The 126,201-nt window shown below is 38.6% G+C and overlaps 14 protein-coding genes and 1 long non-coding RNA gene across 22 annotated transcripts; 11 read left to right on the top strand and 4 right to left on the bottom strand.

Annotated features, from left to right (window-relative positions):
• Positions 1 to 8,775: 8,775 nt before the first annotated feature.
• On the bottom strand, positions 8,776 to 11,422 carry LOC133736940 (mitogen-activated protein kinase homolog NTF3). Its single transcript, XM_062164557.1, has 3 exons — positions 11,096 to 11,422; positions 10,545 to 11,009; positions 8,776 to 9,827 (listed from the first exon to the last, which is right to left on the bottom strand). Exons 2-3 carry the CDS (start codon positions 10,965 to 10,967, stop codon positions 9,132 to 9,134), a joined length of 1,119 nt encoding a protein of 372 aa, XP_062020541.1. The 5' UTR covers positions 10,968 to 11,009; positions 11,096 to 11,422; the 3' UTR covers positions 8,776 to 9,131.
• A 688-nt stretch (positions 11,423 to 12,110) lies between these two features.
• On the top strand, positions 12,111 to 16,113 carry LOC133736939 (AP-4 complex subunit mu-like). Its single transcript, XM_062164556.1, has 13 exons — positions 12,111 to 12,254; positions 12,353 to 12,447; positions 12,559 to 12,762; positions 12,872 to 12,988; positions 13,083 to 13,205; positions 13,420 to 13,546; positions 14,077 to 14,180; positions 14,303 to 14,407; positions 14,482 to 14,576; positions 14,867 to 14,954; positions 15,147 to 15,207; positions 15,368 to 15,441; positions 15,835 to 16,113. The coding sequence occupies exons 1-13, from the start codon at positions 12,197 to 12,199 to the stop codon at positions 15,931 to 15,933; spliced, it is 1,350 nt and encodes a 449-aa protein (XP_062020540.1). The 5' UTR covers positions 12,111 to 12,196; the 3' UTR covers positions 15,934 to 16,113.
• Positions 16,114 to 18,684: 2,571 nt separating this feature from the next.
• On the top strand, positions 18,685 to 21,512 carry LOC133738457 (alcohol acyltransferase 9). Its single transcript, XM_062166008.1, has 2 exons — positions 18,685 to 19,354; positions 20,356 to 21,512. Exons 1-2 carry the CDS (start codon positions 18,920 to 18,922, stop codon positions 21,298 to 21,300), a joined length of 1,380 nt encoding a protein of 459 aa, XP_062021992.1. The 5' UTR covers positions 18,685 to 18,919; the 3' UTR covers positions 21,301 to 21,512.
• A 10,098-nt stretch (positions 21,513 to 31,610) lies between these two features.
• Positions 31,611 to 35,013, top strand: LOC133740032 (cyclin-T1-3). Its single transcript, XM_062167861.1, has 7 exons — positions 31,611 to 31,814; positions 32,138 to 32,370; positions 33,021 to 33,102; positions 33,259 to 33,393; positions 33,465 to 33,637; positions 33,760 to 33,911; positions 34,217 to 35,013. The coding sequence occupies exons 2-7, from the start codon at positions 32,138 to 32,140 to the stop codon at positions 34,771 to 34,773; spliced, it is 1,332 nt and encodes a 443-aa protein (XP_062023845.1). The 5' UTR covers positions 31,611 to 31,814; the 3' UTR covers positions 34,774 to 35,013.
• A 5,071-nt stretch (positions 35,014 to 40,084) lies between these two features.
• LOC133740528 (transcription factor bHLH110) lies at positions 40,085 to 44,539 on the top strand. 3 transcript variants are annotated; one of them, XM_062168489.1, is made up of 8 exons: positions 40,092 to 40,475; positions 40,645 to 40,854; positions 41,495 to 42,239; positions 42,800 to 42,928; positions 43,042 to 43,107; positions 43,283 to 43,348; positions 43,772 to 43,837; positions 44,041 to 44,539. In XM_062168489.1, the coding sequence occupies exons 2-8, from the start codon at positions 40,682 to 40,684 to the stop codon at positions 44,230 to 44,232; spliced, it is 1,437 nt and encodes a 478-aa protein (XP_062024473.1). In that variant the 5' UTR covers positions 40,092 to 40,475; positions 40,645 to 40,681; the 3' UTR covers positions 44,233 to 44,539. The 3 variants fall into 3 exon arrangements, with proteins under 3 accessions (XP_062024474.1, XP_062024473.1, XP_062024472.1); XM_062168490.1 differs by having other exon boundaries at positions 40,085 to 40,854; positions 43,283 to 43,342; XM_062168488.1 differs by having other exon boundaries at positions 40,094 to 40,854.
• Positions 44,540 to 57,212: 12,673 nt separating this feature from the next.
• LOC133739059 (bifunctional nuclease 1-like) lies at positions 57,213 to 61,015 on the top strand. 2 transcript variants are annotated; one of them, XM_062166771.1, is made up of 11 exons: positions 57,213 to 57,529; positions 57,930 to 58,238; positions 58,358 to 58,528; positions 58,638 to 58,687; positions 58,802 to 58,858; positions 58,947 to 59,012; positions 59,125 to 59,199; positions 59,742 to 59,860; positions 60,257 to 60,348; positions 60,505 to 60,560; positions 60,696 to 61,015. In XM_062166771.1, exons 2-10 carry the CDS (start codon positions 57,935 to 57,937, stop codon positions 60,555 to 60,557), a joined length of 987 nt encoding a protein of 328 aa, XP_062022755.1. In that variant the 5' UTR covers positions 57,213 to 57,529; positions 57,930 to 57,934; the 3' UTR covers positions 60,558 to 60,560; positions 60,696 to 61,015. The 2 variants fall into 2 exon arrangements, with proteins under 2 accessions (XP_062022755.1, XP_062022754.1); XM_062166770.1 differs by having other exon boundaries at positions 60,693 to 61,015.
• A 925-nt stretch (positions 61,016 to 61,940) lies between these two features.
• On the top strand, positions 61,941 to 66,076 carry LOC133739057 (phosphatidylinositol/phosphatidylcholine transfer protein SFH8-like). The gene is made up of 14 exons (XM_062166768.1): positions 61,941 to 62,160; positions 62,438 to 62,756; positions 62,838 to 62,937; positions 63,141 to 63,407; positions 63,511 to 63,588; positions 63,689 to 63,790; positions 63,874 to 63,923; positions 64,014 to 64,113; positions 64,237 to 64,335; positions 64,442 to 64,555; positions 64,662 to 64,794; positions 65,026 to 65,429; positions 65,597 to 65,671; positions 65,767 to 66,076. Exons 1-14 carry the CDS (start codon positions 62,127 to 62,129, stop codon positions 65,785 to 65,787), a joined length of 1,896 nt encoding a protein of 631 aa, XP_062022752.1. The 5' UTR covers positions 61,941 to 62,126; the 3' UTR covers positions 65,788 to 66,076.
• On the bottom strand, positions 66,065 to 67,723 carry LOC133739058 (AAA-ATPase At3g50940-like). The gene is made up of 2 exons (XM_062166769.1): positions 66,699 to 67,723; positions 66,065 to 66,618 (listed from the first exon to the last, which is right to left on the bottom strand). The coding sequence occupies exons 1-2, from the start codon at positions 67,659 to 67,661 to the stop codon at positions 66,265 to 66,267; spliced, it is 1,317 nt and encodes a 438-aa protein (XP_062022753.1). The 5' UTR covers positions 67,662 to 67,723; the 3' UTR covers positions 66,065 to 66,264.
• Positions 67,724 to 68,713: 990 nt separating this feature from the next.
• Positions 68,714 to 69,010, bottom strand: LOC133737928 (heavy metal-associated isoprenylated plant protein 2-like). Its single transcript, XM_062165388.1, has one exon. The coding sequence runs from the start codon at positions 69,008 to 69,010 to the stop codon at positions 68,714 to 68,716; it is 297 nt and encodes a 98-aa protein (XP_062021372.1).
• LOC133738567 (inositol-pentakisphosphate 2-kinase-like) lies at positions 68,967 to 74,249 on the bottom strand. The gene is made up of 9 exons (XM_062166124.1): positions 73,913 to 74,249; positions 73,559 to 73,765; positions 73,258 to 73,405; positions 72,724 to 72,764; positions 72,482 to 72,592; positions 71,690 to 72,289; positions 71,321 to 71,522; positions 70,104 to 70,446; positions 68,967 to 69,061 (listed from the first exon to the last, which is right to left on the bottom strand). The coding sequence occupies exons 1-7, from the start codon at positions 74,012 to 74,014 to the stop codon at positions 71,367 to 71,369; spliced, it is 1,365 nt and encodes a 454-aa protein (XP_062022108.1). The 5' UTR covers positions 74,015 to 74,249; the 3' UTR covers positions 68,967 to 69,061; positions 70,104 to 70,446; positions 71,321 to 71,366.
• Positions 74,250 to 84,488: 10,239 nt separating this feature from the next.
• Positions 84,489 to 86,436, top strand: LOC133738985 (probable jasmonic acid carboxyl methyltransferase 2). The gene is made up of 3 exons (XM_062166689.1): positions 84,489 to 84,941; positions 85,048 to 85,761; positions 85,863 to 86,436. Exons 1-3 carry the CDS (start codon positions 84,867 to 84,869, stop codon positions 86,250 to 86,252), a joined length of 1,179 nt encoding a protein of 392 aa, XP_062022673.1. The 5' UTR covers positions 84,489 to 84,866; the 3' UTR covers positions 86,253 to 86,436.
• Positions 86,437 to 88,167: 1,731 nt separating this feature from the next.
• LOC133738280 (probable jasmonic acid carboxyl methyltransferase 2) lies at positions 88,168 to 90,322 on the top strand. Of its 3 annotated transcripts, none has more exons than XM_062165784.1 (4): positions 88,168 to 88,312; positions 88,397 to 88,840; positions 88,994 to 89,257; positions 89,851 to 90,322. In XM_062165784.1, the coding sequence occupies exons 1-4, from the start codon at positions 88,238 to 88,240 to the stop codon at positions 90,223 to 90,225; spliced, it is 1,158 nt and encodes a 385-aa protein (XP_062021768.1). In that variant the 5' UTR covers positions 88,168 to 88,237; the 3' UTR covers positions 90,226 to 90,322. The 3 variants fall into 3 exon arrangements, with proteins under 3 accessions (XP_062021768.1, XP_062021770.1, XP_062021769.1); XM_062165786.1 differs by having other exon boundaries at positions 88,197 to 88,312; positions 88,539 to 88,840; XM_062165785.1 differs by having other exon boundaries at positions 88,204 to 88,312; positions 88,461 to 88,840.
• A 385-nt stretch (positions 90,323 to 90,707) lies between these two features.
• On the top strand, positions 90,708 to 96,219 carry LOC133738279 (abscisic acid 8'-hydroxylase CYP707A2). 3 transcript variants are annotated; one of them, XM_062165783.1, is made up of 9 exons: positions 90,711 to 91,143; positions 91,242 to 91,563; positions 93,924 to 94,073; positions 94,180 to 94,431; positions 94,540 to 94,626; positions 94,701 to 94,779; positions 94,907 to 95,013; positions 95,100 to 95,227; positions 95,859 to 96,219. In XM_062165783.1, the coding sequence occupies exons 1-9, from the start codon at positions 90,896 to 90,898 to the stop codon at positions 95,971 to 95,973; spliced, it is 1,488 nt and encodes a 495-aa protein (XP_062021767.1). In that variant the 5' UTR covers positions 90,711 to 90,895; the 3' UTR covers positions 95,974 to 96,219. The 3 variants fall into 3 exon arrangements, with proteins under 3 accessions (XP_062021766.1, XP_062021764.1, XP_062021767.1); XM_062165782.1 differs by lacking the exon at positions 95,859 to 96,219 and having other exon boundaries at positions 90,708 to 91,143; positions 94,180 to 94,413; positions 95,100 to 95,487; XM_062165780.1 differs by lacking the exon at positions 95,859 to 96,219 and having other exon boundaries at positions 90,709 to 91,143; positions 95,100 to 95,487.
• A 5,492-nt stretch (positions 96,220 to 101,711) lies between these two features.
• LOC133736358 (uncharacterized) lies at positions 101,712 to 104,167 on the top strand. Its single transcript, XR_009859519.1, has 4 exons — positions 101,712 to 101,768; positions 102,533 to 102,697; positions 103,378 to 103,420; positions 103,901 to 104,167. It is a non-coding gene; the product is annotated as an uncharacterized LOC133736358 (long non-coding RNA).
• Positions 104,168 to 109,133: 4,966 nt separating this feature from the next.
• Positions 109,134 to 110,174, top strand: LOC133737927 (zinc finger BED domain-containing protein RICESLEEPER 2-like). The gene has a single exon (XM_062165387.1). The coding sequence runs from the start codon at positions 109,134 to 109,136 to the stop codon at positions 110,172 to 110,174; it is 1,041 nt and encodes a 346-aa protein (XP_062021371.1).
• The last annotated feature ends 16,027 nt before the right edge of the window (positions 110,175 to 126,201 follow it).

Raw genomic sequence — 126,201 nt, 5'->3', positions numbered from 1 at the left:
CTTTAATGAAGTTATTCATTGATAAAAAAAAAAAACATAATGTTAGAAATTCTCATTTATTAGGAAAAAATTTCATTCTAGTACGTGTAATATTTATAAGCAATCCAAATATTCGAAATTCATTTAATCAATTATGTCTCTCGTTATTATTCAAAGAAAATCGAATAGTTCAGTTTCTACTATATATACTTTGCAGAGTGCTCTATCGTACCATTAATAAAGGTGCGAAGTAAAAGAGTGAGAAAGACGCAAATAGTTGGGAATGGGGAGCAATTAATCTCTTCTGATATTACAATGATCCCCTGATTCATCCCCTCTTTGAAATTTACTGTATCTGTGTATTAATAATTAAGTCTAGGGCGAGCCTTCAATTTTTAACCCTGCAACTTGCGCATTCTGGCCACTTCATATTTATATGCATGCAGGTGGCAATTATTCCTGACAATGACCCGGCCAGAAGCTCAAATTGATCCAACCATTCCCGGATTAAGTTGGTTGCCCCAGTTGATGAAGATTTTACCATATTCATACAAGTTTCACCTCAATTATTGTTGTTGGCATGGAGCCTAAAGTCGAGTGAGTGTTTACTAAACAAAGGGGTTGTGAATTGTGATGTACACTCATGGTGATTTTGAAATGACGAAGTGGTCCCCTTAAGAAGCTAGATGAGATAGCGATGGAGAGAAAAAGCCCACCGTTAAAATTCTGGTAAAAGGTCGAATTGGAGCCACAACCAACTGTACTGTACATGTATGTATATTTATAGAGAGAAGAGGCTAGCTAGAGCAAATCGTGTAGATAGAGTACCTAGATCCATTTGAGCAGACTGTGGCTTAGCTAGTTGTATCTCCACCCACTACTAAAGTCGATCTTTAATTAGTAGAGTAGTCGTATAATGTGGATGGTACAGTTGCTCAATAAAAATACACTATCTCACTTAAATACGACAGCAATATATACCGTGTTGATACTGCTTATTTCTCAATTTTCTCATAATCATTAATTTTGTATAAGAATATAAAAAATAAACGATCAAATCATTAAATTAGATTGCATAAACGTAAAATTTTAAGTCACATTTTCTCTCTCTCTTTCCTGTATAAATTGGGACGATGAAAGCAACTCCATATGTGTATACAGTTTGTACACATTACACTAAGTATAACGTAAGGTATATGACTAATTTGACGCCACGTACCTCCTCAATATTCCAAGCTTCCAGAAAGAGATCTTAATCAACTGAAAGCAATATTTATTGCATGATTATTTGATCCCAGCATATTATGGATCGTTCAATTTCTTTTCTTGTTCCAGCTAAATTTGCCTTATGATTCTCATCTTTTCCCTTTTGTCATCGACTATTTAAATATAGGGTTTCCTTGACAGAACCAAATGATAATAAGCATTAAACAAAACAGTGATAATAATACGAACAACTGTCGTTTACCCTCGAACTAGAATATATGATGGAGCACAGTAAGGAAAAGTTTTTTGATTGGTGCCGATACAAAATAAAATGCTCAAATCAGCATCATCTGAGCCTTGATTCTCCAAGATTTCAAATCAGTAACAACAACAACAACATTTGCCACAAAGAGAATTTTTTTTTTTCCTTTTTATCGTTTCAATTATTAAAAATTAAATGATCAAACCAGAAGGCAGTAGAACCAGTCGGCCATATGGCTCTTTAATGTTGATTGATCGAGCAAGATTGAGAAAAAAAAGTCATGGTCGGTTTGTAGGGACAAACATATATAATCTGGTTCAGCTTTTATTTTGGGGTCCCCAAACAAATTATTATGGTCTTTTTCACTTTTTTTTTTTCCTATTTTTTTCTGCAGAAGTCGTGAATTCCACATTCTTGCTTTCCTTAATTAATTTTGTTTCTTTCCTTCTTTTCACTGAAAAGTAAATGTTTCCAAACTTATTGGTTTGTGCATCCCTTTGTATACCTGTGGGGTTGTTCGGTTGTCTTCTTTGATTGTTGGAGAAGTTTGTGCTTCTTCTTTGGTTCGATCTCTGTGGAAAAGATGGAGTTGGGTTTGATGTACATCAACTCGATCACCCATGCATGTGTTTCATATTTCGTAGGAAAAGTGTTTATAAGTCACACTTAACTTTATTTCTTTATGGTTGATCTTCCTCCACAATCCAGAAAGCAAGTTAGCTACTGGGTTTCCGACATGTGAGATCAAAGTATATATGGAACAAGATCACAGTGTACTTAAAAGTAAAAATGACAGTACGTCAAAAGTAAGATTTCATTTACGTATATATAGCAGTGCTGTCGTTTCATCTTTCTCAATTCGCTCACCTACCTTAATATAACTGTAGGGATACCTCTTACTTGTCCTTTACTTCTTGCATTCCTCTACCTTCCCTGTGAAGTAGCTGCGCTGCTTACACTTATATATTACAATTCAGAAACTAAACCCAGCTAGAAGGATCAAGGTTTTCTAGCTAGATTTTCATCAAATGGTACAGATTATAATGACAATCCTGTTCGATGGAAGAGTGCACTTAATTACGTATAATTAAGATCAGGATATATATATTCTCGATGGATCTGCAAAATCAATAAGTTCAAAAAGAAAATCCACAGAGACGAAGAATAATATTACGGGCAACCAGTCAATTAAAACGGCGGGCGGGATTAACCTCCAAAGCTAGATTAAGCAGACACGTGGTATTAAACAATTACCTGTTAAAGCTCCACAACCAAAACAAGACAAGAGATGAAGAGAATCAAATGCAGCACTTTCTCGACTTTAGGAATTGTCTACATATATATCTAATCTAATTAATCTTATAGTGTATAATGCATGGAACTATATATGCAGCATGCGACAATATATACTGTATTTGATCATGCGCAACGCAACATGATCGATCTTTACTTGTGTTTTATACTTTTATTAGGGAATACAATCTAATCTTAACTATTCTGCAATATCTGTAAATTATCACAGTACATACATTACCGGTATTTGAGATCTTTTATTTATGATTCCTGTGATATTGTTCATGGAAATTAGAACCGAACGACAAAACCACTTTCATATAATCAATTCCCTTTCTAAACACGTTTGGTAAAAACAGTTAGAAGAGTATTCCAAGGGTTTCTGATCGAATGTTTCAGCTGCTTTCTCTAAGAAGGCCGGTCTAGCTTCTAAACTGTTTTTATGAAAAGCACTATTGAACAGAGCTGTTTCATTACAAGTAAAGGCATATGAATACACAAAGCATCCATATATATGCTCGATCGTTCGGTGCTCTTATCTTATCATATCTTCATGATAATTAAACGAAAGAGGTGAAGCTAGGGTAGAGGATGCAACTTGTGTTGGAATTACAGAGTTTGGTTGCGTTAGTTGGAGTTGGACCTGGACCTGGATGTGCAGCCGACAAGCGTACGTAGCTCATTTCAGTGTTTTAGGTGGCTCCACTTAAAGCCTAATTGCCACCGCCTACTTTGCTATTTGCATGAGAAATTGGTCTGACCCCCAAGGCCCCAATCATGCATATATCAACACCAAGAAGAGACACAAAATCTTATAATTAATACATAGGAAAATGATTTGTGGCCTCAATCAGGTCTAATATTTGTGGCCTCAATTTTAGGTGTCATGTCATGTCACCTAAACACATCGATCTATTTATAAAATCATGACATATTATTCTTGATAAAATGACCATCTTATCCTTCTAAACTCTAATGAATCTAAATTATTTTAGTTTTCTTCTAAACAAAAATTAGTTTGGTTTTTTTTTTCTTTTCATTACACTCATACTTAGATTTAAACAACAATTTTTTTTTTCTTCAATCAAGAATAGAAAAAATTTCATGTAATTCAGTCAATAGTTTTGCACATTCATACACTTGATCATTAGATTTGCATAACATATGTATATGAATTCAACCTTTGTTGGGTTCCTGTAAATTTTGAAAATATAATGTGGAAAATACATATTCATATGATTATATATATTCTTTTGTTTATTTTCTCTCTCTCTTTATGTAGCTAGTGTTTCACGTTATATTTGAGTTTATTATTTAGATTGTAGATGATAATTAATGGCTTGAATTTTTTCTTACCTCTTAATTTAGACATACGTATTTTCCAAATTCAATCTATTAATGTTATTTTTTTGGATGAAATTAATCAAATATTTGGAAAGAAAAGTTAATGCCTATTTCTTGACTATATTGATGCTATATATATGAAAAGAAAAATTATAGGAAAGAATTTAATTAAATGAAGAAAAATATTTGTCAAAGGATTTGTAGACATATCTCTTAAATTAATACATAATTAATAGTTAATATTTTTTTTTATCATCTAATTTAATTCATTAATGTAATTGATATTCACCCCCAAACATCTAGAAGGAAATATAAATGGTAAAGTTGGTGTTGCAATAGTATGATGTGGCAAGATTTATTATGTGGAATTGAAAATAAAATTTGTATTTGCTTACATGACATGACACCTAGGAATTGAGGCCATAAATCTTAGACCTAATTGAGGCCCTATATCATTGCCCTTAATACATCTCCGGTTTGGTCCTGAAAAGTTACTAAGATATTGTCATTCCTTTCAAATTGATGCACTGAAATGAGAGTGATCAGTTGGACAAGCTTGTTGGTCATAACTAAATTTTTTTTGTTTTTTTTTTCATGGGTATTGTTGTTGCATTAAGAAAAGATTACCTACAGAAATGCAACATGAAAGTTTCTATTGGGACCTCCAAATCTGCTTACTTAACCTCACTCTATTATGAATTATTAAATGACATATATAACCTACTATAAAATGACTATTAAGGACAATAATTATACTAAAAAATATCATATTTATTTTATGTAGACTTTCCAATTCAATAATATTAGATGGTATTTCTTATTATTCTCCTTATCTTTTTTTATTTTTCTAATTTCACTACATACTCATTAAAGCATTCATATATATTTAATAAGAAATAAAAATAAAAATAAAAATATGATTAAGATTATGTGACATAAAAATGTATGATATATATGTTGAACGCATATTGGTGAGGGAAAACAAAATAAATACTCTTATGATTTATGACCTAAATCTAAGTCAATCCATTATATTTGCAAAAAAAAAAAACTAAAAATATTTAAATAATTAATAATGTGGAACAAAAAATACAGAAAAAAAAAAAACATTAAAAAACAAATTTTTTTTTAGAATAAAAACAAATGATTTCTTCATTTTTTTTTGCACAGCTAAAATAGAAAAAAAAAATTAAAAAAATAAAAACAGAATAGTTCATGGCATTTTCTTATTGATTAGACATTAATTTTTGAAACTCAAGTTTGATTAAGAAATGTATATTTAGTTATAACGCATAAGATCCCTATCTCTCACCTCGGGAAACCCTAAAACCTTCGGGTGCAATTTTGTTCTCGTCAGGCGGCGCCTGGACGTCTGAGCAGGCTTCCTGTCACACCGTCGTCATGGGTTTGCTGCCGGACGGGAGATCTACTGCTCATGAGATTGTCGGCGGGATTGTGCTCGGGTCTCATCAGAAAGTTCGGCTGGGATGGTGCGAAGGGAGATTGTGCTTCACAGGTCCGGTAGTTGGCTCATGCTGCTAGTTTCTTCGATCGACGGTGGCCATGGATCCTGATCGATGGCGTCGGCGGTTGCAGGACCTCGACAACGATGAGTCTTCTGTGCGGATGCAGGTTGCGGAGGCGTTGGTTCTGCACGACTTGGATCACCGGGACGAGAGGGCGTGGCAAGGCGGAGCAGGGCGACGCTGGTCGTGCGATGTGGGTCGGGCGGAAGTCGGCCGTACGGGTGCGGTACGACGGCGTGGTGGAAGGACAAGGGGGACTGGCCCGAACCAATGATGGGCCTGGTGCAATCCATCGGTGGACTCTCATATTGGGCTGGAACTGTTTTGGGCTGGGGTTCTGCCCTAGTCCATTACTATTTTGGGCTAGGGTTTAGGCTCTTGGCCCAAACCTATGTTTTTAACTTTTTTGTCTAATTACAATAAGTTCCCTTGTTTTAGGTGTTTGGCTCCAATTTTGTTGCAGCTGGTCAACAGTCTCTTTTCTGCGCGGGCGTGCCAGCACCGTTCGGGTGCGGTCGTCGGGGTGTCCCTTGACCTGACTTCTATCAAGCGATTGTAGACGAGGAGAGCACCAACCTCGTCGTGGGATTCTTTGTGCCTCGTGGTGAGGACTTTGCTGAAGTTTCTTCTTGTTCACAAGTCGATACTCAATATTGCAGATTGAGGAGAGCGAAATCACCGGGAAGTATTGAGATCTTGCTAAAGCGTGACTTTAGCTTGGCTGGGTTGCTAGGGCGTTACCCTTGCTTGGCTGGTTCTGTAACCGTTGTGGTCGTGGCACTACCGTCGGCTCCCGAGGAGACTAGGACCGAAGCACGTTGACAGAGGGTTTGGTGGCACTGAAAGTCGGCTTCTGAGAAGACTAGGACTAGGAGTGTGATCACCGATAAGAGAAAGAGAATGAGAGGAGTTGCTCTTAGAGAGGTTGCTCTAGAGAAAACTTAGATCATCTTAGAGATGTTTGTTGAATTGTGTTGTTGTCTTTTGGTCGTGGCACTACCGTCGGCTCCCGAGGAGACTAGGACCGAAGTACGTTGACAGAGGGTTTGGTGGCACTGAAGGTCGGCTTCTGAGAAGACTAGGACTAGGAGTGTGATCACCGGTAAGAGAAAGAGAAGAAGAGGAGTTGCTCTTAGAGAGGTTGCTCTAGAGAGAACTTAGATCATCTTAGATATGTTTGTTGAATTGTGTTGTTGTTTCTTTGGTCGCGACACTACTGTCGGCTCCCGAGGAGACTAGGACCGAAGCACGTTGACAGAGGGTTTGGTGGCACTGAAAGTCGGCTTCTGAGAAGACTAGGACTAGGAGTGTGATCACCGGTAAGAGAAAGAGAAGGAGAGGAGTTGCTCTAGAGAGAACTTAGATCATCTTAGAGATGTTGTTGAATTGTGTTGTTGTTCTATGTTGTAGCCTCTATTTATAGGCTACCAAGCAACACTATTTGGCCTTAAAAACAAATCATAATGGGTTAGGTTTGAGCACTTAAACACTTAATGGAATGTTAGGTTTGAGCACTTAAACACTTAATGGAATGTTAGGTTTGAGTCATTTTCTGCTCCCTTATCCTTCAATTTTTATCTCCATCAAGCACTCAGTTTTTTACCATGACTTCTTCATAAGAAATGTTCCACTATGAGTGTAGATCACCCTGATAAATTTTCAGAGCTTTTCATATAGTGGTTGGGCCGAAAACGCTGCTGGACCTCTTACAGGTCCAGTTTCCAAGCCTTTCTAGACAAGGAAATTCCTTCAATTTTATCTCCATCAAGCACTCCGTTTTTGACCATGACGTCTTCATAAGAAATGTTCCACTATGAGTGTAGATCACCCTGATAAATTTTCAGAGCTTTTCATATAGTGGTTGGGCCGAAAACACTGCTGGACCTCTTACAGGTCCAGTTTCCAAGTTTTGCTTCTGCAGAAAATTGGACTGTTTGTTTGAAGGTTTTCCACTCCGAACGAGCTTTGGCACTCTTCATAAGAAATGATAAATGGGATGTCTAGAATTAATCTGGAAAGTTTCAACTCATTTGGAGTTCGGATGGTTAGTCCGCCATCCCTCATTTCTTGTCTAGCTCGCTTTCTCCGAACCGAAGTAGGAAAATGTGCTAAAGTTGATTTTTCATTTCCATGTTTGGTAGGCCTTATTTAGCCTCTTAATAATATATTTTTGAACTTATCGAAAATATATATGTGAGCCACTGATATTGGCTCAATTTCTCCAAGACACGCTTTGTCAAACCAAAATGCTCATTTTGGGTCCAAACATTAGAAACCTAACGAGTGTTTGTTTTAGGCTTGTCTATTTGCTATGTTTTTCCATAACTTATAGGCTCGCTGTTTTGCGAGCGATAAGTTCAAATATAGTTGGTCTATCCTATGTACCACTGTGGCTCCTCCACGAATCCTTGTTCTGACCATGATGTGTCAGCGGGGTGGGTATGTAATGGCCTTCTTGGCATGTGATATTATTATCAATAGATTTCCATTATTCAAAAAAAAAATGTAAATTTAGTTAAAATTTATAGAGTGATTAAATCATTGAAATGACTAAATTTTTTATTTTAAAGATAATAATATGTTTGCAAATTATATGAGTGAGGTTATTTGAGGAAGTTTAGTGAGTAAATTTAGTATTTAAAAATTTGATAAGAGGTGTAAAAAGTATAGAGGTCAAGTGAGTAAATTTGGATGTTCTAATAGAAAAACTCATGCAACATACCATCTAGCGTGCACCTTTTTTTTTTTCTTTCCTTTTTCTTTTTTCCATTTGGTCTGAAATCTACAATCCGCCTTTAAAAAAGGGAAAAAGAGGTCCAACAAAAACTGAAAAGGAAATATCATGAAGTAATTGCTTTCCCTTTCTCTGTTCCTGTATTTTACATACATTTTTCTTTTGCCTTCTGGGGAACACCAACACGTGAAAACTCTCCGATTTGGCCAGTTCTTGGTCCTCTGAGTTAGGATGGTCCTAACTATTTTCGTCGAAAGGGATTAAATTTAATATGCACGTTGCTTCTACGCTTCAATTTGGGCCCAAGTAAAGCTTCTCGTCTCATCAAAGGCTTTTACATTGGTGTTGGACCACACAAGGCCCAAATAAAGGTATTGGCCCACCCATATGAGTACAGATAAAATGGGAAAATGTAATTTTACAGAGATGAATCGATGGTAAAAGTGCAGTTCCACCATACAAAATTTAGGTGAACAAAATTAAAAATAGTATCTTCGTGGTTCTCTAATTACAAACGGAAATAACTCCCAGATACATAGAATACAACAACAGACCTATATACAAAACTTAAACAACCGCCTACATGCAGGGCTGAGGCTCACCGTAGCTTATAACTTATAAGCAAGCTATCCGAGGAGACGAAACCCACTGATGCATGCTGCTTCAAGATTATTAGGAGGGAAACGATAAATGAAGCTAGCTGAAACGATAACAAAGATTTTAACCTTTCGTATTCACACCAAAAACAGCTTCCAAGGCCTCTTTGCCGAAGCTAGAAACAAGATGTTTAGGAATACACTTGACCATTGCTTGTAACAGCTTCAGGATGATATTGAAGCATTTCCCTCCACATCATCTCCCTTATCATCTCTTCTCCCAAGTCCTCATCTATGTCAAGATCAATTGGTACCTCTGCGGGAGGGTTACCATTGGGATCATACAATTGGGACATGTAAGGGTGTTGGAGTGCTTCAGTGACACCGATCCTCTTTGATGGGTCAAAAACAAGCATCTTCTGTAGTAGATCAATGGCCAAAGGATGGGCATCAGGGTAAAGACAGGAGAAGGGCGTCCCAGGAGAATATGGCAATGACTTGATGTACTTCTTCGCCTTTGGATTGTCTATAAATTCAATATCCTCCTCCCTCTGGCTGCCAAGGATGTTAATTATAAGTTTAAGTTGGTTGAGACATTCTGTCCCAGGGAAGATAGGCTTACGGCCAAGAAGCTCAGCAAAGATGCATCCAACAGACCATACATCAATGGAAGTTCCATAGTTATCGCAGCACAGGAGGAGCTCTGGAGCCCTATACCAACGAGTGACAACATACTCGGTCATGAACTGGTCCTTCCCTTTGCTAGTACGTGCTAGCCCAAAATCACATATCTTAAGGTCACAGTTTGCGTTGATAAGAAGATTGCCAGGCTTCAAATCACGATGGAGAATGTTTGCAGAATGGAGATACTTTAGGCCTCGAAGCAGCTGAAAAAAAAAGCATTTCATTCAGTACAGGTGAAATATGTGAACGCAAAAACAGTTGTCAATCTATCTAGTGGAGCTTTGAAAACCACTAAACTGGATACCATGTTTCCACAGTTTTAAAATCAAGATCATGGAGGAGAACTCTGATTCCATAGAAGGAAATAAACTTTGAAAGAGATCTTTTTCTGAAAATGGAACAAAAGGCATATTGAAACAAGCACAGTAGATACAAAAGCAAAAGTCTATCCATCCCACTTCTTCTTAAGAACTTTAGTGCAGACCAATCAAACACCGAAAACCATGTCAGCAAAAGAAACCTCCTCCGTACACTGGTATGTTTCATGAATACTAGAATACAGTTGAACAGCCCAATTCCATTTCATTCTACAATGGAATGCTTGTTTCTGAAACTTGTAAACAACCTAGATTAGGGTCAGAAGAATCACTGTACATGGTAAACCCCCATACAAAAATCATGAGTAACTCTCCAGTTTTGTAAAATCACCAGAATAGGTAAAAAAAAAAAAAAAAAGTGGTGCAGTGGCAAATGCCTTGTCAAAGGTAATTACTTTATAAGTGATTCTGAGATGTATTGATGATTCATTTCCAATGCATGGAACCACGGAATGATTCCAAGTAGGAATCAACAATATACATAATGGCTGACAATGTCTTAAACTGGTAAAAAAAGGGTAACATAAAAAAGAGGGTGATGACCTGAAACAGGAAATACTGGCAATGATCATTCGAAAGTGGCTGAGACGATTTAATAATCTGATGGAGATCCGTATCCATGAGCTCATACACCAAATACACATCCTTGAAGCTGTTCCTCTGAATCGGCATCATCACATCTTTCAAAGCAATGACATTTTCATGCCTGAGATGCTGCAGCAGCTTCAATTCTCGCAGAGTCCTCAGCGCATCAATCCGGTTCTCAAAGGCATTGTTGATCTTCTTAATCGCAACTTTCTCGTTGGTCTCTCTGTTCACAGAAGAGCACACGATGCCGTAGGCTCCTCTCCCAATCGGCTTTATCGGCACGTATTTGGTATCAATCTCAAACAAGGTCTGCCACATTGAAAAATAATGCTTTCCTTGGGATCTAACCCCATTCGGAGGCTCAACCGGAGTCGCCATTCACATATATCAACCTAAACTCGATCCATCAATTTTCCTTATCTGCCAATACAACAATCATCATCAACCTCTACAGCGCAAAATAAATAAATCACCTTACTCCTATCTCGAAATCAACAAAACATTACCTCTTTTCTTTTCACTCCTTCTCCGGTCAAACCAAATCCAAATCCAGAATCCCTCCTCCAACACACCTTTAATCTGAATCAATTTCGTACCTCGCCGGAACGGTTGACCCAGTCCTAGTTTGAAACCAATTTCGCGCCAGAATTGTGCGCCGCGCCGGAGGGCTCTGCGAATTGTGAATTGGAATTCCAAGTTTGGGTTTGGGATCGGATTGTAAAAATAGAGAGGGGGAGGGGGAGGCGCTTCAGATTCGTTATCTCGTCGCGATCAGACCCAGAAGAAGCTACTGACAATTATGCGGATTTTTGTTTTCATTATGATTATTTTTTTCGTCGTTTTAATTTCCTTGTTTTCTCCAATGGATGATGGATCTCACCGGCTTTCGCTCTCGTAACGGATATTTTTTTTAATCCGCGGGACCCATTCTCAGAACACGACGTCGTTTCGTCCGTCACACGTCACGTGCCTCGCCCGTGTCGTTTAAAACCACCGCCGTGCACAAAGAATTTTAGGATATTAAAAAAATATTTAATTACAAATATCAAATTTTTTGTTTTTTCATAAAATATCAAAAATTAAAATCACTTGATCACTTGTACTGTCAGTGTATAGAAGAATTTTTAATGCGTAAAACCGACAACTCCTAGAAGAATTTTTAATGCGTAAAACCGACAACTCCTATCGACGTGCACTTGTAATTTTATACCAACAATCCAACATGAATAAAGTTGTGATCCCACTAGATATAGAGAAGAGTTTCCTAAGTTAAAAGCAGAACATGCTGCAGCTAGACCATGACACAATATAATAGCCTTATAGTTAGATGACATCACTATTTGGTTATAAAAAATGATGATTGACTGTAAATAACAAGGGGTGAGATCACCTGAGGTAGAAGAATTCTGAGCAAACGACCCTACCCGTATAGTCGTTTGGTCCGTGACACGTCACGTGCTTACCCGTGCCGTTGTAAAACGTGGCGCAAAAGTCGATAGGTACCGCCATGCGTTACGACTTGGGACTCTCAAACGGGGTCTCTGATTGGAATGGTTTAATCGGAAGCGAAGCCATTGGAGCAAAAGCTTGAAGCTTTTTTAGTAGTGATGATTTCTCAGTTCTTTGTTCTATCGCGGAGAGGCGATAATATCGTCTTCCGCGACTGTTAGTCTATCTCACTATGAATTTCAATTTGCATTTTGAATTTTGAAGTTTTGATTGATGTATGAAATTGAAATTGAAATTGTGTTGAATTAATGCAGATCGCGGTGAAGTGGCGAAGGGCAGTGCGGAGATTTTCTTCCGCAAGGTGAAGTTTTGGAAGGAGGATGGAGAAGGGGAAGCGCCACCTGTCTTTGTAGGTATTTTCTGTGTTAGATGAGTTTATATGAGACATACGAATAAGGTTGCATATGAATTGCTGGAATTTATTGTTTGTTCTGATGTTTTTGGTGGCATGTGTGAAAAGAATGTGGATGGTGTGAACTATTTTCACGTGAAGGAAGCTGGACTGTTCTTTGTTGCGACGAGGAGAGTGAATGTGTCGCCTTCTCTGGTTTTGGAACTTTTGAGAAGGATTGCGAGAGTCATTAAAGATTACCTTGGGGTTCTTAGTGAAGAATCGTTGCGAAAAAACTTTGTGCTTGTGTATGAGTTGCTGGACCAAGTTATTGTAAGTGTCCTGGAAAATGCAGCTGTGTCTACATTGCTGCATGCAACATATATAATATGACTTTCTGTGTGACTAGCTGGCTAACCGGTTTACTATATATGTGTGCCAGGATTTTGGTTTTGTGCAAACAACTTCAACTGAGGTTTTGAAGTCGTATGTGTTCAATGAGCCGATTGCGGTTGCTGCTGACCATTTACAACCCCTTGGTCCTGCCGCGATTTTTATGGTATTGATTTCATGATACACTTCATTTTTTGGCACTGTACGCTTTCTTGGTTATGTGGTTTGATTGACTTCTTAAACTTGCATGTCTGCATCAGGCCAAAAGAATGCCTGTGACAACTATCACAAAATCTGTTGTAGCTAATGAGCGTGGGGGTAGGAAGAGAGAGGAGATTTTTGTGGACATAATTGAGAATCTGAGTGTCACATTCAGTTCCAGTGTGAGTGCCACCTGAGCTTCATTTTCTTTCTCTTCTCTTTGTTTAAATCCTACATTAAAATTTGGCCAGGACGGCTTTTCATTTTACAGGATTTGGCCACACAAATTCAAATTCAAATCGATCGTGATAATTTTTGTCTTTTTATAAAATTTAATCCTTCACTGCACTCGGTTGATAATTTAAAGCAGTTACTATAACTATGTTGTTCATGCAGGGGTATATACTTACTTCTGAAATTGATGGTACTATTCAATTGAAGAGTTATCTGACAGGCAATCCAAACATTCGACTTGCTCTTAATGAGGAAGTGAGTATAGGAAGAGATGGAGGGTCAACTTATGGTAATTCTGTACACCATATAATAAGCATTTAGGATGTTCGTTACCGTATGTTCATTCTTGTCATTCTTTCACAGTTTCCTCACTTCCTGTAATTGTTCTAACGTATATGGATTAGATTTATGATAGAACTGGATAATCTTGAAAATCCCCTACAGTAAAAGCCAGAAGATGTTTGATCCATGTTATATTTTGAAAAATGAGAAAGAAAGAAAGAAAATATACTAAAGCATAGTACAGTCATTTGTGAGAAGCGCATTCGTGAGGTTGGTATACTATTATTACTGTTAATATCCTGCCATGACCATTTTCAAAACATGGGGATAGAACAGAGCTCTTCCCCACCATGAAATATGCCTCAACGGCTCAACTTTACTATACTCTTCTTTAACTGTTTTCTTTTATTAGTGTTACATGATTGTGGAGTGTGATATGTAGTTGATCCCTATCTTTTAGTTTCTTTCCTCTTTCTTCTAAAAGATATACTTTTAACAACACTGCCACATAATATGATTATGCTCCTTTTCCCACAGATTATGGTAGTTCGTTTGGATCAGGGCCTGTTATACTAGATGATTGTAACTTCCATGAATCTGTACGTCTTGACAATTTTGACGTTGACAGAACACTGACACTGGTGAGTGCGATTGAGAGACTATGAACTAGATAAACATATGCAATACTTCTGGAGGGCTGGAGGCGCTATAACTATTTTTCTGCTAGTCTTCAAGCTAATACCTCATACCCCTGTTTATGTAGGGTTCAACAGATGGTGAATTTCCTGTCATGAATTACCGCATAACTCAGGAATTCAAGCCTCCCTTTCGTATTAATGCGTTAGTTGAAGAATCAGGGCGCCTTAAGGTGAGTTATATATTCCTCCCATCTTCAAAATATTAACATCTGACTTCGTCTAATAGCCTGTTATATTATCTTAGGGTGAAGTGACTATCAAAGTGCATGCTGATTTCCCATCAAGCATCATTGCAGATAAAATTATGGTGCAGCTACCAGTGCCACCATATACAACCAAGTAAAATGTTTCCTTTGTTTTTTTGAAGATTTGATACATGTTCGTACTGTAGAGGAATAGGAATAGTTAATTAGGTTTATGCCAAGTAGCTGAAAGTACTTTATGTTTTATCTTTCTGTCATTGAGTGAAGAGCATAAAGAATTAAAGATTTCTTGTTAACCTCTATTTGGTAGGCACATTGCTCGTCATGATTCCTGTTCACTTGGCCTTGACCAACAGAACTTTTGTCTTAAAAATATCATGCATGTCCTAATTACTGATTACCTTGTCTGCTGTGGAATAACTTCAGGGTTAGTTTTGAGTTGGAACCTGGAGCAGTTGGAAACACAACCGATTTCAAGGAAGCAAACAAGAGAATTGAATGGGGTTTAAAGAAGGTATGGGTTTCTATATCGATTTTTTATAGAAACAACTTATTATTATTATTTTTTATTCTCATCCTTTAGCTTGAAGGTTTACAATATTGATTTCTAATGTATCCAGGCATTCTCCCATTTTTTTCCATTTTTATCTTTAGGATAAATCTTCTTCATTGTCCAAATTTAGTGACACATACGTTACATGTGTAGATCGTTGGTGGATCTGAACATACTTTACATGTAAAGCTCACATTTGCACAGGAATTACGTGGTAATCTACTGTTTTTGGCCTGTAATAGACTTGTTGTATTCATAATTTTAGTTTGTATGGGTATATTTTCTTCAATGCCACTGTGACAAAAAAAAATAAACAACATAATATTGGTGTGTAAATGACACTTTGCCATGCACATGTACGTATTGTAATGTAGGAAATATTACCAAGGAAGCTGGACCTGTGAGTATGACATTCTCAATACCCATGTACAATGCTTCAAGGCTTCAGGTAAGATTGTTTCTTGACCTTGCAAAGACATAATCTCCACTAATTGTTGTGGACCTATGGTACATATTGATAGCTTGAAACCTCTTGAATGGTAGCTTCATTTTATTTATTCAGAAGGCTCTGGATTCCCTTGCCTTGAGATATTGTCCATTCTTTGATTGATGCCTCTTGGAGCATCAATCACCTGAGAGCATGTTTGTTTTAAGAACTGATATGTAAATGAAAAATGAGCTGCCAAATGAGCTGCCTAGATGAGTTACTTGACCTTGTCCAAGAATAAAACTCACAACGTGAATCAGATTTGTATACTATGAGTTTGTCAAAGAAAAAAATCTACAATTATGTGCTTTCAGTGATTTTAAGATGCTTTTTTCTCCATTTTCCTCGGTGCAGGTAAAATACTTGCATATAACAAAGAAGTCGAAGAGCTATAATCCATATAGATGGGTGAGATACGTCACACAGTCAAATTCCTATGTTGCTCGGTTATAACCTTGTTTCTTGTTCTATTCTTTTCTCTTGCTTCTATGACCATAGATCGATTAACCCAAGATTGATGCAGTTAAACAAAAAGATTTTGTCATTGTCTTTGTCTTTTCCCTTTGTACTGTCATATTTGACTCACTAAGCATACTTTCTGCGATTGGATAGAGCTTGAAACATCCTTTAACATCTAGAGTTGCCTTCCGTATTTGATTTAGGATTTGCTTTCCCAGTAGTATAGTTTCTTTAGTAATGGAAGTGGGTTTAGCAAGGTAACAGGGTCAGTCTTAGAATACTATGCTAGTAAAGTAGTAAACTGATTTCTTTGTGTTTGAGAGCTGGCATTATCCCGTCTTTCTATGGAAAGATTTGAGTGACATGCAGTTGACAGTATGCAACTGTCTAGTTATTTTACTTATAAAAAGAAAATGTCTTGTTGAGTTCTAGCTTCTTTTTATAGTTTTGTCTGCTGGAGATTAGGGTATATATACTGTCAATTTTGATGACTCTGAGGGGACTAGATTCCATTTCAATCCTGAATGTAATCAATTGAGATGAGGACTGGATGGGTCTCATCTCATATATTTTTAGGTTATCTTTGGGATGCCCTTAAAAAAGTGCCAATTCCAAATGGCTAATCCTAATGAAAGTATAGATTCAAGTATTCAACTAATCTAGACTGAGATATCCATGGAAAGTTTTTGCCGCCCTTGAATTCGAAGGCTTGATCATCTTTGACATGATCAATTTTCTACTAATATATATAGCTTTAGGAATTCGATGCTAATTCCATTACTTTTTTTCTGTCCAAGATCTTTAGCTTTTCCTTTTGCCTAGTGATGAATGTTGCTTTATTTTGACTAATTGTTATCAACGGCAGGAATCAATGTGTTAATCATTTCAAACGCAAAAGGTTTACTGAAACTGGATGGATAAACTAAATCTCAAAGCACATATATAATACATTGAGGGGGTGGAATAAAGCTAGCCATGGTTAAATACTCTCAAGTTGTTACCTATAAAAGGCATCATCGAGAATGAATTATTGTTTTTCAGAGTAGTCTAGAATGGATTATAATTCAATGCAGCCGCAGAGGAAATGTTTTGAAAACCATGGTGGTGATGATTTCAAGCATAAAGAGGATTCAGTTTGACATGGGTGGGATCGATTGGTGTATTATGCACATAGAACCTAGAATCTTTGAGTTGGCAACAAGGTTCTTATTATAAATTATTAATACATTAATAATAATAATAATAGCCAAGAAACTAATTATATGATCGAATAAAGGTTTAGCCAAAGAGGAAGGGAAAAACTTAGCACAGTGTCATCGGAGTGTGGAGGAGGCCTAGATGTGATTAAGCATCAAACAGATTTCTCACGCGTTTAGAGAATCTCTTTATAATCATCATCGCGATCGGGATTCTGTTACCTTGCAAATTAAATAGGGAGGCGACTTCTTTTCCCAGAGAATTTTGTTGGGTCTGGTTAACAGCGATGATTTTCTTTTTCCATTCATGGGTGGAGGTGGAGACTGTTTGAAGAAACGCCTAATAAAAGGAAGTGTCAATGAAAGTTAAATACTCCATAAACGTGAGCTAGTCGAGGAGGCATGTGGTGTCCATTAGATTAGTCAATGAATTAATGAGTACTGAAATTTCGGAAATATGAGCTCTACTGCCTTTACACATTGAACTAAATCACTAGTGGAATGACTCACATCTATGCAGATTTAGTGCTGCGGACTTCCGAGCACTATTGAACACCCCTCCTCTAGTCCTCTCTAAGGAAGATCACAGAACGGTACTGAAGGTACAACAATAGGTTAGAGAGAGAGAGAGAGAGAGAGAGGTGCGAGTGGGAAATGACACGTAAATAAATCTTTATTTTGCTCAAAAACACGTGGGTTAGGGGTCTCACTGACTCTCACTCAAGAGTCAAGACTCAACAACCCAAGTTGAATGAATGGCAACCCGGTAGCTGATGATGCGGCCCCCCAACCTCCAAAAAGGAAACAGGAAGCACAAGGCTACTTGTCTATTTTCCCTTCCTCCTCTGAGATTCTCTGTACCTTTTGCCTCTTCTTATGTTTTAGCTCCACGTATTTATGGGGGCTTTGCGCGGAAATTTACCATACGTCGGTACAAATCATGCGTATTCCAAACTGTTTCTTTTTTTCATCCTTGGATCACCTACCACAGTTTATTACTCATCAGTAATAAACAGTGGTACTCGATGTACGAGCGAGTCGCCTTCATAGTCGATTTATTAATGTGGTCAGCTTCTGCCCGGAAGTTTTACTCGATGTCGGCAGCGTTAAACTAAGGTGGGGTGTTAAGTAGCCTCGTCTCCTCAGTATATTAGATATTGCCTTTTGGGACAAACAAATGGAATACATCTTTAGCCTAACCAAGCTAGCTACCAATATGTGTGATCACCTTTTCCCCTCCCTTTTCCTTTTGCTCTCTGCCACCAATCCAATGAGAATTGTACTTCTATCGGGATTTTGCTGATTTCATCCATAAAACAGGGGACGAAAAGTGTGTACAATTGTTCTGATTCTAACTTTTTTTTTTTACTCTGTTATCGACTCTTTCCGAAAGTCATATTATACATGATATTATGTCAAAAAAACAAAAAAATGTCAAAAATAAAAGAAATTACGAGTAGATTCTAGAATATAATATTACTTTTTTAGAGAAACGGTTATTATTTAGTTTATACTATCACAAGTGTGGGCATATTGCAAGACCAATGCACGCGCCCTCTTCCTATCTTCACCCAATAAAGGAATCTCATAGTACCATCCCCATATCCAACCGTAGATATTGTTTCTCCACTCTACTTAGCCAGCCAGCTCCTCGTCAGTACTTACCTTGTCTTTCAACCAATACCTCTCTCCCCTTCTCTCTTTCTCTGCTTCACATCTTCAAGCTTTCAACAACACCACCGTCGTTCAAGATAGGCAGAGAGGTCGATATATAGAAAGTAAGGATGTTAACAGCTCCATATGAACTGCCGGATTGTTTATATGCAACACAACCAACACTAATCCGCCCAAACACGCCAACTCCCAAGCATTGCCTCCCTCTCTCCAATCTCGATGACCAGAAGTTTCTCCGATTCTCGATCAAATATCTCTACCTCTTCAAAACTTCTGTCAACTTAGACGCCATGAAATATGCCCTCTCTAAACTCCTGGTCCTCTACTACCCATTGGCCGGGAGGTTGAGGACCAGCCCTGACCATGATCAGAAGCTCGAGGTCGACTGCAATGGAGAGGGTGCTGTCTTTGCTGAGGCCTTCATGGATATCACTGCTGACCAGTTTCTTCAGCTTTCAGAGAAGCCAAACAGGTCTTGGAAGAAACTCTTGTACAAGGTCGAAGGAGCTCTCACTTTCTTGGATGTTCCTCCTCTTGTTGTTCAGGTACTGCTACTAGATGAGTATCTCCATCTCTCTTTGATTTCAGATTTAATTTACTCTTCTTTTTCTCTTATTTTATCCAAGCTAGTGATCTTTGTTTTGACTGTCATTTCTTTGTTAAAAACTTTCTTAATCCACACTCAAAGAAAAAATAAAAAAAGATGGCATTTTCAAAGTTCCAATTCGTTCTGAATTAGATGACAACCCAAACATAAGGGAAAAAATAGTAGAGAAATGTGGCCAGACAACTTACACCAGGACCCAAGACAGGGTACTTTTGTCCTTTCAGATAAGGTGCCAAAATTTTCAAATTTTCAAACTTTTTCTAATTTATGGTCTAGATTTTCAACCTACTTTTACTGCCTTTTCTTTTATCAATTAGCAAGATCAGAAAGAAATAAATAACATAAACCTCATAAATAAAACTATAATATAACAATTATGAATATTCTTTGTTCAATATTAAATACACATATTTGTTGTTGAAAATTATTTAAATGTCAAAATTACATAATTATGTCTGATCAATTACAACACTACAGGTAGCCCGATTACACTACACACTAGAAAATGTTTCAGAAGTGGCCAATATCCTTTACTCATGTTGCTCTAAGATAGTGACCCAAGAGCCAAATACTACTAGGTGACCCCTACCCCTTTTCATCGTACCATTTCTATCACATCTATTTATCTATCACTTAAATCTTGATTGTGCCTCTGTCTATCTAAATCAAGACAAAATAGGATGACATATATACATTTTTCTTTGTTAGTACACGGACTTAATAAATGATGAACGAAATTGACGTGTTACCTAATTTGCAATTTAGAGTCAAAAATATATGTTTCATTGCATATATCCTTGAAATAAATAAATGAATAGATAAATAAAATAATTGATGCAATCCTTTTTTCTTTTTTTTTTTAGAAGAGTAATCCCCCTTTCTTGTAACTCAAATTAGCTATAATTTACTTTTAAAAAAGAACCATAAAATGTTTTGCAGGTCACGAATCTCCGCTTTGGTGGTATGATCCTCTGCACCGCAATCAATCACTGCTTATGCGACGGCATTGGCACGTCACAGTTTTTACAAGCCTGGGCCCACCTAACAGCCAAACCAGATCTTGCTCCACCAATCTCACCCGTCCATTCTCGCCACGTGCTGAAATCCCGTACTCCTCCAAAGGTAACCTTCCCTCACCCCCAGTTTACCATGAATAGGGACAAGAGCCACGTGGACGTCCTGAGATTCCTCCAATCTCAGCCGCTCGTCCCCACATCCTTAACCTTCACCCACTCTCATATCCTTCACCTCAAGCGCCAGTGCGTACCCTCGCTAAAATGCACAGCTTTCGAAGCCCTAGCCTCGCACACGTGGCGCTCCTGGGTTAGGTCCTTGGATCTGTCACCCTCCCTCAACATAAAGCTCCTCTTCTCGGTTAACGTCCGGCGAAGGCTAAATCCGGAAATTCCACCAGCTTATTACGGTAACGGCTTCGTGCTAGGATGCGCACAAACCACCGTGGAGGACCTGGTCTCTGCTAACCTGCAGCACGGCGTGAAGTTGGTCCAACAAGCCAAGGCAGAGCTTAGTGACGATTACGTGAGGTCTATGGTTGATTTGTTGGAGGACAAAACGGTAAAAACGGATCTGTCGACGAGTTTGGTTATATCACAGTGGGCTAAGCTAGGGTTAGAGGAGTTGGATTTTGGAGATGGAAAGGCGCTGCACATGGGTCCGGTAACAAGTGATGTTTACTGCCTGTTTTTACCGGTTATCGGAGATTCAGGTGCGGTGAGAGTGCTGGTGTCGGTGCCGGAGAGAGTGGCGGAGAAATTTGGATATTGCATGACTGAGTTTTTGGACAAAGAGGTGATCAACAATGGAGATGAACATCATGCTATTAATGGTTATCATGCAGCAGACAATGGAATTATGGAATATTAAGTACTGTTTGATGAATTCTTTTTTTTTTTTTCTTTTTCTTTTTTCATTTTCTGTTTCACTGCTCCCAGCCAATATATATAGGTATCATAATGGGAGCAGCTCACTGTGACCGGAGTTCTTATTATTGTAACCTAATGACTGACAAGTTTTGAATTTATTTGTTAATTTTCATGGATTAATCTAATTAAAACTGACTTAAATTGATTATGAATAAGAAACTGATCGAGAAGCATCTATCGGAGTACTTCTTTTCTTCTCCCCCACATGGTCGAATGGTTGATTAACTTTCTTGTGATTTGATTAATTAAGTTGTCTAATTCGAAAATTAAAGTCAACAATAAGATATTAATTTGCTAGTGGAAAGCTAATGGGCATTATAAGTCCTTTTTCCACGTGACAACGTGTGAAGGACAAATCAGTGTCTCATCATTTGTTGACAATTTTTTTTTTTTTTCTGTAATTACCAGTTTACCACGAGTTAGCATAAATTTCCAGATGCTTGATTGCCCATAGTTCAAAGTTCAAACGCATACGCGGCATATCCCATTCTCAGAGACAGAGATAGTGATCTATCATTCTATCTAGTAGCGTTGTATCTGGTTCTTTATTATTATGCATGCATATCAGGATCCACTTAAATCGTCATCACTGGTTGAGAGAAAGATGTAGTGAAAATTCAATCATTTCTGTCTTGTCAGATATAGGCATTACTGCATTAGCTGTGACTGAGCATGACTGTCCCGACCTACTGGGGGTTTGGAGCATTTGTCTAGTTAATATGAAAGTTTGTATAATGACTATAATCCTATAAATATGAGTGAAAGTGAATATTTTAATTAGTCATTTGATTGACATGATTTTCGGTATATTTTGTCCGACAAGCTTAATGCATGTACTTAGTTTAAATTATTAATAGATTTGATTCAACTAATGATATTTTATAAGGATACGTATCTTTAATAAATTAGTTCATAGATGAATATATGATTGTCAACGCAAATAAAAATTTATAGTGACGACTCAATTTGGTGCAGTTATTTTTCGATAAAAAATCTATTCATAAAGTAAATGATTGTGCTGGCTGTGATAGATCGTTATCTTTCTTTGAGTGCTTGATCGGATCTACACTATCAGCTAGCTAGAGGGATTCTCGATTAAGTATATATTGATCTAATTATACGTCAACACCTGCACGTTTGCAACCGCACTGGTGGAAGATAATGATATTCATGTGGAAATGCACATTCATATTCATCTATATATATAGGTATATATAATAGAGTTGGATAAAGTTCCGGCCAGTTGCAAAATATATATTTAGCAGCAAAGCATATAGTTGTTTTCGTGCTTGTATATATAATATGCATGATTGGTATAAGGCCCACTAGTGCAGTAGGGGCATTAGGGCACTACTAGGTTTCTTTATAGACCCACATGAAACCTATATAAAACTGTCGTCTCAAATAAATTTAGGATCCAAATGTGACAACTTTATTGCTCCACATTGATTTTAAAACTTCCAACTATCCTCAACTCGATCAAGTGATCATGTTGTATGGCTGGTATGTTTTGCTTTCTTTGCTCTTAATTCCTGGAATCTGGTCATTCTCCTCAAATCTCTCCCGTGTTTTATGATGTTTGTGAACAAAGTTTTAAAACTAAAGTAAACACAAGTATATGTGAATGAAACCACTGCAAGTGGCCTAGTGGTTCTTGCCTAGTTGGGTGTGCTCCCCAACCTAGGTTCGAACCCAAAAGTTGTCAAAGTGGTCAGACACTGTGCTGCAATGCACAGTTGGAGCATTTCACATGTGCCGAAAGGGTTTATCTTGAGCCTAAGAAGCCTTTGAATTCTCATTGACAAAGTAAAAAAAAAAAAGTATATGTGAATGACATCAAGGAGGCGTTTCTCTTTGCTATTTAATCATGGGATAGTTAATTACTTGTTTTTTTTTTTTTTGAAGTAAAAGTTCATTGCATTAGATGACCAGCCAACAAGCCAGAGTCTAACATATACTTATAAGATAGAAAAATGGTGGGGTAACAACCAAACTCCTATCTAAGCAATGTAAACTCATTACAAGTCAATTTGAGCCCGCTTTGTGAAGCGAATCTATAAACAAAGAACAACTCCGTGTCTTTTAGGGCAAAATCATTGACTAGCATCCCCATTAGCCCAGGCGCGCAATTGCGGTACCAACAGAGAGCCACTTCCTAGCAACACAAATAGGAGCAATTCCTTATCTATAAGCCGCTTGAAAACTACCAATCTTATTCCAGATAATTACCAACTCCCGTAGTAGTCTTAATCCGAAAACGATTGGTCCTGGACCATATACCGGCCCAACTGCCCAAGTGTGTCCACCTCTTAGGCCAAGCCCACTCCCATCACCAAGTGAGCAATGAGGGTGGCAAGACACCCTCCTTAAAAACCCATGAATGTGGCCCAAGTAGTCCATATGTGAGCCTAGGCCCAAAGGCCCAAATCCACACACCAACTACCCTAGCAGGAACATAGGCCGTCTCCTGCCATGCTGCCGCTACCGGCCAGTCTTCCTGCGGGCGTCCCTTCCACAGAATCATGCGCTGCCCGGTTCTGGATCTGCCCACAGCCAAGACCGCCAGACAAGTCCCGTCCAAGCCGGCAGAAAATGCAGAGACCCAATGCGTCGCACTCCTCTCCACCGACCCAACCCTTCCGGCCTGCACCTCTGATCACCTGCACCGGTCAGAAGCAAGCAACTGACCCAGAACCCGGAGAAAATCCCAACTCTGTGGCAATTCTCAAGCCCTCGCCGCCAAAAAACCTTTGCTGCATAGATGGCCCAATCACAGACGAAACAGCCAAACTCACTTGCCAGCTTCGCGGGCGAAAGCCGCCACCCCAGACACCTCGATCTCGCTCCGCGCACGGAAGAGGTGCTTGCTTCGTCCGATCTAAACCGGTACCCACGGTCAAACGCCACCGATCTGCAAGAAACCCTAGGCTAGGTTTTCAACTGTATATTTAATTATTTGTAATTCTGTTTGGCTCCAATTTTGCTGCAGCTGGTCAACAGTCTCTTTTCTTGCGCGGGCGTGCCAGCACCGTTCGGGTGCGGTCGTCGGGGGTGTCCCTTGACCTGACTTCTTTCAAGCGATTGTAGACGAGGAGAGCACCAATCTCGTCGCGGGATTCTTTGTGCCTTGTGGTAAGGACTTTGCTGTAGTTTCTTCTTGTTCACACAATCGATACTCAATATTGCAGATTGAGCAGAGCGAAATCACCGGGAAGTTTTGAGATCTTGCTAAAGCGTGACTTTAGCTTGGCTGGGTTGCTAGGGCGTTACCCTTGCTTGGCTGGTTCTGTAACCGTTGTGGTCGCGGCACTACCGTCGGCTCCCGAGGAGACTAGGACCGAAGCACGTTGACAGAGGGTTTGGTGGCACTGAAAGTCGGCTTCTGAGAAGACTAGGACTAGGAGTGTGATCATCGGTAAGAGAAAGAGAAGGAGAGGAGTTGCTCTTAGAGAGGTTGCTCTAGAGAGAACTTAGATCATCTTAGAGATGTTTTGATGTTGTGTTGTGAATGTGTATGTGTGTTTTTAGAATGAGAGGAGAAGGTGTTTATATAGGGAAGAAAAAGAAGAGTGAAATGATGAGTGGAAGAAAAATAATGAAAGTGGAGTATGAAAGTGATTTGTAAAATATGGAAAAGATAGAGAAATGATGAAATGAAAGCAAGGCATGAAGGTGCAAAAACATGGAAGTGATGATGATCTATTAAAGAGATTGTTGTAGAAAAATATATCCAAGGAAAAAAAGAAAAGCATCTAGCTTTCTTCATGTGGGTAGGAAACATGAACATGTGAATATTGAGCTGGTTTTAGGTCAGTTTCTGCCCCTTTATTCCTTCAATTATTTCTCCAACAAGCCTTCAGAATGAGCCTTCGACTTCTTCATAAAAAATGTTCCACTATGAGTGTAGATCATCCTGACAAATTTTCAGAGCTTTATTCCATGCGGTTGGGCTGGAAATGCTGCTGGACCTCTTATAGGTCCAGTTTTCCAGTTTTGCTTCTGTAGAAAATTGGACTGATTGTTTGAAGGCCTTCCACTCAAATCTAGCTATGACACTCTTCATAAGAAATGATCCTTGGGCTTTCTAGAATTAATCTGGAAAGGTTTAGCTCATTTAGATTTCATTTGGTTAGTCTGCCGCCCCTCCTTCCTTGTTTAGCTTGGTTTCTCCTAGCCGAAGTAGGAAAATGTGCTAAAGTTAACTTTTCATGCTTCCATGCTTCCATAGTAGGCTTTATTTAGCCTCTAAATATATATTTCGAGCTTGTTGACAATATATAGCTTGAGCCACTGACATTGGCTCAATTTCTCCAAGACGTGCCTTGTCAGGCCAAAATGTTCATTTTGGGTCCAAACATTGCCCCCCATACCTCGAAGTCAAAGGTCCTCATCTTGACTAAAGAGGTCTTGAATCAACACTACTCTTATAATGTCGTTGCTCCAAAGCCACTTGTATTGGCTTGACTAAAATTACTTGAACAGTAGCCTCTCTCCCTCTTAATTATACATAGTATACATATATTAATCGCCAGTCTTCCTTCGCGAACCATCATTTGCGAGGCCATGTAATTAAAACCACTTCGCTGCCAACAATTCGCAACCCAGCTTTCGCCACAATTATTGGCAAAAATATTGATTTGACCTCCTCCACTGCTAATACCATACTAGGCATATTAAATGCCTCTTGTATATGTGCCCAGACCAATACCAATGGCCTCTTAAGTATATTAGCAAGTTCCAGCCACCATTAGACAAATTTGAAACTCTTTTTGTATTTTTGTATATATATTTTTTTTTTTTAATAAGACATTGTGAATCAAGGTTTAGACATGCGGCCCAAGTATAGTCGTCTAGACACAAATTTTCTTTCAAATCCTTTGGGCAACCTTACTGAAATGGCCAGGTGGAGGAGGGCGAACAAGAGAGGCAGAATCCATTTTGGCATGAGCTACTCCCACATAGTGGTTTAGGCCCATTTGCACGCACTTCTGGATTCAAGAACCTGTCATGAACGTTGTCCCCTTTCTAGACACCATTTCACATAGGCTATACTTACTAAGATGAGAAAGGTCATAAGTGTGAAGACAGTTCAACAAGTGTTAATAAAAGCCTCCCTTAACCTTAAGGGACCTGAACTAGGCACCAATAAGGAGTTTAGGCCAATAGTAACAAAAGAGACTTCACCTATTCCGTTATGATTCACAAATGACGAAAATAAAAATGAAAACTGAAAATTGACAGGAAATTTAAAAACAAAGAAAGAATTTAGCAGCACTATATTTGGCTAACCTCCAGAAGGCCACGGGGGAGGCCATCTATGCTTCACTCCAAGCTCCGGTGTATCAAAATTTGTAGGGTAAAAATTCCTCCTGTGAGAGCTTGTAGGAAAAGAACAAAGATACTTCTCGTTGAAGAATTTGGAGGAATTTGGCTCGTGAGAGGGGTAATCTTGCCCCCCAAGTATCTTTGTTGGTTGACGAAGCATGATCTTCAATTGCACTTTTGGAGATGAAGATGTTTCAAGATCGGCTTTGTCGCCAACTACCATGTCATAGAACATGGTGTCTTCAGGATTAGCCACAGATTGGCCATTATAGACGACCACTTGCTGGTCTGAATTCTCCATATCAAGAGCTTCACTTGCTGGATAATTATAAACAAGAGTTAACTTGTATTGATGATACTCAAATTTACAGTTGCGAAGGACAACTTGGCCACTAGAATAATTGTTCTGGCCATTCATGCAACGTGGGTTGTAGATGTGCCCTCCACATATATCAAAGCCACCGCTTGGCCTTGAAGAATATATGAAGAACTTCAAGTTGAATTGATTAATAAAGCCACAAATTGGCTTCTGTAGACCACAACTTAATTGATAATTAAGTTGGTCCTGATTTTGATCACCTTCCCCATGACGTCCAGTAGCAGAGTCACAATTAAAATGATCATGAACTTGCTTCTTTTGATCAAAGGGATGATCATGGGCCATATCTTGCCCCTCATGCCTCTGATCAGTGGAGAAATCACATATTTGTTCAGAGACAATTGTATTGTCAGAAGAACAATCTTGTTGATGACCTTTTCCATGCACAGCCTCTGTGTAAGGCTGTGACTCACCAGTGAGATCCTTAGGTTGATTGCCACCTATAGGCAAGTTAGTCTCAGAAATGACCTCTTTGCGAGCAGGTTTTTGACGTCCCAATTCGCCTTGCTGCGAATTAGCCAAGTTGGAACCTTCCTCGCGTAAGGTTGTGCACTTAGATGTGATGTTCGCGGCATGTTGAGTGGTCTGTTTGTCGCTGCTCAAGAAAGGCTTATGGAATTGTTCTCTAGCTTCTCGAGCGTTCTGCTCAATTTCTTGGTCCCAATCGCGAAACCTCTGCTTTGTTTTTGCGATCAAACTGGCCATGTCCCTGGCTCGCTTTTCTTTATGCCTCTCGATGTTGGCCATGATGATCGCCAGCTGTTCCTCAATGCTTGCCCCCTCTGGGATGGGAATAGGCATAAACTCATCATTAATGGCAGTATCGCCAGTGGTGGCAACATTGACCATCTATTCACTTTAGGAATTTCTTTTGGTAAAGATTTTCCTCTGGCATCCCAATGATGGCGAACAAATGCAAAAAGACTCTAGTGTAGTCCCACTGGGCGTGCCAAAATGTTTGTTTTGAAGCCCGGTGGTTGAATGTCTTCAAGAAAAGAAAAAAAAATTCTAACCTTGTCCCACTGGGCGTGCCAAAATGTTTGGCTTGAAGCCCGGTGGTTGAATGTGCTTCAAGAGAAAAACTTCTAAAGTAGTCCCACCGGGTGTGCCAAAATGTTTGTTTTGAAGCCCGGTGGTTGAATGTGCTTTAAGAGAAAAACTTCTAATGTAGTCCCACTGGGCGTGCTAAAATGTTTGTTTTCAAGCCCGGTGGTTGAATGTCTTCAAGAAAAGAAAAAAAATTCTAACCTTGTCCCACTGGGCGTGCCAAAATGTTTGGCTCCAATTTTGTTGCAGCTGGTCAACAGTCTCTTTTCTTGCGCGGGCGTGCCAGCACCGTTCGGGTTCGGTCGTCGGGGGTGTCTCTTGACCTGACTTCTTTCAAGCGATTGTAGACGAGGAGAGCACCAACCTCGTCGCGGGATTCTTTGTGCCTTGTGGTAAGGACTTTGCTGTAGTTTCTTCTTGTTCACACAATCGATACTCAATATTGCAGATTGAGCAGAGCGAAATCACCGGGAGGTTTTGAGATCTTGCTAAAGCGTGACTTTAGCTTGGCTGGGTTGTTAGGGCGTTACCCTTGCTTGGCTGGTTCTGTAACCGTTGTGGTCGCGGCACTACCGTCGGCTCCCGAGGAGACTAGGACCGAAGCACGTTTACAGAGGGTTTGGTGGCACTGAAAGTCGGCTTCTGAGAAGACTAGGACTAGGAGTGTGATCACTGGTAAGAGAAAGAGAAGGAGAGGAGTTGCTCTTAGAGAGGTTGCTCTAGAGAGAACTTAGATCATCTTAGAGATGTTTTGATGTTGTGTTGTGAATGTGTATGTGTGTTTTTAGAATGAGAGGAGAAGGTGTTTATATAGGGAAGAAAAAGAAGAGTGAAATGATGAGTGGAAGAAAAATAATGAAAGTGGAGTATGAAAGTGATTTGTAAAATATGAAAAAGATAGAGAAATGATGAAATGAAAGCAAGGCATGAAGGTGCAAAAACATGGAAGTGATGATGATCTATTAAAGAGATTGTTGTAGAAAAATATATCCAAGGAAAAAAAGAAAAGCATCTAGCTTTCTTCATGTGGGTAGGAAACATGAACATGTGAATATTGAGCTGGTTTTAGGTCAGTTTCTGCCCCTTTATTCCTTCAATTATTTCTCCAACAAGCCTTCAGAATGAGCCTTCGACTTCTTCATAAAAAATGTTCCACTATGAGTGTAGATCATCCTGACAAATTTTCAGAGCTTTATTCCATGCGGTTGGGCTGGAAATGCTGCTGGACCTCTTATAGGTCCAGTTTTCCAGTTTTGCTTCTGTAGAAAATTGGACTGATTGTTTGAAGGCCTTCCACTCAAATCTAGCTATGACACTCTTCATAAGAAATGATCCTTGGGCTTTCTAGAATTAATCTGGAAAGTTTTAGCTCATTTAGATTTCATTTGGTTAGTCTGCCGCCCCTCCTTCCTTGTTTAGCTTGGTTTTTCCTAGCCGAAGTAGGAAAATGTGCTAAAGTTAACTTTTCATGCTTCCATGCTTCCATAGTAGGCTTTATTTAGCCTCTAAATATATATTTCGAGCTTGTTGACAATATATAGCTTGAGCCACTGACATTGGCTCAATTTCTCCAAGACGTGCCTTGTCAGGCCAAAATGTTCATTTTGGGTCCAAACAAATTCATTACGGTGTATATAATTTTTCTATAATTTTTTTTTTAAAGAGAACGCGAATTAATTTGGATCTGAGCTACTTTTATATATAAGGAAAAACATTATTAGGCCAATGAAAGGTTTGTTTTCTAGTTGTGGTCGAGAAAATACCATTAGAAGAACTAAGTTTGTTTTGTAATCATGAGTTGGTTTACTGTCAATTTATTAATGTTTTGTCTGTTTTTTTGAAAAAGAATTGAGAATAAGATAGGAAAAGAAGAGGTGAAAAGTCAAGAATCTTTGATTTGGTGGAACCGTGGAGGTGATGGATTTTGATTTGCATCTTTCTTCACTTCCGTGAATCAAGAAGTCATTTTCGTAATCAATGAATCATTATAATTGCATCTCACTTCAACTTACATGAGATCACTTTGGTCATCTCACAATATGAAAGGTAAAATGTAGAAGGTAAAGGTTGAATCCATTACAAAAGAATATAGTAATATGAATGGCCGACTCTTTTGGTAAGCAAAAGTGAAAGCCTTAATTACCAATTTTGGCCGTGCTTTTGAGAAGTGGATGTGTGACGTATAATCATATGATATTGATTAAGTTGTCATCTCAGTCAAATTGGTAATAATAAAAAGGTGGTGCTGGTGGTTAGCAATAAGGGATTAGTACGACGACGGTGATTTGGTTGTGACGGCTGACACAAGCTCAGCCAATAAGGGATTTTGAGCCTCAAGCCCATTTCGATGGCTAAGTTCTATGCTCAACGAGCCCAAACGACACTGAACAACGTTACCCACTAATAAGTTTAGCACGTAGTTGCAGAAAGATACATTAAAAGTTTAAAACATAATATTACAAATGATCACTCAATTTTTATCTGTTTGACACTTTGGTCACTCATTTTTTGTTTTAAATATATCATTTTGGTCACTCAACTTTAATTATGGTATTCACTTTAATCACTTTGTTATGTTTTTGGTTAAAAAAAAAAATTGCCACAATATCAAGGATATTTACGTCCAACCAGCCTTAGAAAACTGAGAAGTCTGAATTGAATTGATTGAGAGAAGTGACTAAAGCGAGATTTTATAGTTTGATGCAGTATTTAGCAAAGTGATTAACAGAGTAATAGTTAAGTCACCAAAGTGATATATTTCAAAATTGAGTGACCAAAGTATCGAATGAGTCACAGTCGATTAATTGTTTATGATATTCTCCCTTAAAAATGCACCTCTTCACCATAATACCACAAAATTTAGTCATTTACCTTTAAATTTAATATAAAACTAGCATTTCTCCACACATGCTCTGCATGTGCAAAAGCTTATTAAAAAAGAAAATTGGTTATTGCAGAGAAAAGAAAATGGGAGAGAGAAAAGAGGGTTGTGGGTATTTTTTTTAATAAAAATACATTTTGTAAATGTCTTAATTATCCTTGTGATTTAATTAATTCTCAAAGTTTATTAATCTTCTATAGTCAATTCTATCAAAATATTAGATTTTGGCAAACAAAGACTCTTCTTTTAATAATAGTATAGATACGGTGAGATTAAACACACTTAATATACGTTCATTTTCCAAAAATAGATGTCTCATATTAGGGAAAGTGGGAAACTTCACCATCGCTAATTTTGGAAAATTATGAATTGTCACAAGATTAATGTTTTTGGGCCTTGAGCCCATTTATGGATGGCCTAATCCATGCTCTCAAACGGCCCAACCGACATGTCCTGTTCTATGTCAACTTTCCAAAGACCCACTTGTCAGTTTAGCGCGTACTTCTACGCGCATTGCGTGCCTGCGAAGAAAGAGACTCACTTTGCCCAAAAAAAAAAAAAAAATTGGAGTCAACGTCAACTCGGTCGTCGACTTCAATCTGAAAATTTTTAAACTTCCAAAAAGAAATTAAGTTTTCCTTATCTGACCGCCCGACGGCGGAAGCTAGGGTTTCCGAAATCCCTAAATTCCCAATTACGCCGCCTTCGAATCGCTCCATTCAATTCGCTTCGTTTTCTTCCGGGAATTCATTGAAAGTCTGTTAATTTCGATTTCGAGGTCTCTAATCATTCAATCGGCTGCGAAATTCGAATTACTGATTTGGTAAGTTTTGTTCTTTACTACTAATTCATGGTGTTCTGAACTTGCATTGTTACTAAAGATTTGGAATTTTCAGTTGTAGTCTTTCCCTTTCGATCATCACTGTTTTGGGCTCGAGGATACAGACCTTTGAATTGGAATTGCACTGTTATGGTTTAGCTTTAACTCTTTGATTGATTGTTTAGGTTGCTGAGTGAGTTCAATTTTTCGCTTTGAAGTTGCAGTAAATGCTTATGTCCATTTGAGTTTCCTATACGTCAGATTGTTGGATTTATGTGTCATAGTTTGAGCCTAATATCATGTTTTGAACTTATTGGATTGAAAAGATGAGTATGGCGAGGCCGGTGCCTGAGAATCCTTCAGAGCAGGGAATTGCGAAAGCTTCGACAAGCATGTGCATTCCACAGGAGGCTCAGTGTCCTGTGAGAAAGTGGTATTTTACGAAACAGGAAATCGAAGACTCTCCGTCCCGGAGGGATGGCATTAGCACGAAGAAAGAGTCGCACTTGCGGAGTTTATACTGCTCGTTTCTTCAGGACATTGGGATGAAGCTTAAAGTGTAAGTTCAGAAACTTTGATTCGGATGTTGATTGTATCTTAGGGCTATTAGTTCTGAAATTTTGAGGTTCTTTTCATTGTATGTTATGTCTTTGCTCATTGATTTCAATAGAATGGTCATCTAGTCTCTGCTTATATGTACTAGCTTTGCCTGGTCAAGTTGATTTTAGGTATTCTACAAACGTAGGCTGTATTTTCTCTTTGCTTGAACATCGTGGTGGCTTCTGCTTGCTTGCCTATCAATCTTACATAACAAGAATGTGAACTCCCATGATTGTTGAAGGCGTGTTCTTTCTGTATCAGTGAATCAATTTTTGCGCATGTCTATTGTGTCGGCAGGATGATCTGGCTGTTGATTGAGCTAGTTCTTTATTTGTTTTAAGTCTAGTTCTATGAGTTGTGCGCTAGTTCTCTTTTGATTTTTTATTAAAATTTTCCTTCATAATCATCCAAACATCTTAGTATCTCTCACCTGGAGAAGATCACCTTCCAATGATTGTATCAGCTGCTATATTAAATATTTTTTTGGGGAAAAATATCTTTGATATCCTGTTTTCCCTTTATGTCATGCAACTTCTCATCACTTATTTCATTGCAATTCCATGGCAAAAATAATCAATAACAAGGTGATTGATATTATATATCCTTCAGGCCTCAGCTGACAATATCATCTGCAATGATGTTGTGCCACCAGTTTTATATGCGTCAATCTCACGCTAAGAATGGTTGGCAGGTAAAGATTTTGTGTGTGAATAATGTTAAATAAAACTTTATTTTGCATACATAGGGTTCACACTTAACAAAGATAGAGATGCCCAACAGTTTTTTCATTTTATTTAGCTTTAGTAAGTGTGCCTTTTTTATTTATGTGATTGTAAACATCTTACAGACGGTGGCAACTGCGAGCATCTTTCTCGCATGCAAAGCAGAAGATACACCACGCTATCTGAATGATGTTGTTGTGGTGGCATATGAGATGGTGCACAAATTTGATTCATCTGCCTTGCACCGAATCAGACAAAAAGTACGTGGACACTCATTTGATGCAATGTTTCATTGTAATCATTCTTGCTTAAATTCACCTTCCGCATGTAGGAATTTCTCAATAAGCAAAAGGAATTGATCCTAGTTGCGGAGAGACTTCTGCTGTCAACAATTGGCTTTGATCTGGACATTCAGCTTCCATACAAGATACTTGTTGCTGCTCTAAAGAGATTAGATCTTCTCCCTGACCTTGCTAAGGCAGCATGGAGTTTTGTGAATGATTGGTGAGGATATATTCTTACCTTATTAGCAGAGCTCTGTGTATGCATCCTGGTGGAGATGTAAAGTTGGATTTTATGTTTGTCTTTTGCATGATGAAATCTTTCTTATGAATATGGATGGGTAGGCTTCGCACATCATTGTGCTTGCAGTACAAGCCCCATTACATTGCAGCTGGTTCAGTCGCTCTTGCTGCTAATTTTCAAAAGGTGAAACTACCTAAAGAGAAGGGAAAAGTTTGGTGGCTGGAGTTTGATGTTACGCCGAAACAGTTAGATGGTTAGTTGCAATTCCTTTCTCCTTTTCTTCCGTTTCTTTCCTTCTGTTTGATGATTTATCTGTTTAAGTAACGTGTTGATTCATCTTTCTAAAACCTAGCCAGGCCGTATATGAAGCATGGTTGATCTTTTCTTAGTGTAGTTTCCTAGCCTGGTATTCTCTTTTCTATATAGTTCGAGATTCATGGTAGGGGTTTCCTTAAGTAGTAAACTTATTGGTCAGGCATAGTGTCCTATTTGCATCCCTGAGTTTAAATTTGAACAGATTCCTTTTCTGATGTTAATGACGTTTTTGTTATTTCTCAGAGGTCATTCAGCGGATGCATAGTATGTTCAAGCCTCTACCAGCTAAAACTGGGAAGGCCGTTCAACCTGAAATTTTATCCAGAAAGCCAATTGATAGTAGCCCTCAATCATGTATTTCAAGTGAAGCAATGGTAGACCAGCATTCTAGGCATGGTGCCACTGTGGATGATAGAGGATTAGGAGGAGAGTCTGTTATGTCTACATGTAGGCAAAATCTTGGAGGTGAGAACAATCTTACTGGGAAGGATGCTTTACCATGCCAGACGAATAATAGGAGTATTGTTAAGGATAGTGGTGGTGAGATCAAGCCAATAAGAGGGGAATTGGACGATCAGAGCACAAGATGCAAGATTCTCGATGTTCCTAAAAGCTGTGGTAAGATCGATATTAACCGTATTCGAGAATTGAAGAGGAGAAGATGTGATAAAGGTGTAAATAAGAAGTTGGCGGGCTCCATTACTGATGAGTTAGATCCTGAAGCCTGGATAGAAAGTGAGCTTGAAAACGGAGTAGAGCTGGAAGATGCATCTGCAGCAAAGAAACAAAGGAAGGCTTAGTGTGTTTTTATGTTGAGGAATGAGGATCTTCCTCTATGTATTATTTCAGTGTGTCGCCCATTTCATTAGTTGGGTAAGTATTCCAATACAATAGCAGTATTTTTTTTGCGATCACATTGCAACCAGCAAAGTTTAGCCCTTGAATTAATGCAAGTCCTGTGTGTTTCTGATGTATGAATAATTATAAGTTTTTTTGTTCGTAATCGTAATAAATCTACCATTCTTTTTTAAGGAAAGTTATTTCTTGATCCAATTCATTCAATAACATTCGCATCTTTATCAGCTGTCTGCTTCAATCATACAAAGAAGGGGGGGGGGGGGGGGGGGGGGAGGGGTTTATAGATGATAAATTTGAGAGAAAAGTTTACGACTGAGTAGTTGGGTTTGAACTTGCAAAGATACATGTCATTGGGCCCAAAAATCTCAAAGAGCTGTGAGGCGCAAACAAAAGTGGAAATATGTTAATAAACACGTCCACCCCCTTTAATTGTTCTCGGTAAGTAGTAAGTACTAAGGTACACCCTGTGCTACAGATACGCTATTCCTCGGCACACTTTCTTTCTTTCTTTTCATTTTTTAGGTGGAATCAGCAAAGTCTCTTTTTCACTTCTAGCATTTATACTTTAAACAAGTCTAACAATTTTCTAATGACTGTGTTCTTTTGTAACTTTGATTCTTTGCAGATCTTCTTCGCAATGTACATGGATCGCTGTGGTAAGATGTTTCTAGGTTTTATATGATAACAAGAGTTTTACTGCACAAAAGCAACACAGTCTCTTTGCTTGTATAGATTTAATACTTTTTAGTAACCCATCTTATGTTTTACCTGCTTAATTAGTTCACAGAATTGTTGATTATTCTGGTATGAACTTTTGAGGCAATTCCATTTATCAATGCAAATGCAGAAACATTTCTGGCAAGATCTTAGTGCAGTTCTGGTTGCAAAAGAGGCAAAGAATAGGTAGATCGTTGTTGGTGATCTATTAATTTATATAGAGCTAAGCTGGGAAGATGTTGGAATCGCATAAAACAATGAAATTATATATATGTTTTTATTTGAGTGGGAAGTGAAAGCAATTAAAGAAATATAGGTATGGCAAATTCTGCAACTTATTAACAAGCATATATTCTTCTGTTGCAGACTTGCAGTTATTTGTCTTCTATCTCAACATATCTTAATTAAATCCTGCAACTTTTAAGACCTCCTTTTAAGGGTTTTACCATGTATTATTTGACTTAAAAAGTGCTTATTATATCCTCAAGTGGAAAAGCATCACCCAATAATGATCTATATTAAAACAGGGGCAGAAATGATTAGTGCTTAATTAACTTCACCCTGAGAGTTTTATATCCTCCTTTATTGAAGGAAAAATGAAAAATAGTGCTCACTTTTTAGGGTAAAAATATCACATATGTTATAACATATAGATCTTTTGTGTTTACCATCACATCATTTCAAAAAGAAAAATAATATATGCCCCTTGTTTGCAGCAATTAAAGTTGTTTTAACATCTTCTAAGTCATATCTATGGCCTCATAATCTAATCACCAGCTAGTAGAGTAGTAGAGAAGTAGACTACATGGAGAAAATAAAAGAATGTTTAATCTTTCTAGGTTTAGCAATAATTTCAGTAACTAATTTATTTATACGACTAATCAATTTCGAAATGTAAAGCTGACGTCTTTGGTTAGTGATTAGGATGTGAATCAAGAAGGTTCTATTTCGCTCCATATTACATAAACTAGAAAGTTAATAAACAAAATTAATTTAACACTAATTAAAAACACAGCGTTATGTACGTACCAATTATATACTAAAGTGAGCAGACAAAAATTGTTTATGTAATTTGAAAAAATGTATACTGTACAATAAAGTTGGCTAGGGCTTTATGTTTTTGATCGGAAAATAGAAACAGTAGGGTTGAGTAACACAGACTTAGCGTTGACTGGCAAGACTCCAAAAGGCCCTAATTTTCTTCTTAGTTTAATGGTGGTTATGGACCCTAAAGGCATTAATCATGGCAACTTGCTTTTAGTGCGTTGCACGTATTATTAATTTGTTAGAAAATATGATAGGGGGAAAAAAATCTCAGAGAGTTCAGTTTAATTATTGGTCAATACTTAAGAAAATCAAGTAATATAGAACCTTAAAAATTGATTTTTTTTTTAATAATAAAAAAAAACCTTAGCCCACCCCACCCTTAAAAATTGAAGTTTATCTGCTTCCTTATTCTTTCTCATTCCTATGACTCACATGCATTGAAGAAAGGAAGGTAGAGAAAAGACCTTTCAACTGATGCTCATAGTTTGGTTACTTTGTTAGTTTGTTTTACTAGAAGTTGTGATGTGATTTTTCATTCCCTCTTAATTGTCATTATTAAAGAAAGAATCTAAAGTTGGTGTCTCACTAATGATCACATAAATATGTGGAAGTATACTTTTCATTTGTGGAGATACATACAATGTGATACGTCGTTCATTAGATAGATACTGTTTTTTAGTATTGTTATATAATTGATTATTTAACGTAATAACGATATAATCTGACTGTCTAACTATGATACTTAACATGAACGTATCTGTACCTCATTATAAACTATTGATTTAAAACCCTAATTTACATATTGTGTTGTCAATTCTAGCTATCTAGTTAACTGTCTACATTTCGATAGGGTGTATTTAATTGCAGGTCGTGGCCTGAATTTGTAGTTAAAAAAAAAAAAAAAAGAGAGAGAGAGAGATTTTCTTAAGGGGTGGGAAAATCTTTGAAGAATCATGAAAGTGAAAATAATAATTGAAATTTCTATTGTAAACCAATGTAGAAGCAGCTTTAGTGAAAATGAATCTTGGAAGATAGTAAGGCTAGGAAATATCGAAAAGGTGATGAGCAAGTCATGAAAGAAAGAAAGAGAGAAAGAGATGAAGAAAGAAAAAGCACACGATCGATAAAGAAGCAAAGCTTTAAAGAAGAAGAAAAAAATAGTTTGAATTGAACAAAATATATACATAAACAAATTCATGTAATGCAGTTAAATTATAATAGTAGTAAGAATGGGTGGGCATGCTGGAAGGCTAGCTAAAAAGGCGAAAGAGCAGCTAAAAGTAAAGTGAAGGTTGCCATTGCCCATGCTCCTGATCTCACATTCCCCTTTTTCGTCTGATGTGAACTTTGTGGGGTTGATCAAATAATTATTATACATTGCTAGCTTAAGCCCCTACTTCTTTGATGATGATGGACAATGACAACTTAATCATGCTCAACTTCATATTTAATTTCTCTGTTTTTTACCAAAATATATTATATGCCAAATAATGGCTAGTGAGTTTAATCTAATCTATAGTAAGACTCGATCATATCCTTCTTCCCATTTTGAGATACAAGAAGAAGAAAGATATGATACATAACATTTCTCAATTGAGAGTGTCTTTTTTCATGTATTTCTCATAAGCTTGAAATTAATGACTTCAAAGTATGTATAATACACGGTATACTAAATAGTGAGGGATTGAGAATACTCTAAAAATGGTTTTGAAAAAAAAAGTAGCAGACAAGTGTAGTTACAAGGTGTACATCAAACACAAAATTTTGTCTAGGCAAGAGGGTTATTGGATTGGAGTTTTGTTTGCCACTAGTGATATGATTGGACAATAAGATGAGACTTTTTATCTCCTCTCAACCCTCACAAGGACTATTTTGTGAAAACTATCTGATCTAATCTCGCGTTTGCTTCCCAAGGATCTAGATTAAACCAGATTAACTACGTCTTTTTTCTTCACTTTAGAATTTACAAGCTTCTTAAATATGCATGCTTTGATTAGATCTTCATTAACTGTATGGTATTGCATACAGTCTCTTTGATTTGTTCATCATAGATCTATATATCACTCTTAATTAACTTGTTTGGAACCACAACATTTTAGATTCCCTAGCTATAGATTGATATATCAAAAATCGATCGAGTATTTGATTTAGAAATGATGTGATGTTCAATTTGTTTTGGTTAAACCTACTCAGCTTCCATGCATCCAATAAAGTTGCTTTAGAAATTAAAGATTGAGGATCCATCGGATCAAAAGCTAAAAAGTCGACCAGATCAGTCACCAGACCAGTCATGTAGGTTGACCAAGATAAGAAAGCAACTGTGCAGTCGTTGAACATACACTTTGAAACTTCATACAAATAGATCGAAGTCTCTTAATCTTACGTTATATATACATATGCAAGAAGCTCTAGGGACCAACCATATTCCGATCAGTCAAAGTACAAAGATCTCAATCTACATATAACGATATAACTGAATTGACATTTCATCATCGATCAATTATTCCGAACAGTTAGGAAAACCTTAATCTCATTATGGTACGTAATAGTAGACTTTCAATGCATGGGAGTAGAAGGTGCATTAACTACTGGAAATTAAGATAGGATTTCAGATACACATATATGGATCTAACTTCAAATGTGTAAAGCATGGTCAAAGTGGTAGCTAGCTAGTTAGTAACTTCTGATAGAACAAGCTAGCTAGGATCGGTTCAAATCAAATGCTAAACTTGTGAGTGTACGTGCGCATCTTAAACACCAAAAAGAGGAGGAGGATGCAATCATCGTTCTCTTTTGTCCTTAATTGGCCTCTTCAAGATTACCATGGCCATTTGAGCATGACTTGCGCTTTTTCTAATGAAAGTGATCGATGTTCACCAAGTAATCACCACCAAGAACGATAGTGAAGATAGTTACTTATGCCCTAGCTAGTCAAATTGTTCTTCTGGTATACATGCAGTCATGCCCAAGTCAAATTGTTCTTCTGGTATACAACTTTGTCTTGCAGTATTTATGAAAATTCCTGAACGAATAACATATTTTGACCATGAAAAGAAATATAGAATTTGATTGATCAGGTATTTTCATCTCTTTTCTAAAACTCTTACTATTATAGCTTTTTAATTTTGAACATTACGTAATTTAGTGACATATATATTTTTTCATATTTTTTTTTTGTTCGGTTCTTCATAATATAGAAAGATTCTTGACACTGTCAAGTTCCCCACTCGATCTCCTCAGAAAAAAAAAAGGTAAAAGTAAATAAATAACTTCGACCATTAGCTGGACAGAATTGTAAACTAGTTCTACTGCAGATCGAGAACTTCTATTTGCCATCTTGTAGGTATATACTTACCGACCATTCCAGATGGGAGATATATAACTATCGACATGTGGGGTTCAGAGAGGAAAAAAAAAAAAGAGAGAGAGAGAGAGAGAGAGAGAGCGTGGTGATTATCATTTGTCTTGTGAGGCGTTGGTTGACAGCCTTGGGATCGAAGGCAGGGTCTCAATTAATCATGACATAGTGGAATGAATATTAATTCAAGTATATAATCATCTGCCTCTAATTGCAGCTTGCTTTAGTTGCTTGCTAGCTATCTAGATACCAGAGAGTGTGCATATCATATTATCATAAGAGAGAGAAACAAGAGCTGAAAAGGAAAAAAAGAGAAAGATAAACAATTAAAGTCGATCAGAAAGAGAGAGAAGTATGTGTATATATATGGTCCGTATGGAAATGAATAAGATCGAGTAGCTCACGCTCTCTCTCTTTCTTTCTTTCTTTTCAAGGCTTCTACTTTAATTAATAAGATCGATGCAAACTTGAAAGAGAGTAAAGGGCAAACGCAGAAAAAAGTGACGAGCTAAAAGCAGCAAGGTAAGGTATATATGTATATATATGTGGCTGTCACCTGAGTACTTGGTTTTCCATCCATCTTTGATTTGAGTGAGAGAGATTCCAATTCCATGAGCAGATTAACGATAGCTTGTATACTTTGATTAATTACCCTAATTTTAATTGCTTTATCGATCTTGGGATTTTCAAGCCTTTAAAAAGAAAGAGAAATTATATTATCATTGCATATGGAGTCTGCAAATCTCCATCACCAGCATCATCAGCTCCAAGAGAATCTTGGTCATCTCGGGTCTTCTTCTTCCTCTTCTTTAGCTACTGCCCCATCTTACTATGGAGTTGGAATCAAGCATGCTTGGACCCAGCCTACTACTACTACTACTACTACTAACACCACTAATTTGTAAGTCTCTCTCTCTCTTTCTCCCTCCCTCCCTTTCTGTATAGAATTGTATCTTTGAGCATTCAACAGTGAACATTCTTTCTGAAAGTTATGCTCATGTAGTATAAGAACTAAATGTAAGTTAATTTAAAAAAAATTGAATTAATAAATCTCTCTCTTATTATTCAATTTCTGATTTGATGTCTATCCCTTGAATTTGCTTTGCTTCTCATGTTCTTGTTAATTAAGGTTTTTCTGTTAGTGTCTTTTAGTAAATATTATAGGTCTAAGAAGTTTTCAATTGGATTAAAAAAAAATATAGTTATGAGGTAATAGTACAATACGCAGTATAGAGTACATGATCTCTTATCACTTTGAATCAACATTATCATGGAAAACTTGATGATGGGATAGTGATACCATATAGCAATTAAAAGTAAAGTTTTATTAAATTTTATCAACAATTTTTTCTTGTTGGTTAGAGCACCCACACCTAAGATCAAGGTCCTGGGTTCGAGTCACCACGGGGGTATGAGTGAAATCCTTTGATCATCTTTTTAATTAAGTACAAGAAAAAAAAACAAATAAAATAAGAAAAGGGGCCAAGTTCCAGTTTGAAAATTCTGAAATCTAATTTTCTCCTGATTGACTGTTTGTGCAGGAGCAACCCATCAAATTCAAGCTTCAACAGTAGTAGTTCTATTAATATGGTACCAGATTTGGGTTTTCACTGCTGGCCTCCTAGCAGTAGTAATAATTTGAATAGAGCTGGAAGCAGTAGTAGTATTAAGGAAGAGCTCTCATCATCTTCATCAGATTCAAACTTTCCAAAATTTACACAAATGCTGACCAGCCCCTCCACCACTAGTATTAACCTTGATGATGATGACTACCACTTTCCTACTCCTACAAGCCTCGGCCTTATAAAGAATGAGCAGAAAGAAATGATGATGAATGATCTCAGTGAAAAACTCTTGCTCAAGACCTTGTCCTCTTCTGGAATTAATCATCAAATTTCATTAGCTGGAGATTATCATCATCATCATCATCAACAATTTTACAGCTCAAATAACACCCATGTCCAGAATTTTACTCAATTGATGCCTGGGAGATCAGGAGGGCAATACTTCAGCCAAATTTATCCCAGCATAAATATTTCCAACTTAAACCAACAGTCGTCGCCGTCGTCAGCAATCTCAAGCTGTGGCTCCTCAGACATGAACTTGCAGGCTATTGATCTCTTAGCTTCTTCGAGATTTAGTGCTCATGAGCCTTCTAATTCACATGATACCCTTGGCATATACAACAAGGAAATTAGGCATAATTCCTTTGGTCTTCAACAGATGCACCAATCAAGAACAAATCATCATGATCATAGTCTGCTATCTTGTGGTCCCAATAGTAAAGTGAGTATCATATCTTCTTCTCCAGCTTCTCTTCTATTTCTTAGCAGTGAGCAAGTGAGCATCGATCAACAGCTTTTACCCTAGTCAAACACAGATATCAGCATTATGATCACCTGCATATTATAAATTTAAATAGTTTTTTGTTGTTGCTGATTATGCCATTCTGCAGTAGTATATGCATGATAGTGCTACTTTACTTTATATTTTCAAGGTATATACTATACTACTGTTAGTGCTAGCTAGCTATGTATGTTAGAGTGGCTTAATTCATTTATATATGTAAATATTTAAGACCTTAAATACACTATTTGATCACTTAATTATGTGGCTCCAAAAGAATATATAGACACACACACACACACATTATAACCTTCCCTTTTTGCAACATTGGGGTAGCTATAGCTTCAAACTTTATACAGTGTGTGTTGATATAACTCTTTAATTTTTCAGAGTATACAAACTTTTCTCTTTCTTTCTTTCTTTCAAAAATAGCTGATTTCTGTGATTGAAAGAGAGAACTGATCATGATTTTTACTTGACCAATCTGTTTGTCTATGAAGATATCGTCTTTTGAGAATGAAATAACAGAAGTGAAGCGACCTGGCAGTTTGATTGAGCCAAAGGCAACACAAGCAGCTGCACCAAAGAAATCGCGGTTGGAGTCACGCACTCCCTGCCCACCCCTTAAGGTCCCAGTTAATTATTCCTTTCTTTAATTAACCGTCCATGTATATTTTATATTCATTAAGGCTTTAATCTCATCTCCTTCCTGTTGTTGTCGGCATTAAATTTTGTATTGCAGGTTAGGAAGGAGAAATTAGGAGATAGAATTGCAACTCTTCAGCAATTGGTTGCACCCTTTGGCAAGGTAGATCTTACTATTACTTTTTCACTTTATAAGGTAAATCTTAATTATATACATCAATTGATCTCAGCCTTTGCATTAGTATAAAGTCCATAAATCAAACAGATAAGTATGATGAAGGCTAGCAGCCATCAATATTATTGAATATTGAAAAAAAACATGTATAATTATTTTGCAGACCGACACAGCATCCGTACTGATGGAGGCTATCGGATACATCAAGTTCCTGCAAAACCAGGTCGAGGTACTACTAGTTTTACTTAATTCCCACTGCTTAATATATATCATCCATATAAATCAAAAACTTAAGGCCTTGTTCTACTTGAGAGATCAAATCTAGCTAGTGATCGAAATTAGGGTATCAGGATCCATGATTTCTAATAGAAACTCTACTATCCCACGTCAAGTACGTACTTAGAATTTGGTCTTAAACTTTTGGTCACTCAAAGTTAAATTCTCATTGATCACGTACGCTCTCGACAGTCCTTTAATTCATCGTCCAAACATTTATCTTTATCGGCATAAAGATGCATGCATGATTAGAAAGGGGAAGATCGATAGTTCGACTTTAAATCACAAAACTGATTTGATTTCTCGTAGCTTGTACTGCTTTATACATAATTAGCTAGCTAGTTTTGATTTTACACGTTTGGTTTTGTGCATGCAGACACTAAGCGTCCCATACATGAAGTCATCACGCAACAACAAGCCCTCTAAAGCAATGTTGCAAAGGGTGAGTACGTAATTATTGATAGGATATATGACCATGATGAGTCTAATCAACCCCATATATATCACAACCCTATTGCCCTAGCTAGCTGCTTGCTGATATACCAGAAGCATGCAATTATACATTTCAGGGATAGATGAGTGCTTAATCGATCTGATATATCGATCCCCGGCCGCTGGCTCTAATTTTGTATCGATTTGTTTCAGGGTGTGATAGAGATAAATGGCTCAAATGGAGATCATGAGAGAAAGCGAGATCTGAGAAGTAGAGGGCTGTGTTTGGTGCCATTGTCGTGCATGTCGTATGTCACAGCTGGTACTGACGCTGCTAATGCCACTGCTGGTGTTTCTGGAAGCGTTAACTGGCCAAGCCCTAACTATGGTCATGGAGGGACTTGAAATAATATTAACTCTGTTTTAAATCAAAATACTCGCTTATTCTTTTTTAAGCCCATAATTGTACGTGTTGATGAAATCGATCAGCTCCATCCCTATGCAAATTTGGTCAATAAGGGTTCTCAAGTTTAATGGAGCAAATTTGGTCGTCCTGTAAACAGATCATAACCAGGATGGACCAAGTTTGATCCATTAACAATTCATCCATGCATGTACCGATTAATTATAGATCCTGCAGCTTCTAAGGGGTCTTCTTTCACATGCATAACTTTTGTATGCAGTTTTAATCTGATTTGAATATTCCATTGCAGTTAAATTAGACATTTATTTTGCTGTTGCAGTATTTTGCACATAATTGTGTACGAGTGTATGACCCATCATTTATCGATTACGTTCTCTCTAGGATTAAGGATTTCTAGCTATATATATCAAGCAAATTCTTATTCTCAATATATGGCTAGCTACTTTCGGAGTGAGGCTAACGATGTCCATGGCAAGATGCTCATATATATCCACACTCATGCAAGCAATGTCAACGGTGTCCATGCAAGTAAGGATAAACATATGCCGGCAGAAATATGTCGTAGGCATTTCCAACTCCATGTGACCATTGATCAATATCCTTCAACAATCATCTCTCTGTATGATTAATTACATGATTGTGAATCCAGGTAGTATTATTCATTTCTCCAAAATTTTACATTAGAATAAATTACACGTATATGTTCATTTTCAAACTATGAAAGCACGAAATGATAAATATACGTACCCATACGTACTTACTTCTGTTTCCTGATCTTTCTTTTCGTTTTCGAGGTACTTATGTTTCCATGAAGACTCCATTATTCAAGAATCACAATCATCAGAATCTCAATACATGACCGGGCTTGGGTCACCCCAATAGTGCAAGTCCCAGGTCAATCTCTTGTCCCAGGCCTCCACCGTGGCCCAAAGCGGGGAGAGGAACAGACGCGTTTTGCATAGCGCGTATAGCAGCAGCTTTTATTTTGTCTTGTAGTGTCATCAGATGATGTAGGCGCGTGGCTTCAGATTTTTGTCGTGTAGTGCAGTATGCAGAGAAACAAGTGGTAATCAATGGTCATGAAATCTTGGACCATTGGTTTTAATTAAAGATTAGATCCAATGGTAATCAATTAATGTATATGGTATAATGGTAAAGAAAAAATAAATAAAAAATTTCGATGCCAACACATATTCACCTAAAATCATTTTCTTTGTTGCATTTCTAAAATATTCATCAAATACTATTTATTTACATCATATATTTCTTATTTACACTAAATAAATTAATAGAATATTTAATGAACAGTAACTAACCAAGTGACCCAGACACAACGGGTGGAAATAGATGTCTAGTGGCAGTGAACAGTGTACTGACCTAGTGACATGTTGACCTAATGGGTGAACTTGCTACTTCTCTCATGATCTCTGTGCCACTAATTAATCTTGTAGTCTATATTTAGGGGCTAGTGTTTTCGAAAATAATTAGATTTGAATAGCTCACATCTTCGAAATTTCAATATTTAAGGTTTACCTTAAGCCCATAACTAATCTAGTGGGCTGGGTTTCAGTTTTAGACTTTATGGTGCGTGTTTCCTTCCTGGTAGTCCATAATTTTCTCGCTTCATTCAGTTCATTGCCAAAAGAGGAGTCGTCTTATTCTCTTTACCTCCCTATTCTTGTGGGAGATGGACTCCTCCTTTCACGTTTAGGAAGATGACAACACTGGTGAAGTGGTGATAAGACCATCTTAATTTGATATATTCCCTTTTCTGTTTTGTTTTTCTTTTAATTTGTATGAACGTACTTAAAAAGCCTCATAGCAAGATGACAATATTCTAGCGATCCACCCTATAAAATTGGACTATTACATTCCTATCAATTTTTCATTTGTTCCCATATGGACTTTATTTCACTTCGATTAGACTCAGTAGTTTAGTTAGTACAAGGCAATGCATGTAATATTTTCGCTAATTCTGTCTTGTTATTGTCATTTGTTTTTTTTTGTTTTTTTGAACAAAGGGCGGTGCGGTTGCCCTCAAGCCTTGATTAATGAAACTGTCGAATACAAGGGGGGACATTGAGCCAAAACTCCTGATTACAATACGTATCTAGAGAACATCCTGAAATACTATCATGAGTTTCTACTAAACAACTGTATTTAACTAGGCACCAACTAGCAAAGAGCGCTCTACTGGCGACTCTATTTGCTTTGACACAACGGTGACACAACAGAAAGATAACTCGATCTACAACTCGATTACAGCATAGCATAATTTCCATACGCACAGCTTTCCCATCATGTTGCCACTGGATAATACATCCAATGACACTGATCGAGTTTCACCCTGCCACTAGGAGGCAGCGACCATTTGAACAAGCAAGGAAATCGCCGCCCACCTAGAGCAGACACATTACTGCTACTAGAAGGTTGCGACCATTTGCCAATGCAAGAAACTCGCCGCCTACCTAAAGCAAATAAGGCACACAAGGTGCATAAACCGGCACTAAGCCCATTCTTTCCTACCAAACTATAGCAGGAACTTATTATAACCGCCAAACAAGCTATAAAACAACAACTATAATTTAAATAACTAAAAACAACAGCCCATTAGCAAGGGCCCATAGGTAGATTCCCAACCTAAGAAACCAAGCCAGCAAGTGGGCCGATTCCAACCCTCCCGGCCGAAAGCATCTGCTGCCACGCCCTACCACCAATCATGCATCCCCTCCACTGACGTCGGGCCACAGTCGCCTCACCTTTGTCGTTCAACCACTGGAGGTCTACGTCACCACGATCCCCACCTGGTATCAAACAGAAAACGTAAGCGCTGCATCCGGCCTCAAGCGTCGCCGTCAAACAGTCCGCCAAACCACCGATCTGAACCAACCTTCGATCTCCTCTAGCCAGCCATCGCACCCAACTTGCCGACCACTAACAGCCACCAAAAGTTGCTCCGACCCATTCTAATTCCGATCCCGGCCCACTGCCACGATACAACCATGCCCTTCGACCAAAAATGAAGGAAAAAGCCCCCTCCTCCTGAACCTTGCTCTCGAGATCGAGACCTACCCATCAAACAGAACACCAGTCTGGCCACACACAACGTGCGCTGGCTAGGCCAGAGGCTATCGCCAGCGCCAGGGCGCAGCCGGACAGGAACAATGACAGATGACAGAGTTCTCTAGGTTTCCAGCTCGTGGAGCGCGTTATCAGTTATAATTTAGACTTTTTTTATTTGGTGAACATTGATTGTATTGTGTTTTCTGTCATTTGTTCTTTTTACATTTTACGAGTGTTGTGTTATTCCTCTTATATGTTGTTACTATTATTTTATTGGGAAAACTTCTGTTTAGTCCATGTACTATGACTCTGTCATCGTTTCAGTCTCTAATATTTTAATTTAATCTGAAAAGTCTCTGATGTTACAATTTCCGTCTAATAGGTCCTCGCCGCCTAAATGCTCCGTTAATTGGCTGGCGTGGCAGATGATTAGACGCCAACTCAGCGTCACGTAACCATAATAGATGTTAAAATGTCGAGAATAACCCTAGCCTCCCCTTTCAAATTGTTTTTTTTAAATTTTTTTGTAATCCTTCTTTTTGATTTTTGCTGCAATCTTTTCTTCCTCTTATTCCTTTACCCGAACACTGAGCTCATCAAAGGCCTCTTCTTCTCTTTTTGAGGCCACCATAAATACCACTCATTCCTTCTATTTCCTAAAATCCTTCGGCGAGGAAATCTCAAGGAACCTAAAAACTAGAGTCTCATCTTCTAGGTGTTTCGATTTTCGATAGGGGCAGCTTGATGAGGACGGCGGCGAAGGTAGCCGAGATCAGTAGCGTGATGCACGGCAGGCTCCGCAGCTCGCCGGCAGTTCCGTCATCTGGGAAGTCCATGCAGACAGCCTCGATCCCCGTCGCGGCTGGGATATCGGGGCACAGCGTTAAAGGGGGTGATAGGTCGGCGATCGAGAAGTCGTTGCTGGAGGCGACGACGGAGGACTTTGTGGACTGGCAGGTGGTCGGCGATGGCGGCGGCGGGGAGTTGGTGATGAAGGCCGGCGAGCCGATGCCGAGGATTGTTTCAGGTAAAATTTTGGGTTTCAGAGAAAGGATTAGGGTTTTGTGAGTTTTGTGAAATGTGGAATCGTTGTTTTGGGTGTTGGGATTTGTGGGTTTTGTGAGGATTTTGGTGGTGGTGAAGGTAGGATCTGGAGGATGTGCCGGTGGTGTTTGCGACGGTGACGATGGAGGTGGTGATCGGGAACTCGTTGTTCGGGAAAGTAGGAACGGAAGGGATATCGGAAGCGGCGGGGGTTGGTTTGGCTGCGGTGACATGTGCTATGATTGCTGCTTGGATATCCATAATTGGGGTTTGTGTTGTGTTGCTGGTGACATTGGATTCTAAATTAACCTTGATTTTGATTGAGATTACTATGAAATTGAACTTTGCAAGTCGATGTTGGTGAATCACTGGGTAAGACCCATTTTGATGATGGTGGTTTGATGAGTTCGATCAAGATGAGATAAGACTCAAGTCTACTGATAGTGATGATAAGACCCATTTCCAGATTTCCTTTTAGTGAAGAGAGAGAGATCGAGACAGAGAGAGAGAGCTTGGTAGTGGTGGTTATGGTAGTTTGGGTCTGAAGAAGAAGAAGATAGGAAGAAAAGAAAAAAAAAAAGGGAATAAAAGAAATTAAAAAGGAAAAATGAATTGAGAAATAACAGAGGGTTATATATGACATTTCACCACTATCATGCTGTGGTGGCGTAAAATTGATTGCCACCTCAGCAAGTTAATGACCCAATTTGACGGAATTTAGACGACAATGACCTATTAGATGGAAATTGTGACCTCAAGGACATTTTAGATTAAATTAGAATGTCAGGGACTGAAACGATGACATAATCATAGTACATGGACTAAACAAAATTTTTCCCTATTTTATTTTTACGTTATCTTAATTAAGACCAAGGCTACAAATTCTCCTAAAAATTTTTAGGTCAAAAATTTTCTTAGTGTTTAAGGAAAATTGGGAGAGAATTGAGTCGTGCTTTCATTGATAATATGGGCCTCTTTATATAGAGGATTACAATGCATAGAATCCGAATCATACAAGGAAAGATAATCATACATTGAATAGGAATATCTAGATCATTCTATTACCACTAGGTCAAGTAACCTAGGGTTTGGGTCAAACACACAAATAGGGATTTACTTGAACACTCCCCCTTGTGTCGCTCAAACGCGGTGCTTCTCTCGTTGCCTCGCTAAAAACCTTGCCGAGTAACAAAAACTTAGTGGGACAAAAATAACCTCGGTCGAAGGGGAAAAAAAGCACAACACACCCTTCACATTTCAAGATTTACATGTAGACACCTCCCCCTGATGACTACGGTCATGGGGGTTTGGATAACTTCCGCAAAACGATGCTACCAACATGTTTCTCGGAAGTGGAATTTAGGCAATGACTTAGTGAGCAAGCCTGCCACACTGTCCTCAAATTGAACCTAGTTCACTTTGATCTTGAGGAGAGTCTGTTGTTGCTGATTATCCTTGGTGTTGACTCTTTCGATGTAGCCTTGCTTCAAGTAGCATTATCTTATATGCTCGTAGGCTCATCTGTGGTAGACTTCAAACCACAATTGTTCGAACATGCGTAATTATGGATCCAATCCATATACATTCACGAACCACTTCGTGAAGAGCAATAATCTCTGCATTGTTCGAAGATATAACGACTATGATCTATTATGTAGACCTCCAAGATATCACGGTCTTTACCCATGGTGAACACTTAACCAGTTTGGGAATGACCTTGTGTGGGTCAGAGAGATACCCAATATCAGCAAAACATTTCAAAACACATGTCGTTTTGGGATGGGGATAGAGGACGCAGGCCAGTGTTGGCGGCGTTCCTGGTGTGTAATGGGTCCGAATCCATCATCTCTCTGTAGGGATAAAGCAAGCCCATATCAGTTGTACATCTCTAGTATCAAAAGATATCTTTTACACCAATCCAATGGCGTCGCGTTGGCGCAGAGCTATAACTAGCTAACAAGCTCACTGCAAATGAGATGTCCAGTCTTGTATATTGAGCTAAGTACAATAATGCGCATATTGTACTTAAGTAAGACACTTTTGCCTCTAGCACATCTTCGTTATCATCCTTCGGACGAAGAGGATCATTTTCAGTATCAAGACTATAGACGATCATGGGGGTGCTTGAAGGCTTGACCTTGTCAAAATGCTTAAGCATCTATCAACACGATGCTCAAGTTCCAAACCGAGACATAATCGTGTTCTCCCAAAATCCTTCATCTCAAACTCGGATTTCAAGTGTTCAACGGTTTCCCTTAACTTTTTATGGGCTTCCAATGAAGATCATGTCCAACATGAACCGCGATAGAATCCGAAACTTGTTATGGAAACGGGCGGGCATATCCCTTCCCAATCAAGTAGTCACTTTAGTGAGCATTTCAATCTTATTGTAAACGCGCTCCGTGGTCTAAAGTCACTTGACTTGGGTAAATGAAGTTCACCATGAACCTTCATGTATATTCCCTATCTAGATCCCTATAGAGATACGTAGTGACCACATTTGTAAGCTGCATGTTCAATTATTCGGAAACTACCAAACTGACAAGGTAGTGGAGTGCAGTGACATCCATTACGAGAGAATATATCTCATCGTAGTCGATTCCAGGGCGTTTTGTGAGAAGCCTTGCGCCATAAGGCGAGATTGCCATATCTTTTTCTCATCACGCTTTCTAACGAAGACCCATGAGTCAATAGGTTTTATGTTAGGAGGTGTTGGCATCACTAGCTTAGAAACCTTCCTCTTCGTTAGAGAATTCAACTTAACCTGGATCACATCTTTCCATTTAGGCTAAATTTCTCTACGTTGGCATTCATTCATCAACGGAGAGTGGTTCGATATCATCGGACTCAAAAAACTCATGCGTAACGAAATGTACAACTACATCATCAATTATGATGGAGTTTCTATCCCACGTCTCATGTACACTAATGTAATTTTCAAAGAGCTCTATATTCTTAGGAATAGGTTCTGACGTTGAGGCGTCCCCCAACGATAACCATAACTCGGAAGATACTCATGAGACGGATTTTGAGTCTTGATGATCAAAGGATTGGAATGTGCCAAAGCATCATTCGAACCCACGGGCCTCCCACGCATCCTAGCTGGGGCCATGGCCTGTAACGCCAGAGTGCCACTCTCTTTGGCGTAGGCGCCATGCCTACCTCCGTGTAGGGTGGCGCTACGTCCTCTCGTAGGGACGTCATTCCTTTCAGGCATATTTGCAGCAGATGTGTGATATTGTCACTTTAACAGGAATCAAGATGAGACATAGTGGGGACAGACCACGACAATTCATGTCGTTCCTGCAGAAAATTAGTGTTCTTATCTCCCCTTAACGACGGGAAGACTGTCTCATCAAGGTGACAACCCGCAAATCTAGCGGTAAGAAGATCGCCTTGCAAGGGCATTAAGTAGCGGACGATTGTTGGAGTCTCAAATCCAACGTAGTTGCCCACTCGTCTGTAAGGACCTGTCATAGTGCGTTGTGGCGGCGCAATTGTCACACTCAAATATGTGTAAGTACGATATTTTTACCCAGTCACTAGCTGTAACGCAGAGGTAGGTTGAGTGGCAGTGGGTCGTAGACGAATTAGCATAGTTGCATGCGATATTGCATCACCCCAAGCAGATATAAGGAGATTGGTGCGCATTACCAATTTCTGGACTACCATCGTAGTCGTTTCCGCGAGACCATTTGGGTGTGTACATGGGAATATGATGTCCAAAATCAGTCCCATTGCAATAACCATCGAAAGTCTTTGATGTAAACTCTCTGGCATAGTCAAATCTAATTGACTGAATAAGATGATTCGGGGAGTGAGCCCGTTGTCATATGATATGTGCTAGGAGTGGAGCATAAGCAGCATTTGCAAGTGGACAATGACACAACACGTGACCAACGTGTTTGCATGTCAACCAACATCATGAGATATTTAAACGTCAACAAGTTGGTTGAATCAGTCCATAGAATCCCCATGGGTTCTATGTAAGAACAAAATGAGTATTTTCATATCCTTTGCTTAGGACGGTCTCAGTCCCAATTTCCCTAAAGAACAAGCTTTGTAAAACGAGCGAGAGGCTTTAAAAGCAACCAATGAGGATTTTGGTTGGGCATGAGCGTCTGAAACGCTATTTGAAGCAAGTTGGTGACTGCAACATCACCTGGGGCGCCATCCATGACGTCATGGATAGGGACTGTGCCAGCCCTAGGCTGATAGTGGACGGAGGCGGTGCCCTAGGCAGCAGCGTCGGTCACACTTAGTCCAGGAATCAACTTTTGATTCATGTTTCGTTTTGCTGGAGAGAAAGGATGTCCATGTGAAGTCTTTAGTAGACGGATCATCATATCATGACCAGGATGACCTATCATGTCATGACAAAGTCAATATGTGTCTAAATCCAAGAGATCTTATCTCATAACTTTATTGGATTTAATAGCTCGAATAGTGACATAGAGTCCACTAGAGAGACACATAAACTTCTCTAAGATGCGCCTTTGTTCGCAATCATTAGAGGTATTGCAAAGGAACTCATTTCCGTTCTCTACATGCGTTTTCGCATGGAATCCATTGGCTATTCATAGGTGCGATTTGCCCTAGGAGCATAGAGAGTTTCTGCGACAGTAATCAAGGTGCCATTTGGCAAGGGGAACTTGGACTATTCCATGTTCTTGAATTAATACTGATGGCCCAGCCATCGTAGTCACAAAGTCATATGCTCAGAATCAAAATGGAGTCATAAAGAAAAAAACTCAAAATTTTATTCATAAGCCAACGGAGTTACATCATTGTCTATTTGACCAAAGAAAATCTAATCCAAAATGCTAGCTAATGCAAAACAATGATAGTCGTCTAACTTTTTCGGTAATTCCAAAATAAATGTGACCAGATGAGTAGAGAGATGTCGGTGGAGCAAGGCTCGCTTAAGTACCACTAATCTCAGAACCTTCCTAAACATCACACTTATTTTGGGTGAGCCTTCTTTGAAGAAAGACTAAGCCATTGACATTTACTACAAAAATATATGGCAATTGCCTATTACATCTCTTGGAAAAATAAAGACTTAAACAGAATTGGCGATCTATTGATCCCAGCCAGATTTGTAGGCTTCAACCCTTCACTCTAGATCATCTTCTTGATCTTCTTGTTCCACATAGTGAGCTTCTCTTGCTTCACAATATGCTTTGTAGGCTGTGATAATTTCTTCACGAGCTCTACAAATGTGTGCCCAATGACCGGATACTCCACATCGAGAACATACATCTCTTTGCTCAGACTCCATTGATTAAGGCTCTTTGAAAGCGTCATTTGGATGGCTCTTAGTGTTGGTGGTGCCACCAACATGGCCAGAGGCGTTGCCTCCCTCTCTATTTCCACATTGACCTCTTCGGTTCCGTGTTCGCCTATTTTGGCAGTTACCTTCCCAAGTAGAGCGATTATATGGACCAGAACGTCCAGAAGTATCTCTAAGATTAGGGTTTCGCTTTTGGCGCCTCTCTTAGGGGCGCGACTATAATTGGATTCCGGAATAAGCTCTGTTTCTACGGATCTCGAATTATAGTTCTTCACAAGGATGTTGTCATGCTTTTCAGCGACATTCATAGCTCCAATGAGCTCATGAAACCTTGTGATCCGTCCTGCAGTAACATCGATTCGATAGTTCTTAGCAACCATCAATGCGGAGACGGGGAAGGTAGAGAGAGTCTTCTCAATCAACATCGCATTTGTGATCTCTTTACCACAGAATTCCATTAAGGATTTAATGCGAAGTGCTTCCGAGTTGTAGTCAAGAACTGACTTGAAATCACAGAAGCGGAGGCTATGCCATCTCACTTCTAGGTCAGGAAGCAGGGAGTCACAGACGTGGCCAAATCTTTCTTCGAGTGAGACCCACAGCCTTCTGGGGTCTTCTTCATTCATACACTCGTACTGGAGCGAATCATCCATATGACGAGTCATTAGGATGATGGCTTTCGCCTTATTTGCCTCTAAGGCTGCTCTATTTGCTTCCAAAGCTTGAGCTTGCTCAACAGTTAGTACATCCTGGCTAGGCTCGAGAATCATATCCAGGATTCCATCGACCTTGAGATGCTGGCGGACATCACGAACCCACCTGTGATATCCAGAGCCAGTTGTTCCCAATGGAGCAAAGTCCAATTTGTTCAGGTTACTCATCTTGAAAGAGAACAAGAAATTAGGGTTAGTTTCGGAGTGTAAGGCTACCACGAAAACATATAAAATTTCTGAGCGTAATCGTTTCCAAGAAATTAGAAATTTCTGAGCGTAATCGCTTCCAAGAAATTAGAAATTTCTGAGCGTAATCGCTTCCAAGAAATTCAATTCCAAGAGGTATTGGATTAGATTGAAACAATGACGTAAGTAGTCGATCATAAATTCTCTACAAACTCTAAGTTTGGAGATCTCAACAAGGTCCAAGCTTGGAGTGAGCACGAACCCCCACAGTTCGGCTTAATTAGGTCTCCCCTATGATGAAGAAATGGGGGTAGAAGAAGGGAGTTTGCATGTCCCCGACAAAAAGAAGAGAAAAAGAGGAAAAACTCAAAAACGGGAACTTTTAGTAAAACATACCTCTTAGGATTGCAGAACGTATTTGGTCCTTGTCGTAGGATTGGAGACGAGCTTTAGTCCTAGTGCAAGCAAGCAGACTTGTAGGATTGCAGCGTGGTCGCGGAGTCGCGGGGATCACGGAATCGAGGTCGCGAGAGCTCGGCAGATCTCGGCAGGGGCCTGTGCGGGGCTGTCGGCAGATATCTACAGGGGCATGCACAGAGGTGCACAAGTCTCGACAGATGCGTGCAGGGCAGGCACAGGGCAGGGGCCGGTCCGATATTTCTGACGGCCGGTTCAGGCGGATTCTGGCCGGTTCTGGTGGTCTCGCCGCCGGTTCTGGGCTCCTTGAGGCTAGGGCTTCGATATGTAGGGTGGTGGATGCTGGGATTTGAAGGCTACGAAATTAGGGTTTCAGGGTTAGGGCTTCGTGCTGATAACATGTTTAAGGAAAACCAAAATTGGGAGAGAATTGAGTTGTGCTTTCATTGATAATAGGGGTTTCTTTATATAGAGGATTACAATGCATAGAATCCGAATCATACAAGGAAATGTAATCATACATTGAATATGAATATTTAGATCCTTCTAATTAAACCCTATTACCACTAGGTCAAGTAACCTAGGGTTTGAGCCAGACATACAAATAGGGATTTACTTGACCACTAAGCAATTAACATGATAATTTCAGGAACTAAACGTGCGGCCATCAATGGCTCAAAATCTCTCAAATACATACAAAAAGGGGAGCAAACGTCCATCTCTACGTCCCCACATAAAAATAATTTGCCATATGCTGTTTTCATTCATTCATCGTCTCTAGCCTTATTTCTTCATTATAACAAACTCATGTAACTCTTGGCATTGGCAATATTTTTCATGAACGAATCCAAAAGCCCAATTTAATCTGTATATCCTGGACTCCTGGTTGGTCATATTTTTATTATATGCAGGTAGAGAAGACCTATTCGTTGCACTTTCCATATAATTCCTCATCATTTTAATATCTTTCTCACCAAACTAGCATGGAAGGTGATAGGTTCTTCTGGCATTCTATTCGTGCAAATATTAAAATGGTTGTTCTTTCATAAATTAATGAAATGATTACAACTTTGTTTCTAAGGCAGAAGGCAGTATTGGGTATTGACTATACTATAATCAAATGGACACGATTCTAATATTTATATTGGAATTGATAAAAACCATGTCGTTGTGTTTGAATATAGTAGAGGCTATAAGCACACGATGGAGCACACCGGTGGAAATCCTAGCTAGATCACTTTCAGGCCACGTCAAAATAATTCTGCTAGCTATTTTGACAAATCACGTTATAGATACATATATTTTTCATCTGATATGTTCCACCTTCAAGTGGAATTTTGGCGAATTAGTTTCGGTATTTATTTATTGTAAGCGGTGAAGTTTACTAAATATTATAAATTGTTATTCTGAGTAATGTGAACGACTCAATATAAAACTCTCATACAATTTTTTATTGATTCCTAAGTTATGTACGAATATGGAGATTTACTTTGAAAAAAATTATTTATCCTTTAATTTGAAATTTGAAAAGCTTTTGCTCATAATTAGCCCCACGGAATCTAAAAAATCATAATTGACATGTTACTGTTAACAGTTAACGACATTTTTAGCAATCTCTCAAATGATAATTTTTAAATACATAAAATGTAAATAGTCTACTTTATAGTTGAAGCTACTTTATTAGCAATGTGCTCCAATCACGTTCTAACTACCAAGTGTTAGCAAAGGCAACCCATCAATAATTTTCTCTCTGAAAAGCACATAAAAAAGTCATCTAAAAAATATTCTAAAAAAAAAAGTCTTCTAAAAAAAAAAAAAAAACACACATAAAAAAGAAAAAGTACCAAGTGAAAATCCGAAAAAACCGATATTTTGGGGGGAAGAAAACAGAAATTTGATATTTTTTGAGAGAAGCCTTATCCAGATTCCAAATCATCCTGGGGAAGCATCACACGTGGCGCCCATCCACGCCATCCTGATCCCGTCGACCGCCGGCGCTCTCAGACCTGTTATTATGAGGTCACTAAAAAGCGGGAAGCCGCTACTTGCACACAGACTCTCAGACCCTGTATTATCCACTCCCACTCAAATCCCGTAACTGCCCCTTCACAATAACCCCGTCGCCGGAGTCATTCTGAGGGTAGAATCGTAATCTGACTGGTTTGATTCAGGGTGCCCCGCAAGTACTAGTAATTTTTAAACCAGTACTATATATATATATATATATAGTAATCCTTCTTTCTATCTTGTTCTCTTCCAATTTGTACAGAGAAGGGGAATCTCTTATCTTCTTTCTTCATCTCTCATTCCTCGCTGTCGCTATTTTCTTCTTCTTCTTCTTCTTCTTCTTCTTCAGGTTAAAGTGTTAAACCAGCTTCAATTGCTTCAGCTACAAGCTTTCTCTGATCCCGCTCTATTTCCCTCAGATCATATCCGATCGTTCCGATCTACAGCTCGGAAATTAGATTACGGAAGCTTTGATTTGATAATCGGTGGTGAGAATCGGGGAGGTGATCGGTGATTAAAAAAGGGCATCGGATCATCAATCTTTGTTGTTAAAAGGTATAGAGCTTTTTCGAGGCATTAAGGACTGATTTTAGATTCTGATCTGGTTTCGTATCTGTGATCATATATGATTCGTATCAGTAATATATAGAACTTGAAACATATAGAGGCTTTTCGAGAATCTTGTGTTCTAAATCTTTGAACTAACTAGTACAACTGGGAGAGAGACTGAGAGTGAATGTTTAACAATTTGACCTTTCTGAAGCATGAAGGACGATCAAATCATAAGCTAATTTTTCAGGTCTGGGCAACTAAACAGAGAATTTACGTTTAATATGCTCCATATCCCTATGAGTACATACACAATTTTATACAAATATGACGATGGATTTCTGACATAGCAACCAAACAGTGAATCTTATTATTATTATTATTTTTTCTTTTTGTGAATTTGTAGGATTTATGATGGGGTCTTTGCAAGGGCCAGTGATTTGCCCCACTGTCAGCGCAAAGCAAGCTGGTTCTTACAATCTGCCCATGGTAGGCCCTCTATTGAAGGTCAGGCATCTGAGAAGTGAGCTATGGGGATTGAAGGGAATCAGTGGTTGCATCACTAAGGCAGGCTTTGCTGCTCGCCCGCAAAATGCACGAAAATGCACAAGAGTGCATTGTACTTTCAGTTCTTCGTCAAATGGGAATGGAAGCATGGCAGAGAATTTCAATGAAAATGATGAAGACTATGTTAATTCTAGTGTGCTTGAGGCCGGTATGCTACAGCATTGGCTGACTTATATTTAACCTTGCAAATGCTAATTTGTTTTGAAATGTCAATATCTGGATTACATGTCTGTGAATGATTAGTGTTTGATTTGGTTTTTGGTATAGTTGAGGTGAAGAGTGGAGCTGATGGGTTCATGATCAAAATGAGGGATGGCAGGCACATGAGGTGTGTCCATAACAACCCTCAGGGTGGCCATCTGCCAGACTATGCTCCACATCCCGCAATTGTACTGAAGATGGAAGATGGGACTGGCCTTCTTCTCCCAATTATTGTTTGTATGTTGCTCTTACATTAGTAATTAAGTTCCTACTACTACCAGATTTTCATGTGCAAATTCTGTTACTTCTTATGTCGTTTTGAAGCTGTTATTGCCATTGATTGCAGTGGAAATGCCTAGTGTGTTGCTCATGGCAGCAGTGCGCAATGTTCCTATTGTACGTTTTCTTTATCCCCATTGTGCAACAACCGGCGCAATTTTACCTGGCAACATTTTGGTTCTGCTTTGAATAGAAATTCTAATGATCGCTGATTTGGTATTTGGTTTCCAGGCTAGGCCAACTATGTATCAAGTGGTGAGGGAAATGATTGACAAGATGGGCTATGAGGTACATCTATGTAGATCATAATGCTGGTCTGTTAAAACACTCGATTCTTCATTATTGTTGACATTATGGTTTGTTTTCAACCTTGCAGGTCCAACTTGTTAGAGTCACTAAGAGAGTGCATGAAGCATATTTTGCTCAGTTATACCTCAGAAAGGCAGGTTTTTTCGCATGCATTATAATAAATGCTTCATTCTTCATTTATCTGACTCTGGGAAAGGAGGGGAAGGTTTGAATCTGTATGGTGACACTGTTTTATGTGGTTACAGGCGGGTAGTGAAACAGAGTTTGTCAGCTTTGACCTTCGGCCTTCAGATGCCATCAACATTGCTGTAAGATGCAAGGTATTCAGATAATGCTGCTTTAGATATATAGTTTCCTAGTTTTTGAGTTAGATTCTTTACTAATGTTTGGACCTAAAGGATGCTTAGAAAATACATGTTGGTGAATGTTAATATATTGAACTGGAATACAAAAATTCCTTTCAATCATTTTCAACATAGTTGCAAATGGTGGTTTTGGATGTTCACCATTTCTGTAAAATTTTACATCATATGAACTAAATATGTGCAAGGTTAGATGTTCCTTTACTTTAACGGACAATACGCGAATATTGTAGGAGTGCCAATGGTTTGTTTGAGTGTTACTTTATCTCCATGGTTTTTACGTTTCTTTTGTTTTTATTTTTAAACCTTATCAGTGGTGTTTTGTTCACAGTTCTTCAATAGACTAGACTAGTTTACAGTACATTCAGGACTCATTCAGAGTGAGGACTGTACTAGTAGTTGTAGACCACTTTGTGAAGGTGCTTTTACTTTGCAAGTCTTGGTATGCAGTAAATAATCTACAGTTTAGTAACCAACTAGCCTTTTCCTCTTCTTTGCAGGTTCCCATACAAGTTAACAAGTACCTGGCATACAGTGATGGGATGAGAGTTATTGAATCTGGAAAGCTCTCTACGCATACCCCTGCTTCAGATGGCTTATTGTTTACTGAACTGGATCGGTAAGTTTTGAATGTGTTAGATGCAATTCTTATGTCCTGTCTTGAAGGGAGCATTTCTGAGCTTGTCTTGAATCTGGTTTGGATGATTAAGTACGTAGTATAGTAAATAATTAGTTGGGTTACCCAAAACCAGGTGGAAGGATATACTATCTATCTATATCTGATGGTGATCAGATGATATTACTGTTAACGGTCTTATATTTACATTTCAGTTTTTTCTTTCTGAGATTCATGTTGAAAGGGGTTTATAATTTAGGCAGGCTCCAATTTCGATCATGCAAGTTCTATAAGATTAGTGTTTTGACTGTTTTCATTACAAATCTGAATATAGAACCTCTAGTCAATTTATTTTACTGCAGAGAGTATGAGTTTAATTGAAAGTTGATATGGTTTCAGGCCAAATGGTAAGCCATGTGTTGAGACAAAGGAGTTTAATCTTGTGCGCAACATGCTTATTGCTGCTGTTGAAGAACGCTACAGAGATGCTGGTAAGTTCATATTAGGTTGAGGCACAAAAGAAATCCCTTTTCTGTGTTGGTAGGATTGAATTTATCAATGTTACAGCTCTTGTAGTTGCTGTTGCTTGTGCATGGCCCGAGATTTTAGAGCTTTAAAAATCTCATATTTTGCATGATCACTTGCAGCTCAATGGAGGGACAAGCTCCTCCAACTTCGTGCTAAAAAGAACTTGGCGTAGCAGGTACGAGGCTCTTGATCTTTCCCAGATTAGTTGAAACTTACGAAACATGGTCAACGGTTTTCCAAATTCATAGTTCTCCTGTTCTGTTGAGAACTAAAGGCGAACTGATCGAGGTCTTGTTTCTTGTTGCAGCAGGGTCGCAAATCTGTTCCTTGATATTTAGAACATTTGTACATAGACACCATTCTTCCAGGTCGACTAAGTTCAAGCACAATCATAGTCCGCATGCATCTCTGCTCTTCAATTATATATATATACATGTGTAAAAAGTCTTGTGAATATGTAGCCATATATATGCATAGTAGATGAGAAGCGACTGGCAATGTAATGCTCAAAGCAGATGGCAGTCATGGCACTTGTCGGTTTCTGTTTATTAATTATATATTCTGTCACTTAACACTTGATTGATCTCTTTAATGGCTGATGTATGCACCTCTTGGGTGACTCTTTGCCGACTTTGTTTGTTATAACATGTTGATGTTGCTGTTGCTGTTGCTGTTTGGCATTGCTTTGCTTGCTGTCGTAAATGGAGTGCTGATGAACAACTACATTGCGCACCTAATGGAATAATCGAGTTATCCTTTTGAGCTTTGAACTAATTACCGAGGCGTAAATTAAACGCAAGACTTGATCTGCCGTAATCTGTGGCATGGGATGGTAATCATGGTAAAACCAGACGAGTGGTTGTTACTTGTCAGCCCTGTACTTAACACAGATCATTACCTGCCGTCATGATCTATCATACTCGGGAAAGGTTCCATCTTTGTTTTCGGGTGTGACAAACATTATAATAACAACCACTTTGATTAAGCTTCACGCCTCGTGATTAATGCTGGTTTGAGAAAAAAAATTAAAAAAATAGAATACTTGAAAGCATATGATACTTCAACTTCAAACCTAATCAAAAGGACATATTCGATCACAATTGTGAAAGTCTATAATAGCTTCAGCCACGGAGGAGACATCTGAATTGAACGTCATTGATGTAATCAATGTTAGACGGAAGCTGTCAATGAGATTGAACCACCTCCAAAATTATGATCCTTTCGAAAAAGCAAAGATATTGTTCTCATTTTTTTTGGCTAAATCATCAATGAGACTAGAGACAAAGCCTCAAGCATGTCTTCAGTCGGCTGCATTTCCATGTGGATGGTAACGTGGACCAATGGAAGCACAACAACGATGAAATCTCAATTTCGACACTTCAGAACAATTTCTATGTTTTTAACCGCGGTGAATTCCCGCCAAGTCTAATCTCCTCGGTTGCCACGTGGCAGTTAAAAATATGGCTTATTAATCTCATGACGTTTATGCTCATAATTATTCTTATTAAATCGTTATTAATCTACATTTTAATCACGCGTTACTATTTAGACGCAGATAGAATATCTCATCATAAATTGACAGAAACTCGCTCCGTCTCACTCTGAACCTGGCTTTGTTCAGCTCGGAGACCCCAAGAGCCCTGAAAGCAAAGCCCCAATTCTGGCCTCAATTATCCCATAGTAGGACTTCTTCTTGCTTTTTTGGCATCCGCACAGTTCTTGAGCTCGCAGAAACGTCACCATGTCTGGGTCTTTAGATCGATTCGCCAGGCCATGTGAGTTCTTCTTCTTCTTTGACTCTCTCCTATCTTTTTTTTTTTTTTTTTTTTTTTTTATGCGTTTCTTTTTTGTATTTAAATTTTCCGTTTGATTCAGTCACGCAAGGTTTTCTTTGCTTTTACTGTTTCTTGTTCTGTATGAGCTGTACGTCTTTGAAATTTGAATTCTAGGGTTTTGGATTGGGGACTGGTTTTTTCCGTTAGCGGAATTCGAAATTGAGTCGAGTTAATGAGGTTTAGGACTGATTATGGTGAGTTTGTGAGGTTTGGTTAGGTTTTGAGGGGTTCTCTAGCCATGAGGACAGGAGAGAAAGGAATGAGGAAAGGAGAGAAAGGAAGTCGGATTTTGAGAACTCAGAAGAGGATAGGAGGACCAGAATTGGATCATTGAAGAAGAAAGCTATCAATGCGTCTAGTAAGTTCAGGCATTCGTTGAAGAAGAAGAGGAGGAAGAGCAGTGGCCGCCACACTTCTGTTTCCATTGAGGATGTGCGAGACGTCGAGGAGCTGCAGGCTGTAGATGCATTTCGACAGGTGCTTATGTCGGAAGACTTGCTACCTCCTAAGCATGATGATTATCACACGTTGCTGAGGTGATTTGTTTTTTTTCTTCTAAATTTGATGTGGTGAGTTTGGTTTTGTTTCCTTGTATGATTTGTGTTAGTTTGTTTCAGATTTCTGGTAGCAAGAAAGTTTGATATTGAGAAAGCAAAGCACATGTGGGCCAATATGATTCAATGGAGGAAAGATTTTGGTACCGACACGATTTTGGAGGTAAATTTATCTAACAATACACTTTCCTTTTGAGGTCTGGTACATCATTGAAGTGGATCTTGGACAGAATATGTACAACAATTCCATGGAACTTAGTTTTTTTTTTTTTTTCTAGCTCTGCGCTTGAAACTTTGCTTCTTATATGATATGCAAACCATAAGCAGAAATCAAAATCAAGTTTTGACTTCTTCTTTTTTTTCTAGGATTTTGAGTTTGGTGAGTTGGATCAAGTTCGGAAGTACTACCCTCAGTGCTACCATGGTGTCGACAAGGAGGGGAGACCTGTTTATATTGAAAGATTGGGGAAAGTTGATCCCAATAAGCTTCTGCAAGTGACTTCTTTGGAGCGATATGTGAAATATCATGTGCAGGAATTTGAAAGGAGTTTTGCCATTAAGTTTCCAGCCTGCTCTATTGCTGCAAAGAGGCATATAGATTCAAGTACAACAATCTTAGATGTTCAAGGCGTGGTATGCTATTGATTGACATGATATTTAGTCTCTGCATTTTCTATGTAGAAAATACTTTCTTTCTTTTTTCTTTTAACTTCTCTTGTTGCTCCATATTTTTCAGGGTTTTAAAAACTTTACTAAGTCTGCACGAGATCTCATCACGCGACTGCAGAAGATTGATAATGACAACTACCCTGAGGTATGCGGATCATTTCAACAATTTCTGTGTTTTGAATGTGTGTGGCTATTGTTATTAAACCATCAATCATCGTCTAATTTATATTATTCCACTTGTGCAGACACTTTGCAGAATGTTTATAATCAATGCTGGTCCTGGTTTTAGGCTCCTTTGGAATACTGTTAAGACATTTCTTGATCCCAGAACCACCACCAAGATTCATGTATGTTTCAAGCTCTCCATCATAAAGTGTATGTTTGTTGACTGAACTTAGCGATAGGATCAACTGATGCAATTATTTTTCAGGTTCTGGGTAACAAGTACCAGTCAAAATTACTTGAAGTAATTGCTGCAAGGTAATTGATGCTTTTCTTTTTAGATATCCAGATTTTTTTTTTGTTCATTTGTCTTAACTAATTTTCTGTCAAAATATTTGTTCTTTTTAGTGAGTTGCCAGAATCTCTGGGTGGTAGCTGCACCTGTTCCGACGAGGGAGGTTGTATGAGGTCTGACAAGGGGCCATGGAAGGATCCCAACATTTTAAAGGTTTTGTTCTCCTTGTTAACTGTGCTTTATATTGTTTTATTATTTTTGTTTTACTTTTTCTTTTCTTGTTCTCCTTGTCAACGGTATTTTATTAGGCATAAATGAAATTATTATTGTGAGCAGATGGTACTTAGTGGTGAGGCACAATGTTTCAGACAAATAGTTACAGTTTCAAACAGTGACGGGCGGATAATTGCTTCTGATAAGCCACGTTTTGCAAATGTATGGACTACTGGACAATCCCACTATGTCTGTGATTGAAGCTGAGCTTTATATGCAATCTTCCATTCGGGATTTTTCTGATTCTTTGTTTATATTGTTAATTCAGATAAGAAGTAGTGATACATCTACCGCGGAGTCAGGCTCAGAAGTTGAAGAAATGGCTTCACCCAAAGCAACTAGGAGTTACTTGCAACCTAAGTTGACTCCTGTTTGTGAAGAAGTAAGTGTCTGTATTTGACAAACATCTGTGATTTGAGAATGATTGGCAGCATAAATATGTAGACCAACTTTGGACTCATAGTCAGCATCATTTAATGCTTGTTTAGGCTAGGGCGGCTGGCAAAGGAAGCAGTGCTAGCAGCTTGCCCGAGTATGATGAATATGTTCCCATGGTTGACAAGGCTGTGGATATGGGATGGAAGCAACAAGTTATCCAACAAAATCCACTTGATCCTGGAGGTTCGGAAGTCTAGACCTTTATTATGCCTCGACACCTGTGTTTAATATTTTTGTTTTCAGTCATTTATGTTTCTATGTTAACGAATCCTGATTTGAGAGGGTGATGGCAGTCAGTGTGACTTTAGGTTTGCATGCTTTCTCAGGTTCTATGGTTCATCATGGATCAGAGATAATTTGCATATTTGTTAAAAGTTCATATTTGATGAAGTAATCGGTTGGAATACATTGCAGGGGCATCTTCTCCACGACTTGAGGAAAAGACACCAAATGGAATCTGTGCTCATGTCTGGACTAGGATTATGGCATTCCTTCTTACCCTTGTTACTCTCATGCAATCTGTTTCCTTTCGGGTGACTAAGAAGCTTCCAAACTCGGTTTCGGATTCCACCCATGACATTCCTGTCCTGACTGCTGAATCAATTCCAAATGAGGAGTTTCGGCCCCCATCACCGGCACCAGGGTTTACCAGGGTAGATCTTCTCTCATCTGCTTTGCAAAAGCTTGGTGAACTTGAAGAGAAGGTAGACAAGCTACAAGCAAAGCCTTACGAGATGCCTCATGAGAAAGAGGAGTTACTGAATGCTGCTGTTTGTCGTGTGGATGCATTAGAAGCTGAGTTAATTGCAACAAAGAAGGTAACTTTATCTTTCACGATCTATGGGACGGTCTAGTGACGGAGTTAAATGTGAATGTAGTTAACTTTTAAGTGAGTTTTCTGATGTTATTTTGAGGCATGCATATTTCATGTATAAATTTTTTGCATTTCACTCTTAATTGTGTCTGTATGCTCCTTCTTGAGTAGGCTCTGCATGATGCTTTAATGAGGCAGGAAGAACTTCTTGCATATTTAGACAGGCAAGAACAGGCCAAGCTTCTGGTATGTTAAAGTTTTTACTTCTTCATCTGCACTCGAAATACATATTTTTCTTACTTGATAATGAAACTGAAAGTCTCTTCCTCTGGGTGAAACAGAAAAAAAGGTTTTGCTGGTGAAGCCGGTATCTGTTTTCAAGGAAGGTCTCTTGTGATGTGTGTTGTCTTGCTTTGCATGTACGTTTGAGGTGTATACAATATGCAGAATTAGTCTTCCAGAGATGGCCTGCTGTTTCTGTTTGTAAGGCCTCATGTTGTAAGTCTACGTTATTGTAAATAATGAAAAGTATTGTACAATAGTGCCAAGGTCTTCTGCATCAAATGTTGTGTGTATGCAATCGATGGCTGTTCTGGGATAATGTATTCATATCCTTTTTATAGTTATAATATCACAAAATTTACCACACAATGTACTTTAATAACTAGATGATTGTACCTAATTGTTTGGTTCGGAAACATATCTATCCTCCATGGAGACATAAGATGAAACTGACAGTATGGAGCTGTAAATTAATGATAATTAAAGAGCATATAGATAAACAAAATAAAAACCAATAAGCCTAAGGGTGTTGGTTTTGATTTTGATTTTACGACATCCTAGATGTTCTTGCTTTGGAGGAATTCGACAAGACCTTGAAGGGAGACTCGAGCATCATCACTCTTCATTAGCTCTCCAGCAACTTCAGCAGGTGTAACTAACTTGTGATTTAGCAATAATGCTTCAATGTCTGCAAAAAGTGGGTGCTCTTTAATCTGCAAGTAATTGTAAGCTAATGTCTTGAAGCCACTGAAGGTGCAGTAGGACATATGCAGGTGCAAGTCCATCCGACCAGGTCGGAGCAAGGCCTGATCAAGTCGGTCCTTGTGATTCGTCGTGAACACAATGATTCTCTCCTCTCCACAGCTTGACCACAACCCATCAATGAAGTTTAGTAGACCAGAGAGGCTCACCTACAAATGGTGAAGGAAATGTATACATATATCATTGTCATGAATATATGAAAAACAGGGGACTAAGATTTATTATTTACCTTATCATCCTCAACAGTTTTGGGTTCATTTTGATCTGAGTCTCTGTTCTGCAACTCAACCGAGCAATCAATATCCTCGATCACCAATATCGATCTACTTTTCGTGCCGATCAGCAACCTTCTCAAATCAGAATTGCATTGAACCTCCTTCAAATCCAAGTCAAAAATATCAAACTTCAGATAATTAGCCATGGCTGCAACCAAGCTTGATTTTCCAGTGCCGGGTGGTCCGTACAGCAAATACCCACGTTTCCATGCCTTCCCTACTCTCTTATAGTACTCCTTCCTCTCCCTAAACCTATCTAGGTCCTCAATCAATGTCTTCTTCATCTCCGGCTCCATTGCCATGGTATCGAAATTCGCAGGGTGGTCAAGGTTTATGGAGCCCCAATAGTCAGTGCCATTGTAATCAACGGTATGAAGCTTCACCACCTTTCTCTCCTCCTTGATTTCTCTATGCTTCTTTAACACATAGGGCAAGTAAGAGCTGAGCACCATGTCCCTATGCTTCTTATGGAAAATGATCTCGAAGTGTCGAACCTCCGAGACCTGGTCACGGTTGTTGTTAGCTGACGCCGGTGGCTTTTCCGTCACCAAAACCCACTTGAGTTTCACACCATTGAAACAATCAACGAGCTCTTGGTTCCTGTCTATATTGACCTGCAGCTGCTTCTCCTTTTCGGGTTTGTTGACCTTGATTCTCTGCGTTGAGAAAGAGAGCTTGGTGCCCAAGTAGACGTTGGCGGCCTCGAACATCTGGTTGGGGGTGAGGCCGTCAAACTCGTCGACGACGACGGTGAGTTGGGACGACAGCTTTTTGATGCGGGTGGAGAAGAAGGAGTGGATGGCATCGGGGACGAGGTCGTTTGCGACACTTTTGATGAGAACGGCTGAGGCGGCGACGGAGGCCGCCACCGAGAGAATGGTTTGTGGGGACGGCAAGTTTTCCTTTGAGCACCACATTCTAGTTGTTATTGGGAGAGATCGAGGGGGGTGATATTTATAGTAGGAGGAACTAAGTTTGCTTGGGGAGAAAGAACGTCACGATTTTCAACTTCTCTGGTCGATTTTTCCTTTTCCTTTTCTAGATCTTTTAGGGTGGAAGCCACACGTGGACCTAAGATATGGGTATGGGCCTTTGAATGAGTTTCATGCTGAGGCCCATAGCAGGAAAGCCCAGTTAATCAAGAGGGTTTTTTTTTCCCTCCATTTTTTTTTTAATAAAATAAGAATAAAACTTACAATCAAAGAGCACATAGTGGTCTTGAAAAACCCTGTCCACAATGGTTATGGGAAGAGTACCACACTCAATAACTCAAGTCTTTTGCAAGCGTTGGAGTGAACTCCACCAGTAGGTTGCAAAAAGTAACGAGAGGAAAGCCCTAGCTACACAATGGGCGGTCTTATTACAAATTCTAGGAACAAACTTCCAATTGTAAGATTGAAAAGAACTTGGTAACAATCTAGCTTCATCAAGCAAGGCTCTTTCATGACAGGTCTTCTTCTTTGAACTTATTTTATTTTATTCTGTTTGCTAATAATAATAATAATAATAAAGGTTCATTTCATTATTGAAATCGGGTAGTTCATTTCATTATTGTGAGGGTTTATACGACAGCTGTCTGAAAGTGAACAAAATCTGAAACGTGACCATCGCTTCCAAACGTTGGAGAGGAGCTTTCATTTCATGGTTTAGATTGGAATTGATTTATGGACAAGACTTTTGATTATTATTCTTTCATACTATATTTGTATACATCAAAATCAAATCAACATGTTTACATACTAACGACCAGTGATAATTTGGTCGGTAACCTACACACAATTATGTATTTTGTCGAATTAACACAAACACATACACGTCCAATTCATTCATCAATTACAGAAATAACAATAGGAGCCCTTTTTTGCCTTTATTATTTAGCTTATCAGCAGTGATTGAATTTTAACATGAAATATAACTGGCTATTATTGATACATGACGTTTCATGTTACATACAGAACAGTAAATATAATTACATAACGGAACAGTAATTGTTATAACCATCTTCAGCAACCACATACCAGACATCACATCTTTGACATGTCTTTGGTATGTAAGGAACAAGGCCATGGCCGTCTCTGTCTTTCTTCTCATCCTTCTTCTCTTCCGGCTTTGGAGGACCGATGCTCACAACCGAAGCAGATTTTCTGAACTTCCTCACCTTGTGAATGATCTTTACCGGATCGGCTTCCCCGGTTACTGTCACGGTATTTTTTGACGGGTCCAGGACAATGGAAGTTATCCCTTCTACTGTTGCAACTAACTTCATCACCTTTTTCCTGCACTTTGAACACAGCAGCTCTACTGACACTACAGTTTTCTGCAGTACAGAAAATCAGTGGAGGTCAGATCAGATCAGTTATTTTGTACTTCTGTGCTCAGAAGAAAATAAATTCCGTCTGAGTATTGCAGTGTGTCAGTGAAAGACACCGGTTGCCAGCCAACAACTAATTACATGGCAGGAAAAGAGAGGAAAAACAAAACACATGATGCAGGCAAAATAATCTAATGCAGGTACAGAGTGGTAGAAACGGAACCTTAGACATGATCTTGATAAAGAATCTTCCAGCGAAGATTTATAGAGAGTAAACTAGAACAAGCTACTAATGAAATAAAAGAGATCTAGAGGAGACTAGGAGAGGTGCTATATATGAAATGCTCTCTCACTCTATTCTGTTTGATTATACTTCATTTTGGTATTCTTCTATATGTGTTCAGTACAAATGACAGTCAGTAGTTGGCCAGAAGTAAATGCCATTCAGAAGGGCTCTTAATTGGATCACCTATGCCCTCCAAATCTCCAATGTGCAATCAATGCAGAATTTACATTACCCATATCCCACATTCTAAGCTAAACCACAGTTTTCCAAAATGCCCATCCTTTCCTACTAGTCTCTATCTATTACAAAGTTCAACAACATTTTACGGCAAATTTAAATAATGCTGATACTAATGTACAGCAATATTGAGAAGAAAATTTAACAAGTGTCCCAAACAACTGTTTGTACAAAAACAGGTGTGTCAGTTTACAGCAAGTTTTAATTCTAGTAAACATGCTGATCACCCGAGTACACAACTATTTTTTAACAAACCAACTATTCTTATGTGATTTTAGCATTAGGATGTCAGCAGAAAATAATGAGGACCAGACATTACACAATGTTTTGGTCACTTGGTATATAGGAATGGCATTCAGTTTCTCATTTCAGCTTTAGTGGGCTCAGTTGAATGGGCAAACATGACCCACTTCTGGAACCTATTAATTCCTCTTTCTGTCCTACTTGAATCAGCTACTTCAACTGGGTCAGATCCGCCCACACAAAGAGATAGAAGGATGGAGAAGAGAGGAGAGAGACACTGACCTATAGACAGTTGAGAAGCTCTTTGTACATCACATGATAAAGCCAAGTCACAGCCTTTATATTCCACATAACAAATATTAAGCTGATCAAAATAGCAAAGTTGAGCGACTACAGTGTACAGAATCTTCCATATTGGCCTCACTTCCTGGTCTAGAGACGTGTTCCAGTATCAGGCTCACTGATTCTTCCAAATCATGTGCTGTTCGTGGTTTGACAATGCAGTTACAAATATCAACTTCAAATCATACTTTGCAGCTCAGAGAGTTGTGAGATATTTTGTAAGTTACTGCCCACAGATGGTCGATTGTCCAAAACTGCGAGATGCTTATGATAAAAGGATAAGCTGCACAATCAATGGGAAAAGATGAATATTTGGTTTGTTAAGGGAAACTTCATACATATTAAGAACTATCATGAAAGCTTAAAGCAATTGTAAAAGAAAATATTCGAACTAAATGAAAATATACAAACTCAGATCAACGGTTGATTCCCTGGGGAATCTGTTAAGAAAACAGAAGCATATGACAGTTCAGTAAAAAATAAATGAAGTTAGAATAGAAAACACCATGAGTAACTTGCTGCATTTTTTCCCTATAGTTGTACTACAAATTGATCCAGCTGTATGAATTAATAGGCCATGTGAGCTTTGATGAAATCACTCTACAGTTAGTTGATACATCACTTTCACTGTAGAGCCCCAAAATTTGGTTTCATCAATCTCTCCTCATCTCTCTTAAACTCCATAAATTTTATGAACAAGGTGTTCCATCACTTTGCTCTTCCCTCCTTAAACTCCATTAAGGAAGCGAGGAACATACCTTGATTACAAAGTAGCACCAATTATGTATGATTTAACAAATTATATGATTTGCCTCCTAGTTAATGGGTAAACTCAACAAGATGCTGTACCGCTCAACACAAGTATCAAACTTACAGTGCATAATCCTCTATCTTTATCTTTTCTACACAAACCCTTCATGCAAACACTAAACTTATCAGTGCATAAGTCATTGAGAGAGAGAGAGAGCCTTTTAACTTTTGAGAAACAAGAGCAATACAGAAATGACGGCCAAAAGCCAAGAAGTTTACATCTGATTACAATTTTTTTGGGTTGCACATAGCATTACAATTTCTGTTACACATAGCATGACAATTTCTTTTGTTACACATATTACAAGTGGAGAAAAACAATAGTCTACAGGATAACTTGAACTTACTCGAAAGTTTTAAAGTAAAGCATCCTCCATGGCATTGTAACTAATCTCAGTCCGCAGTTTGACAAGCCTCGGTGCTTGTAGTTTTATTTAGTCTTTCCTTAGTTTCCACCATTTCATTGTAGCAGCGTACGATCTTTTTGTCCAACTCATAATATTCTTCCAATTTCTTCAAAGATTTCAGATCCAGGTCAATGAAATGCACCTACGAAGTTGCACCATAAATAAGCTATTAGGAATGATTTCCCCAACCAAGAACTCCAGTTTCCAACTTGAGCAAAATTAAATCTATGAACCTTTAAAGAATAAAAGTACAAGCAATTCAGCTCTGAAATGCTATAATTGAAAGAAATGCTATAAAAATCCCAATACCTTGTAATCATAAAATTGGTTGGTTGATTCCAGGTACACATTATTATACGGAGATCCTGTACTCCCATCTTTCCTTGGTCTAAAACTAATCATCAAACTGCAGTCCTTTGCAGTGGCAGCTATCAAAAAATCCTTCACAATCTTTAAGCTTTCATCCAAAGAGAGGGAATGCAATGAAGAATATCTGTTTGACGCTTTCTCTTTACCCAAATCTGTACATACCATGCAAGGCTCAGAAATAATGTCATAATATGCATGGATAGCTCCATCAATGTCAATATTATCAAGTTTCTGAATCTCCAGAAGCTGATCCATCACTCCAGATCTATGAACGGTCTCAGCAACAAGCTGTAGAAAGTTCACTGTGCGGAAGCCATCACCTCCCTGAATGACACCCTTAAGTGCTGTTTCAACTTTATCCCTAATCACCAAATTGGTACTTGCTGCACCACCACCCAATCCCCCAAATATTAGAGAACCATTCAAGAATACCCGGAAATTATTCTGTGGGGTAGCGAAGAGATCCTTGATAGCTTTACGTATTCTGTCCTTCGATCCAGAGAAGAGATCAAGTGGATCATATTCACTATATTCCGATACCTGTAACATAGCTTCAGAATTAAATATGATTTAACAATACAAGAACCGGACTCCTTTTACTAATACTTGTGCAGCAAAGATCTAAGAACTAAATTAGACAACATTCCCATTAAATATCTGGGATGCATATGAGCAATTCAATTCCTGTTTTATAAATAATTTGACCAAAAGAAGAATAGAGTAAAATAATACCTCTCCATCACGCAACTTTAGGGCCTGGTGCATCCTAAAACGAGTAATCCTCCGTTTGATGGCATTTCCTTCATCTATATACTTTGAAGTTGGGAGAAATCCACATTTTGGCTAATTTGGGGAAATTGAAAACAAAACAGGAATGAGAAAGTATAATTCGAAGGTTTTCTCATGTCTACTTAAACAGGAAATTTGCATGACAATTATAAACAAGAAACAAAGGGCAACTAATGGAAAAGTACCTTTATCTCTACAGATATACAGGTTTCGCCTTCTTGAATACCTGAAATGTACAAGGCATATTCACTATCACGTTGTCTGAAGTCTACACTAAAATAAACACTACTGCTCAAATTATTATGTGGTGGACAAGTCAGAGCTTTCTCATACAATCGTTAATAAAAAGTTAAAACAAAAGGAAAAAAAATTCTGGTAACATGCATGACAAGACATATCATATAGATAGGAGTGTCTACAGGTAGAATACCATCTCCAGGTTTCTCTCCCTGCTTCCATAAGTTGTAGTGTAGATGTGTCTTAGAAAAGTAAAAGGTGGAGAGAGAAATTCTAAGTGGAAGCAATCAAACCAGGCATGGAAACAAAAGTTTGATCAAAGCCAAGACTATAAACCATTGTTGTCTAAGCTGGACCAACCATCACACAGATTACCCTATATACCTGACTAGCTATGATTGATTAGTGCAGAACAGAAAGTTCCAAATGTTTAAATGCAAAACACGAATAAAACTTGTAACTGACAAAGGATCGCTAATTACCACTAGGAAAAAGAGAATGATCAGACATGAGAAGCACATAATCACATTCGGTATCAACTTTAGCAGCATCAACTCGAGAAGCTGGGCGCTGACAATTTACATTCTGCTCCACTGTGTCCAAGAATTCCCGAGAAGCATGGACACGCATCTGCCAAAATCCAACTTGAAGGTTAGACAGCTAGACCATCATGTATACTTTACAACACTCATTGTGCGAGAAAAACTAAATGCATCAAAGTATGCTTCAACAGTTCAATACCCTCGCACAAATAACCATAACCATAACCATAACCATACATACCCCAGAATCAACAAACTTTGGACCCAATAAAGGGGTCATGACGTGCTTCACATATAGTTGGCTGGCAAGCTCTCTGTTAGAGGAAGTTACTACGTCCTCCAAGTCTTTCCACACCAGGCGTTCATGCATGCTCAGTGCTGTGGGACTGCTAGAACGTTCGGACACATTCCTTTTCGCCGCCTTCTGTATGCGCATTACTTTCCCGATCTGCATACACCAATACACAACCATCTTAACACTAAAACTACTCAAAAATTCATTCTTTTTCTTTTTCAAGCTCATGGTTTTCATAATAAAAGATGAAAATTTTGTTAACACTTTTTATATGAGTGAGTAATGAAATTATGAACATACAAAAGCTGGGGAGGATCCGATGTAAGCGAGAACAAGATTAGCAGCGCCTTCGCCTCTGTACACCCATTCAGCAGCGTCTTTCTTCTCCAAAACGACCTCCATTTACTACCCAGTTTCTTTACTTGTAGAATACCAAAAATTCTGAACTTGAAATTAGTATCTTGTTCAAAGAAATATCTGGAGACAACCCAAGATCGGAATGTGATGCTTCTATAGATAACAATTAGTGATAGACGCAAGTGAGGAATCTTCAATGCGACAGCTCACACGCTTTTTATCGATACCTGGCTTCACCTTCAAGGCTTCACTAAAGTCTGATTCGATTCAGGTTTTTTTTGAAACAGATTATAGTTCGATTTCCAGGTTGTGTGGCGACAAGTCGATTAACGAACTTGGGCCATTGACAAAACCGTGTTTCATTGGGCCTGACACCCAGATGCTCAATTTTTGGTTTTTTTTTTTTTTTAAATCAAAAATGGTTTTCAATACTTGAACAAAGACTAGAGAGAGCCTTTGGATGCATCCATATGAGATTCAGGTTTTTATCTAATCAGCACCAATCATATCAAACTCTACTACAAAGTATGACACATTTTAATCTTAGATGATAACGATAGTCTATTATGTTTTTTTGGATACACAAAGAACGTAGACTTGAAGAGTCAATTATGTAGGTAGCGAGCTAATTTTTAAACACAACATTATTAAGTGGGTCTCGTATTTTATCACCGCTCAAAGTCTTCAAAATATCATAAACAGCTTAAAAACACGTTGATGAATTATTTAACAACGTGACACAACAATAATCTAGTATGTTTAATTTCCGCCTCTTGTTTCTAAATCGATCATATCAAGCATCCAATCCAATAAATGTTCACTTATTGATTCAGAGTTGTTGCGTTCCATTATTATTAGTATTGATACCTTATGAGTCCAAATCATGGAGTGAGTTGACATTTTTATATGCTCCAACGACTTTTTTTCCCTTGCACGTTTGATGTTATAAAAAACAGTTCACTCCTTAGTGTGTTAGGGAATAAAATTTTAGTCCAAAAAGGGAATAATTATGCGTTAAGATATTAAAAAAAGTGATTTTTAAGGTTGTGTTTTTGATGCATTTTGCTCCAATTTTGACATTCAAAGCTTAGTGAAGGCAGAGGTTATGGCTATATTAAGGTAAGTGAATTAAATTGGTGCGTAATTGAAAGCATATTTTGTTGCTAGTTGGAGGTGGACCTTGCTCAAGTTGCTCTTATTCTTATTTTTCTCTATTCTCCGCACTTGGGGCCTTGGCAAGTGCGAGTTGAGTGGGGAAATTGTTTACACAGCTTATCTCAAATGAGCTCATGTGCTTCTCACATTTTTTGTGATAAAAACCGGGTTGCAGATGCCCTTACTAACTTTGTACTCTCTTCACATGGTTTGACTTGGGCAATGTTACCCCTCAGTTTAGTTGATCTACTTGGCGCGAGGATTATTTTGGGCCTCCTAATTTATGCTTTTGTTAGGCTGGCTTACATGTTTGTTCTTCATTTTTTAAATTTTTTTATTGCTATATTCTTCTTGATTCTTTCTTAAAGAGTTAGGTCTTATGTCTCATTCTCATTAGTTGTTTTATTTTTCTCTTCTTATTTAATAAAATTTTAATGCAGGTTTAGCCAAGTGCTTCTGGCTACTCCTCTATTTATCCAAAAAAATTATGCGTTAAGATATAGACAATATGATTGTTGTCATATTTCTTGTTTTCTTCTTGGCAAAAACGACAACAACCATATAGTTTCGTTAAGAAATTGCATATGAATATATATATGTTTGTGTAGACACATATATATGGTTGTTAGCGAATTCACATCCAAGTTTCTTGGAGCTCTCCTTGAGAAACCCTAAGGCCGGCCTTCCGTCTTTGCAATATCGTTTCTCGTCTGGCGGCGCCCGGACGTCTTGGGCTGGCCTCTGGCCTCGCCGTCGTCGTGGGGCTGCTGCCGGACGGGTAAATCGACGCCTACAGCTCTTGGGGATCTGTCAGGGAAGGTTTTCGCGCAGGGCTTTATCGTGTGGTTTTCTGGCTGGGTTGGTGCGAGATGGTGGATGTGCGGTAGGTCCGGCAATCGATCCCTGATGATGGTTCTTCGTTGATGGCTCCATGGGTCGGATCGATGGCGGTTTGGGATGTGAGGATCTGGTTCGGGGATGGTTTTTCAGTGGCGGCATCGGCTTGTGACGGCGTTGCTTGTGGCAATTCGGGTCGTGGATGGTGTGTGGCCATGGCAGCGTGGATTGTGGCGATGCAGGTCGTGGGTCGACGAAGCATGGCCGGACTGGTTCGTACGGCGGGGGGAGGATGACAATGGTGGACTGGCCCAAACTAGCTTGATGGGCCTTGTGTGGCTTTTCTGTGGTGGCTGCCCTTTTGGGCTAGGGTTTTTGCCCTAGTCCATTAAATTATGTTTAGTATAGTCTTTACAATAATTTTATTTAGGAAAGCTAATGCACACGTTAAGTGCTCTCTATGTATCTCTAGCGCCTCTGGAGTAGTACCAAAGGAGGATCTCCGCTATGTCTACGTACATGTCATGTCTAATGAGTGGGTCTATTTCTATGTACCACTGTGGGTACTACCACTATCTTCTTGTCTGTCAGTACATGGCAGCGGAAGGGTATGTAACGGCCTATTCTGGCTTTAGATGAATATATCTATCGGCACCCGGCCTCGGGTTTGGTTCAAAAAAAATATATATATGGCTGTTATACGTAATTTTCTTATAACAATAATGACAACAAGCATATGGTTACGTTAAGAAATTGCAAAAGCATATGGTTGCGTTAAGAAATTGCAAAAGCATATCGTTGTTGTATTCCTAAAAACTGATAAATGCATCAAGAGTTAATCAAAAGGACGTTTTAAGACTAAACTACTTAATTCAGGTTGTAGGCCGATCCCTCGGCGCTGAGGATTAGCCTAGACTCTTTAACTTCTTTTATAACTTGATGACAAAATTGCAAAGGGTGCAGCTATTGCCACCCTACAAACATTTGAATTATTGAAAGACTATATTACCCAAATGCAAAATGACTAATAAGTACACTAATTTTCTAAAATCTAAATTTGTAAATAAAACTAAATACATAACCAATTAATTAAATACAAAGACTACTTAATTTCTCATTGGATAACATTAATCTTCTTCTTCTCCACCCAAATTTGAATTTATTACTTTTTTTTTGTCCTTTTGTTCTCTCCTCATAGTTAATTTGTTATTCAATTTACAAAACTATTAGTGTTAACTTCGTCAAAATCTTTGCAATATTCTTTATGAACACTGAAAGTTAAAAAAATAAAACACGAAAAAAAATCAATCTTTTCTTCATTGCTCATAGTTGTTAACTTACTAATATTTTGATATGGAATGAAATAGATGAACATTGATACTGAAAAATATATTTTAGTTTTTTTATTGGTATAAATTAAATGAGAGATTTTCATTATAAAAAAAATTCTTTTTTAATTGGATATGTCATATAAGGATATTTCTAGAAAGAAAAATGGGTTAGATAAGTAAATTTAATAATTGAAATTAAAATGTAGGGTGTAATGAGTAAGTAAGGTGGACAAAGTAAATGATAGGGTGGCAATAGCCGCACCCAATTGCAAAATAACCCTTTTTTTTTTTTTTGAACCAAAATCATTCATTCATCTCAAGCCAGAATGGCACGGATACATACTTTCCCTTGCCAAACTTAGGGCAAGTTTAGGACGTGGTATGCTAGCACCACCCATTAGACAACCAGTGCTCACTTATTCAGCGAGCCTATGAACTATGAACATACATAGTAAATAGGCACAAAAACAACAAAAGGTGCATAGGTCCCTAAAAAAATAGGGGATAGGTTAGTAAGAAAAATCTAAACTAATTTGGAGCCCAACAGACCTAAAGGAATATCAAAACCCTAGGCCCAACATAGCTGACTCAGCCCAGTTTCCATCCGCTCCTTGTGCACGACCGTCACCGACCCTCCATCGGAACCACCACCGCAAAGCACTCCTCCTTTGCCGCAAGTGCACCCCATGGCCACGACTCAAGGAAACCGTTGTCCCCACCACGATGCCATCACGGAGAAGCTGCTTGACCAGAGCATGGTAACCAGACCTGATTCCAGCCAGACCCGATTCCAAATCGATCCGGAGCCTCCGCATCCCAGCCACCAACGAACTCGACGATGCCATGGTCGCCGCCTGAAGAAAGACGTTCCAGTACAGCCGCAGAGCTTTGGAGAACGAACGCCAAAAACAGCCGGTTAAACACCTCAGGCCAACAATCCTAAAGGGTCGAAGGGCTATAGCACATCACCCGTCCGGCAGCGGCTCCTCATCGACAAGCCAAGGCTGACGCCGATCCCGAGCGCCACCGGACGAGAGAAGAATTTCCAACCCTAGACCAAAGGAAGCAGTCCGAGTTTTTTTCTTCAGAAATTGATTAGTAAATGAATGCAAAATAACCCAACTTGATGACAAAAGAAAATGTTTAGAAAGTGGCCATGGCACCCCCCCCCCCCACTAATCTGCGGACATATGTACATAAGCCTTAATTAACCCTATGATTAATTTGTTAGGAAATGAAGAAATTGTGTTATACAATTAAGGGGCCGTGACCACTTACCCGATTTTAGGCTAAAAATTGCCACTTACTCCAGCAAGAGTTTTTTAACCTCATTTACCCAAATCAACAGTGTTTGACAATATTACCCTCGTTTTACTTAATAAATTCCATTCATCTCTCTCTCTCTCAGACTCACTCTCTCAACTGGATCTCGCCGGCCCTCCCACCTACGTTTCCTTCTCCCACCACCGATCACCTCTCAATCTTCTTCTTCTTCTGCACCTGCCACCACAATGTCGACCAAGCCCTCCACCTCCTCTACCACCTCCGCCTCTGTGGCTACCGCCCCGACCCGCTCAACCTCAGCAGCGTCATCCACGCTCTCTGCAACTGCAACTGCCTCGAAGAATCCCACGACCGATTTTCCCACTCCTTGACTCAGATCTACAACTCAGGACATCAGCGAATCAAACCGCTGCAATCCCTTCCTCTGATGCTGCTCGTCTCTCATCCTTTGATAAATTCCATTTCTCTTTCTTTCTCTCAAAGATCGGAGCCCAGCCATGTCCTACGAGGAGCACCATTTCGAGCCCAGCCATTTCCTTTTAATTTTGTGACGGATTGGATAGTGAAGAGAGAAGAGGAGCATGAGGAAGAAGAAGAAGAAGGCATGGGGTGCATGACGTGGAGAAGACGAAGGTGATCCGGCCGGAATCGGGCTGGAGGAGCGTGGGTGTCCAGAAGGGAAGCATGGGTGGCCGGAGAAATTTTTTTTTTCTTTTTTCCTAATTTCGATGGTTTTTTTTGTTTCTGATTCGATGGGAAGAGCTCCGAGAATGGGGGAGGAAAAAATATGCACAACTGAACATATTGGTTTCATTGATCAATTGTGTCTATATTGTATTCATTTTGGTTTTTGAGAGTTTACGAAATTCACTTGAGGGAAATAATATGATTATTAGAGGGTAATAATATGAGCATTGGGGGCAATAATATGTTTATTGGGAGACAATAATATGATTACTGGGGGACAATACTCATATTACTGGGGGGCAATAATATGCATATAAATTGATCAATTGTGTCTGTAGGGTATTAATTTTGTTTTGGGAGTTTATACAATTCACTGGACGACAATAATATGATTATTGGAGGCAATAATATGATTATTGGAAAGCAATAATATGAGTATTGGGGGGCAATAATATGATTACTGGGGGCAATAATATAGTTACTGGGCATTATTAGGGGGCAATAAATTCAGATGCCGGAATCCGGTTACCAGTCCGGTAGCCGGATTCGAGATTTTGGCGACCAGTTGCCGGATTCCAGTGATCGGTTGCCGGAATCCAGTCACCGGTCGCCGGAGTCCGGTCACCGGAGTCCGCGGCTACCACTGGTCACCGGAGCTTAGCAAGGTGGAGGATGACTTCTCTCTATAAGTGAGAAAGAAGGAGAGGGCAAAAAAGTCCCAAAAATAAATAAAAAGAATAAAAAAAGAATTAATTGGGTAAAGGGGAAATAATCCCTTAGAGTGTTTTGGGTAAATGAGGTTTTTAAACTCTTCGTTGTGCAAGTGGGCAATTTTTAAGCTGAAATTGGGTAAATGATCATTTCCCCTACAATTAATTGCTGCTCTTCTTTGTTTCTGTTTGGTATTTTCACAAGACTATTAATTAATTTTACAAGTAAAAAATAAGTTGATCATACTTAATTAATTAAAAAATTTGGTGTGGCCTTTCAAAAAAAAGATTTGGTGTCGGAGTATCGCTACTCATAATTAATTAAAATGCTCAAACAACGTTTTTACTTTACTTCTATTAAACTTTTTGTATATTTATATTTATACTATTATTAAGAGAAGAAATTTTAAGTGGTTCGGGAAATAACAAATTAACTAAAATCCAAGGGATCGAAGCCATGAGAAACCCTAATCTCTCCCAAGCGGCGCTCCTCTTTGCGCTCACCCTAACGCAACTTGTTTGCGGCGGCGACACATACAGCAGCTCCGGCTGCATCGAACCACCAAGAAATCAACCTCCAGTCCTTCGAGAGGTGGATGGCCCACTCTACCTTAAGGATAAACCTCCTTACCTCTCCCAATCTGGGGCTGTCCACTTTGATGGCAGTGGATGCGATCCGAATCAATTTAATTGGATTGAAGATTTGGTACAGCAAGGCCATCAGACTGGCTGGTTGGCGCCGATTTGGCTGGGTCTCGCTTTGGTATTCGGGGCGGCGCTGGGCTGTCTCTTGGACTTGGGTTCCATTCAAAGGCCACGACGCTGGTGGCAAAGCATAGAGAACGATACATGCTTTCGGCAAAAGACGACTCGCGGTCATCTACGATTGGGTCGGCTTCTGTTGCCGACGACGGTGAAGGGCGGTGGTGCCGGGTCCATTTTGAATCCTCTTTGGACTGTTTGGCTTCTGATGGAGGTGGTACTGGGATTTGCAGGCGTCACTGTAATGGTGTTTCATGCTGCAATATATGTAGTCAATTGGCTATGGGTGAACAGAAGGAAGGAGATTCGGAGCGGCAACAGCAAGAATCCGATTCGGATCTGGGTGTCCAAATCATTATGGGTGGCTATGCCTTCGGGTTGTGGTTGGACCCATGTTCAAATATGGTGCTGGGTAACGTCGATGGCAAGAGTTCTATCCTTGTTGTGGATGTCGGATCAGCCAAAGTTGATGGCGGCGCCGTCGTCATGGTGGTCTCCAGCTGAGAAGCTACTTTTGGGCCTCCATCTGGGTTGGGTGCCCTAGTCAGTTGTGGACTTTTGTGGGGGTCCAGAATGTCTAGTGGGGCTTTTAGCCTTGATGGGTCGCTGGTTCAGCCTGAAGCATGGGAGATGAATTCTGGGCTTGGCCTTTTTGGGTCCGGAATGACTGGTGGGTTTTTATACCCACCCTCTTGGTAGTTTTTTTCAGTTAAACTTGCCTATTACTATGCGTACTGTTTCATAGTTAATAGGCTCGTTTTGAATAAGTGAGCATGAAATGTCGAATGAATGGTCATACCCTATGTATCACCGTGGTGTCTACTGCATCACAACGTCTTGTCTATCTGTACATGGTAGCGGAAGGATATGTAATGGTCATTCTGGCCTTACCCTACATTAATGAAATCTCTATAATGTTCAAAAAAAAAAAAAAAAAAACCAAGAAGAAATTTTGTTAGCCAAAACTGAAAATTTTGATAGATTTAACCTTGAAAAATTAAAAAACTTTGAGAATAAATTAAATTACAAGGATAGATTTAACCTGGGTGTAGTGTTTAGAGATAATGTGGGATCACTAAAAGGGGCTATGGCAATGCCACAGGTTGGAAACCTCCCCCCAAGATTGGTGGAAGCTCTAGCTCTTTTACATGGCTTACGCTTTGCCTTGCATGTGGGATTTATGAGTCTAGAAGTTGAAGGTGATGCCCTTTCGGTGGTTAATGCGATGGAGAATAATTATGAGGATTTGAGTGTTGAAGGCCATATTATTGAGGAAGTTAAATCTTTAGTTCAGTTATTTCATGTTTGTAGTGGCCACTTTGTAAAGCGGGAAGGCAACAATGTTGCTCACCGATTAGCAAAGGAGGCTTTGAAAGTTAGTCAACCTTTTCTTTGTTTAGAGTCGGGGCCTCAGTGGCTCCATCAGTGTATCAGTATGGACTTTCAGTGTGAAGTCTAGTGTGGGATCTCACGGTCCCATAATCCATTGTAATCGTTTCATTATTTAATGAAGTTCTTCTTTGATCAAAAAAAAAAAAAAGGATAAATAAGACAATTATAAAATATATTTTTATTAAAAAAAATTAAAATGAAATGATTCCATAACCCCCACTTTTCTCTCCCACTATTTTCTGATTTTCTCTATGCAATAACTACCACTAAGGCCCCGTTTGAGATTGCTTTGCTTTTAAAAAAATAAGCTTTTGTTCAAAATTTTAGGTTTTATTGTGTTTGGTAAATAAATAAAAAGCAGCTTTAATTGAAAGTTATAGATCACTGGCACCAGATTTTAAAAGCAGTCCAGTGGTTGCTTTTAGAAGCTGTTGTGGATCAAAACATGATCTCTTCTACAGTTGTTTTATGTATTGACAGCACTTTTAAAAATATTATTTACCAAACACGAAACTGTTTTAATTCACAGCTGATTATTTTCACAACACAGCAGCAACAGTTTTTTTTTAAAAGTCACAGCAATCCCAAACTAGCCCTTAAATCTATTTTTTCTGCAATAACTACCTACTTTTTTTTTTTTTTTTAACAATGAAATTTTTTTCGTACACATGCTCTGCATGCGATTACAAACTAGTATTTTATGAAAAGAATTTATTTTCGATGTCTTAAGCTATTAGCTTATATATAATGTGTATTTTTTTTTATTTGAGATAATTATTTGGTGCTTTTGCATAATGAAAAACACGAAAAGAAAAATAAGCATGATCAAGCAACTGCGAGGTTCCTCGTTGTGGGTCGTGGAAACACAGGTGACCAATGAGTCTGGAGAGGGAGCGAGTTCCGATTGAGAAGTTGTTTCAATCGGTGGTATCTTCGAACTCTGCTTGGTCTCGACGTCGACTGTATCAGGAGGTGAGTTGGGAGCGTCGGCGCCGCGTTGGGTTGGCGTTTCCTGGGTTTGGGTCTTGGCTTCCTGGATTGCGAGTTAGGTTTCAGTGGAAATCGAGGTCGAGGCACAGGGCATAGCAGATCAGCGTCGGGGTCACGTCGGCTTGTGGTGTTCTGATTACCAGTGTAGATTTGGGTCGTTGGCTTTGGCTAACGTTAGCTTATCAACGCTAGCAGAGCAGCGGCTGATGGGGTGGAAGAGAAAGCCGCCGGATACCATGGCAGCGAGGACGAGGGGATGGCAGAAGGGAAAGGCTTCTGCTCACTCTGCTCAGGGTTGGCCTTGGGCTTTTGGGCCTGGGTTCAATCTTGGGTTGATGGGCTCTATGTTTTGGGTCAGTAGGGAGGGTGTCTTGCCACCCTCACTGATCACATAGTGATGGGAGTGGCCTTGGCCTATGAGGTGGACATTCTTGGGCATTTGGGCTGGTATATGGTTCATGACCAATCATTTTCGGATCAAGACTGCTACGGGAGTTGGTAATTATCTGGAATAAGATTGACATTTTTTCAAGCGGCTTATGAGGAATTGCTCCTATTTGTTTGCTAGGAAGTGGCTCTATGTTGGTACCGCAATTGCATGCCTGGCTAATAAGGAGGCTAATCAATGATTTTGCCCAAGAAGACACGGAGTTGTTCTTTGTTTATGAGTTCGCTTACAAAGCGGGCTCAAAATTGACATGTAATGAGTTTACATTGCTTAGATAGGAGCGTGGTAGCTAGTTACTCCACCATTTTTCTGTCTTTAAGTGTATGTTAGACTCTAGCTTTTTGGCTGATCATCTAATACAATGAACCTTTGTTTTAAATAAAAAACGACAAATAAGCATGATCATTTTTTTGGTCTTCTATGTATGCGTTCCTTGATAATCGTTTATTTTTGCAGAACGAAATATTAGCAATCGCAAAGCCAATCATTGAGAAAGCCTTGCTCGAACTGTTGGGGTCAAACATAGAAGACCAAAAAAATGATCAACCCTTCTTGTCAGAACCTACTATCATATTTCAACTAACTTCGACTAAATATAGATTTAACTTATTAGGTGGAGTGTTAACTGTTAAGTGAGTCTATTCGATTTCGATAATATCTCAATCACATCTCTCTTATTCTCAAACGCAGAGAGCTGGGGACAAATTAGCATGCAAAGAATCATAGCACGTTTAAATTAAGCAAGTACTGGGAAAAAAAATAAGAGACACGTACGAGGTGATCGATTGATCGATATTATGCGGCATGAGCTAGACCTAGACATATGCTAAATGCAACTGTATCCTCTGGTTCCATTCCCACTTACAAGAATTAATACAGCTAATTAGCTTTGTGGTAAGTACTAATTAAGCCAGTCCAACTCATTCCCATTCAGATGCAGTATAGTCGTTTTCCAACAGGAAAATCCTCGTCCATACATACATAATTTCCAAGCATAAGTTCTTTTCTAAAATTAAGATTAATGTGCATGTCACTCTAATTTGTACTTCTCTTCACGTGTTGATTGCATTTGGTCTCTGGGCGGTGAGTCACGTGATACGCAACTAGATACAACGTAGAACTACTACCAAGTAACAATTACCACACAGTGGAGGTCCTTTATGGAAGACCGACGACGTACTCGGTCTATGCTTCTATATATAGAGCACGTACCACCGTTACTCCGATCACCACCATCTTCAACAACCTCTCTTCTTCTCCTCTTCCATTCTCTTCTCGGTTAGCCTTCGGTGGGAATCGAAATGGAGGTGGTGCAGATACTTCACATGAACAAAGGCAACGGCGAGGCTAGTTATGCCCAAAATTCCAAAGTTCAGGTAACTATATATACAGAGCTAATTACGTAATTTCTTCCTTCCAGATCATTACAGCTACTATCATTAATGTGTGTGTGCGTTCCTTGATAATCGTTTATTTTTGCAGAACAAAATATTTGCAATCGCAAAGCCAATCCTTGAGAAAGCCTTGCTCGAACTGTTGGGGTCAAACCGTCTTATGGCAATGGAGAGTATGGGCATAGCGGATTTGGGTTGCTCATCTGGACCTAACACCTTGCTTCTCATATCGGAGATCATGGATGTCATACATGCCCAACTCAGCAGTGGCCAGCTGCATCCCTCGTGGTCGTCAATGGAGTTTAGAGTGTTTCTCAACGACCTATTCAGCAACGACTTCAACACCGTCTTCATGACACTTCCCGCATTCTACAACAAGCTGAGAGAAGACGATCGCTACAGGAGATTGTTTGGGGCTAACCCCAACCTCTTCATTTCCGCTGTGCCGGGCTCTTTCTACGGCAGATTGTTTGCCAGAAAAAGCCTGCATTTCGTGCACTCGTCCTCCAGTCTTCACTGGCTCTCTCAGGTTCCCCCGAGCCTGGAAAGCAAGGCCGGCACGGCCTTGAACAAGGGGAAGATCTACATTTCTAAGAGCAGTCCGCAATGCGTATTGGATGCGTACTCACTTCAATTCCACGAGGACTTTTTGATGTTTCTCAAGTCTCGGGCAGAAGAAATAGTTGGAGGAGGAAGAATGGTCTTGTCATTCATGGGCAGGCCAACACTTGACCCTACAACCGAACAGAGTTGCTACCATTGGGAACTCTTGGCCCTTGCATTGATGAGCATGGTTTCAGATGTAGGGAATTCACTTTTTTCGTTTTACTGTTTTAGCATATACCTGCAAGTCTGCAACTAGTAGCAAAACATAACTAAGCTTTATATGCGTATGGTTTTCAGGGTCTTGTGGAAGAGGAGAAAGTTGATTCCTTCAACGCTCCCTACTATGCCCCATGTGCAGAGGAACTGAAGTCGGAGTTGCAAAAGGACGGCTCCTTCATAATGGACCGACTTGAAGCGTTCGAAATTGATTGGGACGGTGGTGGTGATGTTGTTGATGATCAAGCTAATATCGTTAATGGTTTTGATCATGATCAGATGGTGGCTATTAGTGGGAAGCGGGTGGCCAAAACCATAAGAGCGGTGGTAGAGTCAATGATCGAAGCTCATTTCGGGATAGAAATTATGGATGATCTGTTTCAGAGGTACACGGAGCTCGTCACCAATCACTTGTCAAAGAGGAGAACCAAGTATATCAATTTGGTCATTTCGCTGATAAGAAGGGATTGAATTCAGTTTTTCCTCCTTTAGAAGTACAAGTGAACGTGGGCACTTCTTCTTCTTCTTTTTTAGGTTTTATTTCATAGGATTTGACTCCGCCATTTGTGGCTAATTTTCTTCATAGATACGGTTTAAATTGAGTGTTTGCTATTAGATATAATTGTGAGTAACCACAAATTTCTTAGTGTGACCAGGTAAAAATGTACTCCTTTTTTGTATTTTTTTTAATAGAAGTTGATTTCATTAGTAATTAAGCCATGAAAATGGGCCAGAGTCTAACATAACTTACATAAGAAAATCCGAAAAACCGGATAACTTATCTAAGTTAAAACTAAACTCATTAAAGTCTAATGGGACGCTCGTATGACACAAGCCTAACTAAGCAAGAATAACCTCGCTTCTTAAGGAAAAATCATTCATCTAGTCTAATTTGCCGACACGCAATTGTGGTACAAATTACAACTAGAAACATCTTAGCAAAACTTATAGAGTTTACCCCTACCTCAATAAGACTTGCATCCAATTGTCTAATAGCATAAAATAAAATCTAGCAGCTAACAACCTCGGCAACAGGTTGGTCTTCTTGCTCTTCTTTAAAATCTGCTTACTCAAATTGGGCCCAGGCCCAAAGGCCCAAACCCAAATCCGAGTTCTTGAAACAGAAGCCCAAACACTGTGCCAGGCTGTCGCCTCCACCGCCGGCATTTGAACTTCTGGCGGTCGGCCTTTCCACCATTCCATCTCTCTGCAGTCAGCAAAGATCCAGAACCAGACAAACTCCGGTAAAAAAAACAACTAAATCCGCACACCAAACGATCAGTGCACCACTAGCGAAGCACTCAGATCACCACTCAACCCGATCTGCTCACCCCAAACCGATCTGCAACGGAACAAGCCTTCCTCCTTCGAGATCCGGCGACAAAAATCAATTCGTGTCTTCCCCCGCGCTCGAGAACACCACCTGGAAAACACCTCGTCTGGCCAAGATCAAACGCTGAGCACGGACGGGCCACGCGCCACCGTCTACTGCTCGCTGGAACCCTCCCCTTGTCTACAGACCTTGCAAACCCTAGAGAGAGGAACGGCTCTCTAGGGTCCTTAAGAAATAAATCTAATTGGTCCAGTATATGTACTCCTTTTTTTTTTTTTTTTTTTTTTTTTTTGTATTGATAAACCTGTCCTTGTATGTATATTTGTTTTTTCTGCGTGTATTAATATATGTGGTCATTGATTAATTAGTTACGTAAAGTCTATTCCTAATTATTTAAAATCTTGTAGAAATTTCAACCACCTAGCCATTTTTGTATACAACATCCAAAAACTCAACTCTCATCCAAAATGACGACTGGATGCTCGCTATTGTATGGACATCTTAATTTCTAAAATAAAAATATGATGAAGAAAAGAGATTCTAATTATTTGATAAAAAAAATAAAAAAAGATTATAATTGGCCCGAGACTACTTGAGAATTAATCTCTATCTGTATGATGGCCAAGGGATCCAGTTCGGTTTCCGAAGATACTGTTATGAGCTGGATTGATGCATACGTGAGGTAGTCTCTCCAATATATATATATATATATATATATATATATATATAGAGAGAGAGAGAGAGAGAGAGAGAGAGAGAGAGAGCAGAATAAAAAGAAAAAAGAATAAGGGAAAGGGAGGGGAAAGTAAAATAAAAACACGTTCCATGCATGCGAGACGTGGAACTAATTAACTATCGTTTTTGATTAATTATGCCACTAAAGCTAATGCATTTTTTTTTTCCTCAAGTTAAAAAAGAAATTGAAGATGTGAGTCCTCATAAAACAATTAGATGAAATCAACTTAATTAATTTCGGTAGTTAAAAGGAGCTAATTTCGGTAGATAAGCTGGTAGAAGTAGAACAACATGTAGGGGCTGGGTGAAATTTCTCTATCAGCATATATATGGAGTCCCAAACTCCAATCATCAAAGATATTTACAGCACCCGAACAGAGCGAGAAACATGGAAGTGAAGCAAATACTTCACATGAACAAAGGGGATGACGAAACTAGTTACGCCAAAAATTCCAAAATTCAGGTAATTAATTGGCCGCCGGCACTTCTAATTCTTCTGATTCCATTTTTCATCTCTCTAAATTAGTTCATTTATATTAATATGTAGTGCAAAATACTATCCATAACAAAGCCAATCATTGAGGAAACAGTACTGAAAATCTTGGGTTCAGATCTTGTGCCAAAACAAAGTTTTGGCATAGCAGATTTGGGTTGCTCATCTGGACCAAACTCCTTGTTACTCATTTCAGAGGTCATGGATGTCATACATGCGGAATACAGTCGCCTGACCCAGCCGAGCCTCCAGCTCCAGTCATCCACACGGGAGTTTAGAGTGTATCTCAATGACCTCTTTAGCAACGACTTCAACACCATTTTCGTGTCACTGCCAGAGTTCTACGACAAGTTCAAGCAAGACTTCAAGGATACTACTACTAGTGAGGGGCCTAATCTCTTTATTTCTGCTGTGCCTGGTTCTTTTTATGGTAGATTATTTCCCAACAAGAGCTTGCACTTTGTTCACTCTTCCTCTAGTCTTCATTGGCTCTCCCAGGTAGCCCTAATTCGATCAATCTCTCCATTTCCGTGGATGCAGTTTGGATCTATTTTTCTTGTGTAGGCTTTCTGCCTGTAACATTTTTCGCTACTTCCTATCATTATCAATAACTTAATAATGTGCTATATATGTATGTGTGTACTGGTGCAGGTTCCCCCTGGACTAGATACAGCCTTAAACAAGGGGAAGATCTACATATCTAAGAGCAGCCCAGAATGTGTGAAGGAGGCATATTCACAGCAATTCCACAAGGACTTTTCTGTGTTTCTAAAGTCTCGCGCTGAAGAAATTGTATCCGGAGGACGAATGGTTCTGTCATTCATGGGAAGGCGATTGTCAGACCCTACAATTGAAGAGAGTTGCTATCTCCAGTGGGAGCTCTTAGCCAATGCATTAATGACCTTGGTTTTAGAGGTAACGTCGTACTATCGTCATCAATATCCTCCACTCGAACCTGACATGTTCTGTACGCGATAACGTGAAGTGTTGTCCCACATAGCAAATTTGTAATTAAGGTTGTTTTTTAGTGTCTGTCTATTTTTTATTCCTGTTTTGTTTTCATTAGTTTACAGGTAAAACATTATTTGTTTTTTTTTTTTTTTTTGACATGTATGAGAGTTTATTTTCCTAATTAAGGTTGTTGGTATATTTATGGCTAGCATCTTTGGGACTCTAGGCTCTCTTTAATGAAGTAATTTTCAGACTATAGTGCTTATCATTGTTAAGCCTCTTCACCTATTATATATCAATTAGTTTTGATTTTTGAGTATGATGCCTATTTGCCTAGATTAGGTTTAAGTTTTTTTTAGTTTTTTTTTTACATCTAAGGGTGGAAAATAAAATGCCTTAACTTAATAATAATTCTCTCTGGTAAATCTCAGGGTTGTTAAACATTATTTTCTTGGTCAATAACTGACCAGGTGAATATTTTCGTTTGAGTATGATGCTTAATATTTGCCTAGATTAGGTTTAATTGTTTTTTTTTTTTAATTAATGGTTGCAAGTAGGGCTCTATTGAAGAAGAAAAAGTTGAATCGTTCCATGCTCCCTACTATGCTCCATGTCCGGACGAATTGAATTTGCAGTTACAAAAAGAAGGATCATTCGTAATGGACCGCCTTGAAGCATTCGAAATTGATTGGGATGGTGGTGCTGATCTGGATGAAAACACGAATAACACAACCAATGAAACTGTAGCAAGCAGTGGCGAGCGAGTAGCCAAGACCATAAGAGCCGTGGTGGAGTCAATGCTCGAGTCTCATTTTGGTGAAGATCTTATGATGGATACTTTGTTTCAGAGGTACGCAGAGCTCGCCAGCGATCGCTTGTCAAAATCTAGAACCAAGTACATCAACTTGGTCATTTCACTCATTAAGAACTAATTATAATTGTGCATGTTTTGTAATTTATTTCCAGATCATTCTTGGCTTTCACGAACAATATCTATCAATCGATCTGTACGTGTGTATTGTTTTCGAATAGTTGTTTCGAGAGTTAATAAGGGAAGGAACATATTTGAAGGCCTGTACAGATCTCAACTCATTTCGATCTGTTCAAGGACCTATCAAGTTCAAAAATTCGACTTGCTTTTTTTCTTAAATGGGTTATTTTTTCTTCGATTACACTTGAGCTTTTGTTGGCAGCACCATGATGATGTTGGAGCCAAAAGCTAGGAACAATAATGAGGAATTTCAGTGGATGAAGCATTAGAGCTCAATCACGTCACTCTTCATACCAAAAAAGTTGCTCAAAAAATCATAATGATAAAGCTACCGCACAATTTTGATGGTCCTAATTAACTAAGCAAATTGTCTAGTGTTAATTAGCTCTACCTTGGGGCCTCATTTCACAAATCACAGCAACTCATGTCGGCCAAAATCCCACCCTCTCTACCGTACACGTCTCTCTCTGCTATGCATACGAATTCAGCTAGTCGATCAAGGGTTTAAGTATATATTTGATCGATCGCAGAACAAATTAAGTTTCCATATGATCATTATTCAACTATTTGCCAGCTAACTCATTTAGCAGAGATAGCTATACAGCAAAAGAATGGCTTCAATTTTGCCTCCGGAAAATCTTTGCTTTTCTTATTGGGCAGGGCTAGTTGTGTTAACTGCCTTAACATTCCTGGTTTATCAGATTATGAAGCCCCTGCAGTACTACTCTCAACAAGAACCAAAGGTTGATATTCCTCCAGGAAGTCGAGGATTACCATTGATCGGAGAGACCTTACACTTCATGGCTGCCATTTATAGTGGCAAAGGGTTTTATGAGTTTGTCAGATTGCGCCGTCTCCGGTATCACCTCCTCCATTTCTCTTGTCTTTGTGCTTATGATACATGCCTGGTTTAAATCAACAATCTAACAATATAACGTGCATGTCATTAATTTGTAGATACGGCAAATGCTTCAAGACCAACATATTTGGGGGGACGCATGTCTTTGTGTCGAGCACCAAGTCAGCCAAGGTAATTCTAAACAATGACTCGGGGAAATTCGGGAAGAGATACATAAAATCTATTGCGGAGCTAGTGGGAAATCAAAGCTTGCTTTGTGCTTCACACCAACACCACAAACTACTTCGTGGCCAATTGGGCAGTTTGTTCTCTACAAATTCTCTATCAGTGTTCATCAAACAGTTCGATCAACTCATTGTTGAAGCTCTAAAAGGCTGGGAACATCAAAGCACTGTGGTTATACAAGATGAAGCGCTCAAGGTACATAAAAAAATTGGGCAATTCATTATATGTCTAATTTTTATAAGAAATGTTAGGTAAAACTCAGCAATTATTTCTTGTCAATTTACACCTAATAGCAACTCCAACAACTTTCCCATATCTTGATTTTTCTCCATTTTAGGGAAAAATTTAGTTGTTTTACTCCAACAGATTCTTTATAGTTATCCCTAAAATAGAGATAGTGATGAGAGAGAAAACAAAATTCCTTATATTTACAGCAATCTGTAAAATTTTAGAGAAGGATTTAGGGAAGAATTATGAAATCTGTAAAATAAAGAATCTGTTGGAGTTGCGGTATAATTTTTTTTGGAGATTTTAATTTTTGCTTCCTTATAATAGAGAAATTATAGGGAAGCTGTTGGAGATGCTCTAAGAGTTGTCATGTAAGGTAAATAATAGAACCATTTTTCTCTCAAAATTATAGAAATTGTCACTGAAAGAAAATTTATTAACCTACACTAATCTACCTATTGCCAAAAAAATAATGTTATGTATTCCATGATTAAGAGCATCTTTAGCAGACTCTCTATTTTAGCTATTTAGCTATTTTAGAGAGCATGTTTAGCTTTTTATCTATTTTAGCAGCTGCACCAGACTCATAAGTGGCTCTCCATTATAACTTTTAGCTATCTCACTCCTAAATATAGAGAGCGAGATGAGGCTCTCTATAATTTAAAACATTCATTTTGAGTTATTTTATATGAATTATAAATACATTTAAACTATTTAATCTTCATTTAAAAAGTAATATAAATTTAAAATTAACTAAAATAGAGAGCATTGATACAGACGTATTTCTAAAGTGGCTAGCTAAAATGACTTTTTAGCTATTTTGGCTAAAATTTGACTCAAAAAATGGCTAGCATTGCTAAAGATGCTCTAAAGCTCTTTGCATTAATTCTTATTTTAATTGTAGGTTTTGTAATTCCTAACTTTAATATTGTCATCAATATTGCTAGAATCATGCAATTTGACCTATTTTTTAAATGGACCAAATATGAAGAGATTTTTGCATATCTTTTTTTGGGTTCACAAACATTCTATCACATAGTTAAGTTATTTGATGCTTAATTACTATCTATAGTTATTGTTGATATGATTGAGATTGTGGAGAACATAGTTTATGATTTTTTTATATGTTTTTTACCTTTTTTTGCGGTGCATCAATGTATTCGATGAAATGTTACTAAGAATTTAGTTCGCATAATAGTTTTTATTTGTTGCATACCTATTATAGAGGTTTGTTCGACTATACATCTATACCATACCTATTATACCTATGCTAACTTGAGGAGTTGGGTAAAACATCTGACTTTCAGGTGACAATAAAAAAAAAGTATGTAGTAGGTATGACTTTCAAGTTCTAAAACTTTAATGCCTACTGATTTTTTGTTTTGTTTTATGCTATGAGTTTCATTGGTTACCTATTTTGTATTCTTTTACTCTTTTTTTTTTTTTGTGGTGTACTCAATGTATTCTATGAAATGTTACTAAGAATTTAGTTCGTACAATGGTTTATTAGTTGCATACCTACCATAGAGGCTTGTTCGACTTTACGTCTACAGACTCTATACCATACCTATTATACTCATGCTAACTTGAGGAGCTAGGTAAAACACCTGAATTTTAGGTGATGATTAAAAAAAAAAAATGTAGTAAGTATGACTTTCAAGTTCTAAAACTTGAATGCATGCCTACTGTTTTTTTTTTTAAGCTGTGAGTTTCATTGGTTATCTATTCCAAATGTCTGACATTTAGCGATGTTCATGGCTATGAGGTAGGTTGTTTTATGCCATGAGGTTTTTTTCAATACTATGTCAAAAAGTATAAAGTTTTAGATGCCTCATACCTCCTTCCAAAAAAAAAAATGCCTCATACCTCCGTCATTTATTGGTTACCTGTTCTAGAGGTATGTTATTTAATGTTATGGCTATGAGGTAAGTTGTTTTATGCTATGAGTTTTTTTCAATACCTTGTCAAAAGGTATATAGTTTTAGATACCTCATACATATGTCATTTATTCGCTACCTGTACAATAAGTAGATGTTAAAATTAAGAGATCAATTATCATTTCATATTACTTTTCACCACCCGAAGGGTAAATCAGGCATATACGATAATAGGAAAAAAGTATTAATTATACATCAACAGTCTATAAGGAAAGTTTATCTGCGTGGAACCATCCTAAGGGTAACTCTAAGGGTTAAATCAAGCATATAGGACAACATGAATAGGTAAATGTTTACCAGCAAAATATTTTTAATCACCGATGACAAATTATAGTCGAATGTCGCTTCCAGATTTGTTAATTTGGTCTAAAATTCATAATTTCTAAGCAGATAACTTGCAAAGCAATGTGTAAGATCTTGTTAAGCGTGGAAAGTGGATACGAATTAGAGGTGTTGCAGAAGGAGGTAGCTCATGTTTGTGAAGCTATGCTTGCATTTCCTCTGAGGTTTCCCGGGACTAGATTTAACAAGGGCCTTCAGGTAAAGCTCACTATTCGAATGAAGCCCAAAAGGCTTTTCTATTTCACCTTGTGGACTTCTAGCCGAACTGTCTATTCAGCGAACTTAACCATCTCATAATCTTCAGGGGAGGAAGAAAATCATGAGCATAATTGATAAAGCAATGAGGGAAAGGAGAGGAAGAAGGTTAAGGGCTGATGAAGATGATTTTCTACAACAAATTTTGAGAAATGAAGCAGGTGGCAATGGGCTAACAGATGAAGAGGTCAAAGACAATATATTAACCATGGTAATTGCAGGTCAAGATACTACAGCCACAGCAATGACCTGGATGGTCAAATTCTTAGGTGAAAATCCAGAGGTGCTTCACACTCTTATGGTAAATAATCAAGAGAATGCTTGACTAGTTGTCTAGTTTAATTTGTTGATTATTTCTTCTTCGATTTTTCTGGTTTCTAAGTCAATTATGTACTACTTACTATAACAGAAAGAACAACTTGACTTGTGGAGAAAAACTTCGTCAAAGTCATTTTTAACACTGGAAAGTATTAACGAGATGCCGTTTGCTTCGAAGGTAGTAGCTCGTCATATCAGTGAGAGACACACTGAATTAATTAGTTGAATAAATGAGTGGTGTCTGTGAATTAGGTAGTGAAGGAATCCCTAAGGCTGGCTTCGATCGTGCCTTGGTTCCCAAGACTAGCTCTTGAGGATTGCAAGATGGAAGGTTCATTGAATTTCATTATGCATATCTCTCATTCATTTGATTATTTATACTCTATAATTTCATATAATGAAATGATATAATTAATTAATTAGCATAATTCACATGGTATGTGTTTTTGTTGGTGAAGGATTTAGGATCAAGAAAGGGTGGAATGTAAATGTTGATGCTAAATCGGTACACCTTGATCCGACGGTGTACATCGATCCCGGCAAGTTCAATCCCTCGAGGTTTGATGTAAGAAAACATTCATTCACCTCATTCTTGTATAAAATGTTGGGACTCGAGTAATTTGTACGTAAGATATATAAACATGAATGCAGGATGAATATTCAAAAGGAGGACACAGCAGGTTCTTAGCTTTTGGGATGGGAGGGAGGACATGTTTGGGGATGAACATGGCTAAGGCTATGATGCTGGTTTTTCTTCACCGTCTCGTCACTACTTACAGGTCACTACCTGTCAACTTCTTCAGTTTATCGTTTCTTATAAACATTGAGACCTATCTACTATTCAATAATCAACATGGAATATTGGAATGTCAAAATGATTCTGGAGGAAACTATAAGAAATTTATACTAGTCAAGGTTTGATGGCGTTGGTGTATGTTTGTTCTTTCATGCTTATGGACAATGGCTGAGCCACAAAGCGATGGATTAGGGTGGTCAATTTACTTCTAATTAAAAAATAAAGTCTTGTTGTTTGATGAAATGCTTCAAAGACCAATTTCGTAAACTTCATGTTTGATGTTGAGAAACATTTTGAATTTTAAATCCCAAACCTATAAGTTTTTTTTATTTTTTATTTATTTATTTTTTTTAAACCCTTAGCCCACCCCCCTACATATGTTAGTGAGAATCAAACCCATGACCTTTACAATGTTAGAATTATAATTTAACCTACAGGTTCTTATTCTAACAAAATTTAATTTCATAAACTTCTTTGTCATGCTATCATTATCGCTCAATATAAAGCTCGCTTTGGAGCAACTATATAACACTATGAGAACTATCAAATTCTTTTTTGTAAAACTAATTAATTCCACTAATAAAGCTCCTAGTGAATGAATGAATTCATATCAGGTGGAAGGTGATCGACCAAGATTCAAGCATTGAAAAATGGGGGCTCTTCTCAAAGTTAAGAAGTGGTTGTCCGGTGATTGTGACTCGTATGGACGAAGATATATTACTAGTGTAATGTATCCCAAATGATATTGTGATCCAGGTTGCTGTTTTGGGGAATATTGAGCATCTTTCAATTTATGGTTCGTATTAAGTTTGATTCATGGACCAAAAACTCGTCCCCTTCCCATTAGAGGTTTTGAACAGAATGAAAAAAAAAAAAAAAAGACCCTCCAACATAGGGCAAAAGACAAGGACTCCAAATTTGACTCAAGAATCTCTGATCTGTCTTTCATCCATTTTCTAAAATTAGTTTTTGATATAGATCTTTGGGATCATTCAACTAAAGGACAACACAAGGTAGCTCACCCTAACCAGTCCAATTTAGGTTTAGGGTGGTACAAACACCCACCAAGCCAGTCCCATTATCATTGTCTTTATACAAGGAAAATTCTCCTAATTGCAAAAGCCATTGTCCTTAAACTGCACCAACAGACCCAAATGGATGACTCCGCGCGCACTATTATATCTAAGTACTTTTGGGGCTATAAAGGGAGTCATTAGTGGATGCTAAGGGTGTGTCCTATAACGTTTTATGAAATTATTTTTGTAATACTGGATTGTAGAATGAAAATGGGGAATTAAACTACAAGTTTTTAAGATGTAAATACATGTTCGGTACAAGTATTTCAAAACTTGAAATATCAAAAACATATCTATCATTTAAAAAAAATAGCACTCTGTTTAGTTTTTCCTTAGTAATCATGAAAAATTGACTATTTTGTTTGTATTGATTATGAATCATTTATTGGTTGTTATGAGAAAAGAAACAGAGTATTGTGAAGGAGATTGAACAAGAAGAATCAAATCCCTCAAATTTGTTTATAAAATATATCATATGAAGTTGCAAGCTCTTGAATCTTTAGTTCAAAAAGATAATTCAATCAAATGTCTCAACCTTAGTTGTTAATTCCTCTTGCCCATGAGATAATCCAATTATATTGAAGCATAAAATACCGAAGCTTTCACCCTAAATCATCCGTATAAATTAGATCTGACACGTGAAAGAGGGATTTTCTAAATCCTTCATTCTTCTCTATTGCATAATTCTGCAAGTTTCAATTGATTGAAAAAAACGGGGAAGAAGAAAGTTCAAACAGCATATAAAGTAGATGAGATCATGAGAAGAGATGATAAGTCTCAATGGAAATTGTGGGAAAGAAAGAGAGAAAGATCAAAAGCGAGGAGAAGAGTTTGTGGATCTATGTGCTTAAAAGTAAAAAAAATTAATCACTTTCTCTAATTGTAGGGCAAGTTGTTCTCAGGAAACAATGAAAACGTCAAAAAGTCATTTCCCATATTTATTCATAGTTCCTGAATTGTTTCCTAAAATTTATTTTCATTGTTTTTCAAGTTTAATGCACCGAACGCAAATTCATAAATTTTTGAATTCATAAAACAAAAAACAGTATCGCAAAATGATACCGAACGGGCCCTAATTACCCTAAACCTTTAGCTAAAATCCTTTTCTTTCTATTCCACTCATGGTGGTTTTTTCACAATTTCTATTCTTTTTTACTCTCAAAATCTAAATGCATGGTTAATTCATATAATAAAGAAAATGTTGTTAACTTTTTTGTTTGTTTAGTTTTTTCCTGTGGCCACTTTATTATATTTAAGAGAAAAATTCAGCTACCGTCCCCAAACTATGCTGCCAAGGCCAATTTGATACCCGAAATCTCAAAAGTATCAATGTGATACCCAAACACATATTTTGACACCAACGTGATACTTCCGTCCAAAATTTCTGACGGCACCGTTTCTTTGCTGACGTGGAGACAATTTTTTTTTTATTAAGGGCAGAATAGTCTTTCACTACTAGCTAATTAAAAAAAAAAAAAAAAAAAGGAATGAAACCATGAACATAGCTTTCTCTCCCAACTCCAATTCTTCTTCTTCTTCCCAACACTACCTCCAATCATAACTCAGATTCACCTCTTCCTTTCTTCGCTTTACTTTAGCTCTCTCCTCTCTTCAATCTTATCTCCGACATAATCCTATCTATCACCTCCATATATGTGTTGTCTGTCCATTTCTGAGCTCCTATTCAAGTTTCAGTTTCTGGGTTTTTGTTCTTTCTTCTGCTCTAATTACCAGTCGTGTTTTTAACTTTTTATTTATTTATTTTCATTCATTTCTGTTTTCTGGGTTTTTGTTTGAACTTTAAACAGCTCTTTTGGGACTTATTTCTGATTATTTGCTCAATAAAGCCTTGAAATTTGAGTCAAAGATTCATGCTTCCTGGGTTTCATGTAGGAATATCTTCCCCATGAGTCAAAGATTCAACCCTGTTCTTGCCACTGGTGCCTGCATCCGATATACTCAATTTCAAAATATCTTAAACCACATCAAGCTCAAATTTTGCTACAGAACTATGTGAATACCCAGAAAAATCAATGTCATCATCATCAATCAATTTTTCAAAGAAATCCTCATCGGTCTGAACAAAATTTTCCGCAGGTGCAGTAAAAGCATAAATTTACATGAATAGCCGGCAAGCTCCAGAAAACCGCCACCACGCCATCAGCACGCGTCAAAACAGCGCCACCAGAAAACCTCCGTCGCAGCACCGCCCTGACACGCCGCATGACACCCCTACACCAATCTGAAGACCCCCAGCAGATCCAAGACAGAGATCGAGTCAGATCCCATCGGGATCGGCCCCACCAACACCAGATCCGAACAGCCACAGCCAACACGCAGGGGCGATGACGTCAGAAGCCACCGCCGGAGCCCCGAGATCCGCTGCAGCACCCCCGCGACCGTCACCCATGAACCGAGATGGCGGATCGATTTCGATCCGCCCAAACCGGCACAACATCCCAGCCACCTACCCAGAGCCACGCCGCATCCTTGGCACCCCTCCACAGCTTAACAAACAGCCTCCCCTCCCGAACCGGAGCGCAGCGACAGAGGATCCATCTGCGATCGGTCGGGAGCGAAAGCCCTCCTCCGAATTTCCTTTCTTTTTTCCTCTCGCGCGTGGGGCGCGTTCTTTTTCTCCCTCACGAGTCCCCCTGATATTTTCTCTCTGTTTTTGTAAGTCCCAGATCATCTGAGAAGAAGAAGAATAAGAAGATAAAGAAGAAGGAAAAAGAAAAAGAATAAACAAAAGAAAAGGGCAAATTGGTCTTTTTCTTTATTTTTGGTCTTCACATGCTTGCCACGTCAGCAAAGAAACGGCGCCGGCAGAAATTTTGGACGGAAGTATCACGTTGGTGTCAAAATATGTGTTTGGGTATCACATTGATACTTTTGAGGATTCGGGTATCAAATTGGCCTTGGCAGCATAGTTTGGGGACGGTAGTTGAATTTTTCTCTATATTTAAATAGTAAACTTTCAGTTTTTTTTATTTATTTTAATTATCAAATCGTAGTGTCAATTCATTATCAAATCGTAGTGTCAATTCATTATAAAAGTAATGCGAGGCAAACATTACATATCAACCCGTCCTATGAAGGGCCAGTCAAAAATGAATTACTGCTAAGAGCCCTAGTAACTAGAACCCTACGTAAAGATGCCTTAGATAATAATGAAACCAAGTAACCAAGAATGCATGACACTATCAGGAAAGAAACCAGATCAGGCCAAATTCCCAACCCAATTTATTCGTAACTCTTTTGGGACCTCCCCAAGCAGAGGGGCTTCCCTAGAAGCAACGATCAACTAACTCGAAGCCTCAGCTTAGAACTTCAACTTTCTCTTCTTAGACTTCTTAGGAAGCTTGCATCTCTTCTGTAGAGAACCCTTTCTTACCACCTTGGGCTTGTTCTTGCTGCCCCGTGGCCTCCCCAATCAGCGCTTCTTGGCAGGTGAAAATATTATGCCTCCAACCTATGAAGCAAGGGCCAGAGAAGGCTCAAAATCTAACTGAATGGGTTAACAACTCACTTGTTTAGGACTTTTGGCATAGGTCAACAACTCCCCCTCCGCCCTATATTTAACTCCAAACACTGGCGCCACCTCCTCCAGGGTTGTCACCATTGCATTCTCATTAATAGCAGCCTGCGTTCCTGCAGCAGCACGAGCATTAGTGGCCCCCATAATGCGCCACCTACCTAGCAAGCAGATGTGTCGTTGATCTAGGAATCGTGAACAAGACTAGAGTTTTAAAAGGATTGACTGTCGGTGACGAAAAAATCAACTTTGTCCACATTGCCAGAGTACCACCATCTGCTCCTCCTCCAGAAGTCAACAGCAGAGAGCCACTGCCATTCTTGCAATCAAGCTGCCCAGAATTACCCTAAACGCTAGCAGATCTAGGATTAGGGTTTGCAACAGACAGACCCGTCACGCACCCTCGTGCTAGCCTCTACCATGGCGGGTGGCCCTCCCCATCTACGAATAGTGTGCTCCAACAACCCCCATATCCTATAGTAAATCAAATCGCTCGTATTTGAAGCAAAGCACAGTAATTAACTACTCCTGCTGGATTGAAAACAAACTCCATCGCTAAAAAGGGCTAACTCACCGACACCCCAATATTATGCAGGATTTGGACTTTGGCCTGCATCCCTCGACGTATTCCAGTCTTATCAAGGAAGAGTACCTCACCCAACATGCAACCAACCATGTACACAACCTCCTCAATCATCAACACAGGTGGCAACCCCATAATTTCGACCTAAATCAGAAAAGTGAGGATCGAAACCTCAACTGAAGAAGTAAGGCCATCGAAGGCTGTTAGGGCAAGCAGGGAGCAACCGTAAATCCGTTGACGATCTGATTTCGCTCCTTCTCCAATCTCCACTGTGAATTTCATCACAAACTGCTCACCCTTATTCATGCACGTACAGACAACTTATTCTTCATATTCCAAAGGAGATGCTACCCATAAACGCTTTGACATCGAGACAGCGTTTGGAAGACAGCAGCTTTCCCACCGCGTAAAAGTTGTTTAAGAGTGTCGCCGCACCACCACCACCAAAGGCACCCTCCCATTCTGAGAGATGGCTAAAGATGCCGAAAGCCTTGCTGAAACCTTGTCCACCATCTACTACAACAAATATGGACATCAGTGACCAAATCATAGTGACCAACCTATAATTGGTCATTAATAGAATTGAATTAATGACCAACATCACCCATTGGTCACTAAAATAGTCAGCGCTAAATTTTTTCAAACTCCCGCCTAATTATGTTATCTCAATGACCAAATCTATAATTAATAGTGACCAGCTTATGTTTGGCCACTACAAATTTAATGACACTTGTAGGGAAACGTTGTCGTTTTGGAGTTAGTGACCAACTATTTTACATTTTCCTTGGTGAATTTTCAAGCGACAAGTTTTCATGGTCGAAAAATTTCGCGGTCTCCAAAAGGTTATAGGCGCGCTTCCAATTCCCAAATTGTGAATGAAAGATGGATATTGTGATACCCATCTTGTTCTTCTCTCACTCCGACTCCGACTCAAATCTTCTCCTACTCGTACCCATCGACTCCGACTCCGACTCCGACTCAGATCTTCTCCTCTGCTCCTATTGCCTTCTCCAATGCTCCTATTGTAAGTATTTCTTTCACAAGGCTTGTCGAAAACTGATTCCACTCCATGGTTGAGCTATTGACTATGGGTTTTGTTTTTTTGGCAATCAAATTGACTTTGGGGTTTGAATTGAGAGGTTTCATGAAGCAATTTGGTACTTGAGTTAATTTTAGGGTTATGAATGTATGGGTTTTGATTTGGTTTGATTTTACTTCTAATTTTTATTGATCAGGTTGCTGCTTTTCATATATCTAGTTAAAGGATTAGCTGGAGAAGACGAAGAAGGATCGACAAATAAACGATTGGCTTTTCGTATTTCTGGATCTGGTAAGAAGTTGCCAGTAGTTTGATTTTTTTTTTTCCCATATAACTTGACTTTCTATGTTTGTGTTCTTTTGTATTATCACTTCTATATATTGTGGATTTTAGGAAATTTTGAAGTTGATTTTGCGATTAATTTGTATTCTGAATTATTTGCTTTACTCTTAAAAGATTTTCAATGAGATGCATCATTGACCAAATTTAACATATGGAGTTGTACCCTTTATTTTTTGTGGCTATTTGAGTTCTGTTTTTGTCTTTATCATCAAATGCCTCTTTTTCTTTATTTGAGCTCTGTTACATTTTGGATATGTCCAAGGACTTCGTCCCAATTTCTGTGTTTTCAGAGTCGTGAGAAGGTAAGCATATATGCTTGCTTGCTTCTATGATAGTTGGTTAGTGCGCACTTGTTTAGTATGACAATGTTCTTTTATCATTGTTGGTTAGATTACTTTGCATTGGCACAACACTGCTGAGGTTTATTGTTATGTTAAAAATAAGCTCATTCATTTTTGAACTGAACATCGCATTGTTTGGACTCTTGAGAATGTTTTGTTGCTGCGCAGTGAACCATATATATTGATGAAGATCAATACTACATAATATAACAAGTACTATCTTTCCTTTGGATATTTGTTTTTTATAAAACTGACCCTTTGTGATAGAAGTTGTACAGCATAATATGGGTTTTATCTTTAGCTTGATATGGTGCCTTGATGTGGGTTGAGAGTTTAGTTCTAGGTTGGTAATGTTTCTTGTGTTGTGTGAAGATGGTGATGTGCAAGTGAGGAAGAAGCTTTATGTGCCGCAAGTGGAGGACAAGAATAGTCACATGAGAATGCTCAACATCTCTTGTGTTGATGATCTGGTTGTGAATTCGATGGATATTTTAAAAGCAGCTGCGGTGGATGCTGATGGAAATGAATGCGAAGACGGTAGTGTTTCACTTACTTCTTACAAGCCTTATCAGTGATTTATACATTGTAGATTTTGTAGTCATTCTTTACAATTGATAGTTTCTATGATTTAGACCACAACCACTAGTTAGACTTTCTGCCCTCATTATTTGACATTAAAATTTGAATTTATTAGAAATGGAAGATTACAAAATTTAGGATTGGATCAATTATGTTAATGCTGATTAAGCCTCAAAGTTTATAATCATGTTTAGTGTCTTTTATTTCTCTTTATGTGTGTAGGACTATCTAAAGACTCTGATTGTCTAAAACCATGTTAGGATGTGAACATTTGACCGGTGTTTCTAGTTCTTAAAAGGCCCTCTATCAATTTATCCAGGTTTAGACATCAGAGTGTTATCAAACTGGGTAATTTCTCAGTTAGAAGATGTGGACATCCTTTAGTTTTTCATTTTCTTGAAAAATCATGATATATTTCTCGTTCTTCACTCAGATGTAGTCTAGTCTGGCATTTCTTTTCCAGAAAGTCTTAGTCCTAGCATCTTGTTTGTTTTTAATGTCTTACTTTTTTCATTGGGCACTACGGTGTAAATAAACTCTTTCCAAAAAGAATGCCAGATTGGCTTCATAGATTTAAATATATGTAACAATTGTAGATATGATTGGGTTAAACTGATCAAGGATCTCTCTTTGTGCAGTTTTACAGGCAAGGTGATGAAGTTGATTTGTTCCTCTAACCAGGTAAAAGTTCTCTTCCTATTTTCTTAATTAATTTCAGTATTTCTTATATGTGTCAAAACCAAACAATAGTTGACTGAATTTGCTTATCCTCCTTGCTTATAGGAGTAGCATTTGACAGATCTGGGAGACGTTTGGGTCGAGGTGGAGGGTATGATTATGCATTTTATTGGCTTAGATGAAGATTTTATTTTGTCTTTCAAGTTTGTGAGCTGAGTTGTTTGGAGATGTCATTCTGTATTTCCCCCTTATACATAAGGCTTCTAGAGCTGTGAATATTTTCCCTGCCCTATATAAGATTTTAAATTTAAGTATCATATTTCCTTAACCAAAAAAATTATTATCCTATTCAGATTTATGAATTAGTGATCTTAACGCTTGGTCTTCTATAGTTATTATGATACTTTTTTTTCCCACTGTTTTTTGTGTGCAAGTTCAGATAATGTCTTATTACTTTTTATCTGATTCATTTTACATATATAGCAAATCATGCTCAAGTGAGGGAGGCAGATCAAGCAGAAACACAAGCAATGCAACTTGCAGAGTGAGTTGATGGCTGCGAAGTCTACTGGAGATCAACAATGAGGAGTTAGAGATAGTCAAAGCTGGTGCAGCTCAGCAAAATGAAGAGTTAGAGGCAGTGAAGGCTAGAGCCGCTGCACAAAATGAAGAGTTGGAGGCACTAAAGGCAAGACAAAATCATACCGACATACTTTTACTTAAATTGATGGTGTCGTTATCCTCCCAAAATTGATGGTATGCATACATGATTCATTTGTGCTGTTGCAATTATATTATATCAAGAAAATATAATTAGTGTATATACTAGGCCTTTCTTAGGTGCAGCTCTTACCTACATTAGGATGAAGATTATAACTTGTTGTATATGTTTTGTTATATTGCAGATTGGTCTAAGCTTCAAAAAAGTACATCTTGCAAACTATCATTGAACGCCGCCTTATTGAACTTCTAGAAAGACTTGTATGTATTTCCATTTATTTTGAAATTGCTTTAAGGATGGATATTGACATTTGTATATTTTGGATTTGGAAATTTAATTAGTATTTCAGGATAGAGATACATGTCTTATATTGTATTGGAATTGAGTAGTTTAATATTGATAACTGGTATTTGAGTACATTTCATTTTGTGGTGTTGGAGTATTGAAGGCTACTTTGATTTGTATTGATGCACTAAATGATCAGGTTTGTTTTAACAACCAGGAAAAATTGCCAATTTAGTTACCAAAGTACCAATGATCTAGCAATATGGTCACTAAAAGCATGTCAGTGAATGGTTTTTAATGACCAAATTTTGCAATTCAGTGACCATTGGTAACACCTTTAGTGATGAATTTGTAGGTCACTAATGCCATTATTATTTGTGACCATAAGACCATTGTCACTAAAGACATTTTAAATTAGTGACTGTAAAATTGTGGTCACTAAAGACATTTTGAATTAGTGACCAACTTACATTTGTTGGTCACTAAATAGAATCAGTGAGGGACCTATAGTGACCACCTAAATTTGGTCACTAACCATATTTAGTGACCAGATTTGTTAGTTTCAGTGACCAATGTAGTGGTCATTAATACCCAGATTTGTTGTAGTGATCGTTCAGCGAAGAGTGGCATAATGCAAAGAGAAAAAGAAAATCGTAGCAGCGCTTAACTCACATTTTTTTTTATACCGATTTGTCTATAAGAAAGGTGAAAGAGCACATATGACGAAAAATTATTTTCTGTTCTTTAGTTAGTATGCAATTTGATACAAATGATTCTAATTAGGTGAATTTTCAATAATTCTTTATTCTATATTTTTTTTTTCAGCTTTTTATTTTTATTTTTTGGGTTTTTGTCCATTTACCCTATTTTTAGGGATTTTTTTCCCACAAGAGCAACTCCAACAGCTTCCCTATAATTTTTGTATTATAGGAAAGCAAAAGTCAAAGCTTTAGCCATTTTTTCTTCTCCAACTCTAGCAGATTCTCTATTTTACAGCAATCTCTAAAATCTCTATAATTCTTCCTTAAATTTTAGAGATTACTGTAAATTTAGAGAATTTGATTTTCTCTCTCCTCATTATCTCTAAAATAGGGATGGTTATAGGGAATCTGTTGGAGCAAAAGAGACTCATTCTTCCCTAAAATAGAGTAAAATCAAAATATGGGGAAGCTGTTGGAGTTGCTCTTACCCCATTAAGTTTTTTTAATTCCCTTTTACCTAAAACACTCTAAGGAAGTGTTCCCTAATACCCAATTAAGTTTTTTTGTTTTTGTTTTTTGTTTATTTTTAAGATTTTTTTACCCTTACCCCTTTGTTACTTAGAGAGAGAAACCATAGAAGACTTCGCCGGAACTCGTTCATCGGTCGCCGGATTCCGGTCACCGATCGTCGAACTCTGGTCACCAGTCGCCGACTCCGGCCACATGACGCCGTACTCCGGTCACCGGTGGCTGGAGGTCTCCAAAGATGTCGTCGGAGACTTTTATTAGGGGGCAATAAAAACATTATTGGAGGGGGGGCAATATTAAATTTATTGAGAGGCAATAAAAACATTATTGAGAGGTAATATTAAGTTTATTAGGGGACAATAACTATTTTATTTGGGGGGGGGGGGTAATAAATTTTTTATTGAGGGACAATAAAAACTTATGAATTAAATATTTGTTACTCCTCAAACTTTTCCCTGAAAAACAGTTTAGTCCCTCGCCTTTCAAATTAAACTGGATGGTCATTATTCTTTCTAATTCTCACACAACAGGTCCAAAACATGTCTAAAATGACTATTCTACCCCCAAGATCCTTTTTTTATTTTTTTCTCTCTCTTTTTCTAATTTTCTCTCTTTTATTTATTTATTTTTTCTGCTTTTCTCTCTCTCTCTCTCTCTTCTCCTTCTTTCTTCGTTCTTCTCTGCTCTTCCACGAGCCCAACAACTTTCATACCTGCAAGAATGTCCAATTCCAAACAAAAAGGCCGGAAAACAGCCCAAGTAAAAGGATTTCCGGCGAGCTATTGTTCACCTTCGAATTTCTCCTCTACCGGTCGATTCAAGCTGCAATAAGCATACCCACAAGATCAGTGTTCTTCCAACAACAAGATTCACCAAGGTTTCCAGCCGAAAAATCACCGGAAACCAAAAACCCAACCAAGAAATCGAAAATTTTCGGTTTTTCTCTCCTCCTCTTCGATTTGCTTCAATCCAAGCCTAATCACCTAAAATCCTTACCAAAGATGGAGGAGGAGGAAGAGAGGAAGCTTCGATGGCCGGCGACGAGTCCAACTGGGGTCCGGCTGCGGTGATTTCGCCGGAATTTGGGTCCGGTCCGAGGAGAAGAGAAAAGAAAGGGGGAGGGGGCTGGAGGTGAATTTGGGTATGGGGTTACTCTTGGATTTGGGAGTGTGAATTTGGAAAGGTGGAGGAATTTTGTGAGGAGGATTGACTCTAGATTAAATTAAATTGGAATATGGAGTAAGTAAGAAGGGGAAAAAAAAATAGCAGAGAAGAACGAAGAACGAATAAAGAAGGAGAAGAGAGAGAGAGAGAGAGGCAGAAAAAAAAAATAAAAAAAGAGAGAAAAATTAGAAAAAGAGAGAAAAAAAATAAAAAAAGGATCTTGGGGCTAGAATAATAATTTTAGACCTGTTGTGTGAGAATTAGAAAGAATAAGAACTATCCAGTTTAATTTAAAAGGCGAGAGACAAAACTGTTTTTCAGGAAAAAGTTTGAGAAGTAACAAGTATTTAATCCAAAACTTATTGAGGGCCGAAACCACAGCAATCATTTTGGTATAAAGGTTCATTCCTTCCTCAATCCTCTCGGACATCGAAAAGTATTCGCAAGCCCTGTTGGCATATCAGCATGAATAGAGAACAATACTAGGCCTGGGAATTGCAAACCGACAAACCGAGACCGAAACCGACCGATCCGGGCCGATACAGATCGGGTCGGTCTGCAACTTCAATTCCACGCAATCCCGACCCGACCCGAACCGAATAGCATGTAAACGGGTCGGCCTCGGTATGGATCAAATACATACCGTATTGTTCGACCCGACCCGATTTTATAATCCTTTAAATAGGAAATTTCAGCCCTAAGCGCGTTCTGCCGTTCTCAAACTCACCCAAACCCTAAATCGACCTTCTGTCCTCCATCGAAGACTCTCAGCCTCTCACTCTCACAGTCTCTGCTCTCGCTCTTCTCTCACTCCTTTCTGCCCTCCATCGAAGGCTCCTCTACTCCATCGAAGATCGGAAGATCGGAAGCTCTCGCTCTTCTCCATCAAAGATCGAAGGCTCCTCTACTCCATCGAAGATCGGAAGCTCTCGCTCTTCTCCATCGAAGATCGGAAGCTCTTGCTATTCTCCATCGAAGATCGGAAGCTCTCGCTCTTCTCTCACTCCTCTCTGCCCTCCATCGAAGATCGAAGGCTCTCGCTCTTCTCTCACTCCTCTACTCCATCGAAGATCGGAAGCTGTCGCTCTTCTCTCACTCCTCTCTGCCCTCCTCGAAGATTCCAAGGCTCTCACTCCTCTCTGCCCTCCATCGAGGAATCGATTCTTCAACTCGATTCTTCAAGCCTCCCACTCCGAATCGATAGGAAAACTGCGAGTAAGTCTCTCACTTTCTCATATTTTTCTGTTTTCATTCGTGCTTTGTACTTTGTAGCAGCATGATTGTGTAGCTTGATTTGAATTTGGGGTTGATTAGGGGTTGGATACTTGGATCTGTGAGGTTTCCGACTTTTAGTAGTGAAATTTTAGTACTTTATATGCAAACTGCAAAGAGATTTTAATGAAGATAAGGATCAGTTAGTGTTTGTGTAGTTTGTAGCAGACCCTGCAAATCTGCACTCCTATGTAGGTAGAGTTGCTGTTACGGTACTAATATTAAAGAGTGCGTGTTTACTTACCAGCATGCTAATATGCATTTGTTTGCTTGCTTGTTGAAAATTATAATGCTAAGTAGTTAAGTACTAGTTGAAAAAAAAGAAATTGACAATGATAAGATGGTCTTAGTTATTGATTATGCCTCATTTGTGGTTGTCTGCGGGTCACAAGGTCACAAATGGTAGTTTTTGGTGATATATGTTGTGCCTGACTTTTGCAGAAACTGCAGAAGGTTTGTAGAGTAAGCCAAAGTCTTTGAGCCTCTGTACTTTCTGTTTTCATGTTCATAACTTCATAAGCTGCATTGCATTGCATTTGCATGTTTATATGTAATCGAGTAACCTGACTGTTGTGTAATTTACTTGTTTCAGTTTAAAAGCAGTAAGAAGAAAGCTCAAGGACAGAAAGAAGGAGATTCTAGTCTAGTTGTTTCTTCAACTGGTACCTCTCCCTCAATCCCTGACAGAGCTGAAGAAGATGTCACGGATGGAGGAGCTCCAACTTCCTCATCTGACAAGGTTAGTAACAATCCTCGAGCTGATAGAAAACGTAGTTGGGTGTGGGAGCACTTTAAGGAATATAAAGATGTAAAAGTCACTAAAGTAAAGGGTCAAGAAGATATTGTAGAAGAATTTAGGAGGGCTAAGTGTATATATTGTCCTAAGGGTCCTCTAGGAGACTATGCTTGTGATCCTTAAAAAAATGGGACTCAAGGGACGATTAGGCACATAAACAAATCATGTAAGTATTATCCCGGAAGGAGAGCGATAGATAAAAATCAGAAAGTGCTTGCTGGTGATAAAAGTAAGGGTAATTCTATGAAAATGGTAGCATTTAATCCTGATGAGGTTATGAAAGCATGTGTTGAAATGGTTGTAGTTGATGAGCTTCCTTTTAGCTTCGTTGAAAAGCAAGGGTTTAGGCATTTTTGTCATGTTGCAGTGCCAATGTTTAAGGTCCCTTGTAGGAAAACTTTGGTTAAAAATTTTCTTACATTGTATGATAAGACAAAGAAGAAGTTGAAAACTGATTTAGCACACTATAGGGTCTGCCTAACCATTGACACTTGGACAAGTGTTCAAAATTTCAACTACATGGTGCTAACAGCACACTTTATTGATGATAAGTGGGAAATGCATAAGAGGATAATCAATTTTTGCACTATTTGTAATCATAGTGGGAATTCCATAGGTCTTTTGATTGAGTCATGTTTGCTTCAATGGGGGATTAGCAAGGTTTTAACCATCACAGTAGATAATGCAGCAGCCAATAAGTGTGCTATTGAGTTTGTTAGGTCCAAACTTAACAAAAGAGAAAAACCACAATCAATCTTAGAGGGTAAGTACATGCATGTTAGGTGTACTGCCCATATTTGTAATTTGATTGTTGGTAGTGGGTTGAAGAGACTAAATAGATCAGTGTTGGCCATTAGAAATGCGGTGAAGTTTGTTAGGTCTTCACCAGCAAGGTTAGATAGTTTTAAGGCATGTGTAGAACAGGAACATATCCCTTGCAGAGGATTGGTTGTTATGGATGTTCCCACGAGGTGGAATTCAACATTCTTAATGTTGGAAGCTGCCTTGAAGTTCAAAGCAGCCTTTGCAAGGATGGAGGAGCAACCGGACAACGGCTTTTCAGCCTATTTCAAAGAGCCTGAGGAAGAGTATGATGAGGATGGAAATTTGGTTCCAAGTAAAAGCAAGAGGCCTAGAGTGGGGCCTCCATCCGAGGATGAATGGGATAAGGCGGAAGTGTTTGTGCAGTTTCTTAGGGTATTCTATGAAGTAACTCTAAGAGTTAGTGCAAGTAATAGGCCGACAATCCATACCAGTACTTTTCATGATGTGTTGTCAACAAGGTTCTAAAAAACGCTAGGCGCTAGTCGGGCGGAAGCCCGGAGCCTAGCGCCCAGGGGCCTAGGCGGGGGACTAGGCGTTTTTTATTTTTATAATTTTTTTATATTTTTATAATATATAATCAAACATTATAACCATATATATATATATATATATATATATATATATATATATATATATATATATATATATATATATAAGAAGTTACTCACCAATTAACTAACCAGATTACCAAAACAGATGTAAATAAGCAATATCATTGACTTCCGAGTAACCAAAACTGAGCACAAGTCATAACTCATAACAAAGCATACCAAAACAGATGCAATTTCATATCATCTGTCCATGTCAGATACAATTATATATCAAATAATCAGGTACAATTGTATATCAAATACAATTTTAATTTCAATTCAATTTCAATCAGTAACCAAAGAAGAAGATTTCAATCAGTAATACAATTTAACTGTCCACCAGATTCTAGATTTCAAAACAGATACAATACAAATAATACAATTCAATTTCAATCAGTAACCAAAGCCCAAAATAGCTCGATCAATTCCATAACTCAGCCAATAAAGCAACTTGAATAAAGTTGTTCAGAAAGGCCTTTAAGCTTAAAACTCTATCAAATTAATGATTTTAATCATACAATAGTACAATACAAGCCAATACAATTCGATAGCTTGATCAATATAATCATATGATACCCAGCAACTCACCAAGAGTTTCAGAGAGGGACTTTAACCTTGAAGAATCAGAAATCAAACCCAGAAAATAACGAACAGTTTCTGCTTTGCTGCTTGAGGAAGAGAGCAACCAAGAGTTTGAGGCACTTCGATTGAAAACCCAGAAAGTAATGGTGATATTCATGAAAACCCAGAATGTAAAAGCCCAGACAGATCGATTGAAAACCCAGAAAGTAAAAGCCCAGACAGATCGATCAACTATTCGACTTACCGTCATTACCGAGTTACCGTCAGTCTGTCACCGTTGAGGAGAGCGAGGGTCGTCGACGCCTTGATGGTCGAGGACAGAGGCTGAGAGGGAGAGGGCTCGTGTCGCAGAGAGATAGGAAAGACGGTGACTGCATTAGTTTGGGTTTCATCATTTTGAAGGTCCGATTTGGTTTTGGCGAGTTTAACAAAAAAATGGCAGCGCCTAACCGCTCAGCGCCCAGCGCCCGACGGACCCGCCCAGGCCGCCTAGGCTCCGACTAGCCCGATTAGGCGGCCGACTAACAACCCAACGCCTAGCTCAATCGACTAGGCCAAAATCCGAACTGCTCTGAAGCGCCTAGCGCCTAGGCGGCCGCCTAGACCGTTTTTTAGAACCTTGGTTGTCAATCGAATCGGAGATTAGCAAGCTCTTCATAGAACCTGAAATTGCAACAGGTTTGGACACCCAGAAGGTTTTGAGTGATATGGCAGAAAATATGAGGTCCAAATTCATCAAGTATTATGGTGGCTTTCGGGATTTGAATCCCTTGGTGTTTATGGGGCTAATCCTTGATCCTAGATTCAAGTTAAGGCATGTAACTCATCTTTTGACAAATGAAGGGTTTGAATTGGAAGATGTGCAGACTAAAACGAGTGAGTTACGTGATGTGTTGATGTCCTTGTATGAAGAGTATGCACCAAAGGAGACCCCTGCAAAGAAGAGAGGTCAAATAGAGGTTGAAAGCTCATCTTCACAAAGCACTGTAACAAGCACCGGCAGCAGAGGAAGACAATCTTACATCAATGATTGGAGGAAAGTAGTTTCTGAGCTTGATGAGGCTGTGGTTTCACATGAAGTAGACAAATACTTGTTGGACCCTCTTGAATTCACAAATGAGAAGGAAGGGTTCGAGTTCCCGATTCTGTTATGGTGGAAGATCAATGGAGCCAAGTACCCTATACTTCAAGCAATAGCCAAAGATGTGTTGGCTGTTCAAGTTTCGACAGTTGCATCGGAGTCCGCTTTTAGCACCGGAGGGAGAGTAATCGACAACTTTAGGAGTTCATTGACTCCTAAATCTGTCGAAGCATTGATTTGTCTACAAAGTTGGTTGAGGGGGAATGATATTAGCTGCATAGAAGATGAACCATGCATAAAAGATTATGAGTTCTATGAAAAGTGTGAGAAAGGTGCAGATTTTTAACTTTCTATGTTTGTTTTTGGGAAAATTTCGCAAACAGTACACCAAGTAAAGGCCACTAATAATTCTTATACATAAAGTTCTAAACCAAACATTTCGGTACACGAAATCTGAAACTCGACCCACTATCAGTACACGACGTCAATTTTTGACACCAAAATGTCCATTATGACCTCAGTTTTTTTTTAAATAATTTTTTCTGTTATTTTTTTCTATTATTTTTTTTCCTTCTTTTTTTCTGTTATTTTTTTCCGTTGTTTTTTCTGTTATTTTTTTTCTATTATTTTTTTTCCTTCTTTTTTTCTGTTATTTTTTTTTCCTTCATTTTTTCTGTTATTTTTTTCTATTATTTTTTTTCCTTCGTTTTTTCTGTTATTTTTTTTATGTTATTTTTTTTCTTTTGTTTTTATCTCTTTCTTCTTCCTTCTTCCGGGCTCACTCCCTCGCTTCCAACGCCGCCCTTGCCCTCCAATTGGTGAGATTTATGGTCCTACAGCTTATATTTGTAACTCAGCCAATATTTAGTCATGTGAAAAGAAAGAAAGAGATAAAAACGAAGGAAAAAAAAACAAAGGAAGAAAAAAAATAACAGAAAAAATTAAGGAAAAAAATAATAGAAAAAAATAACAGAAAAAATTAAGGAAAAAAAATAAAAAAAATAACAGAAAAAACGAAGGAAAAAAAAATAACAGAAAAAAAGAAGGAAAAAAATAATAGAAAAAAATAACAGAAAAAATGAAGGAAAAAAATAACAGAAAAAACGAAGGAAAAAAAATAATAGAAAAAAATAACAAAAAAAAAGAAGGAAAAAAAAATAATAGAAAAAAAAAATTATTAAAAATAAAAAAGAACTGAGGGCATAATGGACATTTTGGTGTCAAAAATTGACGTCGTGTACTGATAGTGGGTCGAGTTTCAGATTTCGTGTACCGAAATGTTTGGTTTGGAACTTTATGTATAAGAATTATTAGTGGCCTTTACTTGGTGTACTGTTTGCAAAATTTTCCCTTTGTTTTTTTAGTTTTCAGTTTTCGCTTTTTACATTTCAGTTTCTGCATTTATTTTTTACATTCTAACTATAGTTTCTTGTGTTTTGTACTTTGGAGTTTGGTATGTAGATCATGTAACCTCAGCCTCTTCAACCTCTTGTCCTCCTCCAAAAGCTAAGGGAAAGAATGGTATTGGAACTAATGATGAAGTTGTTCAACTCAGTGAAGATGACTCCGAGGATGAAATGGTGTCTGATGATTCAGAAAACAGTTAATGCCTATTGCCTTGATGTGATCAGTTTCTGACTTTCTGGTTTATGCCGCAAGGATGGACTCTTTAAGTTTTCATTTTTCAACTTGATTGTTTCATACTTTCATATTTTCATGAACTTATTTCAATTGCTAGTTTGCTACTGTGGTTTAACTGGTTTCTGAACATTTCCATGTAATATTAAGCTAATTTGGTTAGAACATGTAATATTAAGTTCTATATTAAGCAGAACTTGCTACTGTGGTTTAACTTGTAGTTCCAAGTTTCTGCTTTGATTTGCATTTTGGACAAAAATGTGCATGAAGTTCATTGGAGAACTAATTAGAGATGTTTGCAAATTTACACAGCTGCATTTTTTCAGGTTTCTGGAAATTTTACTATTCAAAGCAGTTGGTACCGATTGGTACCGAACCGATCGGATTCGGGCCTAATCAGTATTGCAGCTGAGATTCCGGCGTCCCGAACCGAACCGAGCCGACTATAAACTCGGTATCGGTATAGGCATGTTCCCGAGCCGAGCCGAGCCAAACCGATCCCAGGCCTAAACAATACCGTATAATAGAAAAACTAATCAGTTACTTTCTATATAATTGAAGTAGAGTGGCTTATTCAAAGCTTTACGCATAGCTAGCTAGATTATAGGAACTATACACATGATGAAGAAGTGAAATATCTGTAGCTATTCAAAGAAAAAAAAAAAAAAAATCTGCAACAACCTCACAGTGAAACATGCCAGAGCCTCCAAAATCTTATTTCACACTACAAAACCCACAAATTGATCAGGTTCCTCAAACCAATACACAAGACCGACTTGAAATTAAGATTCCAACAAAAATCAGATGAGAAAAGTAAACACATACACAACCCAGCACCCAATCTCCCTTTTGAAAACAATTGAGCAAAACAAACAATTAAACGATCAGTCACAACAAAAACAAAAGGGGCTGCAGCAGATTCAAAATACTCAAAACTTGCATGAATTTGAACAGATGATCATTGATTAAGAGCAAAAGAGAACGAAAATTGGAAAACCCAGACTTGCAATACTCGATTCAGGTAAAATTCACAGGAAACTCTATTTTTTTCCTTTCCAATTTTCTGCTGCAGAGTTTGAGCCAAAACAGAAACACAAGAAGCCAAGTAGAAAAATGATTCATGAATTAAAACCTAAATATGCATATGAATACGATCGAGGAATACATCTACTTCCTTAAGATATGTAAGCAAAGCGGTCGGATAGACGTTCGGGCCTCTTCGGCGTTGCTCTGGCCGGTGGAGAATCTGATGGCGGCGGCGAGGTCTCACGGCCTTCGACGGTTTAGAGGACGCCGGTGAGAGCTGTGTCTAGGAGGAGGCTTTGGTGATGGACAATGTTTTTGTCACCGGAAGGTCGTCGACGTTAGGGTTTGAGCCTCGTTCTCTCCACTTCCGGCGTTGTAGTCGTCGCCGTCGCTGCGAGAGAGAGTCGCGTTGGTTGCTGTGAGATCTGAGAACGAGGTGACTCAGGTGAGGAAGATAGAGCGAGTGGCACGTTGTAATTTTTTAATTCTTCCGAACCTAAAATTGTCGTTTCATCTTTAAATGGGTAAGTGGGCATACAACATTTTAGTGGAGTAAGTGGGCTCCTGTTAGACAAAATTTGGGCATTTAGTCAAGAGACCTTATTTTTTATAAGTTGGTAGATTATTTTTCTGCATGTCTTAATTATATTTTATCTAAACTTTTTTTTTTTTTTTTTAAATCAAGCTCCTGGGGCGGAAATAGTATAATTATCACAAGCCAGAATAGGCCGTTACATACCATTCTGCTATCAATTAAGGACATAGACAGACAAGAAAATAGTGATAGTACCCACAGTGGTACATAGAAATAGACATACTCATTATACATGCAAATACGTAGAGGTAGTGGGGATCATCCATTAGTACTACGTCGAAGGCGCTAGAGATCTAGGTTCCTAATACAAGGAAATTATTGTAAATAGACAAAAAACCAAAAACATAGAGTTGGGCCAAGGGCCAAAGCCCTAGTCCAATTAAAGGCCCAAAGAGGAGAAACCCAAAATAACAAGGCCCCGTAGGATTTGGAGCAGGCCCAAACTTCATCTCCTCGTGTGTCCGTGCAACGTCGTCTACTCCCACCACCTGTCCACCTGTTCGCCGTAACTCGCCGCGCTGGCTCGACCCAGCATACAACGGCCACCGCTTGGCCTCGCCGCACACTCCACTAGAATCACAAGCCACCCGGATCCTCTAGATCCTCACCGCAGCACAGCTCCTTAGAACTACGCCACCGCTCAACCCATCAGAACCGCGATGCCGCCCGAATCTGCAGAGCCCACGCTGGAGCCGCATCCCTGCACAACGCGACGCGAACACACCCAGAGATTTCGTTTGGAAACCACCCAACCCCGCCCAACACCTTGAGCCTGACGCCTCTCCCTCTAAACTTTCCGAGCAAATAGCGTTCAACACCTGTCCGACAGCGGCCCAATAGTGGCAAGGCGAACTTGCACGTACCGATCCCGAGGGCTGCCGGACGAGCAGAATTTCTCAAAAACTTGACCTAGGGCACTCCGGGTTTCTTGGAGCTCTTCTCAGTAGAATAGTACTTTTAAGAAGCTCTCCCATCAATTTATTTATCTACTTACCATCTCATGTATGCTGCAATTTTCATTTTCAATTTTTAGCTCTAATTAATATAAGGAATTTCATGTTAGATTATTAGGCAAACTAAGGTATTTAAATTCAAACAGTGGCATAGAAAAATCATTATACTAAAGCGTAGCCTAATAAACCAATTAGGCATCGACACTTAGGAAAGACTAAGCATTTGGGTTTATAAACGTTAAAACCAAATGCATAATGTCATAGATTGGGGCCAGAAATCTTGTTTTGAGTATGATAATAAGTAGCAACATGGATTATTTATTCTCTAGCTTATGGGACGCATTCTAATGTTTCTGATGTAGACTTATCCAATAAATAGGAATTCATCTCCCCTCTTCATTTGTTTAAAGATTTATGAGAGCATTATTGTCGGTTGTCACCAAATTCTAACGTCCTTATGATATCCTATATCTCTGTTAATGAGGATTATACATTTAATCTATACATAATGGAAAACCATTATGCTAGAGAAGAACTCACAAGTCATCTTCTTCATCTTCTTTTGCTTAAAAATTTTTCATATTGTTTAACCACTTTCATATATTTCATCGAACATACTCGGAAGAGTAGGCTTGACACCTTTAATCATCCTGTAATGGACTTAGTAGAGACGTTCATTTAGTTTTCGATAGAGCAAAAGAAAAAAGGCAACGAGTTAAATTATTATCGTAATAAAGGGGAATTCATATAAAATATTGGTTATTGCTGTACTGATAAGGACTGAGTTGTTGATTCAAGGGACAAAGATATTATTGCTCAATTGTTTTGTGCCGCTCGAATTAGTATATATACAAAGAAGAACAACTAGATGATAAAATATAAAACTGGAATTGCTCCAGATCAATAATGTTGGGGTTTTTAACGTTTTTTGCTGCTGTATTCAAATTGTTACGAAGTTGAAAAGCTGGTATGGATGATCCAATCTAACACACATACACGTGTCCCGTTTAGGGTTCTTCGTTCTCTGAATGGAGGGTTTCTGGCTTAGGGGTCACTGTACGGATGGAGTGGGTTGGCCAAGCAAAGCAAAGCAATATAATTGAGACCGAAGCTTAAAAAGCTAGCACCACCACCAAACACGTACCAGTGTAGGTGGTTCATAAACAAGTTTGTTAAAGTCCTAAAGGGAAAGAAGGCTTAAAAATAAAGCCTCTTTTCTATTATGGCTTTTGGATTTTGGTTCTTGTTCCACAAGTGCCAATATCAAGTGGATAAGAAGCAAACTGCTTCATTGTAAAGAAGAAGCCTAGTTCTCCTAACAATTATGAACTCCTAACAAATACGACTTGTACTACACCACACCAAGTCACCAAAGGGAATTGTTTTCTGCAACCACCACTAAATAACAGGTCTCCTTTCTCTTTTCTTCAATGCGTCTCCTAAACCACTGAAATAGATGGGATTGAGAAAGCAAAACTTGAAAGATCAAACGATGACAAAGAAAAATTACAAATAAAAGGTCTTGGAAAGTTAAAGGAGTGTACAAACTCAACAAAAGATTCAAGAATTGCAAAGACGTTGTGTATTATGTGTCATTTGAATAGCTTGTTATTCTTTGAGGCATTTAATAATAAGTAAATCAATTTTATAAAGTAAGGGCATGCACAAACTCAACAAATGATTTGGGAACCACATCTTTCAAATGCAATTCCGCTCTTCTCACATTTATCATGAGAGAAACCAAGTAGCGGACATGCTCTTACTAATCACGGCCTCTCTTCGGATGGTTTGGTTTGGTGAGGGATGTGCCTCCTGATTTCGTTCTTTCTCAGAGCAATTGGGATTATTTGGGTTTGCCCAATTTTCAATTTCGTTAGCTTGTTGATCATGTATTGTTTGTTTGCTTTGCTATTGTGGGTTTCGACTTCTATCACCTCAAACTTGGTGTATCCATTTATTTTTTCTAATAAAATAGGTGGTCAAGTCTTCCAATCTCCATTTCAATGAAAAAAAAAAAAAAAACAACAACAACAACAACAATAACAGAGAGTTTGGGAATTGTTGAAACATCTTGTATTATGTGTCATTTAAATGTTTTGTTACTCTTTGAGGTAATTTATCAAACACATGGAGTGCATCCAAACTTATGACTAATTTTATAAAGTCGAGGTCTTTAAAATTTTTGAGATGGCAAGAAGTTGCTTATTTGGATGGAGGATATAATGCTAGTGAATTTGAAGGAATGGAAATATCAGGTAGCTATACCTGCACTAATTAGTGGTAACTTTGCTATACCTGCACTACATCTTGCCAGAAGTGCTTTAGAAATCACAATCCCAAAAGCTAAGTGTGTAAGAGATTGACAAAATAGCCAAAGCTTTGTGTAAACGTAATCATGAGAGACCCAAAATGGAAGACATGGGGGGCTATCACCATTAGTAGTTTAATTCAATAGAATGCCTAAAGTACACAACAAAGTGACTTTTTGCAGGAATAAGATTTACATCAATCCCATTAAGTCTGGTAAATCATTCCCTATATTATTAGCTACTACAATTTAGTGCTATCATATGCTTGCAAAAAGCCACAGAATTCGGCTTCAAAAGTAAAATTCAATCATATACGTGATCATCAGCGCAATGGTAAATTCACTGCTTCATAATAGTAAATTTGAGGTCAAAATAATGATAAAGTGACTGGGAAGTTTACCGGGGAACTTACAGCATTGTCTCAGAAGTTGTGGAGAAAAAGCAATACCATCGAAATTACAAAGCATGATGAGAAAATAACTCAGCATATATTGATTTGACTCATGATCATATAGTTAGTAGAGTGACATAAGTCTTTTCTTTGTAAATAAGAAGTTCTAAGTTCGACTCAAAAGTCAAAGAGATTGGTTTGAATCACTGACGCCCAGAGCAGCCACATCAAACTGACCCAACGCAAGTATATCCTCCTGCTCTTCTTCTGATAAAACAATTCAAGGGATTTTTTTTGCTTCCCAGTTTGTTTTGATCTGTATTTTTGTTCTTTTGCTTTTGAAGTCTTCTCACAATACATTTTGCCCCAAAACCAAGGCAACTTTTAAGCTCCAATCATCTTGACTATTGACCTTTGATTTGTTTCTAAAACCATAATTATAAGTGGTCTGTTTCTGATTACAGACAACCAACAGTTCAACATATTATCATTGTCAGTTTGGCTAATCAAAATTGACCAATTTTGGTAGTTCATTCTCAGAATCTCACAGCATCATTTCAAAGTAGTTTGATATTGATCAAACTTTCAGTCTTCTTCAACTCCCTTCTTACTCCTCAAGAACACACCAATCCACTATTTCACTATTGGACATGGAAGGTATATATAATCATGGAAGGTAAATTATACCAAGTAAGAATTAATGATCAAATTAAGAGGCAGAAAACCCAGAACCAAGAAATCAGGATACACCACAATCCTCAAACTCCATAGGATTTTCGTTACTTGTATCTCAGAATTGAGACAATAGTAAAAGTACATGATGATGATGATGTACATGATGTCTCTGCTAAGCCTTGTAAAACAGGCAACTACTAATTTGTACTATAATAAATTACCAGCAAATTACCTCCATCCCTACTTATTTAAATTTGTACTAGAATGAACCAAACAAACAGAACCACCTCTCTGTTTGTTCATTTATCTTCCTCAAGCATCTGAATCATGAACTTATTAGCAGTAATGAAAAGCTCGATCTGGCGTTGGAACTCCTCAGCCGACAAGTCCTCCATCTTTGTTTTCGATCGCTGCAAACCCCTCTTAGGCTCCTTCCTCTTCTTCTCGAAACTCTCCGATTGTGTCCTCCGGTAACCCTTCACCTTTTCGCTTTCCTCACCACAACCACTAGAACCACTAGTACTCGTAGTAACTGCAGAAACTGAAGAGACCACAATTTTACATTCAGTAACCGCTTTGTCTTCACAAACCGGCAGTAGAGATTCCACATTCACATTCTCATAGGATTCGGTTCCTTGGAAGTTTGAAACTTCCTCCGGCGAAATAGCCGTCTCAGTTTCCGCCGGAGACTGATATCCGGCGACCATACTCCGGTGAGAAACGAAACATCCAATTTCTTTCTCCTTCGCTAAACCCTCCTCCGCCTCGGGATTGACCAACTCAGACCCCTTGAATCCGGCGACAGGGTCACTCCGGCGAGTAGACTCCACGTTGGCAACGTACTCGCCGTAAATATCGTTCTCCGTAACTCCTCCGGACTTGTCGCTGCCGGCGACGTTTTCGCCGGACAAAACACACGTGACGACAACCAAGGCATTAAGAAGCAAAAAAACGCAGAGGTTGCTGTTGAAAACGGCGATAAGGAGTTGGCGGGGAGCGTCGCGGCAGAGCACGTAAGAGAGCGGCGCGACTAGCAGACACGCCTTCCACAACCACCGGAGGTTCTGGCGCCACCGGTAATGTCTCATGGCATTGGCTTTCTCGGCCTTGACACTGTCGAAGACGAGTCTCTGTGAATCCATGGTATCAAAACGGCAGAGAGAGAAACTGAAAATGCCTTGAGGGTTTGGTTTTGCTTTGGTTGTTTAACGATTGTGATGTTTTGGCCCTTTATATAGAGCTCAGGGAAATCGTTTCGATTTTATTTGAAATATAAAAAGGGCAAGTTAATAATAATAATATGCGTACAATGAGGAGAATCAATCATGCAAGTACTTTAACATATTCTCAGAAATTTTCTATGAAAATTTGGGAAACTAGTACAACGGTGACTTGACCGGAAGACCGACCGACCGACCGACCGACCCCCGTCAAGAACGCTATTGTAACTCTAATCTTACGTGGCACTATCTAGAGTGAATAATGGGGCGAATAACTTGGCCCAAGAACATTTATTTATTTTTCAGCTTTAACTTGCATGGCAATTGAAGATTATTTTTGGCCCAAAAATATTCAGAGGCGATCATGAGCCACAGAGCAGATTCGGTTTATGGTAAAATTTCTCCACAAGATCTCAGAGAATCGGATGTCTGCTAACTCCACATATTATTGAAAGTACTAGTTTACTTATTGAGTGATTTAGTCGGATTTTAAGATAAAAATCAATTACAGGAGCCGATTTTTCCATTGATTCTTTCTAAAAATACATATTTGTTTTCGATTGCATAGGAAAGTAATAGATATTTATTGAGTGTGCGTTGGTTGAAAAGAAAAGAGAGACAAAGATGGGAGTTGGGACATGAGTTTGATTGGAGGAGATGATGAAACCCATGAAAAACAAACTTTTATTAAACGCTGTAGACCCCTGTAGTAACTTGATGTGCCAAGAAAAAGCGAGAGAGAAGAGAACAAAGCCTCCACGGGCAGAGACACTCATAGCATAAAAAGGGTTACTTTTTGGATACCTAGATAGAGGTTGTAGTTCTTCCTTCTTCTTCTTCTTCTTCTTTCCATAGCTACTGGTTCTTTCTAATGTAAATGAAAATTAGAAATTGCAAAATTTCACTCCACGTGTCATGTCCCGGATTCTAAAATATACCAAAGCAAATTTCACGATTCACATAATTAATTTATATGTTTTTTGGGATACAAGAAGGAAAAAAAACAAATTTTTTTTTTTGATCGAAATAGGTCAATCATTTCATTAAGTTGAGCAAGCAATACAAAAACGAAACCCCTATGGGCTCGACAAAAAGCAATCATTCCTTAGAACCTCTGAAATCCCTATTCTAGAAGAACAAGAACCCAACAAGTCCCGAGTACACCCACCTTTTAGAAAATTCACGCGCCTTTATTCTAACAAAAACCAAGAAACCTCGAAACAGATATAAAATGGAACCAACTAAGGCTCTGATTTTTGCGACCCAAACAAGAATTAAATTAAACTATTAGTAAAAGGTGACATAACACCTTCCACTTTACTCTTGGCAGTAGCAGACTCCACCCTATTCACAGCCTCGCCCTCCACCTTGAAAAGAGACATCATGACCAACAATAAAATGAACAAAATGCCACTTTGTTAATGGGCCGAGAACCACCAAGCCCACCAACATAAATCAAAATAGCCCACAAGGAACCCTAGCCCAAAGAAGCAAGCCCACTTGGAGGCCCAAGTCACCAACCAAGACCAGCCTCCATCTTCCACAGCCTCGGTCTAGCCGCCAGACAAGAGACATCATGACCAACAATAAAATGAACAAAATGCCACTTTGTTAATGGGCCGAGAACCACCAAGCCCACCAACACAAATCAAAACAGCCCACAAGGAACCCTAGCCCAAAGAAGCAAGCCCACTTGGAGGTCCAAGTCACCAACCAAGACCAGCCTCCATCTTCCACAGCCTCGGTCTAGCCGCCAGACAAGAGGTTACAGCGCTCACCAACGCAAACTGCTCCACCAGCATTCGGGATCCAGAGCGCCTCGATCTTGGACGGCACCGCCATCAAAGTATCAATTTCCTGCCTTTCAACCGCATCTACTTCCTAAGGAGGAGCTCGGTCGCAAGCAATGAAGAAATCAGTCCCTAGTTCGGGACGAACCCGATCAGAGACGCACAGCACAACCACCACCAAGCTTAGATCGGACCCTCGATCTCTACCATAGCCTTCCCCGACACAGATCGTCGGATAGAGAGCAGATCCATCATCACTGCCAATTGGAATTCCTCCATGCCAAATTCGGTCAACCAAAACCCCATCCCCACCAACCTCAGCAAGTATGCCTCCTCCACCCGAAGAGAGAGACATACAAATGATTTTATCGCCGCCGCAATATGAAAAAAGAAGCAGACGAGACGTTTTGTCGCCGCTGCTCGCCGTAGAGAGGAACTGACGATAGTCCTCTAGAGAGAGAGTCAGAGACATAGTTTAGCTCTTTGGAAAAAAAAAAACAAAAAAACAACTTTAAGGAATGGATTTGGATCCTCTAAAGTTTACTTTACATAAATTTCATAAAATCCTAATCCTCCTTCTAATCCAATGAGTTTAACTGTGCCACATAAGCTAACAATCTTTTTTGAATTTTTGTTTTTCTCAAATCAATCTTAACGTCGTTAGAATACCACAAGGAAAAAAAAAACCGTAGTCTTCGAACTGAATTCATAAGTTAGGGATTTCTGGTCATTTTTATTTCTCCTCTGCGTCCATTTCTTTCTTTGTGCTTCATTTGCTATTTCTCTTGTCATCCATGGCTACATTAACCATGGAACTGAATTCTTGCAGTTCTATTAATTGAAAAATTCATCAAGAAATAATGATCATATGCTATTTAGTTTATTTTCATAAGTACAAATCCGATGTATTCTGTACAACAGAAGTTTAGGGCTCCTGAAAATTTTGATTTGAACATGGATACTGTTAGTGGAGAGTGGAGACGTACATGTGAAGATACCCAAATTAAACATAGGAATCAATATATTTGAATAGGAAAAGCCTAAAGACAAAAACCGATGGGAATGCACATATTGAATTTGGCAAGATTGGTTTTCCGCATTTCCCTTGCTGCACGTTGTCCCTAATAGATTGAATTTTCAGTCTTGGTTCAAGACTATCAGTCCTCATTGAAGATCCGTTTTTGAAGCTTGGTTAATTACACTACAAACAATCCTCATGAGGGTTGGAGTCAAAGCCAAATTACAGGGCATGACTACCATTCTACCAAAGGATGTTAGCATGCTTTGGACGCACTGGCTGGAGAAAGATTGATGTTAAGAGTTAAACCCGTTTTTATTATTATTTTTATTTTTTTCACTTTGAAGTAGTAGCGGATCTAGGATTTGAAAATAGAGAGGGCTACATATTTATGTGTCCCTTTGGGCGAAGGCCAAAAATTTTTTTTTAGTACAATTATGCACAGGTGTGCGAATGCAAGAGTGGGGAGATGAGAACCTGAGAGTTCAAGTGTTCAAAGATTGAATTTAGTCCGTAAGTTAGGCCTTTTTGTGAAGAAGAAGAAGAAGAAGAACATGAAGAATGAGAATTTGTGATGGACAGAGAGAATGGGAGAGCCATAGAGGAGTTTGACTTCGATAATTTGAGAATTCGGGCGAGCTTCGTGAAACAAACATACATATAAACAAAAAATATACATCATATATATAGTTTTTTTTTTTCAACCCAAAAGTTTGTTCTGAATATAAAGCCATGGATAGGACGAAATAGCTAGCAAATAAACCCAAGCCCAATCTGCAAAGTTAACTCTATAAACTTGAACTGATTACTCGGCATTCGAATGAGGCCAAGCTCCTGGCCGAGATACTGAGATAGCACAACAATTGATAAAATGATAAGTATTGAAATCAATTAAACCCACAACAATTGCACAGCAGAAAGAAGACTCACTAATCGATCTTGATAAGTTTTGAAATCAATTAAACCCACTTACCCACATCAATTAAACATTTAAACCCACATCAATTAAACATCAATTAAAGTATACATCTAATTTTTTTTTTAAGCCTAAAAATCTTAGACGGGCTCCAGCCCGCCCAAACTACTACCTAGATCCGCCCATGTTTGAAGTTGATTAGATAGATGTCTCTAAGAAGACCAAGATGGTTGAATGGAACCGTGAAAACAGTCAATCAATAGCTTTGAAATAATTAATCCATATGTTGATGTGACTGCGAAATATATATATACAAGATAACAAATTCATTACCAATAACAACATACTTTTGGCAAGAAATCTTCCATTGACGTCGATTTTTGATACTAAAGATCAAACCAGTACCCTAAAATCAAAGCTTGATCTTGACATATTATATTGCATTTTGAACATCGATCCCGAGTCCTTGCAAAGCATTTAACCCCCAATTCTCATTAGCTGAAACTTACAAAAGCATAATTATTGCAAACTTTCCGCTCTCAAACAGAAGTAATATTTGTTTAACACAGGAAGTAATTAAGATTAGGTAATGGTCGTCTTCGATTGTTAAAATATATCCCGGTAAAACTTTACGGTTGTACTCGTGTGTCCCATAAGATAAAAAAAAGGCTTGCAATGAATCTTTTAGGGTTTATTTGTAGGTCCACCAACACAATTATGCAAAAAATATCCTCATCGAATCCAACATTGGATGGATCATGTTTCATTTAAATCACGATGCTTGTACATACCTCCAATAATATGGAGTATTTACTACGTCACTAAGCATAAGTAACACCCACTTTCGGACATCCACAAGACATGGCAAGGCCCAACCGAGACATACATCGTGTAGCCCTATGTTCAGGCTACGCGGCGGTATCCGGAAGTCGCAAATCCGCCACCGGGAAGCCACCTTCCCGCCCTTGCCAAGACGTCACCACAACATAGCTTTCTACATGCTTCTAAGCTTTCTATACTAGAACTATGTGGAAACTTGTCCCACATCGAAGAACAAGTAGAAGAAGGGCATTCCTTCATCTATAAAAGGAATGCCCCCTCCCACAACTCAAGACATTCCATTACATACTTTGTAATCTTGTTAGGCCGCAAGGCTCGACACACTAGTATAGCTTTCAAGTGGACGTAGTCTCCCGCTCATGCGGAGGCGAACCACTATACTTCTTGTGTTTCTCTCTCTCTCTTTACTTATCGTTAATTAGATCCCCAACGGATTAAAGCATTAACAATGCTTACCACTCCCTATTATAATGTAATTTTCTTTTGCTTGCTGTCATTTTGGTTCTCTAATCCCGACATCTTATATCCTTTACTTAACTATGATATTTTTTTTTTAACGTAGATTGATTGATTAGCATAACAGTTCATTTAAAATTACTCTCGAAAAAAAATAATAGAAAAAGATGGAAGACCCGTTTCCTTTTATACCTTGTTGCTGGGACTTTACAATAGAATGTAAATACATGATATCCTTTGAGATTGAAACAAAACACACCAAAAAAGAAAAACAAACACAAACAAGATCATCCTGTACTGTTAAAGTGGCAGAGTAGTTTTGTTTGAAAATGAGGGGAGTTTGGCTGTTTAGGCCGGTGGCCATTGGCCTCTAGCTGAAGGACCAAAGGTGAAGGAGAAAGATTGGGCCATT

The sequence above is a fragment of the Rosa rugosa genome, chromosome 3, assembly GCF_958449725.1.
Source record: "Rosa rugosa chromosome 3, drRosRugo1.1, whole genome shotgun sequence".
In the NCBI taxonomy this organism is placed as follows: Eukaryota; Viridiplantae; Streptophyta; class Magnoliopsida; order Rosales; family Rosaceae; genus Rosa; species Rosa rugosa.
This window is presented reverse-complemented; position numbering and strand designations above follow the sequence as displayed.

Bases quoted from the DNA above. Each gene is read 5' to 3' on its own strand.
- LOC133736940 (XM_062164557.1), bottom strand. From the start codon at position 10,967: ATGGCGACTCCGGTTGAGCCTCCGAATGGGGTTAGATCCCAAGGAAAG. The intron at 9,828-10,544 runs GTCATCACCCTC...TTTTTTTTTCAG, and splicing joins GCCAGTATTTCCTGTTTCAG to CTGCTTCGAGGCCTAAAGTA.
- LOC133736939 (XM_062164556.1), top strand. From the start codon at position 12,197: ATGATTTCTCAGTTCTTTGTTCTATCGCGGAGAGGCGATAATATCGTC. The intron at 12,989-13,082 runs GTATTGATTTCA...TGTCTGCATCAG, and splicing joins GTCCTGCCGCGATTTTTATG to GCCAAAAGAATGCCTGTGAC. The intron at 13,547-14,076 runs GTAATTCTGTAC...CTTTTCCCACAG, and splicing joins AGATGGAGGGTCAACTTATG to ATTATGGTAGTTCGTTTGGA.
- LOC133738457 (XM_062166008.1), top strand. From the start codon at position 18,920: ATGTTAACAGCTCCATATGAACTGCCGGATTGTTTATATGCAACACAA. The intron at 19,355-20,355 runs GTACTGCTACTA...AATGTTTTGCAG, and splicing joins TTCCTCCTCTTGTTGTTCAG to GTCACGAATCTCCGCTTTGG.
- LOC133740032 (XM_062167861.1), top strand. From the start codon at position 32,138: ATGAGTATGGCGAGGCCGGTGCCTGAGAATCCTTCAGAGCAGGGAATT. The intron at 32,371-33,020 runs GTAAGTTCAGAA...TATATCCTTCAG, and splicing joins ATTGGGATGAAGCTTAAAGT to GCCTCAGCTGACAATATCAT. The intron at 33,103-33,258 runs GTAAAGATTTTG...AACATCTTACAG, and splicing joins ACGCTAAGAATGGTTGGCAG to ACGGTGGCAACTGCGAGCAT.
- LOC133740528 (XM_062168489.1), top strand. From the start codon at position 40,682: ATGGAGTCTGCAAATCTCCATCACCAGCATCATCAGCTCCAAGAGAAT. The intron at 40,855-41,494 runs GTAAGTCTCTCT...CTGTTTGTGCAG, and splicing joins ACTACTAACACCACTAATTT to GAGCAACCCATCAAATTCAA. The intron at 43,349-43,771 runs GTACTACTAGTT...TTGTGCATGCAG, and splicing joins TCCTGCAAAACCAGGTCGAG to ACACTAAGCGTCCCATACAT.
- LOC133739059 (XM_062166771.1), top strand. From the start codon at position 57,935: ATGATGGGGTCTTTGCAAGGGCCAGTGATTTGCCCCACTGTCAGCGCA. The intron at 58,529-58,637 runs GTATGTTGCTCT...CATTGATTGCAG, and splicing joins TCTTCTCCCAATTATTGTTT to TGGAAATGCCTAGTGTGTTG. The intron at 58,688-58,801 runs GTACGTTTTCTT...TTTGGTTTCCAG, and splicing joins CAGTGCGCAATGTTCCTATT to GCTAGGCCAACTATGTATCA.
- LOC133739057 (XM_062166768.1), top strand. From the start codon at position 62,127: ATGTCTGGGTCTTTAGATCGATTCGCCAGGCCAT. The intron at 63,791-63,873 runs GTATGTTTCAAG...ATTATTTTTCAG, and splicing joins GAACCACCACCAAGATTCAT to GTTCTGGGTAACAAGTACCA. The intron at 65,430-65,596 runs GTAACTTTATCT...CTTCTTGAGTAG, and splicing joins AGTTAATTGCAACAAAGAAG to GCTCTGCATGATGCTTTAAT.
- LOC133739058 (XM_062166769.1), bottom strand. From the start codon at position 67,661: ATGTGGTGCTCAAAGGAAAACTTGCCGTCCCCACAAACCATTCTCTCG. The intron at 66,619-66,698 runs GTAAATAATAAA...CACCATTTGTAG, and splicing joins AAACTGTTGAGGATGATAAG to GTGAGCCTCTCTGGTCTACT.
- LOC133737928 (XM_062165388.1), bottom strand. From the start codon at position 69,010: ATGAAGTTAGTTGCAACAGTAGAAGGGATAACTTCCATTGTCCTGGAC.
- LOC133738567 (XM_062166124.1), bottom strand. From the start codon at position 74,014: ATGGAGGTCGTTTTGGAGAAGAAAGACGCTGCTGAATGGGTGTACAGA. The intron at 73,406-73,558 runs GTATGTATGGTT...GGATTTTGGCAG, and splicing joins CAAAGTTTGTTGATTCTGGG to ATGCGTGTCCATGCTTCTCG. The intron at 72,290-72,481 runs GTATTATTTTAC...GCTATGTTACAG, and splicing joins TAAAGTTGCGTGATGGAGAG to GTATCGGAATATAGTGAATA.
- LOC133738985 (XM_062166689.1), top strand. From the start codon at position 84,867: ATGGAGGTGGTGCAGATACTTCACATGAACAAAGGCAACGGCGAGGCT. The intron at 84,942-85,047 runs GTAACTATATAT...TTATTTTTGCAG, and splicing joins CCCAAAATTCCAAAGTTCAG to AACAAAATATTTGCAATCGC. The intron at 85,762-85,862 runs GTAGGGAATTCA...TATGGTTTTCAG, and splicing joins TGATGAGCATGGTTTCAGAT to GGTCTTGTGGAAGAGGAGAA.
- LOC133738280 (XM_062165784.1), top strand. From the start codon at position 88,238: ATGGAAGTGAAGCAAATACTTCACATGAACAAAGGGGATGACGAAACT. The intron at 88,841-88,993 runs GTAGCCCTAATT...GTACTGGTGCAG, and splicing joins GTCTTCATTGGCTCTCCCAG to GTTCCCCCTGGACTAGATAC. The intron at 89,258-89,850 runs GTAACGTCGTAC...GGTTGCAAGTAG, and splicing joins TAATGACCTTGGTTTTAGAG to GGCTCTATTGAAGAAGAAAA.
- LOC133738279 (XM_062165780.1), top strand. From the start codon at position 90,896: ATGGCTTCAATTTTGCCTCCGGAAAATCTTTGCTTTTCTTATTGGGCA. The intron at 94,780-94,906 runs GTTCATTGAATT...TTGTTGGTGAAG, and splicing joins TGAGGATTGCAAGATGGAAG to GATTTAGGATCAAGAAAGGG. The intron at 95,014-95,099 runs GTAAGAAAACAT...ACATGAATGCAG, and splicing joins TCAATCCCTCGAGGTTTGAT to GATGAATATTCAAAAGGAGG.
- LOC133737927 (XM_062165387.1), top strand. From the start codon at position 109,134: ATGGTAGCATTTAATCCTGATGAGGTTATGAAAGCATGTGTTGAAATG.